General features: G+C 42.1%; 3 protein-coding genes and 1 long non-coding RNA gene across 12 annotated transcripts in view; 2 read left to right on the forward strand and 2 right to left on the reverse strand.

Moving 5' to 3' along the window:
- Positions 1 to 25,316: 25,316 nt before the first annotated feature.
- Positions 25,317 to 104,884, forward strand: itga11a (integrin, alpha 11a). Of its 2 annotated transcripts, XM_054771522.1 has the most exons (30): positions 25,317 to 25,451; positions 36,446 to 36,560; positions 44,902 to 45,014; positions 45,473 to 45,564; positions 46,407 to 46,521; positions 46,613 to 46,740; positions 48,758 to 48,906; positions 48,990 to 49,134; positions 50,034 to 50,199; positions 50,860 to 50,930; positions 54,622 to 54,766; positions 57,054 to 57,202; positions 61,152 to 61,295; positions 71,470 to 71,673; positions 73,927 to 74,057; positions 75,920 to 76,086; positions 80,218 to 80,357; positions 81,561 to 81,671; positions 81,746 to 81,831; positions 81,902 to 82,112; positions 82,186 to 82,284; positions 93,092 to 93,168; positions 93,780 to 93,863; positions 93,946 to 94,036; positions 94,133 to 94,246; positions 95,966 to 96,049; positions 96,121 to 96,231; positions 96,319 to 96,414; positions 99,886 to 99,999; positions 102,133 to 104,884. In XM_054771522.1, exons 1-30 carry the CDS (start codon positions 25,379 to 25,381, stop codon positions 102,208 to 102,210), a joined length of 3,603 nt encoding a protein of 1,200 aa, XP_054627497.1. In that variant the 5' UTR covers positions 25,317 to 25,378; the 3' UTR covers positions 102,211 to 104,884. The 2 variants fall into 2 exon arrangements, with proteins under 2 accessions (XP_054627497.1, XP_054627498.1); XM_054771523.1 differs by lacking the exons at positions 25,317 to 25,451; positions 36,446 to 36,560 and having other exon boundaries at positions 44,933 to 45,014; positions 45,477 to 45,564.
- A 15,635-nt stretch (positions 104,885 to 120,519) lies between these two features.
- On the reverse strand, positions 120,520 to 122,263 carry LOC129178467 (relaxin-3 receptor 1-like). Its single transcript, XM_054770742.1, has one exon. It carries the CDS (start codon positions 122,203 to 122,205, stop codon positions 121,069 to 121,071), a length of 1,137 nt encoding a protein of 378 aa, XP_054626717.1. The 5' UTR covers positions 122,206 to 122,263; the 3' UTR covers positions 120,520 to 121,068.
- Positions 122,264 to 124,480: 2,217 nt separating this feature from the next.
- Positions 124,481 to 144,179, forward strand: part of LOC129178466 (A disintegrin and metalloproteinase with thrombospondin motifs 7) — a 79,680-nt gene continuing 59,981 nt past the window's right edge. For 6 of the 8 annotated variants that reach the window (XR_008569801.1, XM_054770734.1, XM_054770736.1 and 3 more), the window contains exons 1-5: positions 124,481 to 124,789; positions 126,579 to 126,949; positions 132,689 to 132,872; positions 134,700 to 134,908; positions 143,851 to 143,934. Coding sequence is in view for 7 of the 8 variants with exons in the window: in XM_054770734.1 (XP_054626709.1) it covers positions 124,672 to 124,789; positions 126,579 to 126,949; positions 132,689 to 132,872; positions 134,700 to 134,908; positions 143,851 to 143,934 (966 nt within the window). In the remaining variant the exon portion in view is untranslated. The remainder of the gene's footprint in view (positions 124,790 to 126,578; positions 126,950 to 132,688; positions 132,873 to 134,699; positions 134,909 to 143,850; positions 143,935 to 144,179) is intronic. The other 2 variants (XM_054770735.1, XM_054770738.1) reach the window with 2 other exon arrangements.
- Positions 140,524 to 141,644, reverse strand: LOC129178468 (uncharacterized). The gene is made up of 3 exons (XR_008569802.1): positions 141,505 to 141,644; positions 140,979 to 141,131; positions 140,524 to 140,806 (listed from the first exon to the last, which is right to left on the reverse strand). It is a non-coding gene; the product is annotated as an uncharacterized LOC129178468 (long non-coding RNA).

Below are 144,179 nucleotides of genomic sequence, written 5' to 3' on the forward strand. Positions count from 1 at the left end.
TTAATATATTTCAATAAGTTAAAATAAATCAAAAAAATAAATCAAATATGATAACTATATTAAAATGTATAAGTTAACAATAATAATATAATAACAATAACACAAATAAAATATATATATAAACATATTTTAGAAATAATATTCAAATGTAAAAAAAGGAATACAAATTTTGATGTGCATTATTTGTGTGTGCGTGTAAGTGAAAAAAATAAAATATATAAAAATATTTGTGACGACCACATTATAAACAAATAAAATAATAAGAAATATAACTACATTAAAACAAACAAACATTGCTAATAATACAAATAATAAAGTTTGAGTGGGGGGAGGGGGGCCAGCTTCACTCGTACAGTACATGTCATACTGCGTGAAGGGACGCCAGAGATGAGCCAAGATTCCGAGTCAGTCTTTATGGTTGGAACTTCAGTCAGCAGTGATCCTTGTTTCGCTTGGCTGCAGAAAACAATGCTGACTTTGTTTTGGGGCATTTTCACACGTGCTTGTGGATGACCAAACTTGGACTTGTCCTTTTTCTTTTTACTGAGCACCGTGACCCTCATCCTCCTCTTTCTGTTGTTGGTACCTCATTCTAGGCGTTCCCACGACGCTGACGTTAGCTTCCAATTCGCCAGCCTCAGTTTCGATTTCTGGTGTTATTAACCAAATATGCAGTGCGACTGTTTTGTGACACTTCTCCATGTGAAAGCATTTTAGGTAAGACATTACCTTTGCCCGACACCCACTATTGATTTTGTGAAACCTATATTCTGTTTGTGAAAATACAATAAAGATACATTTCGCTATGTTTTCGGCCTGTAGTCCATGTTAGACCTGGTCCACTTTGAAAACCACTAGATGTAGACTTCTCAAATCCGGACTGGATTCATCTGCAGACCCCAAAGGTTCATAAAAACACAGTTTGTCATTTGTGAAACCTTTATTCTATTTGTGAAAGTGCAATAAATGTACATTTTTCTATGTTTTCAGCCTCTAACCCATATTAGACCTGGTTCACTTTGAAAACCACTTGACCTAGACTTCTCAAATCTGGACTGGATTCATCTTCCGACACCAAAGGTTCATAAAAACACAGTTTGTCATTTGTGAAACTTATATTCCATTTATGAAAATGCAATCAAGGTGCATTTCCGTATGTTTTCAACCTCTAGTCCATATTAGACCTGGTCCACTTTGAAAACCACTAGGTTTAGACTTCTCAAATCTGGACTGGATTCATCTGCAGACCCCAAAGGTTCCTAAAAACACCGTTTGTCATTTGTGAAACCTTTATTCTGTTTGTGAAAATGCAATAAAGGTGCATTTCTGTATGTTTTCAACCTCTAGTCCATATTAGACCTGGTCCACTTTGAAAACCACTTGACCTAGACTTCTCAAATCCAGACTGGAATAATGTACAGACCCCAAAGATTCACAAAAACACAGTTTGTGATTTGTGGCTGGGCTGCATCAAAGTGCTGAATTGGAAGCCAACTTCAGCGTCATAGCATTTCCTGTGCAGGACAATAGCGCTTCCTGTGAGTCTTTAAAGTTGCACAGCATGATTTGTGGAAACTTCCATGCGGTGCCACAGTCATTTACACCCAAATGAGGTGTGGGAGTAATAGACACCATCAACCGGGTGGAGGTGTTAGATACCTGGAGGTCTGAAGGACCCCGCCTGTCTCATATGTTCCACCAGATGCCTGCAAAAGAGGAGAGAACCGCTTTACTTAAGATGGATGTCGTCACCAATCACGTCATCCTCTACTTCAATCAGCTTCTGTAATCCACGGAAAGTCTGTTTTGTATTACAGTTTAACTTCCGTTTGCGTTGTTTGACTCCAACCCTCAATAAGTAACAGTTTGCTGCTCTCTTGCGGCAAAGCTGCGCTATTACTTTAAGGAGATTATTGTGGCGCCCGGAAGAAGGAGTCGCAGGCGGAGTGATTGGAACAGCGACTGGGAACATTTATTTCCCTGCTCCTCTCGAGCTTACAACCTGACAGAGCAAAATGCACATGTCTCTCAACCGGAAAAACAAGGGTCCCTCAACCATAAGGGCCCAGGTGAAACTGCAACTCACATACAGTTCCGATGGGTGAATTATGTCCAACATGCGATTTAAAAATATCTAATTTAACAAGAAAAATTTAAAAAAATAAAAAACAGCAAAATTGGGAAAATCTGCAGTAATTTTACACGAATAAAGACAAAATATTAACATTAAAAAACAATTTTTAATGTTAATAATAAAAATGTTAATTTTAATGTTTAATTTTACAAGAAAACGTTATTATTTTTGGAGAGTAACATCGTAATACCATCGGCAAAAATGAGGTCATTTTAGTAACATAAATTTGAAATATTAAAGAAAAAAGATGTGATTTTTAAGACGAAGTATTATGAGAAACAAACAAAACAACAAATAAAGATGCAATTTTTTGGAAAATTAGCTTGCGGAAAATAAAGAATAAGAGTAAAGTCAAAATATTATGGAATACATTTAAGGAAAAGAAAATTTACAAGAAGAAAAGTCAAAGAATAAAAAAGAAGGAAAAAAAACAACAGCAGAAATCGAAACATGTTACAAGAATAAAATATTTGAAAAAAAGTCACAATTTTACAAGAATAAACTTAATAATTTCATTTTAGTAGCGTAGAGTTGAAATATTAAAGACAGAATATGTTCTTTTTTAAAAAGTTGTCATAATTTGAGGAACAAATGAAACAAAATAAAGTTGTCATTTTTGGAAAATTAGGTTGTGGAAGAAGTTATAATATTATGAGAATAAAGTCATAATAGTATCGGAATACATTTAAGAAAATGAACATTTATAAGAAGAAAAGAAGAAGAAAAAACACCAGCATAAATGGAAACATTTTACGAAAATTTTATGAGAATAAAATGTTTAAAAAAAATCACAAATTGTACAAGAATAAACTTGTGATATTATGAGGAAAAATAATGTAATCTTAGTAGTATAGACTTGAAATATTAAAGAAAAAATGTTAAATGTTGTTATCCTTTAAAAGTAATGATATTTTGAGAAACGAAACAAAATAAAGTTGTCATTTTTGGAAAATTAGGTTGGGGAAAAAGTTATAATATGGAAATAACGTCATAAGTCATTATGGAAATACATTAAAGAAAAAAGAACATTTACAAGAACAAAAAAAGAGAAAATGTAAAAAAACCAAAACAACAACATCATAAATGGAAAAATTTACAGCAATTTTATGAGAATAAAATACGAAAGAAAAAAGTCACAATTTTACGAGAATAAACTTGTGATATTATGAGGAAAAAATAACACCATTTTAGGAGCACACAGTTGAAATATAATTGTATTTTTTATTTTTATTTTAACAACAATTAAGTTGAGTTGAATTACAATTTTAATCAAGGCAGCAGGTGAATGTACATTTGCTGGTTGAATGGACTAAAAATGTTTTCCAGTGCGTTACTGTGCCAAGGCACATAGTGTATTCCAATCAAACAAAAATAGGACATGGATGGCAACATGCAGGTTAATTGTGTACTTCTGCCATCTAGTGGCCATTGAACTGCATCCTCCCGGCTTGACCTGCCGGGCTGCCACTTCATCACACCAACCGCCAGCACCCCAAACGTAATATGGAACACGTGTGTCCCATTAGGCGCATTCTTAGCTGCCTCTTTTTTTTTTTTTTAAGCTGTTTTTGTACCTTTAGAGGGCTGCACGGTGGTCTAGTGGTTAGCACGTTGGCCAACACAGTAACAGCCTGTAGATCGGGAAGACCTGAGTTCGATCCCCCTTGGGCATTTCTGTGTGGAGTTTGCACATTCTCCCCGTGTGTGCCGTGATTTACACTGTAGGCCCAAATTCTATTTATTGACAACATCCAAGGTTTTTTTTACAGTCTAAAAATCTACTTTCAAGAGACATCACATGTCCAATATAATTATTTCTGTTTACATTCACTGAACACCCAAGCTGCATGTGCATTGGAGATGCACAATATCTTCTTTTTCAAACCAATACCAATAACTTTTGTTAAAATTAAGATTTAACTGTAGTTTGTGCACGGCTGGAGGTAAGAAGGACTGGAACAAATTAGGATTTGACCAACTGTACCTGTTGATTTGTCCTAATCAAATATCATGACATTACTACTACCACATCACTACTATCAGGAGAACCAGGGTATAGAGCGGAGGGAGACACCTGCTGTGGCCCAGCCGGGTGCACTGTATTCGGGCACAGGCTCCGAGCAGCCGGTGTGATGCCACAGAGGTTTCAAGTGGCTGATAAGGTTTTTTGTGTGCTCCCCTCATCGCGGAGCATTTGGTACAACTAGTACAAAAAAAGAAAAAAAGGAACACTTTTCCCCCTCATCACAGGCATTAAATGCTCTCATGCTAGTTGGTACAACTAAAAGGAGCACTTGATTTTCTTTCTAAAAATAATTAGTATCTGCGCTATGTTTAATGTTATCGGATTTATTGGTAGGACGTCATAATTCACTCATATCGGCCTAACAATTATAGATCATGCACCCCTAATTTGCATCATAGAATATGGGAATTGTTCTGAAAAAACAAGGGACAATGAGATCAAATAAGAGAAATTCTCATCTTCCTCGATGCTTTCCACCCACAAAAAGCGGAGGTTTGCATGCATGCGCGTTGTGCAGCGACAATGTGGACGTAAACAATAATAAACAAATGAAATCAAATTGGCTAACAAGACTCACGGACTGGCATAGAACTCAAAGAGACACCAATTGCTCTGTTTCAGCACATCACACCAAAATGAATTGCAAATCCAGTAACGTCATATAGGAAGCATTCTGCAGTCTGCACGGAGGCCACCAGAGGGGCCACACTCACACCAGAACTCACGAGCAGCTTTCCCCATTCCTACCCCTCCTCCCTCCCTTCTTCCTGAGCCCTCCACCACCACCACCAACATTATTTCCCTCACAGAAACTCTTTCTCTCCTGGAACATTTAATGCACAGCTGCTCACATTTCAGCTTCTGGAGCTGACGGCACAGAGTTCCAGCCAGCCGCAGTCTGCACACAAAAACACTTCCTCTTGCCTCAGCAAAATGAAGAAAATGAGGGGCGAGGGGGGTTGAGTGAGTGTGAAAAGGGCGGGAAGAGGAAAAGTGTGTGAAGGAAGTAGGAAGTGTGAGAGACAGCAGGAGTGGCCGTCGCTGAGATGAAGGTCATTCGGTGCCGTGTTGTTCACAAACCACCATTTATTCCACCCGATGTAACGCATCGCCCAAGTCACGGCATCTCGCCGCTGTCTGATTTACGCAAGCCTCCTGTCTCAACTTTTCCCTTCCCGGAGCCTCTTGTTTTCTCTATTTTTTCACCTGCCAGTCATTCGCGCTGATTTATACCGTCGTCTGGTGGAAAAACATCTTCTACGCCTCACAGCCCTCAGTGTACTCCGAAATAGCTCTGGTAGAAAACTGAAAATTGGATTTGTAAATCTAATGGATCAGTTCATTTGGAAAACGATGAACCACCAAATATACACAACTCACAAAAAGCAGATTTTTGGGTAAAAAAAAAAAATGTGTTGTATTTTTTTTCCAAAATAGTCTTTTTTCTGCAGAAAACACATCTCATTCACCCAAGTTGGTAATCATTTATAAATACGTGATAATACAAAAATGTACAGCATACATGCAGCACTGTTAAAAAAAGCCTACTTTTTTCATGTTTATGTGTTTATGTATCACTGACAATGTTTTTTAGTCAGGTGTTGAGCTTTCGCACATTGCTCGGAGGCCCTTGAACGCGCCATAGATGCGAAGTGAGATGCGAACGATGGAACTTCCATATAACTTCTACATCGTGACGCCATCTGTTCATGGATCATCTTACGTTATCGTTCATTAGCGGTGAGTAGCTTTACATTTTATACTTTAAACCGAGGGTGCACAATTATGGGGCCGGTATGAGGGAATGGCGTCACACCGACTGCTCAGAGCGTGTGCCCGAATACAGCGCACCTTGCTGGGCCTCGGCAGGTGGCTCCTCCCGCTCTATGGGGCTATCCACACGGAAATGGATTTTATCGTTTCAGCCTCATCCACATGGGAACGGCATTCTGGATGACCTGAAACGGCTTCTGGAGTGGGAAAATCTGAAAATGACGGCTTGGCAATACGAGAACGATGACGTCACCGACCTGCCGCCGCCTCATGGCCGGCACGTGACCAGAAGTGAGCTGTGACGATAAGCCAAGTCTACATTCTCCTTATATTTTGTTGTCTTACACTCCATAATGGCTCGCAGAAGTAACTCCACTTCTCTTAAGTCTAAAAGAGCCTTTTTTTGGTGGGTCATGTGGTTCCGCCCGTGTGTTTGTTCACAGCGCCACACGTAGGTGTGCCTTGTGTATTACATCGCTTTCACTCAGTGATTCGTTCCCGTCTGGATGCAACTATTTACTAATCTGGCACAGTATGGACGCAACTTCTCAGGAACGTTCCGGTGTGGACAGGACCTATACTCCGTTTCTCCTGACCTCCGTAGCGGAGAACATTTCACTTATTTTATAATGCAAATTAGAGGTGCACAATTATCGGACCGTTATGAGGGAATTATGACATCATACCGATGTATCCCATCACATTAAAAATAGCTCCAATAACCAATAATTTCAAGAAAAACGCTCTAGATAAGCAAGAGTACCCACACTGTGCGGTTGAGCAAATCAAGTGCTCCTTTTTTCCCTTTTTTTTTCTTTTTTTGTGCTAGTTGTACCAAATGCTCCACGATGACGGGGAAAAAAACCATCATCACACAAAAAACGCCAGCGTTGAGGCGTTCGAAAAGTGCAAAAGGTTGCATTTTGCTGGGCCACAGCAGGTGGCTTCCTCTGCTCTATACTCTGGTTCTCCTGATAGTAGTGATGTGGTAGTAGTAATGTCATGATATTTGATTAGGACTAATCAGCAGGTACAGTTGGTCAAATCTCGCTAGAAACGACATGCGCGATACACATTTGACAACAATTATGGCGTGTCTCTTATTTTCATGCTCACGTCGCTCTGTTGAGAAGATGACATGTGTCACAAAAACAGTCATGGTGTGTGTGTGTGTGTGTGTCTGTGTTGTTGTTGTTGTGTGGTCCCACTTTTTCCAGAGTGGCTAAAAAGGCAGGCTAGCTTCTGGTTTTAGCACTAAATCCAAAAGTCTTTCATCAATTAGTGCAGCTCCTGCCATTGCTTACACAGCTTGTTGGCAAAGCTGACGTTTTCACTCCCGGGCTCAACACTAACAGACTAGGGATTATCTAAAAAGCAATGGAATGCTCTTGAACCTCAAAACCAGTGACAGGGAACAAAAAGCGAGCCACGCCAGTCCAACCTCATCTCAGTCTAAAGTGAAACTGTTGTTTTCAATAAGTAAGATTTGTTGTCTTTTTGGCTGTTTTGTGCTCTATTGTTGAATTGTTGGAATCTGAGCTCTGAATGGGTTTGAATGCACGGCAGCTTGCCTTCCTGACTGTGCCTAATCAAAGCATATGATCACTGCCAGCCGCTAGAAAGCTCCGTCCCTTGGAACAAGTGACATCGTGTTGTTGAGTGTGACTTTACTGACAACAGTCAAGGAGCATCAAAAACAAAACAGATAAAAGGTAGGGATATTACAAAGATAGATATTTCGATTGCCGTTGGGAGGCTTGCTCTTGTTTGGCAGATGGGAACTGAATGCAGGGATCATATACCAATCATTGGTGGCTTGTGAATAACAGCAGTTTACTATCGTGAATCCAACTTTGACTTTTGAGGGTGGTGGTGCAGCAAACCTGATGCAATGACTTAGGTCGAAAGCTGTTTGCCCTCGCCTGTAAACACATTATAACGGGACTGACTGTGAATGTAGCTTGTTGTACAGTAGGTGGCAGCGTAACTCTGCTTCTTAACACAACGCATACGCACCTTGTCTTCCAGAGAACAACAAGGCTTGGTATGCCATCACGTGGTGGCCGACTTGGTCAAGTTTGAGTGGGAGGAGAAGGACATGGAGTGTGGACTTGAAGGGTCCCTGACACAATTCATCAACTTTGCTCAAATATGTTATATATTGTTCGTAATTATGTTCTACATTGTTTGATTTTTGAATGCGACCGGTAAATTAGCAACAATTACATTTATAGTTGATGGTGCCAGACATGATGACCTAGCTCTCGCAGTGCAGCCTCATTTCCGGAAGTGACGTCATCGGGGTGACACCTCTCAGCTAAAGCAGAGTAAACAAACGCTTCTCGAGGTAGATTGTCGACTTGGTTCAGTATATTTTTCATCAAAATAGTAGCCATGCCAAAATGTTGTGTTGCTGCTGGATGTTCATAGTCCGAGTGAAACTGTAAGTTTGTTTTCTTTTCCAAAAGAGGAAGGTTCAGGGCAACAATGGACGAAGCAAGGACAGAGAACGAGAGACAAATGGACGCCCACCTCAAGTTATGTTCTTTGCAGTGATCATTTCACTAATGACTGCCATGAAGGAAGAACTTTACAAGAAGCATTTGGCTTGAAAGTACCGTATAAACGCATTTTGAAAAATAATGCTATTCTGCCAGCAGAATAGTACCAGCCGGTACACAGGAAAAAAACATTCTGTTCAGTTGTGTTGTCATTGACTAATATTTCAATTTGTTTGATGATCTGAAACATTTAAGTGTGACAAACATGCAAAAAAATAAGAACTCAGTAAGGTGGCAAACACCAGCGTATGTATTGCTGATATAGGACGAGCCGTAGAAGTGATGGAAATGGATCGTCTCCAGTGAGCAGTGAGCAGTGATATAAACACGGTAAGAGCTGCATACTTTGTGGTAAGTCATGTTATTGAACAGGACCTCCAACTGCCCATGACTACAGGGGGGCATATTTACCTCTGACTGGCAGCAGCTTTACTAATCCAATTCTACCTCCTTTTACAGTAAATCATGGAAGCAGTAGGGCTTGTTGAAAAAGTCTGAGTTGGTATTTCCAGTGAGAAATCTCATTCCAGGACACCAGCTGTTTGGCCGAGGAAAATAGGGCACCAGCCAGCTGTTTCAGCGGTTTTGGTATAGGTACACTCTACAGTATGTGTCCTTTTTTCCATAGACTTCTGTCTGATGTTCTTTTGGAGCTTGCGTGTTCACGACCAGTTTGTGACTATGCTGCATGCACGCTGCACTTTTCATGATAATTCCAGAACGTCTGGAATCAAAAGTATGAAAAGAAACGCATTGTTATTCAGTTCTGGATAGGCTCCAGCATACCCGCAACCCTAGTGAGGACAAGCGGTGTAAATAGTAAAAGAATATGCACTCAAATGTGGACATTTTGCAAAATGTGGCATGTTTATGATCTTGTCTGCATTAAGACTTAGTTTGTACTGGTAAGGTCTTTTTTAAATGACAATACTATTGTTGAGTAAAATTTAGGGTGCATGATAATGTATTGGACCGATAATTATTGGGCTGATATGAGGGAATTATGACGTCATACCGATAAATCCGTGATTAGGGGGAAAAAAACCATAGAGCACACAAAAAACCTTATCAGCCACCTGAAACACCAGTGCCGCAGCGTCTGAAAGGTGCAAAAGGTTTGCCAGAGACCTCCGTTGCGTCATACCGGCTGCTCTGAGCATGTGCCCGAATACAGTGCACCTTGATGGGCCACGCTAGGTGGCTCCCTCCGCTCTATACTCTGGTTCTCCTGATAGTAGTGATGTGGTAGTAGTAATGTCATGATATTTGATTAGGACAAATCAACAGGTACAGTTGGTCAAATCCTAATTTGTTCCAGTCCTTCTTACCTCCAGGTGTGCACAAACTACAGTTAAATGGAAATAAAAAAGATATACAAAAAGTCAGCGGTTACTGGTAGCATATCGGTCTTGAGAAGAAGAAAGTTAATAATGTAATGATAATTTTTTTAATCGGATTTACCTTCATTGAAGACGTGACTGCTGCCAAAGACACAATGTGGCAGCCAGATCAACTACCAGCACCTTCCTGTATTGCTATATGAGTTTTTTCTTTCTTGAATTCAGTCGAGTTTGTCACCTTCTTTCACAAAATGCTGACACTTGCAACTTTCCTTGGCTCCAGTTTGGCTTATTTTGCAGTTGTGATCAAAAGAATAGCTGAGACTTGAGGTGAGAAACATTAACGTATTAGATGAAGCTGAAATCTGATTGCACAAAAATATCTAACATACGCATATTGGAAGCAGTGCAGCCAAGAGACATGCTACAAAATGGAGATAGAATGGATGAAATGGAAGAAATACTAGAATTTATGTAGTAAATGTGGGCCAGTGCTTCTGATTGACAGCCTTCCTTTTTTCTTGTAGCAATGTCTTACTGTCTTATTCTTAGCACTGAGTAGCTGAGTTTTGGTGTTTTTTCACATGTTTATTGGGAACTCTCCTGTGTGTCCTGTGGCCTCTGACAATGAGGCCTTTGCTGACCAAAGGGCATGACCTCAGGCTAGAAGAGGTCCCTGGTGGGGTACTTTACCCATTCCAGGCATGCATAGCACAAATATTCATCTCCTGTTACAAGCCAAGAATGCACCACTACTCTGTGTCATGTCTAGATTAATATGTACTGTCAGTTCAATTCAATACGAGGTCATATATTTTATTCCCAACACAATATTAACTGTAGTCATGGAATTTATGGAAACTATAACATCAGTACTTTCAAGTACATGCCCAAATAAATACCTTTATTTTTTTTCATGAAAATGCTTAGTCGGTGATTTTTGTAATGACTGTTTTTGTTAATGTACAGTATGCATCTAATGTTGAAGCTTCATAGAAAACTGTTTTTTTTTTTTTTTTTTTAATTTTGACCAGCATCCACAATCCTTATCTGGTCAGACATACTCTTGGAGCAGCCCTGGTGTCCCGCCATGTTCTCATTCCAGAATACAGGAAGCAAGTGCCTCTTCTTCAGGCATTTGCTCAACATTAGAGGATATAACTACATCTATTGGTCACATTTGGTATTTGGGCTCCTGACACCTCTCCACGTGTTCTCCATGATGAGGGCACTACTCAAAAGCCACATATTAGCCGCAGGGTTGGAGGCATGAGAAAAAATTAGCCGCGTGTTCATCGGAAATTACGTTATAAACCATAAAACCTTGTTGGAGGTTTTTGGAGGTGTTTCAATAGCTGGCTTTGTAGGTGGAATAGGTGTGTCCCGTTACGTGCATTAATGAGCTGCCTCTTTTTAGCTGTTTTTATATCTTTAGAACCCACAGAAAAGAAACAGACGTGTGTGTTCATACCTCACATGAGGATTGTGGAAGATGGGCAAAATTCCAAAGGCTCAACATAGAGAAAAGATAAAGTGGATTAGAGCCATCAGCGCGGACAGCTTCTGGTTGTCAAATGATTTCTCTGGAGTCAAGCCTGGTAGAAAAATAAACGTCAAACCTTCAGTTTGGACACTGGCTGCCAGGGTGTAGAGAGACGCAGCGTACACACATCAACATTTCCTTTGGAAACACCGCATTGCCCACCAAAAGGCTGTCAAGGTATTTCATTTCAAAGCTGTAAAAGATTTTTATATCACTCCATACATGCTTCGTGAAGTACATACTTGCAAAATATTGTAGACAGTTTTGTTTTCCGCTGAACTCAAAAGACAATATTCCCCGTCCAACTTTCCATCTGTCTCGTCATCATGATTTAAAATGCAAGCGCGAGGAAAGAAAATAGTGTGTTCCCAGTGATGAGGACACGATCGAGGCAGAAGTTTATGTTAGACCACATGACGGCATGACCTAAGCATCTGTTATGAGCTGCAAAATTAGATACAGTAAATGAATGTGGTGACATTCGTTTTTTTTTAATCTTTGTCCTGCAAGGTAATAAGACACAAGAAGGGCTGTTTGGACGTATGTTTCTAGTATAGTTTGATATCACTACTGATATGACAAAAAAACGCCAGGAAATGATCCATCCTCACTTCTCATCCATCCAAATGTTTTGACATTGATTTGACATTGGCAGCTTGAATTTCTGTTTCAGCTGCAAGGCCAGAGACATGACTTTGTCCCAAAAATGAACGTGTGAGCTCTGCTGCATTCCAGTCGTCCATCTTGAGGCGTGTGGCTTTAGTTTCCACATTAGTCTAGTTCCCCGCTATTGCTACTGGCACCAGTAAAGCTGCCAGATATCTGGAAAAGTTCAAATGACTCACTCAAACTCAGACAGAAACATTTACCTTTCTCTTCTCTGATAGGTTTTCACTTTCGAGCTATATATGTTTGTATTTCACAGAAGCATGCAAGTACTGAGATGTTATTGTTTTTGTCTGTGGGAGATTCACCCACAAATCAGCAACGCGCGACGACGCAATGTTAGGCGTACCAGCGTTGATGCATGGGTCCTGTTTCAGGTTTGCCTCTTCTATGGGGTCCCTTCAATTTCCCACCCTTTCGTACACGTCTGCATGGTGTGCTGTGTGTAAAATGATTTGGAAATGTCCAAGTATGCTACGACAGACATGCTGCATGTCATAGACATAAGTTCCACATGCAGCAAAGCTCCATCTCTCCACCTCAATTAGACAGCACACTCGCAGGCACATTGGCACACACATGCACATGCACACATTACACACTTACGCAGGCACATGCACACAGCCATGCATGCACGCAGGCGCACAGTACCGTAGACGCCCCTACAACGTAAATAATCCATTCTGACAAAGTTTACGTTATAGGGTTTTTACGTTATACGAAGCGTAAAATACATGTAAATAGCTTAATCCGTAAGATCTTCCCAAACCCCCCCTTTGGCCCTTCAAAATATTCAAGGTAATTTCATACGACCTTCATACTTCTGGATCATTTCCTGCTTGGTTTCTATCGGCAACTTTTCCCTTTTTTTCTTATCACTTACACTTGGTTTAGGGCCCATGATTACGGTAATTTTACGTTAAGTTAACACAAAGAAAAGTAAAAAAATTAAGAAGAGATTTCAATGCGTGCAAACTAGTTTAAGGGCGACTAGGAAGGAAGGAAGGGAGGTTGAAGGGAGACGCCTGTCTCTCACACAAAGTCACGTACGCACTGTATAAGTCAGCCAATGAGATGAGAGCGTAGGCGGTGCCCCGATAATCAGCCAATGAGAGCGTGAAGCGTTTGACGGGCTAAACATGGCTCTTTGATGACTAAAACATGAAACCTTTCACCTTATCCCCTCATTGTGGAGCATGAGGGGGGGAAAAAAAACATAGAGCGCACAAAAAACCTCATCAGCCACCTGAAACGGCAACAGAGCCTGTGCCTGGACACAGTGCACCTTGCTGGGCCACAGCAGGTGGCTGCTTCCGCTCTATACTCTGGTTCAACAGGTACAGTTGGTCATCTTAGCTCCGGGTGTGCACAAACTACAGTTAAATCCAAATTTTAAAAAGCAGATTAAAGGTTATTGGTTGTCAGTATCATATCAGTCTTGAGAAGTAGAAAGATATCGGTATCTGTTTAAAAAAAAGATATCGTGCATCTCTTGTGCAAACATTGTCCCCTCCCTCTGGCTTGGTCTCCACGATGCTCCAGATACTAAAACCCAGGCAAAGCTCACCACCTACCAAGAAGTCATGTTTCCAAACCTTGGCAGGTCACGCTCATGGTCTTTTGGGACCAGCGCGGCGTAGTGATGATGTATTTTCTGGCAAAGGGTACTGCAATTATCGGGATGCAATACGCTTCATTGCTGCACAAAATGCAAGAGGCCATCAAAACCAAAAAGCGTAGCATACTGACCAGGGGGGTCTGCCTCCTGTAAGACAACGTCCTGCTTCATAACTCATGTTTCCCAGACGGAGGCATAGTCCTGCACAAGCTGTGAAATTCTTCCCTACCCTCTTACTCTGCCGATAGTCGTGAAATCTGATTGAAGAGCGCGATACAGAAACAGGCAGTGTTAGCGTCAACTTCATCGCCCCTTCGTGCAGTCCTGATTTGGTCAGATATCCATCGAGTGCAGGAATAGCTGCTATCTGGTTGCAGAACCTGGAGATGGACAAGGTGAAAGAAGAGGGCCAAACATACAGTACAGTTACCACAATTATCAGCACATAAAATGCAAGAGGCTATCAAAACCAAAAAGTGTAGCATGCTGACCAGAGGGGGTCCTCCATCTGCAAGACAATGCCTTGGTTCACAACTCAATGTTTCCCAGACGGAAGCTATGAAATCCTTCCCAACCCTCTTACTCTCCGGACCCTGCACCGTCTCACTTTCAGCGCATTCCAACCGTGAAGTTATTTTTGAATGGCAAAAAACGTGAAAACATTATTTTGGCCTCAGAAAACATATTTTCATTAGACATGCAGGATATCTTTTTTTTCAAACCGATATCGATAACTTCGTCTTCTTAAGACCGATATGGTACCCAGGGAGGTGGCCGGGAGGTATCCGAAACAGATGCCTGAGCCACCTCATCTGGCTCCTCTCAATGCGGAGGAGCAACGGTTCTACTCCGAGTTTCTCCCGGATGCCAATGCTTCTCACCTTATCTCTAAGGGAGAGCCCAGCCACCCTACGGAGAAAACTTGTTTCGGCCACTTGTACCCGTGATTTTGTCCTTGCGGTCACTACGCAAAGCTCATGACCATAGGTGAGGGTAGGAACGTAGATCCACCAGTAAATGGAGAGGTTTGCCTTTCGCCTCAGCTCCCTCTTCACCACAACGGACCGATGAGTCCGCATCACTGCAGACGCCGCACCAATCCGCCTGTCCATCTCACGTTCCATCCGTCCCTCCCTGAACAAGACTCCGAGGTACTTAAACTGCTCCACTTGGGGCCGGATCTCATCCCGACCCGGAGATGGCACTCCACTCTTTTTTGAGCAAGGTCCGTGGACTCGGACTCTCATCCCGGCCGCTTCAAACTCGGCTGCGAACCGCTCCAGTGAATTTTCCAGTGATTTTTGGGAAATATGTGCTCTCGAAAATTGAAAAAACTTTTGTGAATTCCGCATGATGTCCCTAATATTAGGATGAATTCCATGAATGTTTTGCTTTTTCTTTGGCTTTTTGGCAGCACTAATTAAAAAAGCCGCCGACACAGCAACCTCTCAGAGATTACTTCCCATGCAGCCGAGTGCCCTGCTCAGTTTCATGAAAAACAATGAAAACCAGGACCTTTTCATCACCTTCTGAAAAAAACAACAGGACATGTCCTGAGAAAACAGGACATCTGGTCATCCCCTCATAAGACAGCATCTTCCACACCTTGATATATTGTTTGACACTGTGGGTAGAATACATCAGTTAAAGCATACACAAAAAGGCGTAGGCATACAGTACATACCGATATACAGTACGTCAAAGAAATGATTGGTAAAACAGTCCACATTATGCAGAGGTGAAATATTCCTTCATGACGGCCTTCAAACCACTGAATTCCTCTCAGTCTGGACCCTGTCACTCTTATTCCAGTCACCCGTTTCCATCGTTCATGCACTGACATGCGTAACCTCACCAGTGGTCAACCACTTCATCCCATTCCTGAAAGATGATTTCAGAATAATCGCTTCATCCCAGTTAAGGCGATGCTCTGCTTTACATTTACCTGAACGTCAGCAGCTGACCACATGATACTAGTGATGTGCGGATCGATACTGAAATAACGATGCTTCCGATACCAGCTCTTTGAGCGCTGAAATCGATTCGCAAATCAAAACATCGATACGTTCCATACTTCAGTCATTTGAGGTAAAGCTTGTCTGAAACATTTGTTGTTGTTAAAACTACAAATGTACGATTTGTTTCTAACCAATACCAATAACTTTCTGCTCCTCAAACCCGATATGATACCGTTAACGCTAACTTTTTAATATGTACTTTTTAAATTTAGATTTACCTATAGTTTGTGCAATCTAGTTTGTAATTTGCATTTTTTTTATAATGCATTTTTTTTCAATTATTGGGTACCCGAGCTATTTTTTACGTTGTAATTCCCCTCATATCGGCCCGATAATTATCGCGTACCTCTAGTGGAAACAGCGACTGATCGTAAACGGAGCCATGTGTGAATTGTGAATAAAGTTTTCATTCTTGAAGTAGTTGTTCATAATGAATCATTTATTTTGATGGTTTAATTATTTTACTTATTTTCTTGTCTTATTGTTGAAAATACTATTTTCACATATTTTTTTTATGGCTTTGTCCTTTTCTCTGGTTGTATGCTAGCCTGGCTATATTGTAAATCACCCTACTCCCTCAATATACTTAGGGGTTTGAAATAAATGAATAAATTACCTCAATTAATTATTAATTTATTACAATTCCGAATTTATTTAATTAATAAAATAATTGAATGTCTTGTATTCTTCATGCTATGATATGTAATACACTACTTTTTAAAATTTACGAGACACATTAGGTGCATTTGAATCAGATCGGTATTGTCGATACCAGCCTGAATATTACTCAAAATAAGTGGTATCGCACATCACTACTTGATACTATTACGAACACCACACACCTGATTTCTTATAATGTGGTATTTTCTTATCACCTACCACATAAAAAAAGCATGTATCACCACAATGTTTACATTTTTCTTTGCATCCAGTGAACACAAAAAGGTCAGTTTGGTTATTTTTGCAAAGAAAAAATGAGATTGATGCTTTACACTGTACACATTTCGATGATAACCAGCGGTTAAACTTTGTTTTGATGTAAAACTGTGCTTCTTCCTGCAGATGTCCTTCCAAACACTTTGAATGCTTTATTCAGCGCTACCTGCTGGAGCAGTAATCTCTTCCTGCTGTGCTCACAGCGCACCAAGCACATCCAGAAACTTGCTTGAAAGAGCTCCATAGAGATCCAAGAGTATGTGCTGTATGACGAGCAAAAACAGCCATTGTTTCATCCTACCTTACTTGGCTGCCATTTGTGGAAAGAGACATCCCTCCTGGCAATAAGCTCTACTGTGCAGTTTTATGTTTGAAGACCGATTTCCAAGAACTATCACTGGCATAAAAAACAGGATACGGACTTGAAACCATTTAGGGTTACCTAAAGAGAGGCCAATATTGGTAGTTAGCTGGGGAGTGGAACGCTGAATCTGCTCTTTTATTTCATCATCTGTGAGTTAAAGGGAAAATCCATGCTGTTTGATTCCGATCCCATCTGCTTTTAACCCCTTACTGCCTAAATGTTTTTATTATATAATAGGGTCGTGCCCTATGAAATCTGTTTTATTTTTCCCAAATTCTGTTATTTTCCGTTTTAACTCTGCTTTTGGGTTTGTGAATAAAATGTCCATTAATTAAATATGCAAAAGCCTTCCATTTATTGATACAATGCATCATTGGACAATTTTGCCCAGTCATTTTTCTGAAAAAGAAAAAAAAAAGCACTTCATTCTCCTGCTTATAACAGCCTGTTGTAACTTCCGCTGAGCTCACTTGTAAACAAACATTCACTTTCCGAGGATGACATTTGGTGTGCTAGTTTTTTTGCAAATGCTCCGCGATGAGGAGGGAAAAAAAAACATTGAGCACACAAAAAACCTTATCAGCTACCTGAAACGCCAGCGCCGCGACATTTGAAACGTGCAAAAGTTTTGCCAGAGACCTCCGTGGCTTCACACCGTCTGCTCGGAGCGTGTGCCAGAATACAGTGCACCTTGCTGGGCCACGCCAGGTGGCTCCTCCCACTCTATACTCTGGTTCTCCTGATAGTAGTGATCCATCCATCTTCTATGCCGCGTATCCTCACTAGGGTCGCGGGCATGCTGGAGTCTATCACAGCTGACTTCGGGTGAGAGGCGGGGTACACCCTGGTCTGGTCGCCAGCCAATTGCAGGTCACATATAGACAAACAACCACTGACACTCACATTCATACCTATGGATTTAGAGTCGCCACTTAACCTAACATGCATGTTTTTGGAATGTGGGAGGAAACCGGAGTACTCGGAGAAAACCCACACACACACGGGGAGAACATGCAAACTCCACACAGAGATGCCCAATGGAGATTCAAACCCAGGTCTTCCCGATCTCCTGACTGTGTCTGTGGTAGTAGTAATGTCATGATATTTGATTAGGACGAATCAACAGGTACAGTTGGTCAAATCCTAATTAGTTCCAGTCCTTCTTACCTCCAGCCGTGCACAAACTACAGTTCACTCTACATTTTAAAAGAACATATAAAAAAAGTTAGTGGTACTATATCGGTCTTGAGAAGCAGAAAGTAACGTTTTGAAAAACAGATATCGTGCATCTGTAATATGGGCAGATACATGGAGAAAAAGGAGTTCAGAAGTGTCTGAGTCAAACCTACTTAGACCAGGCTTGCAGGTCTCAGACTTGACAACATTTTGATAGGTAATAGATGCTGAGCCTCAACATGAGGCATGCATTCAGCCTCGACTCTTATGGGGTTAGTTATTTAGCTTCTTTACCTTTGATCCCAGAGGCCTTGTCTTGCGTCTGGGTAGAGCTACCGTTCTTGCCTGAGGAGACAGACACCAAAAAAAAGGATAATCCAGGGTGATTGAAGTAATTGCTTGCAGCTGTGGTTTGGTGTTGGAGAGGGTCTAGAAAGGTGAGGTAAGCACCACTCCTGTTCAGTATTGATTTGACTTTACCCTCCACAGGCGGTTTATGTAGATCAACTTCAAATAGCACTTTAAAATCTCAAATACAATCATCATATCACAACTTGCACTTACTGTAACTAGTTCAACATCCTAATGGTCTGATAATGATATCAGAAACTTAGTACCATATGCGTGTACGTCTTTGGCATTGAAAGAGTTAAGAGTTAAGACTCTTTCAATGCCAAAGGCATTTATGGACGTCTTTTCAAAAAGTAACGTTGACTGCCAAAGACATCTATTGACGTCTTTTGCTTTTTTTTTTTCGCAGGAGCTACAGATCAAAGTCTTATTCATCTTGTGTGTGAATTTCTGACTTGTAGGCAATGTATTTCTGTCTCAGCAGGGGGCAACAGTTCTCTTTTCCTCCAACTGGCAGCAACAGATTGTCTATGAAGAAGACGGATTGTGGGTTGAGAGAGGAAAATGGCGAAACACATGCAGAAATCGAGCGCAGACAAAAACCACAGGCAGCTAGCACTGTCACAGAGCTTGTCTGGCGATGGATCTGCCTTTAGTAGGGACGCGATCACGAAAGATAGAGGTGATGTGGGTGATGTAGGTGACGTAGACACAAATGCAGTTGACAATGGCAGCCGTAGCAACAAGCTAGTGGTTAGCGTTGCTGAGCCATGTGGTGCGACCCGTTTACCTTCTTTGGGAAGGTAAAAGTAAGCTTAAATGTTCTTTTATCCCTTTCATTTGTCATTATACGCATTTAGAATTGTTTTATGCATGTTAAACTATCATTGTAAAACTCTAAAAACTAGGGGTGCACAATTATCGGGCCGATATAAGGGAATTATGACAGATAAATCCAATAACATTAAAAATAGCTCAGATTACCGATTTTAAAAATGTAAAAAAAACACTCCACTGAGGCGAGATTACCCGTACTGTGCGGGTGAGCAAATCAAGCTCTCCTTTCTTCTCCTGCCTGTGACATTAACGACCTGTCGTAACTTCCCCTGAGCTCACTTGTCAACAAACGAGTCCTTTAGGAGGAAAGGACGTTGTACCAAACGCTCGCAATAAGGGAAAAAAAACAAAACATCGAGCACACAAAAGACCTTCAGCCTATCAGCCCCTATCAGCCCTGTCACACGGGCTGCTCGGAGCGTGGGCCTGAATACGGTGCACCTTGCTGGCCAGGTGTTGTTGTTGTCCTCCTTACCTCCACGTGTGCACAAACTACAGTTAAATCTACATTTTAAAAAGTAGATATAAAAAGCTATCGGTTATCGGTATCATATCGGTCTTGAGAAGCAGAAAGTTATCAGTATCGGTTTGAAAAAAAGATATTGTGCATCTCTCATAAAAAGGTGTTTTGTGTTAGCATTTTTGAGAGTCAACCGCTGACAACATCATAGACGGACGACGTAACTTCCCATTCCGGTTGCCATTTTCTTTAGCTAGCTCATAGGATGCTAACAAGGAAGGACATTTTCTGATTAAAAAAAAAATAAAACACATTAAGAACATAGTTGGACTCACGCAGTGTATTAATAACACGACAAGATGCGTGTCGTATTGTACGCTTGTTTTTTTTACGTGAACGAAAACACACGCTAACCGGGGCGGACGCTAACCAAGGTTCCAGTGTATGCTGTTTGAAGAATAGCATTTCATGAAATGTCAAATGTATTTTTTCACAGTGGGTCTGGTTACCCCTCAGTGATCGTCATCTTAACAGTGACCTAAAAGCTTCATGGCAATGGTGAAAGTTTGTGGAAAAACAATCGGGAGAGAATAAATCACCAATCTGCTGTGATCACTGACATGTCTGTAAACTGCACCGGCACATGGCCTTCATTCACGCACTTGGTTTGAATCTTAATATGAAGTCAATCAAATTTATCATTTGCAAGCCCTGGGGGACTCCAGATATTTTTTGTAACCACAAAGCACGCCAGCAATTCTCATTATGGACCACTTGTTGTTCATGAAGAATGCTTTTATGTTTTAATTATTGCCAACCCGTGCAGCTCTTTGCTCGCCCCTCCAATTTAGGAATAGTTAGTCTGCTGGAGTTTAATCAGTGCTGCATTTTAAAAAGCTCTAATGCCAAGTTGTTGTGCCTCGGGAAATGTATTTATCTTTATTTATGTTGCTGCCGTCTAGCATGCAATCTTCCTTTGGGGCCTTATAATAATGTCAGCATGAGGAAAAACACAATATCAAAGTCAATATCATAATGTTCTTAATTTGATGCAGTGCTTCTCTATATACACGTGTGTATATACTGTATACATTAGAGATGCACGATATCTTTTGTTGTACCGATAATCAACTGTTGATTTGTCCTCATCAAATATCATGACATCACTACTACCACATCACTACTAACAGGAGATTTTTTTTTCCTCATTGCGGACAATTTGGTACAACCAGCACACAAAGCGAATGTTTGTTTCCAGTTGAGCTCAGGGGAAGTTATAACAGATACTTTAAGAGCAGTGGTTCTTAACCTTGTTGGAGCTACCGAACCCCTTCAATTTCATATGCCCATTCACCGAACCCTTCTTTAGTGAAAAACAAAATATAATAAAAAAAAAAATTCAAGACGTAGGTATATGTTTGTTTACTGGTGCACAAAATGACTGAGACACGACGCTGACTCCCATCACGGTCCGTGATACTCCGTGAATCCACGCTGTACGTGTTTGTCCCACCACTTTCTTTTTTTGCTCGACATAGTTAGTATGGATCCGATATTAAGAAGGAAATCACACGACGCGCTACCACATTAGTCGCACGTTGACTACTTGATGGTGCGTTTCATTTGAACTCGGAACTGGGAAGTCGGAGTGAGAGTGACATGACCTCCGAGTTAAAAGCATTCCAGATGCCAAGTCAGAAAAACTTCAGACTATAGCAATATTTTGTATAAATTATTTATTGATTATTTACTGTTTACACACGAGGCAGCCATCATTGATTGTTAACTCAGAGGTGGTGTGGATGCTCTGACTTCCAAGTTGAACATTCCGACTTCGGGAGGCGTTTCAGTCGGGTGTTCCAGCTAGGAACTCGGAAATTCCGACTTCCAAGTACAAATGGAACACACCAATAGTGCGCTAAATTCTTCGCAGCACTGATTGGCCAAGGCAAGCAATGTAATATGATTATCTGCAGCCCGTGATGGCTAAGCTGGGCGTGTCATCACGAACTGACACGATGGGTCCGGTGTGTCTTAACCTCCGTGGCGGAGGCTCTGCCAAACCCCTGGGACCGACTCACCGAACCCCTAGCGTTCGATCGAACCCAGGTTAGGCACCACTGTTTAAGAGGAAGGACGTTGTATCAAATGCTACGCGACGAGGGGAAAAAAATCCATCGAGCACCCAAAAAAGCTTATCAGCCACCTGAAACGCCAGCGGCGCGGTATTTGAAAAGTGCAAAAGGGTTGCTAGAGATCTACGTGGCGTCATACTGCTCATTATCAGCTCACTATTAGCTTACTGTTTTTTTTTCCTTCTAAACATTTACTGTATTAAGTACACATTATTTGGATTGTGTGATTTCTTCAAAGATAACGCAGGGTCAGGACCAGTGCCGTATTTGTCGTAAAGAATATCCAGACAAAGGGGTCATTTCATGAGTTTATGATACCAGTCAGCTATTGGTGTATTCCATTCAAATGCTGGAAAGAAACTTTTTTTTTTTCCATGAGGTCTTTGCAAGAAAAGATGCACATTAAGGAGTGAAGACATATAAGATGGCCACAAATGGATTTCAGGGACGCTAATGTACACAGAGTATGCATTATTACATAAGTGGGGTCATTATGCATTCTGTAGTTAGGACTGGATGGTCTAACTGCAAGGGTATGAGGTAACACACAAAGCCCACCTTTGTGTTCCACCGTTAATACTCTGATTGGGTTGTGGTTGGAACATGATGAATTGCTCCAGTTAGAATGACACTTTTAAATGTCTGCAATGAGAGAAGGTTACAGTGGGTCCCCGCACAGTCGCAATTCAGCATTCAAGTCAAGGATTTTTGGTCCAAAAAAGATTTGCTGTTTTTTCCGCAAATAGTCATCATATTCACCCCAAGTCGACAGTAATTTATAGCAATGTGATAATACAGGTACCACCACACCGTAGCTGCTCTGAGACGTAAAAGTGAAACTTGCACAGCGTGTATGAAAAAAAAGTAGACTCTCCAAAAAGCAGCCACTAAAGTTACAACTGAATATTTTCATGAAATTTCTTTCTTTGCATATGTTGGTGTGGACATCATCCTTCGGTCCATACTGAAATTGATCGCATAATTGCATGCATGACTGAACACAGGCCCGTTTTCCAGTGGAAAATACAAATTCAATTACTCGAAATTCACTGGTGGTCCCAGAACGTAATCTGCTGCGGTACGGTTTTCTAGTTGAAAACATTTATAAACCCTGTTTTAAAATGTGATAAGATCGGGGAAAAAGTGACATCTGCAATGACAATTGTCCATCTACACAAACAATAATAATAATAATAACAATTAGGGATGCTCCGATTGGGGGTTTTCCGATACCCATCATCAATGTGTGAGATCGATACCCATCACATGGATTAACTACATTTTTCTATTTATTTATAATGAGTGCTCCTGGCCAGCGGTGCCGCTGACAATGCCAGGGCCCCCTGGCAAATAGGTAATTATTAAAAAATAAACTTTTTTGCCTTTATTTGTGTCAAACAATATTTGTACTATTGGACACAAATTTGATGAATGTTTTGGAGTAATACGAATTTATAATACGAATACATGGGAAATAAATTATTCAATAAATACATTTTTAGTTAAAGATAACAAAATGAACAGAGTAAAATAATAGAAATAAATATCATTATTAAATATAAATGTGTCCTGCTTAACTTAAAAGTCCCCAACTAACGAACACAATTGGTTCCAGACGACCGTTCTTATGTTGAATTGTTCTTAAGTAGGGGAAAAGGTAATATTTCCAATGATATAGGTACTACATGTACGTGTATACATATACAGTATATGCGTATGTATGTAAATATGAGTTTGGATGCAGTAGTAAATACTAAACGGGGATAATTAATAAAAAAAACAATAATAAAAGTGATATAATAATACGTAATGATAAATGTTATTTACCTTTGAAGAGGAGTGGTCGAGCATACGTCATTGTGGAGGAGGAGTAGGAGGAGTTATTGAAAAAAGGACAAGTCGTCATCGTTGTTAGACTCTTCTAAAAGAGGTAGTGTTCTGTGGGTGGTGTAGAATAAAGCAGGCCTATTAACTCTTCAGAAACTTTAATCACACGCTCTGTCTGGGTTGTACAATTTAGCTTTCCATTTAGCTTTACACTGTATCTCCTCAGCGTCTAACTCTTCCTGTGTTGGTTTCCTTAGCTCTAAGGCTGCATTAGCAGTGTCACAGTGCCCTCTACTGGTCAAGCATGTACAGTAGCAGTGTAAATACTGATTGAGCGACTACAAGGCAAAATAAAATAAAATATAGACCAGTCGGCTTGTGTTCGTATCCGCGAGTGTTCGCTAGTCGGGTGTTCGTAAGTTGGGGACCTAGTGTACATTAATTGTTCGGGTTTGCGGTTGTCTCGAACTTTTATCACTATTACAGCGGTCAACTATTTGTCTTTTATTTATGACTGGCGACATTTCAATTGTCCACTAATTTACCAAGCACATCTCCACTCAAACAGTGGAGCCATCGTCTTTATTCTATTCTGTGCTCATTTGTCATTATACTGTATGAAGGCCTAATATCTGAATTGAACAAAAAACTACAATGAGTTTAAGCAAATATTCTTTGAGCCTTTGGTGGGCTACTCAAAATCAGCTGGCTAGATAGGAGACCCCTGTGATAGTATCACCATCATAAGGCTGGACACACTGTGTTTATGTTCATTAAACAACCACACACAAATAGTGTTTGGAGGACAAGACATCCTTAGTATCGTGACGACAAGAGAGTGACACTTGAAAAAGTTAATACGTACCCCTTGAAGTGATATCAAAAACGAGCTGAGAATTAACCGCATTGCTTGTTTGTTTTAAAAACAAAATGTCAGTGTGGTAAAAAGTCGCATTTGGAGTCTAAAAACACGAAGCTAGGTGGATAACTCTAGCTAGCTAGCGAGCTGCCGCCAGTGACAGCTAGGCAAAAATGCATGAAAAGTCGAACGGCAATAGGTTTGATAAGGACGTGATCAAACACGCTAGCACGGATTGCCATAGCCTGTGTCAAGTTGTCAAACTGAAGCCATGCAGGTTTTACGGTCTCGTGTTGATTCCCGTGGGAAAAGGGGACACAGAGCGTCCCTTGTTGTTGGCAACCCCATGTGACACAGCACACATGTAGGCTTTTGGCACAGGACGGCGATCGGTTTCTGTGATCGGCTTTGAAAGGCATTTATGGGCAAACGGAAATCGGCCGATGCTAATTGGTGGCAGATTGATCGAAGCATCGCTGATGAGAATAACAATAATAATAAACCAATAATATCATGATGGAAACCAAATCAAATATTCACCATAGGAAGCTTTAAATACCAGCTCTGAAGAGTTCATTTTAGGCCTATCTCTGGATGGGGGCCTCCTTCTTCTGGAGCTGCAGACCCCTCCTACTTCCCTGAGACATAGGCAACGCTGTAACTAGGAGTTGCAGTCAATCAGAGTGGGATCTTTAACTGTGCTTTCCACTGGGTCTCTTCGCCTCAGCCCACCACATCCACACTCCCAGCCGTCATGCATGCCTGCGTCAGGCAACATATGGAGTACTACCACTTCCTTCTGCTCTGGATCTGCAGCCAGCTGTTAGGTGAGTGAAAGGTGTTTTGGTCTGGATCTACTTATGTACCCTTAAAGGATAATGGGGCTGTCATACTGGATCTACGTATCTGCTGTGAATCTAAAGTTTAGGACTGTTTTTCTTTCAGAAGGAGATAAGTTGAAAAACTTTTGAGAAGGTAGTTGGTGACTTTTAAATCTGTCTCCTGAATTAGAAATCCTAGTTTCAATGCAGTACACGTTGTGTTTTTTGGAATAATACCATCTTACACGAATGAATCACAGTGTGAATAACATCCTAGCTTGACCTCTTGACCTTGTGTCAGGGTGGGCAGCAGAGAGGAGAGTTTGGAGGCTACTGAAAGTATGTTGACTGTTTCACACAGACTGAGGTGCCGTGTGTCTCATTGGAAGCAGATTTCTCTGTTCAAAAAGGAAAGTTGATGCTGTCTTCTCACAGTCAAGTTTCCAGTGACAGCAGGGGTTTGGGTTGTGAGCCAGAACTGCGGTCAATTAGCAGTGAAATCACTGCAGCAGACAGACATTGGGAACTGAAATGTTTACAATATTCATCACGTAGCATCATTTGCAAACACTGGATCAGACACGCCAATAAAATATTCTAACTCGGGGTGTCACGAAACACTCCGTTTACCAGACGAGACGATACACGAGATTGGGTCTACGAGACGAGATGAGATTTTAACTTTACTTTTAAGAAAAGCAATAATAATTGCAATGATTTAATTTCTACTACGTTACACTCTTCTGCACACTGTGTGTATGCTAGCGGCCCCGCCTCCACCCACCAAGACAAAACTGCATGACCGAGAAGAGGGCTCACTCCGTTCATGCCATTGTTCTATGGAAGAAATGCGCTAAGGTGCTGAACTCAATGCCCAGAGTGAACTCTCTTCTTGTCTGTTTGGAGGCACATGCTTTGCACATGGCAACATAATGAAGCTAGCAAAATTATGGAGTTCATTTTCATTTACTGTGTGATTAACTACTGTAATTACTTTATTATCGTCCCAGGCACTTTTCTTCTGAACATAAATCTTGTCACGTTTTAATGTCGTGACATCCTGTGACACCCCTAGTTGTAACTTTGCTGAATTTGAAAGCATGAGGTCTTTATGCAGTAACACAGCTGACATCTCTGAATACAATACATCCCCACTTTCCGTGCAAGTTACGCTCCACGCCGACCAGCGAATGGCAAAAATCTGCGAGTATTTGATACACTCCTAAAAATGTCTATTTGAGGGATGAGGGGATTTTGGCATCATACGGATAAATCCGATAACATAAAAAATAGCACCAATAAATGCTAATTTTAAAAGAACTCTCCAATGAAGCAAGATTACCCATATTGTACAGGTGATCAAATCAAGCGCTCCTTTTTTCTCCTGCCTGTGACATTAACGGCCTGCATCTCTAGTAATCATAATTATCATAATAATTGCACAGGCTGGTGTTGCAGCCGTAATCCACTCCGAGCTAAAGCTCAAGTCTGAACTCTCGACTTCACTTCCTGTCCTTCACACGTCAGGACACGTTTATAGCAACACACACAAACAGGAGTCGTCTTCTCTTTGATTGTGTCTAATATATTGGGTAAGAGGAGTGTAAAGGTGACTATAGGGGTGTTATTTCATGTCTAGAGGGCTCTAATGATGTTAAAAACTGTATTTGGAAGGTCAGAAAAAGATTTTCTACGCTCTGTGAAAATATTTGATTTATAAATAAGGAGTCCTACTATGTAGAAATTCACTTATCACAGGTGTCAAACCAATTAACTGCCATACATCAGGGATTACTGTATATATTTTTAACCAAAAATCAGTCTCATAGAGCAGTAGTTCCCAAACTTTTACCAGTGGCGTACCCCTTCAGACATTTGACCTGAAGCCACGTACAGCCCCTACTCATGCACATTTAAAAAACATAAACCTTTTAATCTTAATTAACTTGAAATATTGAACATGTTTAATTAATTTTATTGTAATTCCGGGTCAAAAACGAGTATTTTGCATGGTCACATTTTCATAAAGTTTCACATGAGCTCTGATAAATAGATAAGTAATCATCCTACATATATGTTATTCTAGTTTGCTGTTGGCATCCTTCCGTTTGAATGGATTGAATTTGAGCTTCACTTTTTTTGTCCACTCACGATGGCTACGGTTTAAGTCTGCATGTTAATTTAATACCAAATTGCAGGGGAAAGTTTAACATTTCCGATAAAGCTGTATCCAAAGTAGAAAAATACACACAAGCAACAATAAAGCCCCAATCACAGTGACAGGGTTTCACTGCTGCGCCGTGTGGGGATTGGTACACCAATATCAATGAAATATTCAAGATTAAACACTCACTTATTTGTTCATATGATGCACACAGAGCAATGGGCAGCATCACACTCACACTCCCTGCTGTTCTCATTGCGCCGTGAGGTGTTCAGGCGCTCTCGTAATTGAGTGTTAGGCGCTAATTCTTTTACATTTTTATTCACGTACCCCCTATGACAATTTGTGTACTCCTGGGGGTACGCGTACCCCACTTTGGGAACCTAGGCCATAGAGTATAACACAACACATTATTTATGGACTACTACTACTACTTCTTACTTTCCCGGTGACGCATTATCCTATCACTGCTGATCTAGGTTGAGGTCAACTACATTCTTTAGAAGTCAACAATCCTTAGTTCCTACATTTAGTAAACAAAAAGAGTTGAAGAGAAGAAATCACTTTTCCAAATATTTAGCAAGATTTTGGAATTTGTGGGAAGTAGTAACAGGAATTGTGCCAAAAGGGAGGGAGACTCCAGCCTTGCAGAGAAGGAGATGCTGGTTGTGGTGGGAGGACGGCTGTTTTGTCAGACATGTTCATCAAACGAGAGCGAGGCTGTGTTTGTGTATTCTTGGGACTTGGATCTGATGATCTTGTTAGATCACTTGGAGTGAGGACATCATACTGTACACAAAGCTCTCAGGCTCAGAGCGACAGTTCCCCTCCTTGCGGTAATAGACCGTCATCACGTGGCGCTCTCTCGCTTCCTGCTGCTCTGTTGTTATCCCTTAAGCCTAGGTCACAGCCGGACGTACGATTTTGTGCGATTCGTGGCGCTACCCAAATGGATAGATTAGTTCTTGTTCTCGTTTAGAACGTAGTTGTGGCGACCATGAAGGACGTACGGCTGTCGCTTCATTCGTACAGCCAACGCACGTAAGTTGTAACACCGACATCCGCCCAACTTACCACAAAAGTACTGACCTTGCGGTCCATGAAGGTTATAAGAACCATGCGCGAGCTGTACGTTGTGGGTACTAACAATGTAAGAGCCGTACCGGAAGTGCGATCACTAACCATACGTAATGGTTATTGATAAGTAATTATTGATTAGTAATATATTGGGGGTTCTTTTCCTTAATGACGCTTATTAAAAGACAGCATGCAGATCTTTATTCACCAACCGTGACCTCATGTAGCACATGCACAGATGTGCCACAGGCATATACAATACGTCACATGCGGTCACATATATAACAATATGCATTGCAACAGGAATCAAATATAATATATATTTACATACTGTATACATTACAATAGAGAGATAGCAAACAGAGGGAAAAACACATATACAATTTGATTTGAATTGATAAATACAAATACCGATACAATAAAACATATTAAACAAAGCCCTAGGCACCCCTGGAGCTTTATTTACCCGAGTTTTGGTGCAACTGATACCTATGTGGGGTGTACGTGTGGCGCACGACACACATACGGACACACGTTGGCCGCACGGACGACACACGAATACGTACAAAGTGCGGAAGTTTGTCTTCCAATCTGAAAAAAAACGTAAGTGCCCGTAAAGTTTGTTTGAAATGACAAAGAACCTTCGCGGCCGGTCTACGGCTCGAAAAACAGCACGTCACACGCGCTTCATCCATGTGTTTCTTGCATTTTTACCGGCCGTATGACCGGTTGTGCCCTAGGCTTTACCCTGGTTGGCAAGCCGGTGTGCTTGCCATGCTTCTGCCTCTGGACACGTGTCGCATTTGGCTTTCCTCCATCCGTTTATTGCTGTTTTTACTTCTGATTAAAACGCAATTGTCGGATCACTCGATCATGAGCTGCTATGTGCCATTAGTAGCTTTATTACGTTACTTTGTCAACTTTATTTTACTATTCTCATTTGCCTTTTTATTATTAATTTGTTTACCTCTGATTGCTGGAAGAACTAGAGGAAGCAGAAGTGACTCAATTTCCACAAAGAGATAATTTATCTGAGAAGCACAGTTGTGTTGTTGTATGCGTTACAATGACGCCACAATATGTCCAAATAACAGATGTTTATTGGAAGGAATCCTTAACCATAACATACTACTGTGTGTGTTGTCATGGTCGTCATGGTATTTTGACCTATGAGTGAAAGACATTTGGATTTGGTCATGTGTTGTCACGGAAACCAGGGTCAAATGGCTTGACAGGTTGACAGGGTTAGCGGGCTCTTAAGCCGAGCACAGTTGGCTGTTGTGTGTCACGAACATCTGGTTTTGGATGCATTATTTATGTTGGCATAGCCGAATCGTAATACTGTATAAGGTGCCAAAATGTTTAGTACAAAGTATCGTCCGTCTGTTGTTCAGAAAAAAAAACATTGAAATAGAAAACCCAGTGGATCAATGGAAAACACTGCACGCTGTGGATTTTCAGATTCCATTCGGATAGAAATTGTTCTCTTTTTCTTTTGACCTTATTTTATTGGCTCCATGTCATTTTTGCAACATTTTTCAAAATGTGTTATACTGATTACAATCCCTCGGTATATACTGTGTTGCTCAGCACACAGAACCAGACCACACACATGCAAGCGTGCAAGTAGAGATGCAAATGTTGATTTCCCCTGTGCTTTGCTCAAGCACCTCAACATATAGTCGGGAAGCAGACTAGCGTCTCTCCAACAACTGCCGTAGTTGCCCTTTGTCCACAGTGGGTTCCGCTTCCACTGCCACCCAAACCAGTAATCAGTCAAGTTCAGTCAACACATTTGTCTATGGAACGGATACCAGCCAGTGTGGCCGTACGAGTGGCTTTCAGCTCGATGCTTAGCACTCGCAGCTTGCATTCCTGGGTTTGAGCGTGCAGCCGTGCGCAGGGCTCGCTGAACCATGACGTCACCGACCCGTCGTCGTCATTGTGACCACAAGCGAGATTTGATGACTAACCAACATAATAGCTGAATATTTCGACTGGCTTGGCTCACCCCAGTCGACATTCTCCTGATATTTTGTTTTCTCAAACTTCAAAATGACTCGCAGAAGTAATTCCAATTCCTCGTAAGTCCAGCCAAGCCTTGGAAAGCAGGAGATAATGCGCATGTGTTCTTTCTTGTTCTATGATTTGGTGCGTTTCATTGTTTTCACTCAGTGATCAGTTCCCGTATGGATGTAACCATTTACACAAATGTTTTTCAACTTATCAAAAAAAAATGCCATGAACGTTTCCGTGTGGACAGGGCCTGAGTCTGTGACTCGGGTCTCCTCGACGTTGACCACATACAACTAGGGTTGGGTATCGTTTACATATTATCCGATACAAGTGCCATAAATACGATACTTAAATAGCATGTACATTTTATGACTGACTGTGGTTGGAAGAGGGGAATCGTGCTGAAAATCATCCTGATTATCTTACCGTGTGTACCCAGTTGAAATGACCCAAGCGCAACAGTGTGGGCTGTCAAGTCCTGGCTCTCAGACGGTCCGTGCTGTGTGAGGACTTCAATCATTAGCTTTGACTTTCTGTCACAGGCAATTAACTTGCACAGAGTGAGCTGGCATTTTAAAAAGAGCACTTCTGCTATGATACTGTGCTTAACATGATGCACTGCAGTGGCTGCTTTGTGTCAGTGGGACTGTGGTAGAGCTCCTGCAGCTTGATGTCGAGCCAAACACAGCAGTTGACTAATGTGGGTCACACCGGCAGCCGCCAGCTTTAGCTTTATTTGTTTGGGCATGAGAGTAGGTACTCGGAATACCCAGTGAAACTCTGACCTTGCACTTAACACATGCTGATACTTCTTGGAATATTAAATTGCTCTGCCACTTTTCTAGCCTGAAAGCCCGTCCATTCTCATATTTTCACTTGCTCGTACTTTTTCCTGTCCATGTCTAAGCTTTCACTCATTTCATGGTAAGACCTTTTTGTTGCTCTTCTTCAGGAAAATTCCTGTCTCAATGCATAAATTTAATTACTGGAATTACTTTGAATCCACTAGCAAAAAATTCAGAACAGGTTATGACGTCATACCGAAAAATCCGCTTAGAAATAGCTCTGATAACCGATAATTTTAAAAAACGCTCCATTGAGGCGAGATTACCCGTATTGTGCAGGGGTGTGCAAAGCAAGCACTCCTTTTTTTTTCTGCTGCCTTTAATGTTAACGGCCTGTCGTAACTTTCCCTGAGCTGAACTGTAAACAAACATTAACCTTATGATGTGCCAGTTGTACCAAATGCTCCCCAATGAGGGTAAAAAAAACAAACATTGAGCAAACAATAAAAGCTTATCAGCCACATGAAACGCCAGCGCTGCAGCATTTGAAAAGTGCAAAAGGTTTGCCAGAGACCTCCATGCCATCACACTGCTGCTCGGAGCGTATGCCTGAATCCATTGCACCTTGCTGGGCCATGCCATGTGGCTCCTCTCGTTCTATACTCCTGTTCTCATGACCTCCATAGCAGCACACCGGCTGCTCGGAGTATGTGTCCGAATACAGTGCACCTTGCTTGGCTACAGCAGGTGGCTCTTTCCGCTCTATACTCTGGTTCTCCTGATAGTAGTGATGTGGTAGTAGTAATGTCATGATATTTGATTAGGACTAATCAACAGGTACAGTTGGTCAAATCCTAATTTGTTCCAGTCCTTCTTGCCTCCAGGTGTGCACAAACTACAGTTAAATGTAAATTAAAAAAAGCTATCGGTTATCTGTACCATATCGGTCTTGAGAATCAGAGAATCGGTTTGAAAAAAAAGATATCGTGCATCTCGACTACAGACATAAAACTGATTCATTCTGATTCATTCTACTCCCCCCCCCAGCCAATCGTTGAATGTTTCTATGTAAACATAAACAGCCACGTTTGGGTGAGATCAAACTCCATCTTAACATGGGAAGCATTCATACAACAGGAAATGAGCAGAACGTGTCAATATTTACATGAAGCGCTCACATGGCAGCAATGACTATTTATTTTAGCGGAAATTTTGTGAAACCAAGCAAACTGACTTAAATCGTGTGCCAGTCAGCGTGGGACAAACATGACTAACTTGATTGACAAGCATGAATAACCTATTGACTCCGTGACTGTCAATCATAGCTTGAAGTGATGTTTCCAGATACTTGCAAAGGAACAGTGCAAGTAGATGTTTGTTTTTGTTTGCTGTTTGTTTATACTGCTTGTTTATACAGCGTGCCTCAATCTTCGCTATCTAAGACATGCACATTGTGTCAAACGTCTGTTCAGATCCAACGAGGAAGAAAACAGCTGCTCCACTTTCCGGACGAGAGAGAGCAGATTTATCACCTGGAAATGACCGTGCCAATATGTACTACATACAGTAATCCCTCCTTTACAGTCCATGATAACTGAATTTCTGCAAAGTAGGATTCCTTCTTCATGAATGGAACATTTTCATAGTTACGGCAAATAAAACCTGTTTATGACCTTCTAAATATAGTTTTTAACATTATTAGCGCACTCTAGACATGAAATAACACCCATATAGTCACCTTTATACTTGTATTACCCAATAGTAGACAGAATTTAAAAAAGAACATTTAAGACATAAATTAAACTTGTGCTTGTGTGTGTTACAGTAAATGTGTTCCGGAAATGTGGCCAGGAAGTGACATGGGGGGTTCAGAGTTGAGTTTAAGCTGAATAACAGCCACAACAACATGCTAACGTTAGCATGGTAGCATTTTTTGCCATTTTAATGAGTATCTGCAGACACTTAGCACTACCATGCTAGATCTTGCGTGCTAATATTCGCATATTAGCATGTGAACATTAGCAAAGTACTCTTTTTAGCCGTTTTTATATATAAGTACAAAAATATAGAAACACTTAGTGCTATTATGCAAAGTGTTAGCATGCTCACATTAGCATGTTAACATTTCTAACATGCTCACATTGCTGCCGCGCTAACATTAGCATAGTACATTTTTTTGACATTTTCATAAGTATTAAAATACGCAGACACTTAGCTACACCATGCTAGATGTTGCATTTTAACGTTAGCATGTTAGCATTGTTAGCGTGGTAACATTAGCATAGTAGCATTTTTGCCATTTTCACAAGTAGAAGCTTATACTAATATATAAGTGTTTATAAACACTACATTTATAAACACTATCATACCAGGTATCATTCATACATTGACTTTACATTTCAGCAGCAAAAGAACAGTGCAAGTACATGTTTTGTTTATGTTTGCTATTTGTTTATTCTGCTTGTCAGCATGCCTAAGTCTTCTCTATCTAAGGAATGCACATTGTGTCAAACATCTGTTCAGATCCAATAGTTCTTCAAGGAAGAAAACAGCTGCTCAGCTTTCCGGATGAGAGAGAGCAGATACCGAGAGCCCTTTCACCCAATCATGTTCAACTGGATTATGTGCTCTGCACTGGAACACGTTAACTATCTTTAGCTGGAGTAGTACACCAAATTTTGTGGCCCCCTACTTGACCAGCCAGCGCATCCTTGGTGTTTTCTACAAATGTTATATACATTGTGGTGAACTTGAGGCCCACAAGAGCTGGTCAACACTAAACTAGAAAATTGGATCAGTGCTTCTTTCAGTGCTTCACCCAGACTCTACCTCCAGTTGCACCAGGTAAACAACAAGAGCATAGCTTAGACCAAACACACTGAAAAAACCACTTCCACACTTACCACTTACGTAAGCTCGCTCGTACTTCTTGCAACCTTCATGCGAAGGAACTCAAGGTCAGTACTGTTATTGCAAGTTTGACGGACGTTGGTCTTACAACTTACGTGTGTTGGCTGTACGAATGAAGCGGCAGCCGTACGTCCGAGCCAACCTCACATTTCGTTCGTGGTACGCACGTTCGACTTACAGGTTGTATTTTGGGTGTGCGGAGACCTTACTCCCTCATGGTCACCACAACTCCGTTCTCCAAGAACAAAAGAAAAAGGTGCGATTTGGGGAACGCCACAAATTGCACGGCCAAAAGATTATACGTCCGGTTGTGACCGAGGCTTTACGAAAACACCGTCTTACTGTCTTCCATTTCTCTAGCCACATATTATTGACTGAACGAGTACACAAATAATCAATTGCAAATAACCTTGTTTCAACTTTGACCCTGGTGGAATCAGTTGTACATGTTCTTCATTGCTTTGCCTTGTTGTTTGCATTCAACATGCAAATGTCTACACGGCTCTGATGGATGTCATGAAAAGACCTTCTGTGTCTGGCCTTTTGATGAAAAACAGACTCACTGTTTTTTTCCACCACCCGCAAAGCTGTCAGCTGATATGAGTGACAGCTCGCATACAATGGAGAAAACACATTTGCTTTGATCTGTAATCACGTCACAAAACCCAAGTGCTGTTGGGGTTTCTGCAGTGTTTCTGCCTCTGTGTTGAGCTACGCTGTTGTGTCACACAATACTGAATGAATGCAAAAAGCATCGGGGCATCACTTGGAAATGACTGTTTCAATATGTACTACAGTAATCCCTCCTTTACTGACCGTGATGACATTAGCATAATAGCATTTTTAGCCATTTTCATTAATACTACCATTGGAAGATGCTGCCATGCTACGTCGTGCATGTTAATGTTAGCATAGTAACATTTTAGCCATTTTCATAAGTAGAAACTTATATAGCACTAGCATGCTAACATTATTATCGTAGCATTTTTAGCCCTTTTCATGAGTATTAACATTGTCAGACACTTGTGACTATCATGCTGGGTTTTGCATGCTAACATTAGCATTGCTAACATTAACATCATAACACTTTAGCCGTTTTCATAAGTAGAAATGTAAGTAAAAACTTAACTGTTATATGTTAGCATGTCGGCTTTAGCATGCTATCATTATCATAGTAGCCTTTTTTGACATTTTTATAAGTATTAATATACAGCGACACGCTGTATATTAATAGCTTTACCATGCTAGATGTTGCATGCTAACGTTGGCATGTTAGCATTGCTAGCATGCTAACATTAGCATAGTATCATTTTAGCCATTTCAGAAGTAGAAACACTTTTCTTTTCTGCACATTTCCGCGACAGGAAAATTCTTAATTCGTAAAATTTGCTTCAATATGCATATTTATTGAGAAATAGGCCGTTATCAACTACTAAAAAAAAGATTTATTAATTCACATATGTTTGAAAACCGTAATACAGTCAAGCCGCAAAATTTGAACCGCGATACGGTGAGGGACGACTGTATAGCAGGAAATTCTGTCCCATGAGGAAGAATTGTCCCGGTTGTTGTGGTTTGCACGCCATACTGTGGACTTACTGTGGCAGACATATGTCCTATTCAACACACACTGTAAGTATTAATTAGCCATTAGTGAAGCTTGTTTTTCTTACATATGCATGAAATGGTATTTTCACAAGTTAAAAATTCTCCTCATTACAGTCATGTAACGTTAATGAGATCTGTATTTCTTCATACAAACAATTGGGCATTACGAAGCTGTGACTCTATCACTTGATAAAAAGTTAATATCATTTAAAAAATTAATGGAGAAGTTCAGACAACTCATCTAAAACGAAATCTCATTTAAACCTCATTTAAACCATGAAAAAACCTTTATGACGCTGCCTCCTAAAAGCATCGGCATCTAGAATCGTTAGGAACCGGAACAGATGATCATCTTTGGGTATTGATTTGTTCATGCATTATTTGATGTCCCAGCTTTGACTTATGTGTCTTATGTGCTATTTTTTTCTTCTTTTTTCCAGGATTTCATGACTGCTTTAATATTGACATAACAAAACACAGGATCATCAAAGGTCCAAAGCCAGCCCAGTTTGGATACACTGTTCAGCAACATGTGGCTGCTGGGGGAGAAAAATGGTAAGACACATTCTATTGAAACATGCGCCTTCTGAAATCTTGCTCAATGTCGGAGAGTTCTAAAGGTCTGCTCGCACTGTGGACGAATCCATCCAAATATCAGTAGGTAAAAATTAGGGGTGCACGATAATTCAGATATCAGGAATTAAGACGTCATAATAATAGATTTGATAACATAAAAAAATAGCTCAGATAACTGATAATTTAAAAAAACGCTCAAAATCAAGCGCTCCTTTTTTCTCCTGCCTGTGACGTTAACGGCCTGTCGTAACTTACCCACAGCTCACATGCAAACAAACTTTCTGAGGAAGACATTTTGCATGCTAGTTGTACCAAATGCCAAATACCAAACCCCATCGAACACACAAAAAACCTTATCAGCCACCTGGAAGACCAGCGCCGCATTTTTTGAAAAGTGCAAAAGATTTGCCAGAGACCTCCGTGGCATCACACCGGCTGCTCGGAGCCTGTGCCCGAATACAGTGCACCTTGCTGGGCCACAGCAGGTGGCTCCCTCCGCTCTATACTCCTGTTCTCCTGATAGTAGTGATGTGGTAGTAGTAATGTCATGATATTTGATTAGGACTAATCAACAGCGACAGTTGGTCAAATCCTAATTCGTTGAAGTCATTCTTACCGCCAGGTGTGCACACACTACAGTTAAATGTAAATTAAAAAAGTAGATGTGAAAACGTTATCGGTTATTGGCACCATATCGGTCTTGAGAAGCACAACTGGTTTGAAAAAAAGATATTGTGCGTCTCTCGTAAAAATCACTTAGTGGTCTTGAAAAATGTCCAAGTAAAAATGATCAGTATCTGTACTGCCGATACTGACCCTGTATTTACTTTAGTATTGGATCGATACCAAAATGTGTGGTATTGCCAGCGTCTACAAGAAAGATCAAATAAATATGTTGCGAATGTCGAAACCAATGTAAACGATGTGTTCGTTTACTAAAGTTAAATCGTGTGTATCTTTGTTGCTCGATACCACACCATTACCTCATCACGCCGACTCCTGAATCCCACACACGTCCTATTTGGCCAACTGGCATCGTGTGATTGCCAAAATGTCTTCCTGGCATGTTTAAAATAGCTTCAAAAAGCATGGTGCAATTGGTACAATGTGGACCTGTTCGTGCGTGCGTGTGTGTGTGTGTGTGTGTGTATGTGTATGTGTATGTGAAAAGCATTAGTTCTCGTTCTGTCTCCAGTGACTGACTGGCTTTACCTAGCAGAAAGAAAATGTGTTTCCTCAAATGTTTAAAACAGTCTCCTGAAGTCATGAGAATAATGAAGGAGAGCCTGGAAACTTGTATATTAGTTTGCATAGTCATCCATTTTCTGTCACAAGTCTTTTAAGAAAAGAACCATTGTTCACTTGGACTTGCATTCATCTGCATTCATCATTCAGATTAATCAAGATTAATTGAGTAATCAAGTAGTAACTGATTAACGGAGTAATAGGTTAGGGCCCAGACGGACCAATATACGAAGCAGTTCGTGGTTTGGTTGGCAACGTATCGGAAAAGAGGCAAAAAAAAGTCAAAGGTGATGTGTGTGAATATGTCGTTTTACCCAAAACACAAACATAATTCATTCATTCAATACATTCATACTGTAGCTGACTAAGGACATTAAAAAATATTCATATTTCAGAGGCTGAAAGGCTTGATTGATTGTTGCGGCTCTAATAATATACATCTATTGAAATGCCAGTTAATTGATCATAGCTAGGGATGCTCCAATCAGGTTTTTATGCTGCCGATTCCAATACCGATCATTCATGAGTGCGATCAGCCGATACGATCTCATAGATTAACTGTAAGTTTTTCAATGTATTAAAAATGAGCGGTATTGGCCCGGGCCACCAATGGACAATTCCAAGGACCCCTGGCAAATAGGTAATTATTAATAAATAAACTTTTGGGTGGACAACTTTGAGGTTTTACAGTTTTGAGGACAAGACAAGACAACAAGAGAGTAACATTTTTCAGTGACACTTGAAAAAGTTAGTACATACTTCCGTGAAGGTACTTTCCCATGGGACAAAAACGAACTTCGACCTAACCGCACTGTGCTACAAAGTCGCATTTGGAGTCCGAAGATGAGAAGGTAGCTCTAGCTAGCTAGCTATCTGCTGCCAATGACAGCTAGGAAAAGCGTGTAAACAAAAATGTCTTGTGAGTGATCAAACACGCTGGCATCGATTGGTGTAGCCTGTGTCAAGCTGCCAAACTGAAGCCGTTGAGATTTTACAGACAAGTGTTTATTCTCGCATCTCTTGTCGGCTCAATACGGGTGTTGGTAAACCTGCCGTATGTGACACAGAACACATGTAGGGTTTGCCACCGCATGCCGATCGGCTTTGAAAGGTACTTATCAGCATATGCCAATCATGTGTTTTGCCAATACTAACCGTTGGCCGATGGATTGGAGCATCCCTAATCATAACCAAATTGGTCAGTTGTGTGAAAATGATTGTTAATTAGGCATGTATTGAAGCGGAGTATACAAAAATGAGTGCACTACTTGACTGCAACCAGCAGAGGCACTATTTTTTAAGTCTTAACTAGAATGAGTCTGGAAAAAGAACACCATGACTTTAGCAACTGGATAGAAATATGAGCAACTTCTTTTACCTTTGTTGTTACTCAAAATTTTCTCCATAGCTCATAAAGGAAATTTGGTTATGGTGCAAAAAAATCTAAAGTTAACTTAAAAAAAAGAAACACGTCCTACTGTTCTCCGAAGTTCTTCAAGATGTTGCAGCATGTCTTTGAGAATTTGTGCACATTCATTCAAAAGAACATTGGACCTCATTCACGAACATCGTCTTAAAAGTCTTCTTAAGAAGTGTACTTAAGAAGGCGTGGGTTGGAAACTGTGCCACATTCACGACGCGTTCTTAAGTAGGGATAATCGTTCGCACCGGTGTTCTTAGGTTGATGAATGCCAACTGCGATGCCCGTGCATGTGAGCCCTAATTTGCATAGGTCACCGCCTACTATTTCCTATATAAGGTAAAAAATGTGCCGTGCGCAACAGGCAGCTGGAGGCGGAGATGGCAACGCGCAAGGGCAAGACTGAGGAGCAGCTGGACAACAAACGAAAGAAAAACTTAAATTCTACTGAAATAGAGGTGCTTTTACAAGGAGTGAGCGAACACAAGACCACCTTATTTTCACGTGTATCCACCGGTCATCAGGCCATCCAAAAAGAGTCGGCATGGAGCACCATTGCAGGAAACATAAATGCCGTTTCCACGGAGAAACGCGCCACCGCAGAGGTTAAAAAGAAGTGTTTTCACTTGAAAATAGACTCAAAAAAAAAGATTGGACTGCACCGGAGGGATCTGGAGGAAACGAGAGGTGGGCCATCAATCAAAAACCAAACCATTTCGGAAACTCTAGAAAATATTTACACAATCATGATGGAAAAATAAAGTCAAAATACATAGTTTGTGTGTGACAATTGATTTTTTCTATGGTTACATTTGATTAGACGCTGCCTAATTAATACAGCAGCCCCGTGCTCTGGCTCAAGACGTGGCTGGAGGCGCGTGTCCTTATCTGGGGGTGCTCCGTGCGCAGTAGGCACACCACGTTTCATTGCGATGTTATTCTGATGATCCTGCACACCTGCAAGAACAGAGAGGGAAGTCTGAAGCCTGAAGCGGGACATCAAATATTCGTGGCTTTCAGCAAATAAATCTAATGGTCCCTTCACATTCTCTCTCTGCGCAGCGCACGTCCAGCCAGCTACTTTTTTTTTTTGATGAATTGGGATTTGAATATATATTTATCGATGGAATATATTTTAGTTGTTTTGATGATAAATAATTGTTGGGATATTTTTGCATGAGGGCGATTACGCATTGAAAGTGCAAGCGTTGCTTGTGCGTAAGAGTCCTCCTGAGCGTTCGTAGAATTTGTTCTTAGATCTAAGAACTGTGAGTTAAGAACACGTTTCGTGAATGCCAAAAATCTTCATAAGAAAGCTTTAAGAACACATTTGTGCGTAAGAACGTTTCGTGAATGAGGCCCAATGTTCCGCACCAAACTCATCCGTGCTTTGTGGACTGGTGCACTGTCATGCTGGAGCTGGAAGTGTTCCACCGATATTGGAAGTATAGAATTTTCCCAGTGACTAAGATGAGGGGGAATTAAAGATTTAGGGCAGGGGTGTCAAACTCGTGCCATGGAGGGCCGAGACACTGCAGGTTTTCTTTCCAGCCAGTCACTACAGTAAAGCAGGTGATTTAATGATCAACACCTTCAGTTTGAGGGAAGGAGCTCATCAATTAAATCACCTGCTGAAGAAACTGGTTGGAGAGAAAACCTGCAGCGTCTCAGCCCTCATGTGATTTAGTTGGAAAGTCCAACTCCTGATTGATTCACTACGACATTATGACTTTAGTCCAATGCAGTTCTATATCTGCTCATCAGATCACAGTCAGACCGGGGTGGACAGAAAACACTGAAACACAGAAAACAAATGTTTGAAGTTTGACTTGCCAATCACTTGTCATCCGTACTTATTAACACGAGTATTGGTCAGAGTTAGTATACCTATTCTTTCTCACCAAACAGTGCCATCACAAGAGAACCAACATAATATATATTTTATAAGTAGCAGCTTCATTATTATTCAGAGTTAATTGCGAAGGCACTACTGCTTCATGTCAACCTCCAAGCCAAACTGGTCAAATAATGCCGCCAGTGTTTATGGAAAAGATGACATACTTGGTGTACTGTCCCATGCTGATTTATTTGACTGTTTCTCCCGTTATTCATCTTCTTTCAGCCTTAGGCAGCTTGGGATAGTCACAGCCTTTGCTTGTGTGTATGTGTTTGAAAAGAAAGGCAGTATTGTATGCAAGAGCTTTCAGCTGCCAATAAAATCAACCTCAAACCTCAAGGCTTGAACCTGACTGAAACGCTCACAGCGTTTTACTGTGTTTGTGTGTGCGTGTGCATGTGTGTGTGTGTTATTGTTTTTGTCAACATATTCCCAAAGCACACTGAAACAAATATTTACATATATTACAGACAAAGGGAGTTGCCAAGTTGAAAAGAGGTCACCCTGTCAAAAACATGTCATTGCTGTTCATACACACTCTGTGAACTGTAGTCCCCATAGATCGTCTTTCAGAGCAGATTCCCATAGATGGATAGTCTTCCAGAGCAGATTACCATAGGTAGATAGCCTTCCAGAGCAAATTCCCAGAGTCTTCTAGAGCAGACTCTCATAGATAGGTAGTCTTGCTGAGCAGATTCCCATAGATAGATTGTCTTCCAGAGCAGATCCCCATAGATAGATAGTGTTCCAGAGGAGATTCTCATAGATAGATAGTGTTCCAGAGGAGATTCCCATAGATAGATTGTCTTCCAGAGCAGATCCCCATAGATAGACAGTCTTTCGAAGCAGATTCCCATAGATAGATAGTGTTCCAGAGGAGATTCCCATAAACACATGGTCTTCCAGAGCAAATTCCCATAGATAGATAGTCATCCAGAGCAGATTACCAGAGATAGACGATCTTCCAGAGGAGATTCCCATACAAAGTCTTCACATTATGTACAGGAGTTGACGAGAGGCCTCACAACCTCGACTGGGAAAGACCTTGAATGTAAAAAGTGATGAGATAGAGGAGAAGCGTTCTTGACATACACCTCATGACACGTCCTTCCACTGTTTATTTTTCTACTGTTGTTCCACGGCTCCTCATTGGGGACCTGACCTTTACCTCTTTGCTAAGCTGCACGGTTTGGCTGCCAGAGACAACTGCTACTAGCCTCAAGTCTTTAATCACTGAGTTCATAGTGGGTTTATAGCTAATTGTAAAGCCGCATGGCATGGCGTTTGACAATGGTTTATGCACATCAATGGTAAGGAGCAGGTTCAGCAGCATGGCTGGTGAATGGTTTGACGATGCTGCAAGAAGGGTGGTCTGTGGAAGTGGTAACTGTGTTATTAATGGAAATAGGACTGCATATTATAAACAGTTATTGTGATGAGACACACTGGGCCACTGTGCATTGTTATTCAACAGCCACCATCACCTCATATTGCAGAATGATAATGCACGGCCCCATGTTACGGGAATCATTATGTATCGGCTGTCAACTGGTGCAGCAATGCAAGAGTAAGTTGCTAAACTTCACTCCCTGACACGTTAAGAGTTGTGCTGGACATCAAGTTGACAGTCCTGGCTTTTAGCTCGATGTCTAGTGCTCTAGACTCTCATTCTACGGACCCTGGTTTGAGCTCAGGCAGAACATGGGGCTGGCTGGACGAGGTGGGTTATTCATTTATTTTATTAAATTCTGTCATCTGAAAGTATAAATCTGAAGATCAGGAAAAGGGGACTACGGTGGCCAATAAAGCGCCATGTAAAATGTTATCCATTTTTACCAAATAAGTGTCCTTACTCGCTGAAAAAATGTTCTTGGAGGTAACTGGCAAATGGGGGGCACCATGACACATGTGGCACAAGCAACGTGTGAACATTTTTGTTTCTTTTCCTTCTCCTGACCTAGAAGTCCACACCAAGTTGGCGATGGTCTGCTTTTGCTATAAAGTGGTGTCGAGTATCTTTCCTGTGGTGCACACTGAACTCTTTGCTCCTTCATTGCTTTTCCTGTCATTCACTTCAACTGTTCACTTGTTCAAATCCTCTTTGAACCAGTTGCATAAAGTGAAGCATCACCAGGAATTCCAATTGATGGAATCATGCAATGTTTTATTATTTGAGTCCTGGTCATGACTGGTCCTGAAACATCATTTCTCTCTTTTTTATTTTTATTTTTTACTTCTCTTCAGTTTAAGAGATCTTCAAATCCTTTTATTGACATTTATAAGGCCCCACTCAGGAAAGCCATAGTAAAGTCAAGTGAGAGACTCGACTACATCATGAGAAAAGAATGTCCTCCACAGACAGAAGAAACCCTAATCGGATACCAGGGTGGCCTATGACCAAAGTTCTTGTCAATTGCATTAATCACACAAAAATGTTGAGGACTGTAATTGATTTTAATGACTTCTCTGAGACTATTATCATTTTAAAAGCATACATTGTAGACTACCACTTTTGAGCATGAAGCGAATGGTTCATGTCATGCTTTATTAGCATGCTTTAACAACTGACACATGAATAAGTTATGAACTGTGTGTTTTCTAACTGTAAATGCAAATTTGTGTCTGCCTTTAAACAGCATCATATGATCCTTTGAACAATGGCTTTGTACAGGTTTTTCTCATTCATTTTTTGTTGTTGGGCTTTCACAACCAGGTGATAGGGGACTCGGAGCCCTTGCATTATGTAAAAATATACAGTAGATTCCCGTTTTCTGTGGGTGTCATGGTCCGGGACCACCAGGGAATGGCGAAAAACCACAGGTAATAGATACGCCCATAAAAAATGTCTATTTTTGACACATGGCTTGCTCAATTGGTTATCTGAGCTATTTTTTATGTTAATGGATTTATTGGTATGGCGTCATAATTCCCTGATATCACCCCTAATTTAAAGTATTAAATGTTTAGCTACTCACCACTAATCAATGATCATGTAGACGATCCAAGACTGTCGAAGCTTGGTCTTCCGTAGCCAAACAAACAGTGTCTCAGCAGACAACTATGGTGTATTTAGGGACCGCAGATCAAAGTGTGAAACTTCACCACTTAATGAAAAACATTATCAGTGAAGCATAAAGACAGAAACATGTAAACATTGTGAGCTTTCTAACAGTAGTACATCCATCCATCCATTTTCTATGCCGCTTCTCCTCATTAGGGTCTCGGGGGTATGCTGGAGCCTATCCCAGCTGACGTCGGGCGACAGGCGGGGTACCCTGGACTGGTCGCCAGCCAATCGCAGATAGTAGTACAATAAATTATTACCAATCTATGGTGAATGAGATCTGCCTATTTTTGGAGAGAAAAAAAATTTAAAATAAAAATTTTGACCGCAATTTGGAAAATTTGCAGGGCCATGAATCCTGTATCGCGAATGTGCAGGAATCCACTATAGATGTAAAAATATATAAGAAATGATGTTTGTCCATATCGTGTTGTCTTTATAAGGTCAAATCTAATTTTTATTTATTTATTTATTTATTTATTATTTTTTTCCCCATCTCCGTTCTTCTCTGTGGGGCTGCAGTGTGTTGTGTGTTGTGTGTTTGTATGCATTTTGGGTTCTGTTGTAATGTGTCATGTTACTGCAGAAACGTATCAATTGATCATTGACATATAAGTGTCTGTCGTGATACTGCTGGGGTCTGAAAAATGAAGGTTCAGGCTAATTTTGGCTTTTTTATGTTGTGGTTTTGCAGGTTATTAGTGGGGGCGCCGTATGAAATGAACGGCGCTTACCAGACGGGGGATGTATATAAATGTTCACTGACCAAACGGACGAATGGAAACGGCTGCACCAAGCTTAACCTTGGTAAAGTAAAGCACATTGTGTCACTCAAGATTGCAGTAAAATTGTGCCCTTTAGAACTTGTTCTTAGACTGTATGTTCTCCTGCATGTGTCTCATTAAACATGATGGTGGCATGTGTGAGACAGACATTGGTACCACACCATACCTCTTTTTGCTGTTTTATGGTTTATTTCCATGTGTTTTGTACTACTAACGCCATCACATGGCATGCCGAGTCACATGGTTTGCATGTGTTGGGCTTGTTAATTGGCTCTATGCCGTTTTGTCAAGTAAACATTAATATCTTAAATATGTGCTCACTGCTTTGTGTGGCCAGACAGACATAGCTACAACCACCAAGTGAAAGTGCTGTGTGGTCCGCGCATGTTTTGGGCTTTGTGTGTGTGTGTGTGTGTGTGTGGTGTGTGTGTGTGTGTGTGTAAATGAGCATCTGAGATCATGTCTTGTTTTTCCATCAAGGAAGGATATCTCTGACCAATGTATCCGAGCGGAAGGACAAGATGAGGTTGGGAATGACACTTACGACCAATCCTAAAGACAACAGCTTTGTGGTGAGACCATCTTAATACACAATGAATTTATCTAACCCCAGTTGTTCTCAATTATATTCTGTCATAATTTTGTTTATATATCTATAAATTTATCCGAAAAAACCTCCAAAAAACGCCAGCAACGATCCATTTCCATAATGTGACCTGCATATTAACCAAGCTACAGTGACATTGTTATTATTATTGTAATTAACATTGTTACGCCCAAGAATTATGTTACTGGTGTAGTGACACCTCGCCACACCACGCCGGCCAGCTACTAGCTGGTTGGCAATGCAATGCCTCAGGCCACTAGCAAAAGGTAACGCTACATATTGGAGCTGCCACCACTGCTGCCGTGTTTTTGTTTTTGAGTTTGGAAAAGTTAAAGCTAGGTGTAGCGTTCCTTTCTATGTTGCTATGTGAAATCAGTTCCGCTAATGCTTAAAATGACCAAAATACTGTAAGTATTACATGTTATCATGAAGTTTTTGGAATGTAGAACGCACGCACAGGCAGAAGATGCAAATTCCACACAGCCATCCAATGGAGATTCGAATCCAGAGCTCCTGACTGTGTGGCCAATATGCTAACACCTAGGCTGAATGTTTGGACGATATCTACCTTTTCTGCTGTTTTCCCAGCAAATTGTCAAGTTTTGAATCGGGTATTTAAGATTTAACAAATATTTTCAACATCGACTGTATTTAGAAATAGAGTGACATGTTCTGAATGACTGAAAATACTTCAGTCAAGGGAAAGGATTCAATGTTGGAGTATAAAGATATGTCATGCGGTGAAGAGGAAAGACTGTGCCCTTTGAACTGAAAGGTAATCTCTTTCTTTGATTTTTGATGTTGCAGGCATGTGGGCCACTTTGGTCCTATGAGTGCGGAAGCTCTTACTACAGCACTGGTATCTGCTCCAGAGTCAACGCTAGCTTCAAGTTCTCCAGAACAATTGCACCTGCCTTTCAGAGTAAGCGTCACACCCACCTTCCCCAATAAAATATATGAATGTCATTTCACCAGAACTTGATCATGTATCATTGGTGATGAATTTTTTTTAGGATGTGAGACCTACATGGACATTGTGATTGTTCTGGATGGATCAAACTCCATCTACCCCTGGTATGAAGTGCAAGCTTTTCTTATCAACATCCTTCAGAAATTTTATATTGGACCAGGTCAAATACAGGTGAGTCGAACATGACATGAAGCATTACTTCTTTTTTTTTTTTAAGAAGCATTACTTTTTTATAATTTTACTATTTGTTGACATTTGTACAAGGGATGCTCCAATCAATCGGCCACCGATTATAATAATAATATCAGTCGATTTCCGTAAAAACATGAGATCGGCATATGCCGATAAGTACCTTTCAAAGCCAACCACAAGAACGGAACGACGTGCGGTGGCAAACCCTACGTGTGTGCTGTGTCGCGTGGGATTGCCAACACCCGTATTGAACCAGCAAGGGACGCGCTTTGTCCCGCATCGCCGCGAGAATCAACACTAGCCTATAAAACCTCAATGGCTTCAGTTTGATCTTTGTTTACACCCTTTTCCTAGCTGTCACTGGCGGCAGCTAGCTAGCTGGAGTTATCCGCCTAGTTTCTGGTCTTCGGACTCTAAATATGACATTTTGTTTTTAAAACAAACAAGCAATACAGTTATTTTGGAGCTTGTTTTCGCATGTGTTTCGCCATTTTTCTCTCTCAACCCACAATCCGTCTTCTTCACAGACAATCTGTTGCTGTCGGAGAAAGAGAACTGTTGCCCCCTACTGGGACAGAAATGCATTGCCTGCAAGTCAGAAATTCACACACAAAATGATTAAGACTTTGATCTGTAGCTCTCGGCAAAAAAAAAGCAAAAGACGTCAATAGACATCTTTGGCAGTCAACGTTACTTTTTGAAAAACTTTGGTAGTCTTCTTCTTTTCCTTTCGGCTTTTCCCTTCAGGGGTCGCCACAGCGAATCAATTGCCTCCATCTAATCCTGTCTTCTGCATCCTCTTCTCTCACACCAACTACCTTCATGTCCTCTTTCACTGCATCCATAAACCTCCTCTTTGGTCTTCCTCTAGGCCTCCTGCCTGGCAGTTCCAAACTCAGCATCCTTCTACCTATATATTCCCTCTCTCTCCTCTGGACATGTCCAAACCATCTCAGTCTGGCCTCTCTGACTTTATCTCCAAAACCTCTAACATGTGCTGTCCCTCTGATGTACTCATTCCTGATCCTATCCTTCCTGGTCACTCCCAGAGAGAACCTCAGCATCTTCATCTCTGCTACCTCCAGCTCTGTCTCCTGTCTTTTCCTCATGGACACTGTCTCTAGACCAAACAACATCGCTGGTCTCACCACAGTTTTGTACACCTTTCCTTTCATTTAAATGAAAGAGTTAAATTATTTTTATTTAAATTGATCATTTATTTGATTAATATATTAATTAATAGTCTTGTATTCTTTATGTTATGATATGGAATACGCAACTTTTAAAAATTTACCAGACACATTAATTGAATTTGCACAAATTATTGATACCGGATCGGTATCGCCGAGACCAGCCTGAATTTTACTCAGTATCGGAACGGAAATGAAATCAGTGGTATCGAGCATCACTAGTGTACAATCGGTCATAAATAAAACACACACAGTTGACAGCTCTAATGGTGATGAAAGTTGGACACCCCTGCAACCTGGACACTCAATTTATTCTCTTCTAAGTTAAGCAGGACACATTTCTATCTCATAAAGATATTTATTCTGTTCATTTTGTTATCTTGAACTATCCATGCCGCTATCCATGCGGCTTAATCCTCATTAGGATTGCGGGTATCTTGAACTAAAAAAAAGCTAATTTCTGAACAATTGTTTCCCATGTATTCATCTGACTCCAAAACATGCATCAAATTCAGGTTTGTGTCAAATAGTACAAAAATATAGGCAAAAAAACCCAAAACAAATGTCGACACAAAGTTTTATTTTTTAACAATTACCTATTTGGCAGGGGCCCTTGGAATTGTCTAACAGCGGCCCTGCCCAACAAGCATTCATCATAAATACATTGACAATCCATGTAATCGGTGTCGGCTGGTCTCACTCATGGATGATCAGTGTCGGAATTGGCAGCATAAGCCCCTGATTGGAGCATCCTTGATTTGTACTACTGTGCTGATTGTGGCATGCCACTGTGTCTCTTTGGTCAGGTTGGAGTTGTTCAGTACGGTGAGAAGGTTGTACATGAGTTCAAACTCAATGATTTTAAATCTGTTGAAGAAGTGGTGAAGAGAGCACGCAGTATCAACCAGCGAGGTGGGGAGGAGACCAACACGGCTCTTGGTATCAACATAGCACGGTACGTACCAGCATACTCATGAGCAGGACGAGATCCTCAGTATTCTGTATGTCACGGAAATAACACGCATGCTTCTGTCACAGCTCTGAAGCTTTCAAACAGGGAGGTCGACGTGGTGCCAAGAAAGTGATGATCGTGATAACTGACGGAGAGTCACATGACAGCGCTGACCTCCAACCAGCCATTGAGGAGAGTGAGAAGGATGGAATCACCCGTTACGCCATTGCAGTGAGTCTGCGAGACCTGTTATTCACCTGGGTTTCAGCTCGTGTTTTATGAGCTTCAACTTACTCTTCTGATGGCTACTGAATGTCTGGTGCAGCAAATGTTAAACAGCAGTGACCTCATCAGTTCAAGCAGGACACTCATGTTAACATTGGAGCCCAAAAAACACACACAGCGCCAAACTCTGCTGCGTGGAAGTGCAATTAAGGGTGGAAATGATGTCGTCCAGACCACATGATTTGGTGTTTAGTGCATCTACTGGTGCTTGCTAATGAATGGAAGAAATGGAAAAACCTTTATAAGACGGAATGAAACTGCTACCATAATAGTACCCATAATTTTTTTTTATATATACTTTTTTAATTTAGATTTAACTGTAGTTTGTGCACACCTGGAGGTAAGAAGGACTGGAACAAATTAGGATTTGACCATCTGTACCTGTTGATTAGTCCTAATCAAATATCATGACATTACTACTACCACATCACTACTATCAAGAGAGCCAGAGTACAGAGCGTGAGGAGCCACCTGCCGTGGCCCAGCAAGGTGCACTGTGATCAGGCACACGCTTCAAGCAGCCGGTGTGACGCCCCGGTGGTCTCTGGCAAACCTTTTTCATTTTTCATTTTTCATTTTCCTCATCGCAGAGAATTTGGCACAATTTCTTTTAAAGTGAATGTTTGTTTACAAGTAACCTCAGGGAAGTTATGACAGGCTGACATCACAAGCAAGAGAAAAAAGGAGCGCTTGATTTGCTCACAGTACAGGCAATGTTATTGGATTTATCGGGATGATGTCATAATTCCCTCATATCGGCCCGATAATTATCATGCACCCCTAGTAAAGGGCACGCATCTAAATGTTTCCGTTTGTGCACAATGCTGACTTGTGTGTCTTCACAGGTTCTTGGCTACTACAACCGAAGAGGAATCAACCCCGAGGCCTTCCTCAATGAGATCAAGTACATTGCCAGTGACCCAGACGACAAACACTTCTTCAACGTGACTGATGAGTCGGCACTGAAGGACATTGTGGATGCACTTGGAGAGCGCATCTTCAGTTTAGAAGGTTTGCTTGATCCTTTTGCTTGGCAAGTTGTGCCTGGAGTTATCCGACTTACCTGTTGTGCTGTCATTTTTGGTTTGGCACCGTGGTTGTAGTTAGTGTTCTGCTTAGCGACCCCCTTCATGTCACTGTATGACAAGCTCAGTACAAGTTCAATGTTAGTTGTTGCTTGCCGGATGAAAGACGCTCAAGTGCCTCTGACCTTGTGGGACTCGAGATGGCCACAAAATACGTACTATGAGATAGAGACAGTAGTTTGAGACCCCTGCTTTAGATTGTGCTAGTGGTTGTAATGTTGTTGTCAATGAATGTATTTGCAGCATTTGTAATGGTAATGGTAACACTGGAATACATCACATATTACAATTCACAGATCCGCATGTCCAAAAGCAGTAGGAAGAAGCAAGGCTTATTTAATCCTACCACACCCCCCCCCCCCATCCGTTTTACATCAATTGAAATACATTTGTTTACTTCCTGTATTCCAAATGCACTCTATTCTGGTTGAATACATAGGAAAATAGTAAGGTAATGTAATAATGTGGTATTTGTCTATAGTTATTGTCGCTTGTCACTTTCGGGAGTATGTATTTTCCTGTCAGAAAATAAAGGTGTATGTGTGGATGGGGTGATTAACTCACTTTGATTTATTTGTTGACACAGGAACAAGTAAAAATGGGACAGCGTTTGGTCTCCAGATGTCTCAAGCTGGATTCTCTGCTCACAACGTGGAGGTGAGTCGTATTTATGCTACCAAATCATCTGTCATCGTATGGAGCAACACATGTTTGCCACGTCATAACTTGTCCTCATAAGCCCTCATTTATCACTTTCTATTCCCGCCCCCCCTGAGGTGCCCAAAGGGCTAGGTGATCTTGATATAGGGGCCCCTGACAGAAAAGAGCCCCTTTTTCCACTTCAGCCATGCGGTGATGGGAAATGAAAACACTGCTGCTCCCCAGGGAGGCATATTAGTTTGAAGTGGAGATGCATTGAGTCAGAATGGCTTTGTTATTCCTTTTGGCTTCCTGATTTCTATCTGGGAAGGGAGGCGTGTCTGTTATACTGTACTATCTACTGCTATCTAGGGATGCTCTGATCAAGGTTTTATGCTGCCGATACGATCCTCCATGAGTGAAATGGGCCGATACAAATACCAACCACATGGGTTAACTATTAATTTTTAAATTTATTTATGATGAGTGCTACTGCGGCGCCAAAAAATAGTTAAAGGGCCTTTTCGGGCCTTTGTATTGAGTTCTGGACTCCTATAGAGCAGCCACACAGGATAAGCCGCACGGAAAGCTTTCTCGATCTTCCACCCTCTGCACCTCTTCCTGCAGTATTTCCTTGGGTTTTCTACCTCCCGCCCAAACGGCTTGTGTAATTTACTCCACCCCCGGCCCTCCTCCAGGTATGCCTCCCGCCGAGTCCACTCCGCTGTGATTGGTCACACTCCCTCCGCTCGCTGTACGCACAAACTATAATACTGCACAGACAACCGCTTTTGTCCGATGACTTACACAAAATAAACTCAGTTAGGACACTGATAAATTGATACTTACCGCTTGCTCTTCTGACTCTTCAACACAACTAAGAAACGTTGAAAAGATGTCAACCTTCAGCAACAGTTTGGCAGATAGTCCAGCTTCGTATTGGCCCATGTTCACAAAACAGTCCCGTGTGAAATGCTGTTGACAGATGAGCATATTTTTCTCTTGCTGGCCGGGAATCAGCAACTCCGACCACTTCTGCCTGATGCTTGCCTCTTTAGGCACAACCAAACAAGCCTTTCCTGGGAGCCATACGTGCTAACACGGTGAACAGAGCAGAGCGGGCGTGGGGGGAGGGCAGGCCTACAGCGTGTGCCTGGGCATGCCCGTGTAAGGAAGTCCAGGTTGCGTTGACGCCAGTGGACCTCAGTGTTAAAAAAAAACTCTGTAAAACACAGCGTGCAGAGCTGTCCAAAACTGCCTTCAGGTGTCTTTCCAAATGCTCAAATGTTGGCATAGTTTAAAATGAGAATACAACATTATAACAACATTTATAGGTCAGGAAGGCGGAAAAGCATATTAGGTTCCCTTTAAAAAAATAAAAAGGAGGGGGCCAACATGATGTTTTTTTCTTGGCCCCCAGAGTTCCTGGCTGCACCCCTGCTGTAAGCTATATAGGATATGAAAAAATGAACCATAAAATCACCTTTATTTAGGCAGAAATATATTTTACTTCCTCTTTCAAGAGAACATACTGTATATCACTCGTGAAACTTACAGAGGATGAGACGTAGGCCTGTCATGATAACACATTTTTCTGGATGATAATTACATGGATGATAACTACAAATGATTGCAAAAAAAAAAAATTATTGTCAACATTATTTTGAGACATTTTTTTAATGAATGTAATGATAATATATGGCATAATAATATGAGTACACTGTATCAAAAGCAATAAACTTTAATTTCTCAAGAGGATTTAACGTAATTGGAATGTCAAGAGCTTTTAAATAAAATAAACTAAACAAAAAACATAATAAATTAAACAAACAAAACAAAATTGCACTTAAATCAAAATCACAATTACGAAAAAAAACACTCCAATAAAAACCACAGCGTTTTCGGTCACGAATTACATGCCAAGTGCGTATTGTGCTTAACAGTGTGCAAACTAGTCTTCACACTTTTCAGGCGTGCCATAAATACATAAATAAATGACATGCATTCTCACGGCAAATTGCGTGCAAGTGTAAACGCCCCTTTTCCTCACTTCCACCACTCTCTGTGTGCGCTCGCCATTGGCCCCGCCTCTACCCACTGGGAAAAAGACACTGAATGACTGACAGGACGGTTCACTCACTACGTTCATTCCGCTATCGAACCAACGCGCCCAGATGCACAGAGTGAACTCTCTTGATTTCTTTATTGATACCTGTTGGGAAATTAGTGTGCAGTGCAAGAGCCAGCCTGTTTGGTAGCGAGAGGAGGAAAACAAACATGCATGCACATGTCAATATATCGGCGGGCAAAATTACAGAGTTAGTTTTTATTTATTGTGCGGTTAATTGTTTTATTGATTATTGTGGCTAGCCTAATGAGACACCTTCTTTAAGTAATTATTTTTGCTTAATTTTCTGTATGTAAAACTCTAATTATTGTCTATAAAATGTGTTTTGTGGTAACATTTTTGGGTGTCTGGAATGGATTAATTGGATTTACATTATTTTCTGCGGCAAATTGTGCTTTGGTTAGAGTCCGTTTTGGTTTGAGTTGGTCCTTCTGGAACGAATTAATAACGTTAACCAAGGCACCACTGTATGCTGGTCACATGCTTTTTCACAGAAATCGTGCGATACTTATCGAAACATCCCTACTACTGTCATCCACTATCAGTCAATTTTAACGTTGTACTTGTATTTGTAAATGTATATGGGTTAACTGTTAAGTTTCCCTTCACAGTGGGATTTGTCAAGAGACACAAATCCATGTATCCCACTTAAAATGAAAAAAAGAAGAGAATTTGCAGATAGGTGACAGAAAAGTTTGGAAATTCTGTCCAGCAGGCCAGATTCCATAGATGCTCCTCAGAAGTCAAGCTGAGGGTTGAGAGTAGCAGAACTTATTGGAAAGAATGTCGGGGCTTTAAACGAGGAAAAAAATGTCCTGAAGGCCCAGATGGTTTTTGGTGATTGCAACTGTGAAAGCTGCTTGTGTCATATACTTCCCAGACATTTTATACATCAGCATACAGTATATGGTTTATCCAGATGTTGTTTGTTTAGCATGCTTAATCTCAGTTTATGTAGTTTTAGATAATTGCTTTGATGGAAAATATACTGTATTCGCTAAATGTCAACCGAGGGGTATGCTCCCGGCAACCACCATTAATGTTGTCATCTTTACAGAGCTAAAGCACACAGAAGCATATGTGGGACACCATTACATCTGTTGGAATGGTTTATCTTCAGATGGTAAAGGTCATTGTACGGCTTGGTGAACGGATCAAAACACAAGTGCAAAGAATAAAATGAATAAAAAATAAAACACAAATCTTTAACCAGTGACAAAAATAGACAAATAACTAATTCATATCACACCTATTCTCCTTTGGGATTGAATTATCGTACTTATTGAGCATCAGTCAATCATAAAAATACAAAAAGATGAAAGTGGAAAAAGTTTTACGCCATTGCTATGTTTTTATGCCCACTAAACTAGAATTGTACCAGGTATGTTACACGTGGAAGTCATACAGTATCTATGCCAAGGCACCGGGGCACCCTTTAATACTACTACTACGACCGTACCTAACCCTGACCCTAATCGCTACTCATTAGTTACTCATTAGTTCTTCATTAGTTCCTCAGTAACTACTGTATTTTTGTGTGACCGAATATGTTTTACCTGTAGGAATATGTTTTACCTTTAGGATGGGACTCTGGTGGGAGCTGTTGGAGCGTATGATTGGAATGGGGCAGTGCTTAAAGAAACACGGCAAGGGAAGGTGGTACCTCCTAAAGCTGCTTACATGCAGGAGTTTCCAGAAGAGCTCAAAAACCATGGCGCCTACTTGGGTGAGTATCTTTTCAGTCATTTGACAGAGCAGATTTTTAGAACATTTTAGGACGTGGTGTACAGTGGATTCCCGCACATTTGCATGCGTCAGTATTTTTTTCCTCTCCAAAAACAGGCCATTTTTTCTGCAGAAAACACATCTCATTCACCGTAAGTCGTTAATAATCTATAAATATGTGATCATACAGGTCAAATGTACAGCATACATTAATCACTGTTCGAAAGCCCACAATTTTTATAATGTTTTGTCGTCAAGCGTTGAGATTTTGTACTTTGTTCGACAGTCCTTGAAGTCCTTGAGCTTCCACAGTCAATCTAACCTTAAAACTTGCAGCAACAAGATAATATATTATCTAGTGGTGCATGATAATTATCGGGACGATAATTATCGGCCCAATATCATGGAATTATGACATCATATCGATAAATCCGATAACATTAAAAATAGCTCAGATTATCGATAATTAAAAAAAAGGCTCCAATGAGGCGAGATTAGCCGTACTGTGCGGGTGAGCAAATGAAGCGCTCCTTTTTTCTCCTGCCTGTGACATTAACGGCCTGTCATAACTTCCTCAGAGCTCACCTGTAAACAAACATTCACTTTCATAGACATTTTATGTGCTAGTTGTCGGGGAAAAAACCCAATTGAGCACACAAAAAACCTTATCAGACACCTGAAATGCCAGTGCTGCAGCGTTTGAAAAGTGCAAAATGTTTGCAAAAGACCTCCGTGGCATCACACCGGCTGCTCGGAGCATGTACCCAAATACAGTGCACCTTTCTGGGCCACGCCAGGTGGCTCCTCCCTCTCTATACTCTGGTTCTCCTGACAGTAGTGATGTGGTAGTAGTAATGTCATGATATTTCATTAGGACAAATCAACAGGTAAAGTTGATCAAATCCAAATTTGTCCTTTTTACTTCCAGGTGTGCACAAACCACAGTTAAATCTAAATTTGAAAAAAGTACATAGAAAAAATTTATCAGTTATCGGTATCATATCGGTCTTAAGAAGCAGAAAGTTATCGGTATCAGTATAGGTTTGAAAAAAAGACATTATGCATCTCTAGTTATTACCTTAATTATCTAGCTACAGTATATGAAGACCAAAGAGGAGGTTTATGGATGTAGTGAAAAAGGACATGAAGGTAGTTGGTGTGAGAGAAGTGGATGCAGAAGACAGGGTTAGATGGAGGCAATTGATTCTCTGTGGCGACCCCTGAAGGGAAAAGCTGAAAGGAAAAGAAGAAGAAGATCTAGGTATATGAAATAAATACGATTTTCTGACAAAATGCATGTTAAGTTAAGTGGAGACGCTAAATTGTTCATAGGTATGAATGTGAGTGTGAATGGTTGTTTGTTTGTATGTGCCCTGTGATTGACTGGTGACCGATCCAGGTTGTACCCCACTTCTCATCCAAAGTCAGCTGAGATAGGCTCCAGCTCACATCTGACCCGTAACAGGATAAGCAGTTGCTGAGTGTCTGTCTTTGTACAGGACCCGAGTGCCCCACCACTCAGTCTTTTCCATCGAATCCAGAACCATCTCCACCACAAATCTCTGTTTTTACCATCTGTGGTTAGTTTTACTGAGCTTATCCAGCACAGTGCCAGCTAAAGCAGTTTAAGATGCAGTTGTAATATGAGGTGGAAGCTCAATTTTAGACAAGAGGTATTATGGAGGTGGAAAAGTACATGTTGATCAAGTGGAATTTTCAGTGGGAATATACAAAAGAAAATAATTTGAAAAAGCAGAGTATTCTGTGATCCTGTGTGCCTGAACTAGAGTCAAATTGATAACCAATTTGTATACCATGAATATTATTATCACTTGTTATTTTTGCCTCATTAGTCAAATTAAATACTAATCCAGACATTACGACATCCCTGTTTTGTTCCTCTTTAAAATAAATGGTTCTGAAATCAGGTTGAGGGTTTTAACTGACGCCATAGGCTTTATAGAAAGCATCTTAATCCATTTAATAAAATTTGCTCCAAATCCAAATTTCTGCAATGTACAAAACGTAAATGACCAATTTATGCAGTCAAAAGCCTTTTCCGCATCAACAGTACAAACTGCTGCAGAATGAGGAAGACCTTTGGCGTATAACATTGGTGTATAACATTAAATAATTTCCTCGTATTATCAGATGAATGTCGGCTTTGCAACACTGGATCGGAAGAAGCACACATTGGGTGAACTATGAGTCAACCGGGTTATTTTGCAGATCACTGCAGATGAAGGGTTGTCTTGTCAGTTGACTATTCTTTTTTTTTTCCTGATCAGGTTATACAGTGACATCAGTCGTGTCGGCCAAAAATGGGCGTCTACTTGTTGCGGGAGCTCCACGCTTCAACCATACCGGCAAAGTGATCATTTTCACGTTGAAAAGCCCCGGCAATCTCACCATCCTCCACTCCCTCAAAGGCCAGCAGGTAAGAACATCAAACACTTCACGACTTTCAAGACAACTTTAAGAACATAGAACAGCACTTCTTTAAATTTTCTTCTCATGATTTTAAACAACAAAAGTTTGAATTTGATCAATATGATGCACACTTCACACTCCTTCACATGGATGTGTTTCAACTAGGGATGCTCCGATTAGGGTTCTATGCTGACGATTCTGATACCGAGCATCCATGAGTGAAATCAGCTGATACCAATACCAATCACATGGATTAACTACTAATGTTTCAATGTATTTATGACAAGTGCTATTGGCCAGGGGCGCTGTATAAGGCGGAAAAGTTAGGACAATTCCAAGGTACCCAAGTCATTCATCTCGTCCGATGAATTCAATTATTTTTGGGGTTATTTGCTTAGCCTTTTGCTTTTTGCTTTGCCTTCTGACTGTCTTCTGACGAGCGAGTGTTGACTGATGATCACACCGTGAGCCTCGAAAACTCACCATACTCCGTCAAGTGTTCGTCAAATGCCGTATTCAATTTAAGGTTTTTAATGTGCGACCCCCGACAAATATTTTTTGTCGCGTGTTTTGCAAGGTGCAAAATTTATATCACTCTCACAAACGGCAAGTAAGTTCCACAGGAACGTTTGTTTTGGGTTTGAGTGTTTCAGTCTGAAGGACAGTAGGAGGAAGACACTCCCCAAGACGTTAGAAGCAATACACACTGCGGGCTGCAATAGTACGAGCCACACGTGATCTGCTTTTGTGATCGGCGTTGAAAGGCATTTATCAGCATATGCTGATCACATGTGGCCGATTGATCGGAGCATCTCTAGTTATTGGAGAAACTATCCAACTGGCATGGATCCGTGTTCCTTTGCATGCTCGTGTGTAAAACCATCAGTGTGATATGTCACAACATGCTGTATTTTTCCTGGAAAATACTATTAGACCATCCATCATGGGCTGACTCCTGTATATTCCAGCTCAGACAGATCACCAGACTGCCAAAACAATTTTGAATTTGACATTCACACCAACAACAACAAAAAAAAATCTGTGTTAATCATGATTAACATCACAGCTATTGTTCAAGTGTAATTTAAATGTAGGAAGATGTTGCAATGCTTCTGTGACCATCACACTAAGAGCTGGAACGTGACCAGGGGCTGCAAGCCTCAAGCTTTCCTGTAGCAGTTTACGTTTTACCTCGTCAGCAACAACTCATCTCAGTAGATATTTTTATGTGGGAACCTTTTTTAATTTCTCAGCTCTTATGAAAATGTTTTTTTATTGGCAGATGTTTCTAATCGAAATCCCAACAGATGATGTTCCACGCAGTGACTGATCCAGTAAAGCTCCCAGTCTGAACATCGACAAAAATGTCAGAACACATTTATTCACAAAACGCGCAGCCATATTTGCTCAGAATATAGAGTACAGAGAGCCAGCTTAGATCATCAGATCATTATCCATCTCTTTTCAACACAACAGCCAACAAGGCGAGAGGCAGGCTTGTATATTTATAGATCACACAGATTGCGTGTTTTCAAAACTGTGATGTTGATATCATAAATGTACTGTAATTTCCAGTCTATAGAGCACACTGGTATATAAGCCATACCGACTAAATTTTAAGAGAAAAAAAGATTGTACTTGTACATATGTAAGCCGCACCTGTTTCTAAGCCGCAGCTGTCCATGTCGTAACATGGGATATTTAGTACATAGAAAGATTTTTTTATCTTTTGATTAAATAAATAGAACAGTGTGTCTAATACGACTAGTCAAACAGTTCCATACAGTGCGTGTAATCAGGGAACTTAAACAGTACCAAACAGTGCGTGTAAGATGACTACTTAAACAATGCCGAACAGTGCGCGCAATACGACTTGTTAAACAGTGCTTGTAAAACGGCAACTTAAACAGTGCCGAATAGTTTGTGTAACACGGCAGGTTAAACAGTGCTGAACAGTGCGTGTAACACGGCAAGTTAAACAGTGCCGAACAGTGCGTATAACATGGCTAGTTAAACAGTAGTGAAGAGTGCGTATAACATGGCTAGTTAAACAGTAGTGAACAGTGCGTATAACATGGCTAGTTAAACAGTAGTGAAGAGTGCGTATAACATGGCTAGTTAAACAGTGCTGAACAGTGCGTATAACATGGCTAGTTAAACAGTAGTGAACAGTGCGTATAACATGGCTAGTTAAACAGTAGTGAAGAGTGCGTATAACATGGCTAGCTAAACAGTAGTGAAGAGTGCGTATAACATGGCTAGTTAAACAGTGCTGAACAGTGCGTATAACATGGCTAGTTAAACAGTAGTGAACAGTGCGTATAACATGGCTAGTTAAACAGTAGTGAAGAGTGCGTATAACATGGCTAGTTAAACAGCGCTGAACAGTGCGTATAACATGGCTAGTTAAACAGTAGTGAACAGTGCGTATAACATGGCTAGTTAAACAGTAGTGAAGAGTGCGTATAACATGGCTAGTTAAACAGTAGTGAAGAGTGCGTATAACATGGCTAGTTAAACAGCGCTGAACAGTGCGTGTAATACGGCAAGTTAAACAGTGTCAAACTGTGCGAGTAATAAGACTTGTTAAACAGTGCCAAACAGTGCATGTAACACTACTAGTTAAACGGTTGGCGGTCCAAGTAGTCCAAACATAAGCTATAGTAATTCGACACTTGATCAAACTTACTTAAGATGTGTCAGAGATTGCTGCGTAAGACTTTAAAATGTGATATTAGCTTCCACTTCACTCGTCCACGTCACTACTTCCTGAAGCTGCACTCTAAGCATCATGGGAAATGTAGTTTTTAGGAGGGGTGCACGATAATCATCGGGCTGATATGAGGAATTATGACATCACACCGATAAATCTGATAACATTAAAAATGACTCCAATAACCGATAATTAAAAAAAAAACACTCCAATGAGGCGAGATTTTTCCTTTTTTCTCCAGACTGTGATGTTAACAGCCTGCCGTAACTTCCCCTGAACTCACTTGTAGACAAACATTCATTGTTTCAGAGACATTTAGCGTACTAGTACCAAATGCTCCGCGATGAGGGGAAACAAAACCCCATTGAGCACACAAAAAAATCTTATCAGCCACCTGAAACGCCAACGTCGTGTTGTTTGAAAAGTGTAAAAGGTTTTCCAGAGACCTCCGTGGCGTCACACCGGCTGCTCGGAGCATGTGCCTGAATACAGTGCACCACGTGGCTCCTCCCGCTTTATACCCTGGTTCTCCTTACTTCCGTAGCGACACACCGGCTGCTCGGAGCATGTGTCCGAATATAGTGCACTTTGCTGGGCCATAGCAGGTGGCTCCCTTCGTTCTTTACTCTGGTTCTCCTGATAGTAGTGATGTGGTAGTAGTAATGATGATATTTGATTAGGACAAATCAGCAGGTACAGTTTGGCAAATCCAAATGTGTTCGAGTCCTTCTTACCTCCAGGTGTGCACAAACTAAAGTAAAATATAAAAAGTAGATGTAAAAATGTTATCAGTACCATATCAGTCTTAAGAAGCAGAAAGTTTTTTAAAAAAGATATGCATCTCCAGTTTTTAGCCATAAATGACCCGTATCACTGTCCAAGACACGGGGTTCCCAGCTTGAGAAAAAATAAAAAAAATAAATTACAGTATATGTACCTTTTAACAGTAGGTACATATAAATCACACATTGTAGGCTAAAGTAGCACCTCTCAGCTGACACGCATAATTGGTCAAGACGTACGCATACATCTGCTTTACTCCTTTACATAACTTGAGTACAAGTTAACATTGCAACACATCCACATGTTCTGTTCCTGTCACATCTCTGCCGTCTGCTTGATCTGACCACAAGCTCGTTTATAACGTTTTCCAGCACAGTTCCCCAATATTGTAGACTGGCCAGTCATTGTGTCCCGTGTCCATATTGCTATACTACCACATATGCATATGGAATACTTGCAGATTGGCTCATATTACGGCAGTGAGATTGCACCAGTGGATATGGATGGAGATGGTGTAACGGATAACCTTTTGGTGGCAGCACCCATGTTCTTCAGCGGCGGCATGGAGAAAGGGAAAGTCTACATCTACAGATTGACAGAGCTGGTAGGTATAAACTCTTCAGCCTTAAAAGAAATACACATGAGGCAGACCACATACTGTACTCATATGAATCCACCATTTTGGGGAAGTGGGTCAACACCTGTTCAAACTGTAGACATCTTTGCAAAAGTACCCAGTAATACACAAAGAAAGAGCCTTTTGCATTCCAGAGCTAAAGTTAACTGGCGGCAGACATTTGCCACATGACTTTGACGAGATCAAATGTGGAGATCAAAAAGGGCACAATTTGCCGTGCCAGTGTCGCGACTTCAATCCATGTAAAGAATGAACTCAGTAGGAAAGTATTTTGCTCCTTTTAAACCTTTTCCCAGCAAATCACACAGCAGGCGCAAACTTTCTCTAATTGAAGGAAATTTCTCCAGCTTCCAGGTCTGTCTTGCTCGTTGTAATAATAAATTGAAGGGGGCACTTTAAAAATATGGTATGGGCCAACCACATTTAATTCAACAGACAGTACTTGCAGGGGCGCTGTAAAGGCTGGGAAAAAATAGGTACAAATTGAAATATGATTTTGCTATCTAGCTTGAGATATATAGTCATAAAACAATCTCTTTGTTTTTACTTGTTTTTGGCAGTAAAAGTTAAATCCACATTGACCAAAAAAGAAAGCTCCATAATGATTAGGCATGCTCCGATCTTTTGTGCTATTTGACACAAACCTGAATGAAATTTGATGCATGTTTTGGAGTAATACCAATACATGAGAAATAAATTGTTCAATATATTTTTTTTTTGTTCAAGATAACAAAATTAACAGAATAAAATTCTATTGACTATCTTTATTAAACAGAAATCTGTCCTGCTTAACATAACACATCTCAGTGACGCACTTTGTACGTTTTCATGCGTCGTCCGTATGGCCAACGTGTGTCTTTCGTACGTTTTGCAAAATTTGGACAGGTTTGGGCAAAATTACATTTTTTTGTACGTCGCACTTGTGGACTCCGTATGTTTGTCATGCGCCACACGTGCACCCCACGTGCACCCCCCGTGTCGAGTATGTCGGTCGTGTGTTGTCCATTTGGCGAGAGTGCATCAATTTGTATTTATCAATGAATATGTGCTTTTTCCTCTTTTTGTTATGTATTGTAATACAGTATATATGTTAATATATATTTATATTTGATTCCTGTTGTAGTGTATATTCTTATTTACGTGAGCAGATATGACGGATCGGACGGCGCATCTGTGAAGGTGAAGTCTTTTAATAAGCGTCATTAAGGAGATATATTACACATCTGACATACGGTTATTGACCATTTATGTTCAGAAATTTAAACAAATAATAATTCATTTTACGGCATGTGACATCGTAGAAGCTCTGTCATAAAAAATTGTGAGTGGAGGAAGTGATGTAGGTCTTGCGCATGTGCAGAACCAATCGTGTTTCCGGTACGGATCCTACATTGTTGGTACGCACAATGTAAAGCTTGCACGTAGTTATAGCAACCTTCATGCGAAGCCAGCATGGAACGCAAGGTCAGTACTTTTATTGCAAGTTTGACGGACGTTGGCCTTACAACTTACGTGCGTTGGCTGTACGTCTGAGCAGCCTCAGATTTTGTGCACGTTCGACTTACAGGTTGTACGTCGGGTGCACGGTGATCTTACTCCTTCATGGTCACCACAACTACAAGTATGTTCCTCACCAAAAAAAAGCAGCGATTTGGGGAACGCCACAAATCACACAGCCAAAAAGTTGTATGTCCGGATGTGACCTAGGCTAAGGTGAAGTCACCCTCCAATTCTACAACTAACTTGGATGACTAGTAGCTAGTAAAAAACAACAATACACGATATTAGTTGAACTGGTTTTGTCCCTTTATGAGCTAAACCACGTGTCTCAACCACCTCAGAATATACAGTATTTTTTATGGTAACCCTCTCATTTTGCACATCAGATATCGAGAAAGGAAAACACTGCCGTAAATCAACTTCATTCGCATTTGTTCAAGTGAAGAAATGACCATCTCATATTCCGCCTGAGCTAAATTTTATTATGAAGTGAAAAGCCAAGTAGAGCAATGATATGCATGACTACTGGTCCAACTGCGTTTTTCTCCGTTCAGTCAGAATGCTTTCTTTGAAACATTTTCCAGTCACTTAATTACTTCCATAAACTTGGATCTTTTCCATCTGACCTTGAACGTAGCATCGTCCCGGACTTTTTTTTCCTCTGAGGATTTATCAGCCCCTGTGTTAAGTCAGCAAATATAATCTAGATTTTACATTTGCTGACTGTTTTGCCTTCTATTCAAGATGTTGTCACCAGTGCTAAAGAATAAATGACTAGATTGTGCCAATGGTAAACACCAGGGCTGTAAAAAATAGTGCGTTTTATATATTTATATACATTTATGTACAGTATCTCCAACCCACAAACACGTCTCTAGTAAAGGCATTTATCAGCATATGCTGATCACATGTTTGTTTGTTTGTTTTTAATTAAAATGTGTATTCATTTAACAGCCCTGGTGAATACACAAAGTCGTTGACACACTTGTTCCGGAAAACTGAGCACGTGGTGCAGCAAGCTTTGAACAGCTACTGTCGTCCCTGGAAGGATTTCATCATTTGAACTCCACTCGTGCCGGCAAATATTTTCAACTTCTTCCTTATCCCAGTTACGATCAGTAGCCGTAATTCATCAGCAGTGACACAAAAACCACAGACGCTGACATAAACACTTTTCAAAGTGCAATGCAACCTTTTCCATGTGTCTCATTTCCTGTTGATTGTGTTCAATGAGTAATGAACAAAATATCTGTAGAAGTTCTAAAAAATAAATAAACCAAAGGTTTATAGTAATCTTCATTTCCTTTATGGGCCTGAGATAAAATTCCTGATAAGCTTTCTTGCTCACAGATGTTGGAAATCATCAAGTTAAAAAAGGCAGAATGAATGGGTTATACATCAAACACGCTAGCTGGTCCCAACTTTCATTTTCATTGTCATGATGAAAGATACTCAAACTCATTAGCTACTTTTCCTGTATAAATGACATCATGGCTTTGAGATATGGTCTAAAGGAGCTGGATGGTAGGTCAGACAGTCTAGGGTTGCCAATCATCCTTTGAAAAACAGAATTTACAAATAAAAGTGTTACGCGTGGTAGGCGTGGGACCCCAGATGCAGAGGCAGGAGACAGGTGTGCAGGTAAGAATGTCTTTAATAATGTCTTTTAACTAAACAGAGGGCGCTGGTGCGTGGCAAAAAGGCTGAACATAAATGCACCATGAAAACCTGACTTGGAGGAGACCTGGGGTTTCCAGCTGGAGAGCCGGGAGCACGGGGCGCACACCCTGGGAGACGCCGGGAACGGATGGGTCCTCAGGAGGGAAAGGAGAGTTCCCCTTGCTGCAACAAGGGTGTAATGGAAGAGAGGTCAGAGCAGACTAGTCCGTAGATGTGACACAAACCATAGAGAATAATCCAGCGTCTCCCAGGTGTAATCCCTCAGCTTAAATGAGGCTGGAGATCATCAGGGGCAGGTGCGCCCAGTGGTCCCGCCTCCAGCCGGTGACCGGGCTCCTGCAACAGAGGACACACCCAGGAGAAGACAGGGAAGTGCAAAGGGCACAGACAGAGTGCAAACTGTGACAGTACCCCCCCCCTTAATGGACGCCCCCTGGCGGCCTACCTGGCTTCTCAGGGAAGCGATCATAAAAGTCGGACAGGAGTGTGGGGTCGAGTATGAGCGACCGCGAGACCCAGGAGCGGTCCTCAGGGCCGTACCCCTCCCAATCCACCAGGAACTGGTAACCCCTGCCCCTTCTTCTCACGTCTAAGATGGCCTTGACTGTGAATGCCGGGTGACCATCCACTAGCCTGGGAGGAGGAGGAGGCACCTCTGGAGGGCTCAGAGCGCAGGAGGTGACCGGCTTGAGGAGGGAGACATGAAATGTGGGGTGTATATGAAGAGAGTCTGGAAGCCGTAATCGAACGGATGAGGGATTAATGACTCGCTCGATGGGATATGGTCCAATGAACCGGGGTTGAAGCTTCTTAGAGGTGGTGTGTAGCGGGAGGTCACGGGACGACAGCCACACCCTTTGTCCGGGTTCATAGTGGGGGGCGACCGAGCGGTGGCGGTTGGCCAGCCGTTGGTTCCGCTCGGCCGTATTGGAAAGCGCAGCCCGGGTATTTCGCCAGGCCCGGCGGGCACGGCGCAAATGTGCTGACACGGAGGGCACGGCCAACTCCGACTCCAGAGATGGGAAGGCTGGGGGTTGGTACCCGTATGCGGCATGGAAAGGGGACATACCCGTAGCAGAGCAGGTGAGGGTATTGTGGGCGTATTCGATCCAAGGTAAGTTCATTGACCATGAGGCGGGCTGTTGGTGACATACGCAGCGGATGGCGGCCTCCAGGTCCTGGTTGGCCCGCTCCGTCTGGCCATTCGTCTGTGGGTGGTAGCCCGATGACAGGCTGGGGGATGCTCCCAGGGCCTTGCAAAATGCTTTCCAGACAGCCGAAGTGAATTGAGGCCCCCTGTCCGAGACCACGTCCAAAGGGATGCCGTGTAACCGGAAGACTTGGGACACCAGGAGGTCCGCCGTCTCGAGCGCAGAGGGCAGTTTAGGAAGGGAGATGAAGTGAGCCATCTTCGAAAACCGGTCTACCACGGTGAGGATGACTGTGTTGCCATTGGAAGGGGGGAGTCCCGTGACGAAGTCCAATGAGACGTGTGACCACGGCCGGGAAGGAATGGGAAGCGGTCGCAGCAATCCAGCGGGCGCCTGATGGGACGACTTGTTTCGGGCACAGACGGAGCAAGCCGTTACGAACTTCCTGGCATCCGCTCGTAGCGATGGCCACCAGAATCGCTGAGTTAGCAGAAAGACTGTGCGTGAGATCCCCGGGTGACAGGCCATCTTGGAACCATGTGCCCAACAGAGGACGTCCGAGCGAAGACTCGGGGCGACAAACAAGCGGCCAGCCGGACAGTCCTTGGGCGGGGGGCTGTCTTTGAGAGCGTCTGCCACCCGCTTCTCAATGTCCCACTGGAGGGCGCCCAAGATCCGGTTTTGGGGGATGATAGTCTCTCGGTGGGTGTCCTCCGTCGGCGGGGAATTCAGCCGGGAAAGGGCGTCCGGCTTGCCATTTTGGGACCCTGGGCGAAAAGTCAGAGAAAAATTGAACCTTGTGAAGAAGAGTGCCCACCGTGCCTGTCTCGGGTTGAGCCTCTGGGCTGTTCTGAGGTACGCCAGGTTCCGGTGATCGGTGAGAACCACGAAGGGGAGTTCGGAGCCCTCCAGCCAGTGCCTCCATTCCTGCAACGCCAGTACCACGGCCAATAGTTCCCTGTTGCCAATATCATAATTGCGTTCTGCTGGAGTCAGGCGGCGTGAGAAGAAGGCACAGGGGTGCAGCTTCCGGTCAGTGGAGCGCTGAGAAAGCACCGCTCCTACACCTGTGTCAGACGCATCCACCTCGACAAAGAATTGAGATGCAGGGTCAGGGTGAATCAGTACTGGAGCGCTGGTAAATAATGATTTTAATTTGGAAAAAGAGGAGTCGGCCTCATGCGTCCACGTAAACGGCACCTTGGTAGATGTGAGCTTGGTTAGAGGTTCCGCTACTCTACTAAAATCCCGGATAAAGCGGCGGTAGAAGTTAGCAAACCCCAGGAACCTCTGAAGGAGCTTTCTTGATGTAGGAACGGGCCACTCGACCACAGACAGGAATCTTGGCAGGGTCGGCCTTCAGTTGCCCTTTTTCCACTATAAACCCAAGAAAAGGAGTAGAGGTGGTATGAAAGGAGCATTTCTCCGCTTTAACAAATAACCTATTCTCTTGGAGCCTTTGAAGAACCAGCCGGACTTGCTGGACGTGCTCCTCTAGCGTGCGGGAGAAAATGAGTATGTCATCGAGGTACACGAACACAAAGCGCCCCAGCATGTCGCGAAGGATGTCGTTAAGGAAACTCTGAAAGACTGCGGGGGCGTTAGTGAGCCCGAAAGGCATGACCAAGTACTCGAAATGCCCGAGGGGGGTGTTAAAAGCAGTCTTCCATTCATCACCCTCACGCATGCGGACCAGGTGGTAGGCACTCCGGAGATCCAGTTTAGAGAAGATATTGGCTGCATGGAGTGTATTAAAGGCGGAGTCTAGCAATGGCAGAGGATATTTGTTTTTAACAGTTATGTCGTTAAGGGCCCTATAATCTATACAGGGGCGTAAAGATTTGTCCTTTTTCTCTATAAAAAAGAAACCTGCTGCTACCGGAGAGGATGATGGGCGGATGAGTCCCGAAGCGAGGGAGGAAGAGATATATTCCTCGAGCGCCTCTCTCTCCGGTCGAGAGATATTGTACAAGCGCGAGGTGGGGAGCGCTGCGCCTGGAAGGAGCTCAATACAACAATCGTAGGGGCGATGTGGCGGAAGGGAGCGAGCCCTGTCTTTACTGAAAACCTCTCGGAGGTCGTGATAAGCGGAGGGAACCAGGGAAAGGTCTATTTCCTCATGCTTGGTGTCGCGTGTGAGGGAGGGGCGAGGGCACGCCGACCTAAGGCAATGCGAATGGCAAAACACGCTCCAGTTTATAATTGACGATTTGACCCAGTCAACGTGAGGATTATGTGTATGGAGCCAAGTGAGCCCTAAGACAACGGGAGCGGAACGTGAAGGAATAACAAAAAATTTCATGACCTCGTGGTGATTGCCGGAGACGCGGAGAGAGAGTGAGTGTGTCTGGTGCGTGACATACGCCAGAGGGCGCCCATCCAATGAACGAACTATCTTGGGGTTAGATAACTTGACAACCGGTATGGCAAGGCGTTTTACTAGTGACTCGTCAATAAAGCAATCGTCTGCTCCAGAGTCAACAAATGTTTTCAGGTCTATTTCCCTGTCGGCCCAGGAGAGTGTACCTGTTAGCTGCAGGCGGCTGGGGGCGGGGTCAGATGCCGCTCGGCCCGGCGAGGCAGCTCTCTCTGGCGAACCAGCACCGATGGGGCGTCGGGAAGCTTGTGAGCGTTGGCTGTCAGGGCGGATGGGACAGCGGCTGATGGTGTGGTCTGCACTGCCGCAGTATATACACAGGTGCAGTTGGGTGCGACGCCTCCTCTCTGCCGGCGTGAGACGACTTCCTCCCAGTTGCATAGGTTCATCGATGGCCAGCGTCGGGGGTGACTCCAAGAACGGCAGCGGGCGGCCGGCGTAACGACGATCGCCGAGGCTGCTGGGGACACGCCCTCGGTGTAGGCTCCGGTCCAGCTCACGCTCCTGTAGCCTCTTTTCAATGAGTACGGCGAGCGCGATGAGGTCATCGAGTGTGTCCGGAGTTGCCAGAGGGATCATGTGGTCCCGAATGCAGTCCGCTAGCCCCACGAGGAATACATCCAGTTGCGCCGACGGACTCCAGTCTGTCTCCGCCGAGAGGGCGCGGAACTCGATGGCATAGTCGGAGACGCTGCGTGGCCCCTGGCGCAGCCTCAGCAGCGTGCGCGCGGCCTCACGTCCCGGCGGGGTCCGTTGGAATATTTGCTCCAACGCCTTGGCAAAGGCGGGGTAGGAGGAGCAGACCTCCGAGTGACGGTTCCATTCCGCCGTGGCCCACGTCCCCGCCTTGCCGGTCAGGTGAGAGATGGCGAAGGCCACCCGGGCTCGTTCCGTGCGGAAGGCCGCGGATTGAAGTTCGAAGTGTAGTTCGCACTTCGTGAGGAACGCCCGCACATCACCCGACTCTCCGGAGAAGCTTTCTGGTCGAGACAGCTGTGGGCAGGCTGCCGCGGTGCTGTCCTCTCGGGGGAGAGGTGCCGTTTGGTCTGGCGCAGAGCCCCCCGGGGACGGGGGCTCAGCGGATGGGGATCGAAGTTGTAGCGCTGCAAGGAGGGTTTGGAGCTGAGATTCTAGGACCTCAAAGCGTGCGTCCTGGCGCTCCGCCATGCCCTTGAGGCCGTGGCCCAGGGCTTCGAACTGATCCTCCTGCGCCTTCAGGCGCTGTGCCAAATTGCGGAGAGCAAGCCTGCTCGGGTCCACCTCCGCGGGGTCCATTACTGGCTGGATTATTCTGTTACGCGTGGTAGGCGTGGGACCCCAGATGCAGAGGCAGGAGACAGGTGTGCAGGTAAGAATGTCTTTAATAATGTCTTTTAACTAAACAGAGGGCGCTGGTGCGTGGCAAAAAGGCTGAACATAAATGCACCATGAAAACCTGACTTGGAGGAGACCTGGGGTTTCCAGCTGGAGAGCCGGGAGCACGGGGCGCACACCCTGGGAGACGCCGGGAACGGATGGGTCCTCAGGAGGGAAAGGAGAGTTCCCCTTGCTGCAACAAGGGTGTAATGGAAGAGAGGTCAGAGCAGACTAGTCCGTAGATGTGACACAAACCATAGAGAATAATCCAGCGTCTCCCAGGTGTAATCCCTCAGCTTAAATGAGGCTGGAGATCATCAGGGGCAGGTGCGCCCAGTGGTCCCGCCTCCAGCCGGTGACCGGGCTCCTGCAACAGAGGACACACCCAGGAGAAGACAGGGAAGTGCAAAGGGCACAGACAGAGTGCAAACTGTGACAAAAAGTATGCACCCCGTATTGGGTTGACAAGGGGCGTACTTTGTCCCTTAATCAAAACCTCTGTAGTCCGTAAAAGTGGGTAAAATGTGCAATCTATTGACGACAGCTTGTCACTAGCTATCAATCTCATTGCCGTTCACCTTTTTTGGCATCTTTGTTTACACATTTTGCATGGCTGTCACACTTGACTCACACTGATAGTATCTAGCTCGCTTGCTAGAGCTACTGTATCTGTCTGGCTTCTGGTGTGTAGTGATGTGCAAATCGATACTGAAATATTGATACTTCCGATACCAGATCTTTACGCCCTAAAATCGATTCTCAAATGAAAATATCAATACTTTTGATACTTCAGTCATTTGAGGTAATGTACAGTATATCATTAACAGGAGCACAGTGGAAAGTAAGTAATTGTTAAGATCTTAAATTAATCGTAAATATGTTTTCATTCTTATAGAACTTCTTAAAGGGATAGTTTGAATTTTTTGACATGAAGTTCTATGACATCCCCATTAGCAGTGTAGTGCATCAACATTGACTTTCCCCCCACTTCGTCCTGTGGGCCGAGTTCTGGTCGTTTTTTGTATTTAAGAAAATAGTTCGGGCTAGTTGCTGCGGTCACTTAAGTAAATGATTCTGCTTCTCAAAACAATATGCGCTATTTTCTCTCCGTTAGTATCACTGCGCGCTGCCGCCAGCTGTCAACTGAAACAAGTGATGGCAACATTCCTTTTAGCACAAAGCCAAAGGGATACCGATATGAATAGGAACTTAAGAACTTAAGTGAGCGCACCAACTAGCTGGATCTACTTTCTTAAACACAAAAACCAACCAGAACTCGGCTCATTGGAAAAAAAATCCTCACTATCCCTTTAAGGTTTTATGATGTTACTTATTTTCTTTTGTATTGTCTAAAACACCATTTTCACATATTTTATAAGATTTTGTTTATTTTTTCTGTTGCATATTAGCTTGGCTGTATTGTAAATGATGCCGCTACTTCAATATACTTCCCAGTTTAAAATAAATAAATACATTATTTTGATGTATTGTATTTTTGTGTTATGATTTGCAGTCACTACATTTATAAATTTACACATTAGGAACATTGGCGCAAAGTATCGGTATTGGGTCGGTACTTCTGATACCAGCCTAAATTTTACTAGTATCATATTGAAAAGGAAATCACTGGTATCGCACATCACTACTGGTCTGGTCTAATGTGTCTTTTTACCACAGTGATATCAAAACAAACAAGCACTGTGGTTAGTTGGGAGCTCGTTTTTGTCCCACGGGGAAGCTACAAGTGGCTATCATGTTTATGAGGCATGTTCTTTTTCAAAGTTACCTCTAACAACTTTGCTGTCTCGTTATCATTATAATAATGTCTTATCCTCAAAACACAAGTTGTGTGCAAAAACCACACAACTGGTTGGTGCTGCTAACAAGGAGTTCCTTATTTGTTTTTCTGGGAGATGGCAACCCTAGTCAGACCTAAGCAACATGAATGTACTGTTTCGTCTTATCTGATGAAACTCTGCAGATTTCTTTCCAAGGTTTACAACCACAAATGCTTGACTTTGTAGTTCATTTTCTACTTTGAAATACACCCTGTAATGTTCCAAATCTTTCATTTCAGAATCGTTTTGTTTTTGAGGGTGCACTGGAGATCCACAACGGTGGCCAGAATGCTCGCTTTGGCTCTTCGCTTGCACCTGTCCCTGATTTAAATGGGGATGGCTTCAATGACCTGGTGGTAGGAGCACCGCTGGAAGATGATCACAAAGGCGCCATTTATGTTTTCTTTAGCCAGCAAAACAGAATACTGCGCAAATACAAACAGGTATGTTGTTACAGTTTAAAGGAAACATGCACTTTTTGGGGAATTTTGCCCCTCATCCACAATCCTTACGTGAGACATGAACACACATGTATTTCTCTTTTCTGTGTGTTCTAAAGATAGAAAAACGGATAAAAAGAGGCAGTTAATTAATAATAGTTCAAAGCATAAAATCAGCCAAGAGACGGCTCGCATGTAAAAAACACCCGTTAGTTTGGGCACTCTTATGCCAAGGTACCACTGTGTAAATGACAAGAAAAAATACCTGCACTGCTCCAGAACCTTCTCTCTTCTCTCTGGCATTTGAGAGTCGACGTACTCCGTGACAACTCAACACAGAACGACAGTAGATACAAATAACATCTGCCAGGGCTTTGAAGCTAAAAATTGTCTTCGTCAATTACCACTCAATATTTGTTCCTGCTTGTGGCTCCACATCATCACCGCTGCAATTCCTCAAACTACGGTGTGGGCCAAGGGTCAGACAGGACGTGTGCACGTTAATCACGCGTAAAAAAAAATAGTGGCGTTAAAGCTAATTCCCATTAACTCGTTATTAATGTGTTAAGTTTGAAAGCCCAATTATATTTGGTTATAGCTCTTGGTGTGGAATAGATTAAATGGATTTATATGATTTCCTATGATTTCCTAAAATTGCCCCAGTTTTTGTCAAACCTTTTGGAACAAATTTATGACAATTTTGGTTTTATTCAAATTCAACAAAATAGGTTTCAAAGAATAAGGAAAATCTGAATGGTGACTAGAGGTGTCACGAGACACCCAACTCACGAGACGAGACGATGCACAGGATTGGGTCCACGAGAAAGAGATGAGACAAGATTTTGACATCAAAAAAGTCACAAAACAATGCAGACGTGTTTTGAAATGTTTATTCCACAAATTGATGCTCAAAGATATTATTGTCAACATTTATTGAGACCAAATACACCACAGTTATCATGATGTAATGTATAATAATAATAATGCAGCTCACTGTTTTTCTCTTGTCTACTGTTTTCTACTTGTCTTTTTTATTTATGTCAGGGCTGTCCAGCTGTGAATTGATAATAAACAGTTGATAATAAAAACAACATATGCATTTGTTATACAATCACATATACAGCGGTGCCTTGGTTAACGTCATTATTCCATTCCAGAAGGTCCGACTCAAACCAAAACGGACTCTAGCCAAAGCAAATTTTCCCATAGAAAATAATGTAAATCCAATTAATTCGTTCCAGACACCCAAAAACGTTAACACAAAACACACTTTGCAGACAATAATTATAGTTTTACATGGAGAAAATAATGCAAACATAATTAGAAATGAATGGACAACTGAACAATTAACATCACTTTTACTTAGTTTTGCAAAGCGGGAGGGGGAGGAGAGGAGATTATGCTTGGAGGGTAATCGTTTTTTTTACTGTTTCTGCACTCATGCCACAAACAATCTATGCAGAACATTTAACATCAAATTACCTGTAGTGGACACCCTTGGACAAAAAAAGGACAACAACCACATAACAGCAATTTGTTCGCCAAAAAAACCCCATACTGCTGCTGTCAAATTTGATTCATGTAAAATCCAAAAAAGCACCAGAGCTCACTCACAAGAAAGAAACACTTACTGTATATTTGCACCCGTACTCGCTAAATATAGTGACCATGTGGGTATGTCACCTCTTCACCCAAGCCATCTTGCTGAGCACCCACAAATATATAAACAACGGGGGACTGTGAGGTGCCATAGCAGTTATACCACAAACATACAACAAAACAAAACAAAGAAAACAACTTTGAAATTATTTTCTTGATTGGAAGGATGTTTTCGATTTTCTCCCAACTGGCTTGGCAAGCGATGCTGGCTGCTCGTGGGAGCTCGTGGTATGTTGTTTACTCCTCTGTGGCCGCACATGCTCTGATCTCCATGAGCCTAAATTTATAGCTAATGCATTTGATTGACAACCTGTCTGTTCTACCAGCCTTAGACTAATCACAAGACAAGGCACGGAGAAGAGTAGTAGCTGATTGGTGGTGACTCATGAGGGGATTTTGGCAGATAAAGCTTAAGTTACGGGATTGGAAGGGCACAATAGGGCGGGATGCAGCGACCTCATGGAAGTATTGATAGTGAGCTTACAGGAATACAAACAAAGACCAGTCCAATCGTGGTATTGTTCACATTTCTGATAAAAACAATGACTCATCCTATTGTGCACAAATATCTCCTTTGTTTTTTTTTTTTGCTCTCAGAGGATTGCAGCAGCAGATTTGGCACCTGGCCTGCAGTACTTCGGCCGCAGTATCCACGGAATGATGGATATGAACAACGATGGTTTAGTTGATCTGGCAGTAGGATCCCTTGGTGCAGCTGTTCTCCTCTGGTTAGTGTGTCATGTACGCTACATACACTGGGTCCTAAAATGTTGAACATAAAATATGTAAAGAAAGATAGAACTTGACATTTTTATGCTGTCATCAAAAAGGATTTTCTTGAAAAAGACGTCAACTGGAAGGTAGTATTTTACTCCAACACTTCATCCACAGTACCTTTCGGTAGAGCCTTCACAGATGTTCCCATGATTACACATGATGTCATGGGCGCTTACTACGAATGTAAATCTCTTTGTGTTAGACTGTTTGATGTGCATCTAGATACACGGGTTAAGATACGATTGATAAACGATATATTTGAAAAACACAAAGATTCGATACGATTCGATGCATTGTACAAGCGATGCGATTCAACGGTTACATTTTTTGATGTAGACAATCTTACATTATAAAATAACGAAGCCAGTTGTACAAAAGTGGCATTCTTATAGTATTTTCAAATGTGTAAAGGAGCACATCATATCCCCAAGCATGCTGGAAGGCAGGCTTCTCAAACCAACCAAAAAAAAAACACTTAAAAAAGAAATGTAATAATTTGTAAATAACTACAGTACATAAGATTTTATCAAATAAATTTTACATGTAATCAATTTTGGAAATATGCGCCATTATTTTATTTTAAAAATCATACAGAAATCCCACAGTTTTTGCATGTTCATGTTGCTTTTTGCAAAGTCCCACTTTGTTTGACGGTCCTTGAACGCACCATCTAACTTTTTCCCATGGTGCACAGATAGACTACTATACTGTATTTATCCCCTTTTTCTTTCACCTTATATTTGGTTCCAAATATTGATACTATATATATATACTATATACTATATATACTATACAATATATTCTATGTATAAAGATAAGATTTGATGATCTTATTGAGTGCTAATGTGCATATTTGTTCGATTCTCTGAAAAAAAGACTCAAGGCTCATACTGGTGGATGGTGGCTCTGTATTCATTTTGTGCTTTTAATTTGATGTTGTCTTAAGCCTCGATTACACTTGTACACACTTTGTCCCCACAGTGGTAGGCAGTTTTGCGTGCCGATGAGTAAATTGGTGGTTAACAGGTGTTAAGTATGTGGTGTGTGCGCTGGCACACAGCCCAAAACAGTTTATACTGTAAACTGTTTTGGGCTGTGTGCCAGCACGCAAAGACAATTTTGAAATGTTCCAAATTAGTGGCGGGCATAATTGCCATGAAGTAGTCATGAATGCAATGTAAACACACCGCAACCTATTGTTCATATCTCGTTCACATGAATGGGTTTCACCACATCTTGGAGCAATTCGGCAGTCAATTCTCAAGTAATTTCTGTAGCGTCTTGGATGTTCCTTGTGATTTTCTGTTAATATCTAATCTAGTCAGCAATTCTCTCGTGTTTCTGTTTTTTGTAGTTTGTTGCCTCCTTCCTGCTCTTTGCACATTTTCTACCTGACTGTATAACTATGTACAAAATGTTTAGCAAAATCAACTTCTTTACTCTACTTCCAAATGAAGCCTCTTCAGGGCAGCTGACCTGTAGGTGTGTGGAGTTGAGTTTCCATAAACTCTAGGTACCCCGAGTTGGCAAGCGAGTCTAGGTTCAAGTTCTCGTTCACTAATGTAGACCTATTTTAGCACAGTGGCACACTAAATAACTGGTAGCATTTCCAATATGGATTTATGGTCTGCACGGAGATCATAATAGAAATTTGCATATCACAATACATGTGATACAGAGAGTGCATTGTAAAGGTAAAGAAAACTGGAGACAAATAAAGATTTTTCTTGTACAATAATCCCATGTGTGACATTTTAAATGTAAATCATGAGTCAGCCTTGAGCTCTGTGGGATGTGTTGTGTATCTTGACAGGTCAAGGAGTGTCGTCCGCATATATACCACCGTTAGGTTTGAACCCAGTAAAATCAACATCTTCGTGAAGGACTGTCAAAGGGGTGGCAAAGATGTGACCTGCATGTCAGCCATTGTGTGCTTCAACATCACTGCAAGGACAGCCATTGCTGCAACGCAGGAAATCGGTAAGCTGGCAAAAATAACCCATTGCTCTGAAAGTGCCATTGTAAAGCTTGAAGGCTGTTTTTCATTAAAACATTTTTTTTTAATCGCATTCTACTTCTGAGACCAAATATGCTGACAGCTGTTCTGCTGCCACGCTGCAATATGCAGTTGGTCAGCTTTTTTTTTGTACTTGATGAAACATGACAGGAAGAAACATGGCTGGTTTTAAGTGGAAAAGGCCATAAAACCCTGTACAGTATATCCTTTATGTCCTGCCTCAAGCTTACTTTCCTGTGCAGTGTCTGCTGATGACAAGTGGCACCAAAAGAAATACGTTTCTTTACTACCATCAAGGAGTAATGATTTCCCTGCTGTTTCCAATCTAGTCTACTGTAATGCTGCTAATGAAGCACTCCGTGCATCCAACTGTTCTTTTTTACTATCAACCTTGCTATCAAAGTGTTTGCAAGTTTATCTGATGGGTGTCCTCCTGCACACATGCTAGACAGTTCGTTACTCTAAGTTTATTTGAACAGATACAATGCCAGCTTCCTGTTTCACTGTGCAAGGAAGTGAAGGTGAAGGGGGAACATGTTCTCAATTAACCTCTCCACCCCATACATATTTATCAAATAAATCAAGACATGCCAAAACAAGAGTAGACGGAGAACAGAGAGTTATCTTGTCTTTCATGGTCACATACAGTGGAACACGTTGATTTCATTTTCCACTCATTGTTATGTCTGGCAAGTAATGCTGGACAGATGTGTTTATGAGCTAAAACCTGAACAAGCCTACGTTCACACTGCAGGTCAATTCGGATTTTTTTACACATATGTGACCTGTATCTGATTTTTCAGGGTGAACAGTACAAGTCCGTTTTTTCCAAATGCGACTCAGGCCTCGTTCGTATGTAGATATAAATCCGATATGCATCCGATGCTACTGCAGTCTGAACGGTCAGGTCGAATATATCCGTGGTATGGTTTACCGTGCAACTTGAATAAAGGTACTCACCGATGCAGCCAAAAGTTCTTCTTGTCATCCGAAAATCATTTTTATAAGTTTTCAGTGAAGCAGCTTACAGCAATCTCTCACCACTTCTGACTCCGACATCCACCCACACACTCTTCAGAACAGACGTCGCAGAAAGTCCTCCACAAACTGCCATAGCCAAAATTCTTGCACTCTTTTCTTTTTATCTTCTACGTGGAATCATTTGTTTAAGAAAATATTGACTCCCATTGCACAAAATCCTTGAAATTGCCACAAATGCATTAAGGAGAGTACAATGTGCACACATTGGAGCAATCTTTACTTCCGACGTTGTGCTTTTGCACATGCATGTCACTTCGCTTCACATTTTTTGGGCAACGTGAACAACCATATAAAAAGTCAGATAAAAAAAAATCAAATTAGGCATCATACCCTGGAGTGTGAACGTAGCCCTAGAGATATCATTTTCAAACAAATTTGTATTAGGACTTTTTCAGTGGTGTTCTAAACACTCAGAAAATGACACAATGCTGCTTCGAAAGAATAAAAGTAGACAGCAAAATTCATGGTTGCATTTATCACAGCAAGTCTTCCAGGTCCTGAAGCAGCAAAACAGCCTCAGACCATCACACTACCACCACCATATTTTTTTTGGTACAACGTTTTTTTTCTGAACTGCAGTGTTACTTTTACGCCAGATGTAACACACCTTCCAAAAAGTTCAGCTTTTGTCTGATCAGACCACAGAGTATTTGGGGGTCATTTGGGGGTCATCAAAATGTTTTCTGGCAAAATTGAGACGAGCCTTAATGTTCTTTCTGTGCAGCAGTGGTTTTCATCTTGGATCTCTGTAATGTAGGCTGTTTTTGCCCAGTGTCTTTCTTGTGTTAGAGTCATGAACACTGACTTTAACTGAGGCAAGTGAGGCCTGCAGTTCTTTGGATGTTGTTGTGGGGTCTTTTGTGACCTCTTGGATGAGTCATTGCTGCGCTCTTGGGGTTATTTTGGTTGGCTGGCCACGCCACCACTGTTCCATGTTTCACCATTTGTGGATAATGGCTCTCACTGTGGTTTGCTGGAGTCCCAAAGCTTTTAAATGGCTTTATCATTTATTCCAGATTGGTAGATCTCAATTAATCTCAGTTACAGTAAGTTATGTTTTAACAGGGAGAAATCACTTTTTCACACAGGGCCATGTAGGTTTGGATTTGTTTTTCTCCTTTAACAATAAAATGTTTCATTTAAAAACTTGATTTTGTGCTCAGTTGTGTTGTCATTAAATAATATTTAAATTTTTTTGATGATCTGAAACATTTAAGTGTGACAAACATGCAAAAAAATAAGAAATCAGGAAGGGGGCAAACACTTTTTCACACCACTGAACTGTCGAGGTCAACTCTACACTCAAGGGTGCATGGGAGTTTGCCCAACCAGTCTAGAAGTGTTTTGTGAACTTGGAGAAGGCGTTTGACCTTGTTTCTCGACGAATCCTGTGGGGAGTACTCCGGGAGTATGTGGTACCAGACCACCTAATTCAGGCTGTTCGCTCCCTGTATGGCCGGTGTCAGAGTTTGGTCCGTATTGCCAGTAATATGTCGGACTCGTTTCCAGTGAGGGTTGGACTCCGCCAAGACTGCCCTTTGTTATCGATTCTGTTCATTGCTTTTATGGACAGAATTTTTAGGCGCTTCCAGGGTGTTTGGGTGGGATCTCTGCTTTTTGTAGATGATGTGGTCCTGCTGACTTCATCGGGCCGTGACCTTCAACTCTCACTGGATCGGTTCGCAGCCGAGTGTGAAAGTGGCTGGTATGAGAATCAGCACCTCCAAGTTCAAGTCCATGGTTCTCAACCAGAAAAGGGTGGAATGCCATCTCCAGGTCAGAGATCAGATCCAAGTGGAAGAGTTTAAGTACCTCGGTGTCTTGTACATGAGTGAGGCAAGGATGGAACACAAGATCACAGTGTCTGCAGTGATGCAGACTCTGCATCGGTCTGTTGTGGTGAAGAGGGAGCTGAGCTGAAAAGCAAGCAAGGATCTGCGTTCCTACCCTCACCTATGGTCATGGGCGTTGAGTAGCGACCGAAAGGACAAGATCACGGTTGCAAGCAGCTGAAATGAGTGTTCTCCGTAGGGTGGCTGGACCTAGCACTGTCATCCGGGAGAAACTCGGAGTAGAATCACTGCTCCTCCGCATTTATAGGAGCCCAAAGAGGTGGCTCGGGCATCTGGCCAGGACGTCTCCCTGGGGAGGTGTTCAGGGCACGTCCGACCAGTAGGAGGCCTTAGGGACGACCCGGAAAACGTTGGAGAGACTATGTCTCTCAGCTGGCCTGGGAACGCCTCAGGATCCGCCGGCAGGAGCTGGACAAAGTAGCCGGGGAGAGGGAAGTCTGGGCTTCCCTGATTAGGCTGTTGCCCCTGCGAACCGAGCTCGGATAAGCGGAAGAAGATGGATGGATGGACTTTCAAGGTCTGTGTACCTCTTTTAATTGGCTGCACGACCCCAGTTTCAAGTACAGCATCACTCAGTTTTTCCATTTAGAAAGAAAATTGAAGGCAATACATGGAAATTGTCTAAAACAATGTGGTTTGGAAATGAGTCATTTCTAAAGTTCAGGGTTTGGATTCTTGTATAAGTCGGTCACACATTCATACCAAGTTAAGAACGGAGCTAAAATTGCAGTACACCACCAGAGCGATGTCATTAGCTGATGCCACCATTTGACAGTTAGTCTAGAAACAGAAGTCCATCTTGAAACCAATGTGACCTTTCACAAAGTCAGTCCAAACGTACCCCAATCTTAGGGATAAAAGCGCTCCTAAAGATACTTATACTGGCCCTGCCCCCCTCAGGTCAAGAGAAGGGGGTCTTTGATAGCTCCATTTGGTTTGGGGTTACCATGGCACATGATGTGCTGTTCATGATGGTTTCCACTCATAAATACCTCTTAGCATCACGTGTGATGTTGAATGTATTGTGTGATTGTGTGTGATAACCCTGACCATTTACAATTGTGTATGCTGATATAATATGCAGAAATATGGAGGAAAAGTCATTATATTCATTTGATCAAGTGTGTGTGTGTGCTAGCAAGTATGTGTTGTTAGCATGCAAACATATACTTATACTTAAATAACTATTTATTCTTTCAGGGATCAAATACAACGTCTCCATTGTGGAACGACGTTTCAATCCACGGGCCGTACTGGACAACCCAAGCAAGTCTCAGCCTCAAAACCTGACTCTTCTTCCTGGTGAGGAAACCTGTGAGCACATCTACTTCCATGTCATGGTAAGGCAGATTTTTTGCAAAGATGTTGAAAACCAGACTGATACAAACCTAATGCTTATCATTTAAAGGACTTATTATAAAATAATTTATGATGATTATTTCACATCTATTAAGACATATGGACAAAGAAAGAAACTGAGATTCTGATGTACTGAATACTGTAATTGTCATTTGGAGAAATACACAATTGAATACATTTTTCTTTTACATTTGAGTTTATGCATTAGAGGTGTGCGTGTGTCATGTGTCATGAATGAGGGGTTCAAAAGTCAAGTTTTTACAGAATCGGGACTCAGGAGTACTCGTCTCCCTTAACTCGTTCACTTACTCACCCCTGCTATCGCTAGCCTAGCTAAATTTTAAAAGGGAACGAGTTAACGTTTCACTAATTGTGTAACTGTTACTTACAAGCATTTGTACAAACGTATTAGTCCTGTGCAAAAAGCAACACATCTTGCCTCAAATTCATTCTCCTTTGTGACGAAACAAACTTACTCAGCTCGCAAGTTTCACTGACTCACGGATGCGCAATGAAGGTGAGTTTCACTGATTCACGGGTGCTCGATGAAGACTGACATTTCACTGACTCAGGTGCTCGATGAAGACTTGAGTTTCACTGACTCACGGGTGCTTGATGAAGACTGTCGTTTCACTGACTCACGGGTGCTCGATGAGTACTCGTGTATCACCGGTTCACGGGTGCCCCGATTAAAACTCAAGTTTCACTGACTCATGTGTGTTCGATGAAGACTCAAGTTTCACTGACTTACAAGTACTCGATGAAGATTTGAGTTTCACTGACTCACGGGTGTTCAATGAAGATTTGAGTTTCACTGACTCATGGGTGTTCAATGAAGATTTGAGTTTCACTGACTCACGGGTGCTCGATGAAATTCAAGTTTCGCTGACTCATGGGTGCTCGATGAAGACTTGAGTTTCACTGACTCGAGTGCTCCATGAAGACTCTGACTTCACTTTATCCATCAATTCATTAGTAAAACTATCATCATTCAATGCAATGGCAGTTAACAATATCACTGAGTTATATTCATATTTATATTCATATGTATTGACAGAGGAGAAGCGGCATAGAAAATAGACGGATGGCTGTATTGACAGTGACAAGCAGCCCTTTGAGGCCAGCCATAACTGCGATGTATCCTTCAATGTAAAGGAGTTTGACACCCGTGGTGTATGTTCTAGGAAACCATCGACTATGCAAGACCCATTGTGTTTGCTGTTCAAGTTGGGTTGTGGGATGCAGAAAATGGACCAGTTCTCGATGAAAGCTGGCCAACCCTTTCAAAAACTGAGGTGAGAGACTAAAACAAACATTAACTTTTGCTCAGGTTTTTTTTTTTTTTTACATGCTTTTTTTTTATAACTAGTTGCCCTTCTGGAATGGCTGTGACGAGGATGACCGGTGTGTGCCAGATCTAGCACTGCAGAGTATGACAGACCTGATGACTCCAAAGTAGGTCCACACATAATCCATCACAACAAACAGACATTCATATTTACGCATTACGTTCCCGTTCCCTCAGTCAGTTCTGCTCACAGCCTGTTCAGTCTCGGGGTGCTTTCTGTCGCCATCTGAATGAAGGCAGCACCGAGGGATCTTTACGGGTTCTAGAAGCAAACAGGAGACGGATGGTTGTGGATGCACGATTGGAGAACAAAGGAGAAAACGCTTACAATGCTCGCCTTAATATTAGCTACTCACCCAATTTGCGCTTCTCAAGCCTGATATTAAAGGTAAGTGCTCGTAATGTAAGTTCCATTTGCTTTGAGAAGACAGATGATGACATTTTTGTATTACTGATCCCAGGACAACGCTGATGTCAAAATTGAGTGTTACACTGAAGACAAACTGAGACATGAGAAGATCTGTAATGTCAGTGCACCATTTATGAAGTCCAAGGCACAGGTGAGACCATGTATATTCTTCTCTCTTAAAATAAGGGAAATACAGTTACTGTGTTAATAAAGAACTTTAATACACGAAAATACAATTAAAATGTGCATAAAAAAAGAGTGTGAGGCCCAATATTTCTAGGAATTGCCGAACTAAATGGAAATTCAAAGTAAATGCTGTCATTTTCACTCCTAGAATAAATGATTGAATAGTGCGACAGTGAAAATTAGCACACATAGGAAGCCAAAAACCACAAACCAGACCAGAAGATCTCATTTGCCGTGTTGTCTGACATCATTGACAGTGTCGCTCCTCATAATCACATTGCACGGCAACAAGCAAACAATAAATTATGCAAAGAGGGGCATTTTTACTGAAATGATGCCTTGCCAATATTTACAGATTGGCTCACACAGAGAAATGTGTGAAGGCCATGGTTGCTTTGTGTTGGTGGAATGCTCTCAAACCGACATTTGCAAGACTAAAGATTGAAAATACAAAAGTCAGACTTATCTCTTTTCAGGATAAATGAACTTGAATGTTTTTCTGTAGCTACTTTTGATAAAGTAATTTGCTCAGCACTGCACGTGAGTCTTCACTGATCGAGCATGAGCATGGGAATATGTAATAATTGTATTCATTTGTTTTTTGCCCCTAAACATAATAATACGTTACAGCAGTCTGTACAATAGCCGTCTGTTTTTTAAATGTGGTTACTTTTTATCTGAGAGAAATCATTTTGGCACTCCTATGGTAATTTGCTCAAGTGACCTGATACGATCTTGGTACGGCAAAGTATTATAATACCTTATATATATATATCAAGACATGCAATAAAAATGTTACTTTTTCAATTTATGCTAGCATACAGTACTCAAGGGGAAATCCAATGTGCACGCTGCTGTACTGTATATCCTGTATAGAACCCGACCACACACATGCAGGCAAGGAGAGATGTCAGAGCGAGTGGGCGTTAAAACCGTGACTGCACCCGTTAGCTGAGACTGGGGGAGTTCAGCGCTCAAAGGCACCTCAGCAGTAGTCTTGAAGCAGACTACTTGTAAAGCAGACTACTTTCCAACAAAAGTTTTGGTCCACAGCGTGACCTGGATCCTCTGGTTCAGAAGCCCAAGTCCGTACGGACTGACCTACTGGCGCCCCTAATGGACATAAAATACATTGAAAATCTTTAGGGATAGTAAGTAGGAAAGAACATTTGTAATTTATATGAGATGTGTGTTACAGAGGTCAAAGCTGAACCTCATTGCTGAAGCATTTCTTCTTATGTTTGTCATCCTGTGTAAAAGACATATGATCATTGGGGTATAACTTACAACTTGCTTTATGTAGCTTGGAGAATTCCTGGGAAGCAGGCCATAACATATGCCTGTCATGTTGCCATTTTTTTACGCATTGCATGTGAGTTATGCTGGCTTTTTGAATTGAAATTTACTGTGCAAAGATATTTCTACTAGGGCTGTCAAAGATAACGGAAGTTTCCTTTAACTTTCTGACGTGCGATGAACGTGCGCGCGTGTTGTTTGAGCCTTGGCCCACACCGTAGTTTGAGGAAACACTGTGCAGCCATGAGCAGGAACAAATATTGAGCAGAAATGGGCAAAGAAAAGGGTGTTTTGATTGGTAAATGTGCAAGAAATGTGATTTTTAAAATGTGATTAACTGTGATTAAATATTTTAATGGATTGACAGCCCTAATTTCTGCACTATGTGGCACAATGCTAGAATCTTTGTCTTCTGATAGATGTAACCTTTCTCTCCTCTGCAGCCTGTTTGTTACAGCAGGTGAGAGAGAAGGAAAACTACTCTTTGTCATCTGTTTCTGATTCTTCCGTTGAGTTGTTGCTGCTTCCAAGTCTTTCCAAAGGCTTGTAATGTCAGTGACGTATTTATAAGGCACGGCTTTCTCTGCTGCACTTTCCAGCAAGGTGTCAGATTTCTTTTACAAGGAGGTGATGTTTGACTTACCTTTGATAAGGATGACACTGATGGTCCTCTGAGAGGTGCAATTAAAAGATATTAAACAGAAAGCAGATTACACATAAGCCATCTAGCCCATTGATGTCTGGGCATGGTTGGCGTACTGCTGACAAAAAAGTAGAGACAATGACTGAAAGAGTTTACGCAATGTCCTAACCACACTATTATCACAAACAGCAGTCATCCCCTGGGTAACTAAAATATCACATTTCTCTATAGCGCTCCCCAACAAACTGAACCAAGAGGTCTCCTGTCAGTGTTAAAATCTCCCTGTGATTCATACTCATGCATTCATTCTGAACGGCGTCCAGAGCCACAAGACTGCAAGACTTTCCTTTCAAATAGTCGTGAACCCAAGTAAAAATGGCAGGCTTGTTGGGATTTTAATGGGTTCTCCTGATTTGTTTAAAGCGGCTATGAACTCTACCACTACATCCTCAAAGTTCGAATTAATCCTACAGCTGCAGTGGCCAACAGGGGCAAACACACAGCAACGTCCAAACGCTCCAAACAACAGATTGGTACAAAACCAACTGGGGCTGAAACTAACAACTATTTTCTTGGTTGATTCATCTGAAGCTTGTTGTTTGGATTAATCGAGTAAACAATTGGGCCTGAGAACAGAGGTGGGCAAACTTTTTGACTCACGGGCCGCATTGAGTTAACAAAATTGGCCGGAGGGCCAGACTATATATTTGATACACGCACACACGTTTAAGCTTATCCTTCTAAAAGGCCACCTGGAATTATTTGTCTTATTTGATCTGTAAAAGTGTCATACAATCTGATATATGTGCTTGTGTCCCTTTTTTCAGGAGCTCTTTAAACATCCGACCACATTAAATAACGAAATTGAATTGACTCCCGGAATGTACCTGAATAAAGGATGTGTGATATACAATATGAACTATGAACGATAAAACATGAACTCTCAAAGAGTATGTGAACGTTCCTCTTTTTTTTTACTTCCCAGACAGTGCAGTCGGTAGGTTCAAGTTGTGTGTCACACATTTGTTGACTTGTGTTTGTTTGGCACCATGGGTGAGGTAGTTAAACCATCAAAAGGTCGTCGCAGATTGACTGACTCTGGCTGCTTGCAAGTCATGTTGCCAGCTTGTATGTTAAAACTTTAAATTAAATACTTTGGAAGCAACTGGTGGGCCGGATTCAAACGATTGGCGGGCCGGATGTGCTGCTCATGTGTTGCTCACCCCTGTCCTAGAAGGACCAAATCAATATGAGGCAAACACAAACACTTAGCGGTTTGGGTCGAAACGTATCACAAAAGAAGCAAACGTGTCCATCACTGTTTTCCAAAGTCAAAGGTGATGTGCGTGAATATCTTGTTTTACCGAAAACCCAAACATAAAAGCTCTGCTTTCATGGATGATACCGATAACTTTTCTGCTTCTCAAGACCGATATGGTACCGATAACTTTTTTTATATCTACTTTTTTACATTGAGATTTAACTGCAGTTTGTGCATGCCGCGAGGTAAGAAGGGCTCAAACAAATTTGGATTTGACCAACTGTACCTGATTGATTTGTCCTAACCAAATATCACATTACTACTACCACTACTATCAGCAGAACCAGAGTAGAGGTAGTGAGCCACCTGCTGTGGCCCAGCAAGGTCCACTATAAACGGACACATGCCCAGAGCAGCCAGTGTGCCGCTACAGAGGTCAGGAGAACCAGAGTATAGAGCGGGAGGAGCCATCTGGCGTGGCCCAGCAATGCCCTTTATTTGGGCACACACTCCGAGCAGCTGGTGTGACGTCACGGATGTCTCAGGCAAACATTTTGCATATTTCAAATGCCACAGTACTGGCTTTTCAGGTGGCTGATAAGGTTTTTTGTGTACTCTGTTTTTTTTTCCGTCACAGCGGAGCATTTGGTACAACGTCCGTCCTTATAAAGTGCATGTTTGTTTACAAGTGAGCTCAGTTGAAGTTACGACCAGCCATTAATGTCACAGGCAGGAGAAAAAAGGAGCGCTAGATTTGCTCACCCACACAGTACGGGGAATCTCACGTCAGTGGAGCATTATCAGTCATCAGAATTATTTTTAATGCTATCTGATTCATGGGCTTGATGTCATAATTGCCTCATATCTGCCCGATGATTATTCTGCACCCCTAATCAGAATGATCATTTGCCACCCTGCAAATGTTTGAATTTTTTCACTCCGAAAATGTTTAATTATTTAATTCCGTGAATCACCACCTTACTGTGGTGGAGGGGTTTGTGTGCCCGAGTGATCCTAGGAGCTATGTTGTCTGGGGCTATATGCCCCTGGTAGGGTCTCCCAAGGCAAACAGGTCCTGGGTGACGGGCCAGACCAAGAGTGATTCAGAAGACCCGTATGAACAAACACAAGAGGAGAGACCGCACTTCGCCCGGAAGTGGGATACCAGGGCCTCACCCTGGAGCCAGGCCTGGGGGAGGGGCTCGCAGGCAAGCGTCTGGTGGTCGGGCTTTCACCCGTGGGACCCGGCCGGGCTCAGCCCAAAGAAGCCACACGGGATCTTCGTTTTGGGTGGCGGTCGAGGGCGGGCACCTAGGCGACCTGGTCTTCGGCGACCAAATCTGGTTCTTGGGACATGGAACGTCACTTCTCTGGCGGGGAAGGAGCCCGAACTTGTGAGAGAGGTTGAGACATTCCGACTAGATATAGTCAGACTCACCTCGACCCACAGTTTGGGTTCTGGATCCAAACTCCTCGAGAGGGGCTGGACCTTGTTCTACTCTGGAGTTGCTGCAGGGGAGAGGCGGCGAGCTGGTGTGGGCTTATTAATAGCCCCCCGGCTCGGTGCCTCTGTGTTGGAGTCATCCCCGGTGAACGAGAGGGTCATTTCCCTACGCCTTCGGGTTGGGGAAAGACTGTCGTTTGTGCGTACACGCCAAACAGCAGTTCAGAGTACCCAGCCTTCCTGGAGTCCATCAGAGGGGTGCTGGAGAGCACCCCAACTTGTGACTCTGTCATTTTACTGGGAGACTTCAACGCCCATGTGGGCAATGACAGTGTGACCTGGAGGGGCGTGATTGGGAGGAACGGCCTCCCCGATCTGAACCTGTGCGGTGTGATGTTGTTGGACTTCTGTGCGAACCACAGTTTGTCCATCACAAACACCATGTTCCAACATAAGGATGTCCATAAGTGCACATGGCACCAGGACACCCTAGGCCGCAGGTCTATGATCGACTTTGTAGTCGTATCATCAGACCTGCGTCCGCATGTTTTGGACACACGGGTAAAGAGAGGGGCTGAGCTGTCAACTGATCACCACCTGGTGATGAGTTGGATTAGATGGCGGGGGAGGATGCCGGACAGACCCGGGAGACCCAAACGTGTAGTGAGGGTGTGCTGGGAACGTTTGGCAGAGTCTCCTGTTCGTCGAGTCTTCAGCTCTCACCTCCGGCAGAGCTTCTCTTGCATCCCGGGGGAGGACGAGGATATCGAGTCCAAATGGGCTCTATTCCGTGCCTCCATTGCTGAGGCAGCCGATCGGAGCTGCGGCCGCAAGGTGGTCGGTGCCAGTTGTGGCGGCAAACCCGAACCCGATGGTGGACACCAGAGGTCAGGGCTGCCGTCAAGCTGAAGAAGGAGTCCTATCGAGCATGGATGGCTTGTGGGACTCCTGAAGCAGCTGACAGGTACCGGCAGGCCAAGCGGCACGCGGCTTCGGCGGTGGTCGAGGCAAAAACTCAGGTGTGGGAGGAGTTCGGTGAGGCCATGGAACACGACTTTTGGTTGGCTTCGAAGAGGTTCTGGCAAACCGTCCAGCGCCTCAGAAAGGAGAAGCAGTGCCCGGTCAACACTGTTTACAGTGGGGACGGGGACCTGCTGACCTCGACTGAGGATATAGTTGGGCGGTGGAAGGAATACTTTGAGGCCCTTCTCAATCCCACTGACATACCTTCCATAGAGAAAGCAGAGACTGAGGACACGAACGCGGACAGTTCCATCACCGTGGCTGAGGTATCTGGGGTAGTCAAAATGCTCCCCAGTGGCAAAGCTCCCGGGGTGGACGAGTTTCGCTCTGAATTCCTCAAGGCTCTGGATGTTGCGGGACTGTCTTGGCTGACACGTCTCTTCAACATTGCGTGGAAGTCGGGAACAGTACCTCTGGATTGGCAGACTGGGGTGGTGGTCCCCCTTTTCAAGAAGGGTGACCGGAGGGTGTGTTCCAACTATAGGGGGATCACACTCCTCAGCCTCCCTGGGAAAGTCTACTGTATTCCAGGGTGCTGGAGAGAAGGGTACGACCGTTAATCGAACCTCGGCTACAGGAGGTGCAATGTGGTTTTCGTCCTGGTCGCGGAACACTGGACCAGCTCTACACCCTTGCAAGGGTACTGGAGGGTACTTGGGAGTTTGCCAAACCGGTCTACATGTGCTTTGTGGACCTGGAAAAGGCATTCGACCGTGTCCCTTGCGGTGTCCTGTGGGGGTTGCTCCGGGAGTATGGGATTGGTGACACGCTACTACGTGCCATTCAGTCCTTGTACAACCGGAGCAGGAGCCTGGTTCGCATTGCCAGCAGTAAGTCAAGCCTGTTTCCGGTGAACGTCGGCCTCCGCCAAGGCTGCCCTTTGTCACCGATTCTGTTTATAATTTTCATGGACAGAATTTCTAGGCGCAGCCAAGGTGTCGAGGAAGTCCAGTTCGGGGGCACTAGGATCTCATCTCTGCTATTTGCAGACGATGTGGTCCTGATGGCCTCATCGGGCTGTGACCTGCAGCGTTTACTGGGACGGTTTGCATCTGAGTGTGAAGCTTCTGGGATGAGACTCAGCACCTCCAAATCCGAGGCCATGGTTCTCAGTCGGAAAAGGGTGGATTGCTCCCTCTGGGTTGGGAATGATGTCCTGCCCCAGGTGGAGGAGTTCAAGTATCTCGGGGTCTTGTTCAAGAGTGAGGGAAGGTTGGAGCGTGAGGTCGATAGGCGGATCGGCGCAGCGTCTGCAGTAATGCGGTCGCTGTACCGGACCGTCGTGGTGAAGAGAGAGCTGAGCCGGAAGGCAAAGCTCTCAATTTAACGTTCGATCTATGTTCCCACCCTCACCTATGGTCATGAGCTTTGGGTCATGACCGAAAGAACGAGATCGCGGATACAAGCGGCTGAAATGAGTTTTCTTCGTAGGGTAGCGGGACTCACCCTAAGAGACAGGGTGAGGAGCTCGGTTATCCGGGAGGAGCTCAGAGTAGAGCCGCTGCTCCTTCACATCGAGAGGAGCCAGCTGAGGTGGCTCGGGCATCTAGTCCGGATGCCTCCCGGACGCCTCCCTGGTGAGGTGTTTCGGGCATGCCCAGCCGGGAGAAGGCCCCGGGGAAGACCTAGGACACGCTGGAGGGATTATGTCTCACAGCTGGCCTGGGAACGCCTTGGTGTCCTCCCGGTGGAGCTGGAGGAGGTGGTCGGGGACCGGGAAGTCTGGGCTTCCCTACTGAGACTGCTGCCCCCGCGACCCGGACCCGGATAAGCGGAGGAAAATGGAATGGAATGGAATTATTTAATTAATCTGAAAATAGGTTGTTTTTTTCCATGAAAACACACCTCATTCATCATAACAATAATGTATAAATATGGGACAATACAGGTCAAATGTACAGTGTACATGCACCACTGATTTTAAAAAAAAAGGCCACAATTTTTACATGTTTACATCTTTACGCTTCACAGATAATGTTTTTTCTTCAAAAGTTGAGATTTCCCACAGCAGTTCTTGAACCTTTGGATGTTTGTTTACAAGTGAGGTCAGTGGAAGTTAGGACAGGCCAGGAACGTCACAGCCAGCCGAAAAAAAAGGAGCACTTGATTTGCTCACCCGAACTTTAAAAAACATTATAATAATAATCGGTTATCGGAGCTATTTTTAATGTTATCAGATTTATCGGCATGACGTCATAATTCCCTCATATTGGCCCGATAATTATCGTGCACCCCTAGTATTTACATTGTTTAATTAAAAAAAAACAATGAAATGAATCCAATACCAAAATAGCTGATGATGAATTGGATAATTGATGAGGCATTCATTCGTTATTGCAGCTCTAAAACCAAAACCATAAAACACAGGCAATGGAGAAATGTTACAAATTAAAAATGCTGCAATCACTGAAACTCTGGAGGAACAAAAAGAAAAGAAAAATGCTGCAAATGCCAGAAACACACACACACGCACACACACACTGTAAGTTGATGTAACAAAACAGAAGTTTACAGGGCAGCCAGACATGAGGGATGTCCGTCTCTTCCTTCGACAAGATGCCCTGAAGAAGAAAGTTGGCTGACTTTTGAAGAAGCAGAATTATGTCTTTGTTAAACACTTGGGCCGTAAGATTATAGAGAAACTGATTCACGGAGCTAATGTTGCCGTTAGAATGACGAATGAGACAAAGTGTTTATGTGATTGCAGCATTTTGTGGTGTTTGTGTTTTTGGTTTTGGATGATTGATTTTTCTCTTCACTACGTCCCCTCAGTCACTGCTATTATTCACTTCCTGCGTTATGATACCATTGCAATGGTAATGGTTTCAGTGGTAAGCCTGTAGCGGTGAGTTTGATGATTAAAGATAGCTTTTTCTGTTATACAAGTGATCTCTCTGGTATGGGATTGTGCGTGCTGCAAAGTTCCTGGTGGATAAGGTACACAAATGATTATCTGTGATTGATGAAGGCACGTTTAACAACCAAGAAGAACACACTACGCTTTGGTGCACATCTGTTTGTAACAAAATAAAAGCACTTTGATTTCACTGAGGCATGCTTTCCAAATAGTTGTGTGTGTACTGTATTTGTATTTAGCGTTCCTTCAGACATTCACTCCAGTCTTTTGAAAGGGGTCATGAAAATGAAAAGATAAGCCTTTTTTCCAGGGTTTTCCAAAGAATGGATGTGGTTGGGGGGAAGAGTTTCCCATTTGTTTATGTACAATGTCTGTGGTCTGTCAGGGATGAGTCATGCTATGTGGAGGAGGGAAGCTACAGTAAACATTGTTTTATATTCCTTTTTGTGCAAATGGAACTGGTCAGCATTTCATTATAGCATGGAGGACAGTGAACATCGCTCGGCGTTGCTCCCCGCTGATATTCGACCCACCTGTGCTCTCCCCTGCTACACCTCCTCCCCCCGACTTTGCATGTGTGCTCCAGATCTCGCTTTGTTTTCCTTTTGGATTCCTCTATACATTTCCTTTTCTTCACAGCAATGCTCTCGCTCTCCTCTTTTGCCCCCTGTTGCTTTCCCACATTTGACCTAAAGTCAGCTTCTGATTGGTAAATGGAACTCAGCAGCTGCGTGCTCACACACAATTATTATTCATTTCCCCCCTTGGTGCAGTTTCTGGTGGTGTAATGCTACAGCTGCTGCTTTTTAAGGCGGTGGGTGTGGGTCCAGTCCCAGTTTGTTTTTTTTCTAAAACTGTATATATTGTACATATATTATATATACTAACTTGTTTTCACCTCACTGCAAGTTCTGATAATGGATTCATGGATTTTAAGAACTGTAGAAGCTACTGTATGCCATCAATACAGTGCCAAAATACGTGCATAAAACCATAATAAGACCACTCTCCTTGTGCTTGAAAAAAACATTACTACCACATCACTACTATCAGGAGAACCAGAGTGTAGAGCGGAGGGAGCCACCTGCTGTGGCCCAGCAAGGTGCTCTATAATCAGGCACATGCTCGGAGCAGCTGGTTTGACGCCACGGAAGTCTCTGGCAAACCTTTTGCACTTGTCATACACCGCAACGCCGGTGTTTCAGGTGGCTTTTTTCAGGAGAAAAAAGGAGCGCTTGATTTGCTTAGCCGCACCATGCGGGTAATCTCACCGCTTTTTTTTATTATTATCAGTTATCTAAGCTATTTTTAATGATCATCAGATTTATCGGTATGACGTCATAATTCTCTCATTTCGGCCTGATAATTATTGTGCACCCCTAATTTCAGTTATGAATTTATTGAACAACTTATAAGCCTAGTAAATGAATAGGCCGTAGTCAACCACAAAACAGAAATCATTAATTAATTGATTAATTAATTAATTATTTTCGATCTAGTGAGGGAACGATAATTGAACAGCGACATTGCAAGGGATTACTGTACAAGAATAAAATAAAACAGGAATAAAAAGACAACAATTCTACAAAATACGAAAGTATTGTCCCACTCTAGTCTGGAAGAATAACTTCCTCTTCTCCTCCCAGATCTCCTTGTCACAGCACACGGAATCCATGACCCCTTCAGCTGACTAGCATTCAGTCATCCTTATCCGTAATGATAGTCATGTCAGTCAAGTGGTTGGCGGGCGAGTCTCCTCTCGCTAAGCTTTTTTTTAATGTTCATTTTCACTTCCAGGTTGATGGCTTTCCTTTTCTTTGGCGCACTGCCGCTTGGGAGACATAAGTGCAAAAAATGAACTAATTAGTGATGTTATCCTCCCCCGTGTTCTCAGGGCACACACCGCATTTTTGCTGTAACCGGTTCTTGATCGAGTCTCGTGTTTACTGACCAAAATTACGTTTTTAATTCATTTATGGGCACGCTTTCATAACCACGAAACATTGGAAGACAGAATGTGGTAAACCGAGGCCCACCTGTTCAGTATGTGTGAATTAGGTGTATACACTGCTAATAACACATGGACGCTTACTTACTGTACGTGAGTGACAATCATGAACACTCCCATATTATATTGTACTGTATTGTCTACAGACATGCATTTTGAAAACTTTATGACAGAAAGTTTTATGTTTGTTGAAGCTGTGCAAGAATTTTATTTTTGTTTAAATGTATTTCTCTTGTGTAGGTATTATTTCGTTTGGAGTTTGAGTTCAGCCGCAGTGTCTTCCTCAGTCACCTGAGAGTCATCCTGGAAGCAAGCAGGTGTGTACTTCTAAAACTATTTGCATCTAAACAAGGCGTCTTGTCATTCGTGGGCATCCTGATTGTCAACAAGAAGGAAAGCTTTTCATAAAAAAATAAGACATCTGAATTCGGGGTGCACGGTAATTATCTGACCGATATGAGGGAATTATGATGTGATACCGATAACTCTGATAACATGAAAAATAGCTCAGATAACGGATAATTGAAAAAAATGCTCAAAGAGGCAAGATTACCCGTACTGTGCGGGTGAGCAAGTCAAGCGCTTCTTTTTTCTCCTGCCTGCGACGTTAACGGCCTGTCGTAACCTCCCTGACCTCACTTCTGACAAAGACATTTCACGTGCGAGTTGTACCAAATGTGTCAAGGGGCCTTTGAAAAGCACAAAAGGTTTGCCAGAGACCTCCGTGGCATTAGTAGTAATCAACAGGTACAGTTGGTCAAATCCTAATTTGTTCCAGTCTTTCCTACCTCCAGGTGTGCACAAACTACAGTTAAAAGTAGACAGTAGACAAAAAAGACAGTTATTGGTACCATATCGGTCTTGAGAAGCAGAAAGTTATTGGTATGAGTTTGAATAAAACATATCGTGCATCTCTGTGTTGCAACAGTAATGGCGAGGAAGTGAGCACAGCTGACAATTACAATGACATCTATTACTCCCTGCAATACGAGGCAGATCTTCTCTTCACAAGGTTTGCCGTTTATTTTACCTTCTGTGAATGCTCATTGCTTGTCAGACATTGCCTTTTTCATGTTTGCTCTTCACTTCAAAAGGGATTCCAATCCAACTCGATATGAGATCAAGTCGGAGCTCTCACTGGAGGAGCCTGGAGTTACTGGTCCTCCTTTTAACTTCACTTTTCAGGTGGGCGCTCACTGCACAATCATGACTTTGTCTGTGTTTGAGAACCTTGCTTGGGCGCATAAAATTAACACCATTCAATTCAATGGTTTGTTTCAGATCCAGAACCTTGGTTACTTTCCTGTTAGAGATCTACAGCTCAACATTGACATCCCGGAAATGACAAAAAATGGGAATCAGCTACTACAGATATCTGATTTCCACATTGATGAGGTGAATGTAGGGAACCGCTACGTTACCTTTCTCAAACAAAAAAGTTGCTTCTCTTCAGAACTACCAAATGTATACAAAGGCAGAACTTATTATTAACACAAGGTGACCAAACATCCTTTTTTCCCAGGACATGTTCTGTTTTCACAACCTGTCTCGGCCTTCCTGTTTTGTTTTTTTTTTTGTTATTTTTTAGAAAGTGAAATTTAGAAATCCTGTTTTTTGTTGTTTTTCATGGGTTATTAAATTGAGCGCCATTGCTGCATGTGACGCAATCCCAGAGAGGCTGCCATGTTGGCGGCTGTTTGAATTAGGATTGCCAAAAAGCCAAAGAAAAAGCAAAACACAGTTAACGCTAGCTAAGTTGGAGTTTCATAAAACTGGGGATGTCATGCACAACAGCGGTTCAAATTCCCAATTTCCTGTGATTTAAAGGAAGGGTGCACTTTTTGGGGAATTTTGCCCATCATCCACAATCCTTATGTGAGACATGAACACTCATGTCTTTCTCTTTTCTGTGCGTTCTAAAATTCGTAAATAAATTGTTATTTTGATGTAAAACAACTCCTTTTTTGCATTGTTCATGTTGGCATGGTTCAGATATTGCTGTCACAAAAACAAAAATATTTATGTCAAAGTGAAAGTTATGCTTGAAATGTATCTTTTCAAAAGAAGCCCTTTTTCTCCCTTTTCGAGTCGGGAACTGATATTTTCCTGAAACTTGCCTATGTTCTACTGATTACTAAAGAACGGAAAAAGGTAGAAACAAACTTTCCTGATGAAAGATGAGAGTCTAATCTTTCCTTTGGTAGGTTCCATGCTCGATCAAATGAGTTAAAATGACCAAAATACGGCAAAATACTGTAAGTATTACATGATATCATGAATGTCCTGTTACTACATGCTCACAGCATGGATATTAAACCATAAAACCTTGTTGGAAGTGTTTGGAGGCGTTAATAGCGGGCTTTCTAGGAGGAATAGGTGTGTCCCATTACGTGCATTTATTACCTGCCTCTTTTTATCTGTTTTTATATCTTTAGAACGCACAGAAAAGAGAAAGACGTGTGTGTTCATATCTCACATAAGGATTGCGGATGATTCCCCCCAAAAAGTTGAGTTTTCCTTTAAAGGAAAAAAAGACCAGCTCAATATGAAATATAATGAAACGCTGCACATTTCCCTGTTGTTTCAATACAACACAATTAACTTGGCACATACATTGCGTTGAAAAGAAAGTAAAACCAAATTTCAAATAACTAATGCAAGTTTGACTGTAGAGCACAAGAGGCTTATATTTTAAGTTAAGTTTAAGCACTCATTTGCATGTCGCTGTGCTGTAAAGGAATGTCTCATGACTGCAGATTTTTCTTACTGTACTATAAGTTATGTTCTTATTCGCGCTATCACATCAGACTTCGGTGAATACTTTTTTAAGCAAGCCATTGTTCTCTCATTCACTTCTCTGCAAGGAAACAAACCATTTCGTTGGCTCATTTTGAGCGACGCCGCTGCGTTTCCCATCATGTAGCCGTAATAACTGAAGTAATTACAGTTGGTACCTGAGCATGTTCATATGGTATTATTATACTATACTTCCCATTCACTTCAATTGGCCATGGGTTCGTAAAGGGCCATCACTGGGTCTGTACCCGGAGCGAGGTCCACCATTTGGTGATGGCTGCCCTACACTAACAGATATTTCCCTCCCGTGTCGACCAGAGAGATGGCACGTACTGTTTACCACCTCAGCATGTGGCGCAGAGCAGGGCGTCGCCCGAGGACCTGACCCGCTTCTCTCGCTTGGTACTGTACACCCCCAACAAACTCATTGAACAAAGTAGATTCACATGTTAACTCGATTCCTGTTGCCACAGAATCGAAGCAACACCCTGGTACTGCCGTTACAGTGCACTGTCAACGTGGCTCCCTACAGAGAAATCTCCGTTAGAATCACGGGGGCTCTACGAGTGCATACTTTACATGCGGTGAGTGTATCACCGAGTTGAGAGCTTACTTTTGAGGACACATAATTACACCCCGATTTTGGAGAAAAAAATATCTTTCTTTTCTAGCTCAAGTTTAAAATCCTTGAACTGGTCACCAGCGCATCAGTGGAGCTGCCCCCCACCAGCCACATGTTTCTACAAGAAGAGAGGCCCATCAGAAATGTGAGTCCACACAGAGACAAAGAGACTGTATGACTGACAAAAGGGCTCACTCCATTCATGCAGTTGTTCTATGAGGCAAACGCGCCAAGGTGCTGAAACCAGTGCACAGAGTGAACTCTCTTCCTACCTGGTCTATTTTTAGTGTTATCGGATTTATCGTATGATGTCATAATTCCCTCATATCAGCCCGATAATTATCGTGCCCCCCTAACCAAAATACAAATATAAGGCATTCATAAGACTCATTTAAAGACGCTGTGAATGATAAGTAGTATTCCATACTGTCACTAGGTGCCAGTAATGGTACTGACACACAAGCACCAGACTTCATGGTCAGAACAACAGGTTTTCATTGCAAGTTGGAAGGATTTCACAACAAATAATCCCAAATAAATACACAAGCTACTGTTGCTGCCGTAACCCATGCCAAGCTAAAACATAACTCTGAACCCCCAACATCACTTCCTGTCTGCCCGCAACATTTATGGCAACACACACGAGTCATATTAATGTCTTAAATGTCTTATTTTCTCTTATTATGTTTACTATTTTGGGTAACAGGAGTGTAAAGGTGACTATGGGGTGTTATTTCATGTCCAGAGTGCTCTCATAATGTTAAAAAGCATATTTAGATGGCGTTAAACATGTTCTCTATGCTGTAACTACAAAAGGAATTCTACTTTGTGGAAATTCACGGATCACAGTCGCGTCTGGAACCAATGACCCTCCGTAAACGAGAGATGACTGTATGCATAAGATGCTACTGTTTTCTCATTTTGACATTGTAAACAGGAAATAGCCAGACAGATACAGGCTGCCACGCACTAAAAATCACTTCAGCCAAAATGAGTTATTCTTCTCTGTTCTGTTGTTGTTTTTTCTGTCTGATTGTTTTTTTTTATTACAGGGACAGAAATATTCACTCATGGTCATTACACAACTGCTCCAAATGCGTTTTTTTCCACAAGTGTGTGCCATATGTAACTCCATTCAGCATTTCATTAGCATGGGGTTTCATAGCTTGAAATTGCATCCGCCTCAGTTGCTAAAGTCAACATTTTTCACCAAATGAATGCAATGTGACCTTTGGGTGATGGTTGGGTTGCCCAGTTCTTTTCAGTCCAAAGAATTTTTTTTCTATGCAGCATTCTCTAATAAAGTGTTTGGTGTTGAAAGCAAACGTACAGCAAAGAAGAATCACGCAGTAAAAAGTTGGTATGGAAGCTCATGAGCTGTGTGGTGCTCAGGGACCGAAAGGACCTGCAGCTTCAACTTGTCAACTTGGGTGTTCCCACACGCTTGTCTTTGCTGCCATCTATTGGTCACCACACGAAGGAAAACAACCCGATGACTCTTGCTCTCCTCTCCAGTAGATACCACTGACTTCGTTTCCGATCCGATATGGAGTAAAATTCAGGCTGGTATCCGTGAGCCGATACGATACAGATTTTCTTCAAATTCACCTAATGTGCCTGGTAAATTTGAAAAAGCAGTGTATTTCATATCATGGCATAAAGAATACAATATATTTATTTAATTTATTAATCACATAAATTAAATACTTTTTAAAATATTTTTATTATAAATAAATACAATTTAATTGTTTAATTAGATCAATTATTAATTTTAATCAATTTGAATAAGATTCTAATCATAATAATAATAATAAAAACAAGGAGTCTAGAGTAAACGGGAGTGCTGATCGACATCCACTTCCGTATTATGCCCTGCGCGGGTTTGGCCGCCATGATGGTGAGCAGAATTCAGAAACTATGCATTGAAAACATGTCCTCAGCACATTGCTCATAATTGCTCTAATAGACGGTCGAAAAGCAGTGGCGGAGCTACGAGGTGGCCACCCCTGGTCACTCTCCGGCCACCCCACTGGCCATCTAGAAAATTCAGGTATCAATTTATTGCCAATCCCATGTGAGCAATCTCACCTTGGCCACCCCTATGGCCACTGCGTAAAAGGGGGAAAAGTGAGGACAATTACAAGGTCCCCTTACTGCCAGGGTGCCCAAAAAATCGGTAATTACTAATCAAATGAGTAGTTAATTTATTTTTTTTAAAAAAGGGGAGAGGGCAACGTTTTTTTCATGGGACCCATCATTGTTGATGGTTATATGATATGAAAAAAGGAACCATAACATCACCTTCATTGAGACAAAAACATATTTGACCCACTTTTTCAAGAGAACATATATCACTCGTGAAACTTGCAGAGGATACGACGCCTTCTTTAAGGAGATTGGATGAGATTTGGATGTGAGATCGAGCACATTGGTGGAGCTGTAGCAGGATGTCCAGGTAGCACATGCAGTAGGTGGTCTCCACATGAGAGCAGTCGTGAACCCTGCATCCTCCACTGCTGAGAAAGGCTGCTCATCTCATCTGATGAATTCAATTACTTTTCTGATTATTTCCTTGCCTTCTGACTGTCATACACATACGGATGAGATCTGTCCAACGTTTTGGCTGCGTTAGCTAGCGTTTGACTAATGATCACCTCATGAGCCTGGAAATCTCATCATACTCCGTCAAGTGTTTTCTTAAGTTAAAGCTTTTTCTCGTGCTACCCCCACGAGATAGTTTGCGCGGCATTTGTTGGTAGGTAAGTTCCACACGGCAGACTTGATTGTTTTTGTTTTGGCACGCCTGCGAAGTGTGAAGGAAAGTGGGCGGAGGGCAATACACTACACTGCATGTAAATCACTAAATGCTGCAGGCTGCAATAGTACGAGCCACAGGTGATCCTATTTTAGGAGCTTAGCTGAAAGGCATTTATCGACATATGCCGATCACACGATCTTTCGACCGATACTGATCGGTGGCCGATCGATTGAAGCATGCCTGCTTTAGTCACATGCCATCATCAAAAGTTAGTCACATGTATCATGTATATTAGGGGTGCACGATAATTATCAGACCGATATGAGGGAATTATGACGTCATACCATTAAATCCAATAACATTAAAAATAGCTGGGATAACTGATCATTTTGAAAAAAACGCTCCAATGAGGTGAGATTATCGCAGTGTGTGCCCGAATACAGTGCACCTTTCTGGGCCACAGCAGGTGGCTCCCTCTGCTCTATACTCTGGTTCTCCTGATAGTAGTGATGTGGTAGTAGTAATGTCATGATATTTCATTAGGACAAATCAACAGGTACAGTTGGTCAAACCCTAATTTGTTCCAGTCCTTCTTACCTCCAAGTGTGTACAAACTACACTTAAGTCCAAATTTTAAAAAAGTAATCAGTTATCGGTACCATATCTGTCTTGAGAAGTATAAAGTTATCAGTATCGGTTTGAAAACAAAAGTTTTTGTGCATCTCAAATATATATGTGCATGTAACTTATAGATTTACAAGGAATAGACTATTTGTCCCAAAGTAACTGACAAAGCAGCTGAGGTTCAGCATCTGTTTGGAAAAATGACAAAGTTTTCCTCTTTTGTCCACTTCTTAGATAATATTGGAAGTCCGAAAGGAGGGCGATTACAGAATCCCAATTTGGATAATCCTCGGTAGCACGCTGGGAGGACTCTTACTGTTAGCTCTGCTCAGTCTGGCTCTCTGGAAGGTAAGTGTGTTGCAGTCAGTAGGAAAAAAGTGTTTGTGCCAGCAATTTGGCCCAAGGTGGTACGTTCACTGTCATTTTTGACACAATTTTTAACTCGAAGGAACCTCACAACAGAACGTCTGAGCAGGCCTAGACCAGGGGTCAGCAACCTGCGGAATAATGGGATAGGACTCTGGTTCCATTGTGTTGGTTTTTCTCTCCTTGAACTGGGGCCAAGGTTAAGAGGGACGGCAGGGGGCATTCTTATTGTGCCGCAAGGAAGACGACGCCCTTAGACCCTGCGTAGACTACATAGTACTCAACAACATCAGGGCCAAAAATAAATTCCCCTTTGCTGGCGATATAAGAGCCGGACATGAGTGGAAGACGGCATTCAACCCACCCTTGGGGACCCTTGCTGTTTGTCCTGTCCAACGACCCAGCCCCATCCTAGACCAGGGGTCAGCAACCTGCTGCTCTTCAGCCTATTTGTTGTGGTACCCTTTACAGAGCTCAGATTTGTTTTCACACTGGAGTGGGGAAAATGTACATCTTGGAGGGGAGAAAGCAAAATGGGTCTTTTGCTCGTAAAGGTTGCTGACCCCCGGCCTAGACTGAGGAGACCTTAACTCTGATTCAAAGAAATGTCCTCCCCTGACATCAAAATATGGACGTGGACGTTACAGAGATTGCCTTGGCACACCACCACCATTCATTTCAAATACAACTTTCATTTAGGAACTTTCACCCAGGATTTCCAGCCATTTTATACACAATACAGCCGTCCCTTTCTACATCACGTTTTTTTTAAAGTATAATATAAAATATAATATAATAATATATTATTTAATAAATAAGGCTGTTTCATGGTTGGATAAGGCCTATTGTTTGTCAAAAAATGCATATTTAAGCAAATGTTAAGCATTTTCAAGCATAAAAATGGCAAAATTAACTCAAATCCAAATACAAGGCATTCAAAAGATGATGATGTGTAGTATTCTACACTGGTCACCAGTTGTCAGTAATGTTCAGTGAGACACACAAGCTCCAGACTTAATGGGCGGAACAACAAACACAATAGTCCCGAATAAAAATCCCTAAAGCCTCCGTCACACGAAGCACGAATTAAGCAGAGCCAGCCAAAATGAAGAAGTTTCAAAATTCAGGCCACATTCAGCAGAGGATTTGAATGCCGTTGAAAAGCTTATCAGGAATAGGATCTGGCGCTTCTGGGTCTTCCTGGACTTCATCACCTCTGTACACGTCGGTGGCCGGTGGTAAAGCGCCGTTTACACTTACATTTTACCTCCGCATTGTCCCGCAATTTGCGGTGGCAATGCTTGTCATTAATTTATATATTTACGGCACGCCTGAAAAGCGTGAAGACTGTTTTGCGCACTGTTTGGCACGCAATTCGTGGCTGAAAATGGTGCGCATTGGCACGAAATGATCGTGCTCCTGCACAACTTATTTACACCTTTGTCAAGTAATGTTTACGTCTAGTGCTCGATAATAATACGCTCGATGTGCATTGTCACCACCACTTCCTGCATCCATGAACCAGTCGTGGCATTATTTGGTCCTGCTGTGTCGATGCCACGCAACAGCAGGCATCACCCCATAGCTTCATTAAGTCCTCTATTTCCAAGGGACCTACAAGATGTTGAACTCCAGAGAAGAAGCTCATGCAATAAAGAAAGGTAAGTCGATATTTTCTTGCAGCTGCAAGTAGAGAACGTGCAAAGAGCAGGAAGGAGGCAATAAACTAGAAAAAAAAACAAAACAGACGCAGACAGTGTGGGATAGGGAATCACTGACTATAAGACAATGCTTTGGGAATTATGATTAGACGCTACAGAAATTACTTGAGTATCCCCCAAACTGCCCCCCCATGGAAAAGTTGCCCACGCAAAGGCACCCTTTGATATGCACGTGGCTGGCGGTGTGTTCATGTTGCCTTCACGACTGGTTAACGACGACGGTCGACGGTAATTATGTGTGCCAGAAATTTTGAACATTTCAAACTTTTCTTTGCGCACTGGCACACATCTTACAGTTTACACATACAAGTTTAACATTTCATTTCTGATATTTCAAAATCATTGCTGTCGAAAGAAGCAAAATCAAGCATAAATGTGATGTTTTTCTTTCTAGTTGGGCTTCTTCCAGAGGCAGAAACGGGGGGATGAGGATGAGCGGGAAGCAATTGGAAAAGTGCCCGAGGAACGGTAACGCAGGCTGGAGGCAAGACACCTTTCCCACAGGGGAGCCGACACTCAGGGACCACTCCTCCTTCCTCCCGTCCTCCAACAACCACGGCGGCGCCACCTGGACAGCTCTGTGTGGTCACTGAGGCGCAAGGCTTCTTCAGCACACTGGACCTGTTCCATGCCACGACCCCTGACCCCCAGGAGTCAGCACTGTCACACTCACAGCGTAACTGCACTGTTACGACATGAAGGACGTTCTACGTCTGTGTAGTCCACCGTCCTCACTGTCAACCCTTCACAGATTTTGATGCTCGTTTTCTCAGTTCTGAGGAAGAATAGAGATGAATCTCTTTGGAGAATTCTCCTCCTCGCTTTCTTTTTTGTCATATTTATTGAACTTGATACAGAAAATGTTGTAATACATGAACAACCTCAACCTGTCCACCAAAGAGCTGCCACAAATGCAAAGATGTTTTGCTGTATGTTGAATTTGATGTTTAAAAAGAAACGACAGTTGACTCTCAAAGTAATTTATATGATGCTGTAAAACGCAACCAAAGTCACCAAAGCCAAGACTATTTGCTTTTAAAGGACAGAGACTTTTTTCTTTTCTCTGAAACTCCTTTTTCAAGAACGCTTTCATCCTTGAAAACATGCCAGATGATCTTTTAATTATTTGATGCACTTTTACTTTGTACAAATTTAACTTGAATTTGTAAATAGCTTTATATACGTTTTTATATCCTTTCAAATTAGGGGTGCACGATCATTATCGGGCCGATATATAAAAATAAATATATATCAATATATTAAAAATAGTGCCGATAACCGATACAGCGGTGCCTTGGTTAACGTCAATCCATTCCAGAATGTCCGACTCAAACCAAAACGGACTCTAATCAAAGCATAGAAAATGTAAATCCAATTAATCCATTCCAGACACCCAAAAATGTTATCACAAAACACATTTTATAGACAATTATAGTTTTACATGCAGAAAATGATGAAAACATAATTACAAATGACAGATGAATGGACGCCTGACATTTAACATCACTTTTACCTAGTTTTGTTAATCATCAATTAACAAAATAAACACATTATTCTGCTGCAACCACAATTTGCAAAAATGTCAAAAATATATCAAAGTAAATATCAACGTTCTAGAACCAATAAACATGTACCTTGCCGTTTGATATAGAAAATGAAAAAAACGCTGGCGGCAGTGATGTCGCAGAAATGCGCCGGCGAGGATGCCTTCTAAGGTGTCTGGTGACGTGTGATGTGTTTGACTCCGGATGCTGCGAACATGCTACGATAAGTTTGAATGCTTATGTTTTGTTGTTGGAAGCAGAAATGAGTGTTATGGATGTAAAATGAGACACAGAGTGTCGCCCTCCACGCGCCACCGAGTGGAGTAGATGTGTGTAGTACATGTGTATGCATGGGTGTGTGTGCACCGCAGCCCATGATGGAGCCATTCCGTCACATTTACATACCTCTGAAATGACGACGATAGTGCCGATTATAAATAAGTATCACGAGATTTCGTCTTGGCCGCCTGATCCAAGATGGCGGTGTAAACAAATTTGGAACGCTGAACAAGCGGGTAAAGGCAAGCCAAGGCAAAATTTTTGCGAAAATTTGGGATGTTAACAGAAAAGCGCCCTAACCAGGGCGGACGTTAACCGAGGTATCTCTGTAATTTAAAAAAACCCTCCAATGAGGCAAGATTACCCAGACTTTGCTGGTGAGCCAATGAAGTGCTCCTTTTTTCTCCAGCCTGTGACGTTAACAGCTTGCCGTAACTTCCCTTGTAAGCAAAAGTTCACTTTCCGAGGAAGACATTGTGCGTGCTAGTTGTACCAAATGCTCCGCGATGAGGGGGGGAAAAAAACCCATCAAGGTTTGCCAGAGACCTTCGTGGCGTCACACCGGTTGCTCAGAGCGTGTGCCCAAAGACAGTGCACCTTGATGGGCCACTCCAGGTGGCTCATCCTTCTCTGTACTCCGGTTTTCCTGACCTCCATAGCGGCACACCGGCTGCTCGAAGCAAGTGTCCGAATATAGTGCACTTTGCTGGGCCACAGCAGGTTGTGCCATCCTCTCTGTACTCTGGTTCTCCTGATAGTAGTGATGTGGTAGTAGTAATGTCATGATATTTCATTAGGACAAATCAACCAGTACAGTTGGTCAAATCCAAATGTGTTTGAGTCCTTCTTACCTCCAGGTGTGCACAAACTTCAGTTAAATTTTAATTTTTAGAAATAAAAAAAAGTTATCGGTTATTGGCACCTTTTCGGTCTTGAGAAGCAGAAAGTGATCGGTATCAGTTTGAGAAAAAAGATCTCGTGCATCTCTGTTTCAGATATTATGAAATGTTATTCTCCACATGGTTTATGGCATTATGTGTACAAAAGGAAATGAGAATATGATGATTTGAAGGGAGTGAACCTGCTAACATATTGTTACACATCGAGACAAAACACTGCTTTGTTCTCATTCAACAGAAAATGCATTGACATGACGTTGATTTGACATTCAGTGTATAATTAGGTCAAGTAAATGTGCAGCATGTTGCCTACACAGGCGTGCCAGCATCCCTCCGGGGCTGCAATTGAATGTCTCTTTGTCCTGTTGGACGGGGCGTAGAAGAGCTGTAATAAGTCTATGAATAAAACATGTATTTGTCTCTGGATGCTCGTCTTCTGAATTCTAACAAGTGAGATCTTTGCTACAAAACGGAAATGAAAAGAGTTTGGGTTGGTCCTGCCTAACTGAACATGGTATCTGCAGGTTTTGGTTTGCCTGAGGTAAAAGACTCGCTGTAATTGGTGCCCTAGCATTCTTTTGCTACACAAAGAAAACAAAAAAGCAGCAATGAACACCATGAAGTAAAATACTTTCCCTGCTGAGACATAATTGTAGGCCTATAGACTGAATTGTGCACTTCTTATTCAGAGCTATTACATATGCTGTATTGCATAATCTGCATCATCCTCAGTATGCAGTGCTCTATTTGTCAGGCTGATGAGTTGGAAAATAAGTACAATTATTTTCTTCATATTGGAGTATTGGAGGAACTGTCCGTATGTTAGCTCGTACAAGGACAGCAAGCTTTACCTCTGAAGTACTATATTTCACACAAGCGATACAGTATATAGTATATTCAGGGGCGGACTTACCATGAGGCAAACACAGACAATTACTGAGGGCCCCGAGATCCAGGGGACGCCAAATGTCTCATAACAACTGATTATTGATTTTTTTCTTTGATTTAAGGTGTGATTTAGTGATTTAGTGATTTAGTCTTAATTCATGTGCTTAAAACTACATCAAAATGCGTAATCTATTATGATCGTTTCTACCATGTCGCTGCGCATGTGCAGATTGACTCGAGAAGACGGGAGTGAAAGAAACTTGTCGGTGCAGTTTGGAGAAAAAGCGGAGAGGAGAAGGCGAGAGGAAAACAGTTGTTTTGAGAACTAACAAAGGTGTCAACTGGGGGCGCATGATAACGATCAATAATTGTCAGGCCGATGAGGGAATTATGACGTTGCAGCAATAAATCCAATAACATTAAAAATAGCTCAAAAAAGCGATGATTTTTTTAAAAACGCTCAAATGACACGAGATTACCCGTACTGTGCGGGTGAGCAAATCAAGCGCTACTTTTTTCTCCTGCCTGTGACGTTAACGGCCTGTCGTAACTTCCCCTGAGCTCACTTGTAAACAAACATTCACTTTCCGATGAAGACATTTCGCGTGCTAGTTGTGCCAAATGCTCCACGAACCTTATCAGCCACCTGAAACGCCAGCGCGGCGGCATTTGAAAAGGGAAAAAGGTTGGCCGGAGACCTCCGTGGCATCACACTGGCTGCTCGGTGCGTGCGCCCAAATACAGTGCACCTTGCTGGGCCACGTCAGCTGGCTCCTCTCGCTCTATAGTCCAGTTCTCCTGACCTCCGTAGGGGCACACCAGCTGCTCGGAGCATGTGTCCGATTATAGTGCACTTTGCTGGAGAACAAGATGGCAGCCGAAATGAGTTTTCTCCGTAGGGTGGCTGGGCTCTCCCTTAGAGATAAAGTGGAAAGGACTGTCATCCGGGAGAAACTCGGAGTAGAACCGCTTTTCCTCAACATTGAGAGGAGCATCTGGTCAGGATGCCTCCTGGGGAAGTGTTCAGGGCACATACGACCGTTAGAAGGTCTCGGGGAAGACCCAGGACACGTTGGAGAGACTATGTCTTTCAACTGGCTTGGGAACGCCTCAGGATCCGCCTGGAGGAGCTGGATGAAGTAGCCAGGGAGAGGGACGTCTGGGCTTCCCTGCTGAGGCTGCTGCCCCCGCGACCCGACCTCGGATAAGTGGAAGAAGATGGATGGATGGATATTTCCAGTGATAAGACAAATGCTGTTACCAATGTGAAATTTTCTTACCAAACAATCAGCACCGTTGTGTTTGCCACAACTGCGATTGCACCACTTTGACGATGAAAATGATTCATTCAAGTGGGTGTGTTTTTATTTACTCTGATAAATTAAATGGAATAAATGAAGGATCAGTTATCAAAGTTGTCAGTTTGAGAGCTTGATTTCCACGCCAAGGCTGCTTAGGTCAAGACATTGAGGGCTCGAATCTCCTTTGAACATCTCTGTGTGGCGTTTGCATGTTTTCCATGTGAGTGTGGGTTTGCTCCAGGTACTTCCCCAAAAACATGCATGCTTGGTTCATTGGAGGTTGTAAAATTGGCCTTCGGTGTGAATGTGAGTGCGAATGGTTGTTTGTCTATATGTGCCTCTCGCTTGAAGTCAGCTGGGATAGGCTCCAGCTCACCCGTGTCCCCAGCGGGGGAGGAGTGATACAGGATATGCATGGATGGATGTTTTCATATCAACGCAAACCACACATAATTCTTTTATTCCAGCAAACCTTTGCCTGGACCAGAATGTTTGGAAACATAAATTTCCAGGACAATGACAAGATTTTGGCCTGTAGACTGTTGGGTGATGGATGGTCGTGTGGAGAGCCGCAGGTTTGGAAGACAGAAAGGAGAACTCCTGGTGTTTGCTGACCCCAAGTCAGTGCTCCTCTCACAAATATGGTTATGGTTGTATTAGAAACAAGAGATGCACAATAAACCGATACTGATGACTATGCTTCTCAAGGCTGATATGGTACAGATAACTGATAACTTTTTTTATATCTACTTTTTTAAATTTAGATTTAACTGTAGTGTGTGCACACCTGGAGGTAAGGAGGACTGGAACAAATTAGGATTTGACCAACTGTACCTGTTGATTAGTCCTAATCAAATATCATGACATTACTACTACCACATCAATACTATCAGGAGAACCAGAGTATAGAACGGGAGGAGCCACTCGGCGTGGCCCAGCAAGGTGCACTGTATTCGGGCACACGCTCCAGCATCCGGTGTGATTTGGTACATGTCTTCCTCAGACAATGAATGTTTGTTTACAAGCGAGCTCAGGGGAAGTGATGACAGGCCGTTGCTCTTGCTCTTGATTTGCTCACCAGCACAGTTCGGGTAATCTCCCCCATTGGAGCGTTTTTTTTAAATTATTTTATAACTATTTTTAATGTTATCGGATTTATCGGTATGACGTCCTAATTCCCTCGTATCGTGCACCCCTACTAGAAACCTAGGAAAACGTCCTCGTAATGTTAGTTTGACTTTAAGGAGGTGAGGCATTAGGCATAAAAAGAAGCCATGATATTTTGGTGTGAAGCAAAGACTTGGACTTTCTTTCACTCGTTCTGTATTGCATTTTTCAACGTGTTCCTGAATGTAGGGGTTTTCAAAGGGAGCCTTCCCTCAGGGAAGATAAAATAGCAGGGCCCTCCACTACTCTAAGCTAAAGATGAACTCAAACGTAGTCGTACAAAAGCAATATTTATTAAAAGTTTTAAAGCTAATTTAAATTGCAATGCAGAGTCAGTGAATTTTTGACATTGCGTCTGGCAACATAATAATTCATCTCCGCGCAACATGCACTATGCTGCATTATTTATTACTATCATTGGCATGTGAGTGGGAACTGAACCCTGACGGCAAACGCGTGAACGAGTACAGTGACCATCTTCAGAGTTCTAACTGAGGCCAGGAGGTTCTCATCCAAGATTCTACGGTGCGCGGCAGCATTCATCATTCATCGGCCATTCGGTAATGTGAAGTCTTATTGTACCCTGAACAGAGAAACAGCCCCAAAGCAGAGTGTTTCCAGCTCCGTGCTTGACAGTAGGGAAGGTGTTGTCAGAGTCATATTCAGAACTGACCTGCCTCCACGCACGACAACTCTAAAGAGATCAATTTTGGTCCCATCTGACCTCATCGTATTCTCCCAAGTCTTGTCTGAATCATTCATGTGTGGCAAACTTCAGATCTGCCCTAAAAAGTTCCTGAACCCCTACGAAACCTGCAAGATGTTGAACCCCAGAGAAGAAGCTCTCACTGCAGAAAAGAAAAGGCGTGTATATTATCTTACAGCTGCACTACTTGTCCAAAATCAGGAGAGAATGCCGAAAGAAAAAGGCTTAACCCTAAAGCCTCGGTCACAACCAGTCGGTCTACGTGCAAGACAGGCAAGAAACGCAGGCTGCAAGACAAACTTACGCACTCGGTGCGTCATCCGTACGGCCAATGTGTGTCTTTTGCACGTTTTGCTGGTGTCAGGTTTAGGCAAAATGTCAATTTTTTTGTACGTCGCACTTGCGGACTGCGCGTGTGTGTCGTGCGCCACACGTGCACCCCACATACGTAATTAGTGCAGATCTGGGTTCTCAGTTTCCATTTAGGAATTCTTCTATATCAGTCTAACTTCGTTTAAAAGGTAATCAGTCAAAACGTTACAGTCGATGCCGTCATTGTCTTCCGGGTATGTGGTGGTCATGGGAGTTGCAGTTGACCTGTGAAATACAGTTGATTCGCTTCTTCCTCTTTTGGTCAGTTCATTCACTTTATTCAGTATTCATATTTAGCTCATCTGGCCTTATTCGATACTCCTTTTAAGTGACATGTTTGGGGACAGCATGCAAAGTAAGGACGTTTTGTGCGCTCTGGACAGTACTTTACGGTTTAGTAGCAGTGACGCTTCGTGACGTCATCATCCAGTGCGGCGTGTCCAGGTCAAAACACATATTTAGGAACATAAACAGATGGATGCCATTGTGGGTTTGTCCACTGCTGCGATATGGCAACGTCGCCTCCATATTGGATGGGTCAAGTAAATGAATACAAGTACTTTGAGTACTTTAAGTTAATTCCTCTCATTGATACATTCACACTCATATATTGGTGATTGTGATTGTTTTTGGTGCCTAACTGTTTCCCAAGTATATTCGTTTTTTTGTACTCATTGATCATTTTTTCTTAAGTTTGTCAGCATTATTAATCACTTCTACCTGATTCCCTTACAAAAAAACAACGGGAATCTAGGAAACTTCACCTGCACGGTCCAGTATCCAGGTATTTACAGTACTTCACAGTCACACTGGTTGCATTTTTGTCTAAAAAGTTACTGACTCGATTTAAAGTTACTGAATCATTTCTGATCGAATCGTTCTAAATCAACCAATATCGTCCTTGAACCGTATCAGCAACCACGAGTCGTGATAGGAATGGAATTGTTATTAAAACGTATGGTTACTCCCATGTTAACTATACATTTTTCAATGTATTTGAGTGCATGAGTGCATGTACATGAGTGCTATCGGCCAAGGGTTCCGTATGAGGCGGAAGTTAATAAAGTTCATAATAATTCTTGTAGGTGGCTGTGTGTTTTGGTAAGCCTTTTGTTAGTTTTAATAAAAAATAAAGATATCCTGAAGACTTAGGGGAGGAAACCCAGGAAGTCTTCAGTGAAGGGAAAGAGTGAGCCAGATAACAAATCCTGATAAATCCTCTTCAAATAATAAAGTAATTTATGGAGTCTATTTTGGTGCCATAAAAAAATGCCTTTGTGCACCAAGCATCTTGCTGAAGAGAATCTTATGTGCTTCATGTGTACTCTCCATGGGTCAGAACCGATAATTTGAAATAACGCTCCAATAAGGCGAAATTTACCCATACTGTGTGGGTAATTTCTGCCTGTCGTAACGTCCCCTGAGCTCACATGTAAACAAACATTCACTTTCAGAGGAAGACATAAAGACAATAAAAGACAATAAAAGACAATAAAGGAAATAAGACACAAAAAAAATAACACAAAAAAACCTTATTGCCACCTGAAACGCCACATTGCTACCACTCCTGGGGCTTGTTGTGCCACGTTGTTTGAAAAAGGTTTGCCAGAGACCTCCAAGGCATCACACCGGCTACTCGTGTGTGCCCGAATACAGTGCACCTTGTGGGGCCATGCCAGGTGGCTCCCTCCGCTCTATACTCTGCTTCTCCTGATAGTAGTGATGTGGTAGTAGTAATGTCATGATATTTGATTAGGACTAATCAACAGGTACAGTTGGTCAAATCCTAATTTGTTCCAATCCTTCTTACCTCCAGGTGTGCACAAACTACAGTTAAAATCTAAATTTAATCATAGTTCATAGTATCACTATCATAGTTCATCATTTCATGACTGCTATTATGTCTGATTGTCTCAATGCAGTATTGTCATTGTGATCACTATCATAGTTCATCATTTCATGACTACTATTATGTGTGACTGTTTCAATGCAGAATTATCATTGTGGTTGTTGATATTATTTTGTCCTTTGTCCTTAAGTCCTTGTTCGTCTTTATAGTCGTCACAGACATGTATTTATCCCCCCCCCCCCCCCCCCTTTTTGTTTTCTGTTCTTCTCTGTCCCCTCCTGCTCCGGACCGGTCGCTCCAAATTTGCTTAATAACAAGCATCTAAGTCAAATAAATTCTGTATAACAGGGGAATTGTATATCACACTTCTCCCTGGCAGAGTAAATCTGTTGAGCACTTGACGACATTTAGATGTACAATTCTATCTGCTTTAAAGGCTGGACAGGACAGGGGTAAAAAAAAAAAAATAATAACTAAAATCTAAATTTAAAAAAGTAGATATAAAAAAGTTATTAGTTATCTGTATCATATCGATCTTGAGAAGCACAATATTATCAGTATTAGTTTGAAAAAAAGACTTTGTGCATCTCCAGTCATAATTCTTGCTGGTTGGTTGGGGATCAAATAGTTACATAACCCTCAATCAAATACTAATTGATTTTTTTTTATTTTGTAACTTTTGCTAAATGTTTTTTTGTTGTTGTTGTTGTTGATATACTGATACATTCATAAGCTTACAAAATCAGCAGGGGATGAAATAATTATCCCCCCACTGTAGAACATTAATTTAAAAATATATAACATGTTCAATTCCTTTAAAAAAACACCACTGTGAATAAACTTGCCAATGAGTGTGCTCCCGCTGCTACTAGCTAACACTTGCTTACAAATAATACACCATGGCAGAGAAGTAGCCATGTGAGTCATGAACGAATCGTTCACAATCTGTGAGTATTTGGTACCTACAGGTACTCGTCTTCATAAACTTGTTCACTCCTCACCCCTGCTATGGCTAGCTAAATGAATAAAGGAAAGCAGGTAACATGTCTTGAATTGTGCAAGTGTTACTCTAACTGCATTTGTCTAAAGTATCAACCTCGTGGAAAAAGTAACACATCTGCTCCTTGCCTCAGATCAACTCTCCTTTACCCTTCCTGCCCGAGCTGCTTCACCAGTGTTCAATGAAACCTTCATTTCACTGACTCAATGGTGCTCGACAAAGACTAGAGATTCACTTACTCGCGGGTGCTCAACAAAGACTCGAGTTTCACTATCTCCTGGGTGCTGGAAGAAGACTCGAGTGTCACTGACTCACGAGTGCTCAACAAAGACTCGAGTTTCACTAACTCATGGGTGCTGGACGAAAACTCAAGTTTCACTGACTCACGAATGCTCAACAAAGACTCGAGTTTCACTAGCTCCTGGGTGCTGTAAGAAGACTCAAGTTTCACTGACTCACGAGTGCTCAACAAAGACTTGAGTTTCACTAACTCGTGGGTGCTGGAAGAAGAGTCAAGTTTCACTGACTCACAAGTTCTCAACACAGACTCGAATTTCACTATCTCCTGGGGGCTGGAAAAAGCTCAAGTTTCACTGACTCCCGAGTACTCAACAATGACTCGAGTTTCACTATCTCCTGGGTGCTGGAAGAAGACTCAATTTTCACTTATGGGTGCTCGATGAAGACTTGAAATTCACTGACTCACGGCTGCCCAACAAAGACGAGGGTTTCACTGACTCAAAGGTGCTGGAAGAAGACTCAAGTTTCACTTTACGGGTGCTCAACAAAGACTTGAAATTCACTGACTCACGGGTGCTCAATGAAGATTCGAGTTTCACTGACTCTTGGGGGCTGGAAGAAGATTTAAGTTTCACTGACTCACGGGTGCTCAACAAAAACTCTAGTTTCACTGACTCATGGGTGTTGGATGCAGACGTGAGTTTTCCTGACTCACAGGTTGTTGACAAAGACTAGAGTGTCACTGAGTCAGTTGCAAACCAAAGGGGGGAGGGGTTTTCCGCATGTGCTTTGTGACGAGTGACTCAAATGAATCGAGTACCTGCTTGACTTCGGTGAGCGACTCATAAGAAGAGGAGTCAGTAAAAGGAGTCAGGTTTCCCATCACTGTTTCGGAGCATCATCTGGACAAGGTGACAAAAACAGAAGTTCAATTACTTTCTTAATGTTCTGCTCACCCCAGACTCTCTCTCTCTCTCAGAGGAGGAACCAGAAGAGAATCCATCTCCTCTTTCATATACAGTAGCTTGGATTTGATTTTTATCTTCCTTTATTTTTCTTGAGCTGCTGAACTTACCCTGAACTTCTGACACCCCCTGGGAGAGGTGTTCCTCCCACTTGAAATCTGCTGCTTTAGTGGTGAATAATGCATGAATACTAATTGCTTCATTTGGAGATAAAAGACTTAAATGTGGTGCTTATCCAAATAAGGATTGTTTGGCCTTGATGGAGGTCTGTGCGGTGTCGCTCTGGTAATGCTACTTGTATACGCTTACTGATACTTCTTTCTTTTTTAGCACTTTTAGGTTGATTAACATTATTGATTGTTGTGTTTTGCCGCAGCAATAGACGGAATACATTAGTGATTTTGTATTCCCAACACCGGCTGCTGGATGAAACGCTACAGCTCTCTGATGATCTGAGATGGCCAACGTTACACAGTAGCAGACAAAGATAGAGACATCACTAGCACACAACACTGGCAGGAGTCCCAGTCGCCTGAGACCCCCTCAGACTCGTCTACATTTTGCTTGTGGAGCGCAACAAGCAACAAGCAACGCAACAAGCAACAACTGGAAATGCAGCTCTGTCTGGGTCACAGCAGAGGACCTGAATTACAAGCTTCAAGCATGCAAAAATGATAATAATTACAGCGAATGCGGCGCTATATTTCCCTCAGTTTTACTGAGACGGCTTTGCGCTTCGTGAATGGTCGTACAAAATTGGTGTTTCACCGCAGCTAAGTTCCCATTTATGCGCTGTTGTGCGAATGGCCGCACAGCAGGGAAACAGAAGCAGCTTTTGATTGCCAGCAGGGTACTCTAATTACGCTACATTCAGGAACGCTTGCGTGAGGAACAAGTGCGTGCAGTTAAATCCCTGATGGCAGTATACCAGAACCAGAACTATATCAGAACCGCTGGCTGTTGTTAAAGATGCTTAGAATTGAACAATAGAAGAACAGAATGGGTTTATTGTCATGGACATGGAATTTATTCTCTTTTAAGTTAAGCAGGACATATTTCTATTTAATAGACATTTATTTGTTTTATTTCATTCTGTTCATTTCGTTATCTTGAAGAAAAAAATTAATTATTGAACAATCTATTTCCCATGTATTTTTATTGCTCCAAAACATGCATCAAATTAAATGAAGGTTTTTGTCAATTAGTACAAAAATTATTTCAGACTAATTAAGGCAAAAAAAACCAACAACTTATCAGCCCAAAAGTAATGTTTTTAAAATAATGACCTATTTGCCAGAGGCCCTTGGAATTAATGACAGCCCTGGCCAAGAGCACTTATCATAAATAAATTGAAAAGCGTTTAATCCACGTGATCGGTATCAGTAAAGGCCCATCTCATTCTTGGATGATCGGTATCGGAATCGGCAGCATCAAACCCTAGATTTATCCATAGGTGCACGTCGTAAAGATATTACTTCAAGAAAAGATCGACATCTTTAGCCACATGCAGCAGACGGCGCTAATGCTGGTCAATTTAATGGTCCTGTCAAAAATAATGAAAACCAAGACATTTTCATTATTTAAAAAAAAAAACAGGGCGGCCAGGAAAAGATGTGAAAACATGAAATGTCCTGGAAGAACAGGACGTTTGGTCACCCTGATTAACACGCAATGTAACTGCACCACACGGACTAAGCAGGTATCGAAATAAATGCTTCCACACTGATATGCAGCGGAACCTCGGTTAGCGTCTGTCCTGGTTAGCGTGTTTTTTTGGTTAAGATCAACAATTTACAGCACAATTTGGCCTCGGTTCACGTACATTTTCCAGTTAGCGTACAATATGGCGCACATCTTGTCATGTTAATACACCGCGTTCTCTATGTATTTTTATCACAAAACACCCTTCCTTGTTAGCGTCCTATTAGCCTGCTATTACATGGAAACAGGAACCGGAAGTCAGCTCCGTCACCTGTCCGTGATATCATCAGCGCTTTACGCTGTAGTTCTTTGTCAGATGGCGCTTCGAGATGATCCTAACAGATTATCCTGTGGTGCGACTGGAGTGCTTTCTTCAGTCTATCGTACCCTCTTTCATCTTTAAGCTCACTCTCAGACACCGAGATGACAAACTTTTTGCCCTCCGTCACTGTAAAAAGCTTCTCTAAATAAAATAAAAATGGTGTAGAAAAGGGATGACTGGATCTGAGGATACATTTCATTGTGTGTCTGTGGTGTCACGGCCTCATCGTGTTCCCCACAGCCGGGAGGTCTGTGTTCGGAGCTCCGTTCCGGCATGTTCAGCCCGGGCTTGCGTGGGTTTTGTCCTGGTTTCCAGTTTCCCCCCGCATCCCAAAAACATGCATGTGAAGTAGTGCTGCCATAAACGACGAATTTTCTAACAACCGATCATTCAACTCATTTTTTCACAGCACTAACGTTCGTAGGCGAATTGTAGATTGCAAACTGGCGATATGAGCCGTGTGTGGGTGTACCCTGCCTCTCACCCAAAGTCAGCTGGGATAGGCTCCAGTTCCCCCACAATCCAATGAAGGATAAGTGAAGAAATGGATGGGAGGATAATTTCATGGCGATTCTACTGCCTCATAATACGGTGTCCATTGTCAGCACCCTCTTGAGTGACCAAACATGGTCGCTTATCTTCTGCCACTTTTGCTGCTGTCAGGCCCACAGTGTGCATTTCACACAATTTGAGTGAGTGACGTTTTTACTGTATCGGGACCCACAGGTACTTGCCTGCGTTAACTAGTTCATTTTCTCACCCCTGCTACCGCTAGCTAAATTCAAAAAGGAAACCAGGTAGCATGTCATTAGTTGTGCAAGTGTTGAACTTGAATTATGCTTCAGCTTCTGACGACGCCTTGATTGATTTATAGCTCTTCGCCCGGGGCACTCCTCCACCAAAACAACTTTCTGACGAGCTATTCAGCTTCGGTTGTTGTTGTGAACAACAGCGACTGCAACATCCAGATTGTTGTGAGAGCTGGAACTAATCGATGTGGAACATGAGTCACTTTTATTGCTCATGTTGCTCTGAAACCGCTCATATTTGAATTATGGTTGAATGATAATTATCGGGCCGATATGAGGGAGTTATGACGTCATGCCGATACATCTGATAACATTAAAAATAGCTCCGATAACGCTCCAATGAGGTGAGATTACCCGTACTGTGCAGGTGAGCAAATCAAGTGCTCCTTTTTTCGCCCTGCCTGTGATGTTAACGGCCTGCTGTAACTTCCCCTGAGCTCGCTTGTAAACAAACATTCACTTTCCAAGGAAGACATTTTGCGTGCTGGTTGTACCAAACGCTCTGCGATGAGGAGGGAAAAACATTGGTGATCGGTAGCAGTAATGTCATATTTGATTAGGACTAATCAACAGGTACAGTTGGTCAAATCCTAATTTGTTCCAGTCCTTCTTACCTCCAGGTGTGCACAAACTACAGTTAAATCTAAATTTAAAAATGTAAAAAGTTATCGGTACCATATCGGTCTTGAGAAGCAGAAAGTTATCTGTATCGGTTCGGAAAAAAAGATATCATGCATCTCTAATTTATATCATATTCATTAACCGCTCATCTTTGTGTATTGCATATTTTTTTGCTCAACGCTCCTCAGTGGTTTCCATTGTTTCTTTCGTCTTGGTGGACTTTTTGGCGCTTTTGCGGAAGGGGAAAAAACAGAAATGATGCACCAAAACATGTGAGCATTCACAGCTCTGCTAATTCTTTGGATGTGCACGCCAAGCAGTGCCAGAGGATTTGGAGCTTACGTGAGCACCGTGACCGTGGAGTACTCTACCTGCATTTGTGGAAATGGATTAGCCCTGTGGGAAAAAGCAACAGATCTGGCGCTTGCCCAAAACCAACTCTCCTTTCCCCTTTTTGCCCTTCACCTCGCACTCCTTCTGTGTAGTTCTTCGGTAACTTTTTCTGCATCCGCAGTCCTTCATCTGTTTGCAATCAGGACCATGGGGATTTGCACCTGCTTGTGCAGCACTGAAAGACTCTTACCTGCACTACGCCTCTGTCTCTGCACCATGCCAGCACGTGGCAGCATCCGACATGGACAGAATGGAAATGGGTTTTTTTCTTCAGCAGGAGGGGGCAGGAAGACAAGCAAGAGGAGAGAACAGGGGAAGGTCAGAGCAGAGAGGGGTGAAGCATTCAACAACCTCTAAAAGCACGCCAAGACTGAAAAGGCAACGTGCTGATATTTTATGGAGAACACTTTAATGAACTCTGCTTTCATAAAATTTCAACATAATAAATGCATTTATTCAAGGCGAGGGAGTCCCTGAGTGGCTTAATGAGTATTAAAAAGATGGGAGTTATAAGATATGATCTTCAAAGTGTCACAAGCGGCGCAAGCCAGTGTATGGAACCCAAGATGCAGAGAGGACAACGGTGGTAGTGATCAAAAGATTTCATACAAAAAAGGATATCTCACTGGTGTTCAAAAGGCATACAGAAATGATACAAAAAGGGGTACAGTGCAAAAACACAAAAATATCAGGCCAAACTACAAAAAGGATAAACGGGAAGCGCTGCTCGAAAAGGAATAGCAGGAAGAAAGTATAATACGAAACTAAAGGCGCTGCTGAAAACCAAGCAGGTCAAAAACAGAAAGCGCTGCTGAAAGCCAAGCAGGTGTAACACAAAAGACGCTGCTGAAAGCCAAGTGGCTAACTTTAGCTGATGAGGCTTTAATAACCAAAGCCGGAACTGGCAAGCAGGGAGAGGTACTCACAGCGACATGTCAGTAAAAGGACTAGAAAGCGAACATACAGGTAGGTAGGTAAGAGGCAGGAAAAGCGTGGTAAACAGGCAGGGAGCCAGGACAATCTGGCAACGAGGACGTTCCACCACCATGCTTAAGAAGGTGACGGCGGAATAGCTACTGGTGTGTGCCGGTGGCTCCGCCCCTGCTGGGCCAGCAGTGTGCTGCAAAAGATGGCAGACAGGCGGCAGCAGAGCGGCAACGCTGTACATGACACAACGTCAGCTCATTTCAACTCCTTTGAAGACATTCCCTGAAGATTTATTTGAGGTCACACATGGATTATGAGTCTTTGACATCCGCTTCTTCTGCCATCGTACATAAGATATTCAAAATAGTAGACTAGCGTTAGTAGAGACGCACGACATCTCGAGAACTTTCTACTTCTCAAGACCGATATGATACCGATAACCGATTTCCAAATGTAGTTTTAACTGTAGTTTGTGCACACCTGGAGGTAAGGAGGACTGGAACAAATTAGGATTTTACCAACTGTACCTGTTGATTTGTCCTAATCAAATACAGTCAAACCTGTCTTAGCGGCCACCTTTATAGAACGGCCACCTGCCTATAGCAGCCACTGAAAAATCCCCCCCAGCAAATTTACATGTTATAGACCCTGTGTATAGCAGTCACCTGTGCAACGCAGCCAGCAGCCACCCATTTTGTCTCCCTTGGTCAATATCTGACCGCATATAGCGGCCAAATTACCGACTCAAGTAGCAGCTTCATGCACGAAAAAGTTTTGTTTTTCAATCAATGAAGCCGTCGAGTGTAGACTTTAATTACTGAGTCGTAGCTCAGTCACAATCATTCACAAGATCCACACAAACTGTCAGTTGTTCCACATAAAAAAGCCATCTTCTTTTGAGCTTGCTATTTCCTGGTCAAACATGTAACTTTAAGAGCATTTGCACCAAAACATTACCGCAAATTAGGCTAGGAACAGGACGTGCTCCCAGCAACGCTACAATAAAAAAAAAAACATATGCTAGCATGCATGCGGCAGCGGGAGCAAAACTGAGTTCGGTTGTACTTAACTGAAGTATTTTATCAGTTATCAGTTATTATTAAGCCTCTAGCTTCCTTTTAGTAAGTAAAAACCTTGGCTATGATTGCACTACATTGTCATGTAGACCTACAAAGTACACTAGGAAGAACAAGAGGTGAATAAATGTATTGCAACTGATGTGAAACTGATGAGGGGTAGGATTAAATAAGCTTTGCTTCTTCCTACTCCTTTTTGGACATGCAAAATTTTGAATTGTACTATGTGATGTGCTACTGTTTGACTCATGCATGCTCAGGATTAAAACCATGAACCATGAACCATGATAATAACAAGTAGTGCTGTACAACTTTTATCAGCAGTCCGCAGTGCCCTCTACTGGTCAACATTATTATTATTATTATTTTCCCTTTTTTTTCTTTTTTTTCCTCTATTGGTCAACATTCAAACTGGACGCCAACCTGTCTATAGAGGCCACCTGTCTATAGCGGCCACTTTTGCAGACTCCCTCTAGTGGCTGCTATAGACAAGTTTGACTGTATCATGACATTACTACTACCACATCACTACTATCAGGAGAACCAGAGTATAGAGCGGAGGGAGCCACCAGCATGGTGCGCTGTAAGCAGCCGGTGTGAAGCCACGGAGGTCTCTGGCAAACCTTTTGCACTTTTCCAATGCTGCGGCGCTGGCGTTTCAGGTGGCTCATAAGTTTTTTTGTGTGCTCAATGTTTTTATTTTCCCTTCTTCCCGGAGCATTCGGTACGACTAGCACGAGAAATGTCTTCCTCGGGAAGGGAATGTCTGTTTACAAGTGAGCTCAGGGGAAGTTACAACATCACAGGCAGAAGAAAAAAGGAGCGCTTGATTTGCACACCCGCACAGTACTAGTAATGTCGCCTCATTGGAGCGTTCGGTTATCAGGGCTATTTTTTATGTTATTGGATTTATTGGTATGAAGTCATAAGTCCCCATAATTATTGTGCAGCCCTCATTAAAAGTATGGATTTGCAGGTGAACATCATATTTTTCAGATATAGACCTGTTTTCACGGCTTAATGCTTTTCATTAATTCACACTTGGACACACTTGGTACTTCTGCACATAGTAAAAGTACACCCGACTATCCAAGAATGTGTGCCTCTACAAAGAGAGAAATACAACTGAGCGTAGTGTACAGCAGTGTGGAAGTGCACTACATCCTATACTGAGAGCTATTTCTGACACTTTAATGACCTTGTTTACCTTGTCGACACCCCCACAAAGCACAGGCACCATAATAAACAAACTGAACTATTGCAAACAGCCGCTAATACAGTATGTTTAATGAATGTTCATTTCATTAGATTGTGCACTTTTGCCTTATTAAAGGTCCAATGAGTCATACGGATGGCTTGAGGATCACATCTTCCAGTTCTCAACAAAGTAAACACACATTTTAATATATGGCAGCGATCTGTGAATTCTCATTGTTCGTCAAATTATACAGGAAAAAATATATTCCATCTATGAAGATTAGTCATATTATTTGCACATGCATATAAAGAGAAGAACCTCCCAGCCCAACAATAATCATGTTTTTACTTCATTTTCTATAGAATATTATGTTATATTGTATTATATAACAAACACAAACTATATTTGCTGCGAAGAAAAATATCACCACGAAATTTCACGGATGAAAAATTCATTGATTTCATATTTACAATGTACATAAATGTAATAATACTGTACATGTGGACTTTTTTTATTGTATACTGACAATGTACATCAATATAATAACTGTAGAGATTATTTTTGGGCTTTTTTAACTGTATATTTACAATGTATAATAATACTTGTGGACATGTTTTTGCTTCCAAGTGCCTTTTTTAAATTTTATATTGACAATGTACATAAATATAATAATACTTGTGTACATTTTTTTTCTTCCAAGTCCATTTTTTAATTGTATATTTACAATGTACATCAATATAATACCTGTAGAGGTTATGTTTTTGCTTTCGATTGCCTTTTTGATTGTATATTTACAATGTATAATATATTTGTGGACATGTTTTTGCTTGTAAGTGCCTTTTTTTCAAATTATGTGAACAATCTAAGCAAGTTGCTCATTGTTGTTCATTTGCAAATTGCAAAGTCCAGTATGCAATGCCCTGGATTCCTACAAATGCGTGTGAACATTGCACGAATCTCTAATTAATGAATAATTCGCATGTGTCTTGCAGTTCATTCACATTACGCACGATGATCACATGCACACATGCAAAATGAAATACATCAATACTACAAATAATAATTTAACGGATTCACGTGGCCATTTTGGAGCTAGTAAGTCCTTTATCATCAATGACAGACAGGGTGAACCCTGCATTGTCAGCAGTCCGCGCTGCTTGGACGTCTCCGTGCGTAAAAGAGCGCGTCTTGCAGCACTTGCTGTTGGTGTTGGCGGACGGACTGGGAACTCTCCAGAATAAAGCATGAAGCATCTTCCTGATCTCTGGCCTCATGAGACAGTACAGTATGGGATTCAAACAGCTGTTTGCGTGCGCCAAGCACACAGAGAGTGGGAACACGTAGGTGTGCGCCATGTAGTAGGATTTATCCCAGTTGACTGCGTTAAATTTAACCAAAACGCCCCAGAAGGTGATAGCTTGGTTGGGCATCCAACAGCAGAAAAAGGATAAAACGACTATTGCGACAGATTTAGTGACCCTCGATCTCCTCTTTGGGTTGCTGGTGCACATGCTCTTGCGTTTAATGAAGCGCAAAAGCATCAGGTAGTTGACGGAGACAATCAGGAGCGGGATAATAAAAGCAAGCAATATTTTTTGGATGTGGTAAAGGGCGAGCCAGTCGTATCCTTCTGGGAATTTAAGGAGGCAGAGTTTTTCTCCCGCCACCACGATCACTGCGGAGAAGATCGCTGTGGGAGCCGTAGCGAGCGTAGCCGCCACCCACAGCACCGCGCACACCCACTTGACGCGCCTCGACCATCTGTGCGAGGACTTCTTGAGCGCCGAAGTGACGGATAGGTACCTGGTGACGCTCATGGCCGTGAGGAAGAAGACGCTGGCGTACATGTTCATCACCGTGACGGCGAGCACCACCTTGCACATGGCGTCCCCGAAGGGCCAGCTGAAGTCCAGGGCCGTGTCCACGGCCCAGAAGGGCAGCGTCAGCACCGACTGGAAGTCGGTCACAGCCAGGTTGATGATGAAAAAGTTTATGGCAGACTTCTTTCGACCTTGTCGCAGCCTCATGAGGAAGAAGACGAGGAGGTTCCCCACCAAACCCACCGCACAGACCACGGAGTAGACCACGGAGATGAGGATCCTCAAGAAGGCGCTCCCGTCCGCGTCCGCGCCCACGCCGATGTCATCAAAGTGAAATTTGTCATCGCCACTTGCGTTTAATGCCTCGCTCTGGTTTAATGCGTCATCCATCTTCAGTTCGGACAGGAACACTCAACACAGCTCACTGTGTGATGTGTCAGAAATGTTCTCCATCCTTACTCCTCGTGGAGAGACAGCGGCATGACGGCAGCCAAGCTTTTATACGCTTGTGCCACTGCTGGGCCACCATTGGCTGGGAAGATAGTGTCTTCTAAGTACACACTTCACAGTTTCACTATTCACTTGTGTGATTGTGCACTGAGGCTCATGCACTACACAGCTGGACCAAAGCACTGTGCGTAAAGTGCGCCCAAGCAGGGGGGATCTAGTCATTTGGGGGCCCAAGGCAAACCCAGTCATCAGGGCCCTCTACATCCTTGTACTGCACTGACAATAGTTTTATTCTGTTTGAAATGTATTGATTTTATTTTGTTTATTTATTGTTATTTATTTGCTTCAAAGCGATTTAAAACATGAATGTTTATCATCTACTGACAAGTGTGAATATGAGAAAATTGTCCTATTTTATTAGCTAGACAAAGTCCTTAAAATCCTCCTTAGGATTATTTTTCCTAACAAGCGAATCACCTCAACGCTTTTACGTTAATTGATAGGAACATTAAGCAACATTTAAGATAGTTTACTTTGTGATGAAAAGTGCCACTCTCAGCTTCAACTATTGCATTCTCCACGCTGACAGCTAATGCTGCTGCCGTCGTCCTGTGTCTATGTTTGTTGTGACTGTGAAACAGGCTGGTGCCTTCAGTAGTTTTGATAAAAACTGAGGGTGAACGATAATTATCAGACCAGATACGAAGGAATTATGACGTCATACCGATAAATCCGATAACCGATCATTTTCAAAACGCTCCCAAAATCCGATCATTTTCAAAACACTTCCATGAGGCGAGATTACCCGTACTATGCGGGCGAGCAAAGCAACCGCTCCTTTTTTCTTCTGCTTGTGGCGTTAACAGCCTGTCGTAACTTCCCCTGAGCTCAAACAAACAGGTAGTTGTACCAAATGGTCCACGATGAGGGGAAAAAAAACATTGAGCACACAAAAAACCTCATCAGCCAACTGAAATGTCAGCGCCACGGAATTTGAAAAGTGCAAAAGTTTTGCCAGAGACCCCCGTGGCATCACACTGGTTGCTTGGAGCATGTGCCCGAATACAGTGCACCTTTCTGGGCCACGCCAGGTGGCGCCCTCCTTCATACTGAGGTAACAAGCTGTGTGGAGCACATCATCACTCATGCACCGATATCATTACCGGTAGAAAAAAAGCAATACCGATATCAATAGATATCTAACTTGTATGCCATCACTGCAATAAGATGCGGCGTATTAACTTGAATAGCAAATAGCTGTAAATTGTACCGGAAATGTTTGAAATGGCATTTTATACGGGTGTCACGGGACGAGACGATACACGAGGTTGGGTCCAACGAGAAGAGACAAGATTGGAACATGAATTTTAAGAAAAGTACAATGAAAAAATATGACTTCACAAACGCTTTTATTGAACCAAGTCACAAAACACTACAAATGATTATTGTCCCACAAGTGGATGCTAAATTATATTATTGTCGACATAACTGATGTTGTACTAATATAGAATAATAAATATATATCATAATAATGCAATATTTCCTTTACTATGTCACCTTGTATTTTCTCACAGGCAATCGGTACTGTCTGTCAAACGTTTGCAGCATTTCTTGAAATGCTGGCTTTTCAACTGTATTAAAGAGCAGCCTTTCTTTTGCCGTGACTTTCTGTGAACGCATACCATTTTGCGCTGTTCCATTATTGAGTGTTGACTCACGCCTTCCGTGCGTTTGTTGTGATTTTGTGCACGTACACGTACCTCCAGTTGTGACCTTGGCTTTAGATGAGACTCGAGATGGGAGCATCGATCCAATGATTGATGTAGACGCCAGTGTAGTATCTTTGTGAGATCAATACTAGCGTGATGAGATGGATATTTTTCATTTCTATTAAGTTTATTTTCACAAATGAATGAGAGTCAGAAGTGGTTTTTGCATTATTGAGTCAGTATCGTCAATACTGTCGCTGTATATTGTTGGCATCAGATCTCTCGGTGAGAAGGTATGTTTGTTGAGTAAACATGGGGGTGTCAAGATGGGTCAAAAGCTCATCTTTCTGTCCGCGTCCGCCGGCCGGATCTCACATTTCTTGGAGTCCCCTTTAAAAGTCGTGCTGAGAGAAAGCCCATTGTCTTGGGTCCACCCATCTGTGGGGGTGGCTCCGTTGCAGAACTTTGCAAAGTTTTCAGGCTGTCACTAGTTGTCGGCGCGGATGGAGAACTCGGGGCGCAGGAATCACTCGGAAGCAAAAAAGCAATATTCTACAACAGGCAATGCATCAAAATGATCAGATAGTGATCGGGCCTGGATCGTTCCAAGTGCGCGCTCGTACGCTGCAGTCATGGTGGAGATGAACTGAACTGAACTGTCACTCAGCACTAAACTCCAGTTTACTGTGCTGCCGAAATGACCCGTTTGGACTGCGGGCTTCACGCTGGACAAGGAACGTCTCACGTTCGCTTCTTCGTGGTACTTGTGACCGTGCTGGAAAGCTGCAAAGCGCTGGGGTCGGCACGACAGCCAGGTCAGTTCCATGAAACTTGAACGAGTATGGCTATAGATTATGTTTGTGTCCTTGCTTTTATTGTCAGCCTTGATGCACAAAGCATGCGAAGAACCAAAGCAGCAGTCTTCTTTTGTAGGAAGGAAGTTCAACTGTGTTCGCAAAGCTGGCAATTGTCAGCATGGCAATGTGTATTCCATTTAACATTTCAATTCCTGCAGCATTCTTATGACCCTGAGCTAAACAGAACAGACCTGCTGCCCCCCAGGCTCTAACGCTGACCTCCAAATGCAGGAGGGTGAAGAGAATTTCATAGGGGAGTTTGCAGGATGCAATGTTATAATCCTCACTGTGGAGTTGCTTTCTGTACTAAGTAGCGAATTTGAAGCACTTTCAGGGGATTAATCTTCTCTGCACATACCTGCAAGCCCGCCTCTCACATTGAAATCCTCGGCTGGCTGCTGAAAATCCACATTATGGATGCAAGCAGGCCAAAAAAAGAGGTGCCCTTTGGCTTGTGCATAAATGTGCAGTTGAAATAAGCTCAGATGGCCCCGTAAATCAACAATGCAGCTTATCAACCAAAAAATTAAAAATTAAACTTAAATAAAAGCAAAAGAGGCCAGTAAAACAATCGACTATTTTACTGACTCAAGTTCTTTTGAGTCACTCTCTGAAATAAATTGGTACTGGAGTCGCTCGTCACAAAGCGCATGTGCAGAAACTCGCAATGAAACTTCAGTCTTTGTCGAGCACCCGTGAGTTAGTGAAATACGAGTCTTTGAGTACCCGTGAGTCAGGGAAACTTGAGTTTTTTTCATCCTGCAAGCTGGTGAAACTCTGAGTCTTCGTCGAGTGACATACAAGTCTTTGAGTACCCGTGAGTCAGTGAATCTCATGAGTCAGTGAAACTTGAATCTTTGTCAACTCGTGAGTTTGTGAAACTCGTGTCATCATCAAGCACCTGTGAGTCAATGAAATTTTAATCTTTGTCAACTTGAGTCGGTGAAACTCAAGTCTTTGTCCAGCACCCATGGGTCAGTGAAACTCAAATCTTCGTCAACCCAATAAGTGGGTTAAACTCGAGTGTTTGTCAAGCACCCGTGAGTCAGTGAAACTAGAGTCTTTCATCAAGCACGTGCGAGTCAGTGAAACTTGCGGGCTGACCAAGTTCTACTAGCGGAAGAAGCAGTGAGTAAGTGAACATTTTAACAGAGAAGAGTACCCGTGAGTCCCGTTTCAGTAAAAAAAAAAAAAAAAAACGCAAGTTTTGAACGACTCGTTCATGACTCTTTATATTTCTTGTTTCGGGTGACTTGCACACAATGTTACCACCATATTGTGCTGAATTACGATACTTGTGCATAGTCACAAGCAAGCCTTGATCTGACTTCAGCTGCCGATGCTCACCTTTTGACCCTTTGTATTGACAATGAATAGGAGTCTTGTGCTGTGTCCACACTGCTGCGGCTAGAAATGGCACAGAGAGTAGACCGGTGATTCCCACGTATCTTTTTGCAGCGATATATGACAGGCAGAACAATGAAATGCTCTTCCACTCGATGGCACAAGGTACTGTACATCATTCACCTGTGTACCTGCCTGCTGCCAGTCCTACTGCACAATAAGTCATGGCGTGCTTGATGGTGTGCAGTGGCATTTTTCTAATATAAAATATGTGCCTTCGCTCAGTAAAGATTGGGAAACGGTTGGTCAGATAGCTGGGTAGATAGAGGAAAACGATGACCTTCCCTTCACCAAGTCCAACAGCTCATCTTCCATTCCTTGTTTCTTCCCACCATGACTCCAGCAGAGAGATTCCACCAGGACCTTCCTCAGTATGAAGTGGTTCACCCCACTAGAGTGGATGTCAGAGGTCACTTCCTGTCCAACTTCCTGTGCCATCGTTCCCGCCGCGTACAGCGCCGCGATGCCTCAGAGGAGTCGATGGACCAGGAGAGAGTCTTCTACCAGTTATGGCATGCGGGTCACAGTTTGCACTTTAACCTGACGCTCAACCCACACCTGCTGGCCCCGGGATTTCTGTCAGAGAGGAGATACGGTGGTCTCAAAGGCACAAAGATCCGTCGCCACGGAACCTCCCAGTGTCATTTCCTGGGTGAAGTGCGGGATGAGGCTGCTGTCAAAGGGAGCGCAGCAATTAGTACCTGTGATGGACTGGTGAGTAATAGCGTGATAGAGAAAAGACCGTGGCTAGTCATAGTAAGGATGTGACCTCATTTACCTTTGCAGTCCTCTTCCCTCCTTAGGAAGGTGAAATGTTCAAATGTCATTCATCATTCACTTTATAAATCCCGGAGGGGAAATCTCACACTCTTAAATTTATTTATTTATTTATTTTCCATTACTATAAATGTGAGTGTGAATGGTGGTTTGTCTACATATGCCCTGCGATTGGCTGGCGACCAGTCCAGAGTGTACCCCGCCTGTCGCCCGAAGTCAGCTGGGATAGGCTCCAGCATACGGCGGCATAGAAAATGGATGGATGGATGGATGTTCCATTTTTACGCCAACATAGAACTGGTTCACTCACACACAGGAAAGGGAGAGATGGCCCTGCTGAGCAATGTAGCGCCCTCTGCAGGTTTAGGGGTAGCTTTTAATGCTTCTTTTTTCAGCAACGTCCAAACACTCCAACCACAGAAATGATCCAAAATCAAAAACACCATAAAACACAAGCAATGGCAAAATGTTGCAATCACATGAATGCTGCAGGATCTTTTTTTTAAATGCCAACAAAAAAATGCTGCAAATGCCAAACACCTGCATGAGAGAAATACTGCAAGTTCATGGAACAAAAGAGAAGCTAGCCAGGCTAACCTGAGGGAAGTCCGACAGAAGGAAGCCGGTGGAATAAAAAGGTAGATGCGAGTATCTTCGTCACGTACACAAGAATGGAGAGGTGACAGTGCGCAGGGATACGGCGGGAGGCAAATACAATGCTGAGCGATTTGTGAGGTCTGATTTTTTTCGAGTAGGCGTTTTTGTGCGAATGTGCGAGGAAGCCAGAGTACCTGGAGCAAACCCACGCACGCACGGGGAGAACATGCAAACTCCACACAGAGATGTCCAATGGCTATTGGATTTAAAAAATATCATAAAAATGAGAGACGAAATAATAAGAATATTGTCACAACACTCTTCATCGACTGCTTTGATCGTTTTTTTAATGTCTTTGTCTGATCTTCCGTCTCACGTGTGTCTGGCCTGTAGTTTAACTCTTCAAAGGAACATTTCCACCAAGAGAACTTTCCCAGACGACATGCAGGGCTGCAGATGCTTTCCATATTGTTCGTGTACTTGGAGTGCTTTCACAGCATTAAACATGGCAAGCTCAATACAAATTCATGCACAGATTATGTATGCACTCATTAGTTGTGTCACAAGTAAATGTACAGCAATCAGTGTTTTCACTCACTTGGCAGCTCTGTCATCGGCAGAGTAACTCAAACACCAACACAAACACAAACACCAACACAAAGAACAACACAAGTCAATATATACTATAATAACTTCAATTATCTGACGGGTACATTGAACTAAATGTCAGAACATGACATTAATGACATTTATCCAGTGTGTGTGTGTGTGTGACAGCAATAGTCACACCAAGTGAACGGAACAGAGCACACAGTGTCTTGAAATAAGTGTGCACTCCAAAAGGAAATAATCTGGGCTTGCCAAGGTGACACTCTGTTCCCTTTCACAAACACAATGATCAAAATGACTTTGATTCTGTTATTTCGGGACCAAATGAAAACATATTGTGGTCATAGTCAGTCAGCACGGCGGAACACGGACAGCCAAGTGAGGTTTTGAAGTGATGACACAGACTGAGAACGTTCTGTTTTGGAAGTCATTGTCGCCGTGACAACTGCATCTTTTGAAAAGACGACCTACCAAGGTTTTTCTCAACTGGGGAAGCATTTCTTTCACAGTCTGCATCCTTTGGTGCATTTATGGAGTGCTGGCTGGCTTTTGATGATCAGCTGTGGATTGCATAATCATGAGGGTTAATCAATCCTGTGTTCAAAATAAGTTGTCACTACTGATACACAATATCCTTTTTTTCAAACCGATAGCGATAACTTTCTGCTTCTCAAGACCAATATGATACCGATGATACAAATGTTATGTTTTTTTAGATTTAACCGTAGTTTGTGCACACCTGGAGGTAAGAAGGACTCAAACAAATTCAGATTTGAGCAACTGTACCTGTTGATTAGTCCTAATCAAATATCATGACATTACTACTACCACATCACTACTATCAGGAGAACCACAGTGTATCGCAGAGGGAGCCACCTGCTGTGGCCCAGCAAGGTGCACTGTATTCGAGCACACGCTCCGAGCAGCCGGTGTGATACCACGGAGGTCTCTGGCAAACCTTCTGCACTTTACCAGCACTATCGTGCTAGCGATTCAGGTGTGTGATAAGGTTTTTTTGTGTGCTTGATGGGGTTCCCTTCATAGCGGAGCATTTGGTGCAACAGCACATGAAACGACAGGGCTGACGTATTCGTCAGAAAGTGAATGTTTGTTTACAAGTGAGATCAGGGGTAGTTACCACAGGCCCTTAACGTCACAGGCAGGAGAAAAAGGAGCACTTGATTTGCTCACCCGCACCATGCGGGTAATCTCACCTCATTGGAGCTTTTTGACATCATTTGAATAATAATATTATTATTATAATACATTTTATTTATGTTGCACTTTACATTTTAGCAATCTCAAATGACTCCAGAGTGAAAAAAATTGTTCTACATAGAAAGCGCGGCTATCGTTCTAAATTCTAAATGAAAACTACATCTAAACACGATTTTTTTTAAAGATGGGTTTTAGGTCTCGTTTAAAAACCTCGACAGTCTGTGGGGCCCTCAGGTGGTCAGGCAGGGCATTCCACAGCCTTGGAGCCACAGAGAAGAAGACCCGGTCGCCCATGGACTTGAAGGGTGTTTTTGGTTGTAGACCGGAGGGTGCATAAGGAAGTGTAGACATACAGTAAGAGTAGACATAACATGAGTTGCAGTGTGTTCATTGCTTTGTTTGCTTAGATGAGAGGGCAAAATATCGGAACCCTACATACTACTCAATTTGTCAGTGTAATGACATTTAAAAATCTAAAACTAAACGGTGCATTGAGATAAATACGCGTTCATAGCTTTATGTGTTTGAAATCATTCAGTCCTTAACCCATAAGAACTGTGCTTGACTTGAACTTCTGAAGTCTCTCAGTGATGTATGTGCAAACTTTTGGGAGTGGTTGTCCTGTGACTGTACCAGGACATGGCTTCCAGGGCAGTGTATCACGTAACCACATGTGAAGGCGCTAATTCCAAAAGCTTATTTTTGGCCATTATTTTTGGCCATTTGCAGCAGTATTCATGGATCTGACAAAAGCTTTCGATACAATTAATCACACTATCTTAATTTCAAAATTAGAAAGGTACGGAATTAGAGGTTTAGTCTTAAATTGGGTTAAAAGCTACCTAGCAAAGAGGAAACAATTTGTAAAGCTAGGAGAATATACATCTGGGAGTTTAAATAACACGTGTGGAGTACCCCAGGGGTCCATACTGGGACCAAAACTGTTTAACTTGTACATTAACGACATTTGTAAAGTAACAAACAACTTAAAATTGGTCTTATTCGCCGATGATACCACCGCTTTCTGTTCTGGTGGAAGCACACAAGAACTCATTAAAAAGGTCAAGGATGAAATGGTCATATTAAAGTCATGGTTTGACAAGAACAGATTATCTCTGAATTTAAGTAAAACTGAAATAATGTTATTTGGTAATAGTAGAAAGGACACGTACGACCAAATACAAATTAATGGAGTGGATATTGAAAAAGTGGAAGAATATAAATTCCTTGGGGTTGTAATAGATGAAAAAATGAGTTGGAATTCTCTTATTAAATATATACAACAAAAGGTGGCGAGAAATATCTCTATATTGAATAAAGCAAAATATCTTCTTGATCAAAAATCACTCCACACTCTGTACTGTTCCTTAGTATTACCATATCTAACGTATTGTGTGGAGATATGGGGAAATAATTACAAAAGCAATCTTCACTCACTCACTGTACTGCAAAAAAGATCTGTAAGGATAATTCATAATGCCAAGTATAGAGAACATACAAACCCGTTATTTTTAAAATTACAGATATTAAAATTCGCAGATTTAGTACACTTTCAAACCACTAGAATAATGCATAAAGTTAATAACAACTCGTTACCCAAAAACCTAATAAAGTATTTCTCAATCAGAGAGGAGAAATATGATCTTAGAGGAAAATTAAACCTAAAACATTTATATGCGAGAACAACGCTGAAAACCCACAGCATTTCCGTGTGTGGAATTAAATTATGGAACGGATTGAGTAAAGAACTCAAACAATGTACAGAGATGAGCAAATTCAAAAAACAATACAAGCAGTTGATGTTTGCTAAATACAAGGCAGAAGAGTCCTGATTGTTCTGTCAGGTTTGTTATTTTATTTTTTTTATTTTATTTCATTTTTTATTTTTTTTATTTTTTTTATTTTTTTATCATTTTTCTTTGTTTTGTTAAAAAAACAAAAAAACTTTGTTCTTTTTTTATTTATTTAGTATTGTCATCATTATTATTATATATAATTTTTTTCTTTTTCTTTTTTTTGGGGGGAGGGCTATCTTACCGTTATCTATTATGTATTATTCTGACTATCACTGAAAACATGACATGGAATGCAGGAAGTGAACAACATGTACTGTACAAGATGTAGATTGGAAGGGGGGTAGGATTAAATAAGCTTTGCTTCTTCCTACTCCTTTTGGACATGTGGAACTGTGAAAAAAATGATTCATGAGATGTATTCCATTGTAACCTTCATGTTCAAATAAACTAAACCAAACCAAAGGTCATGTTAAACCCATTTCACACTTTGAATGCTTTAATAGAGCGGCAGATATTACAGTTCAACTGTTCTTACTATGTTTCTGGCATGAATTCATATAAAAGAAGCTAGGAAAATATCACTATTGAGTTTTTAGCTTTGAAATTGCTATGGAAAGCCTGACAAATTTGTCACAATAGCAAAAATGCTAACAAGCCACACTGTTATTTTGAAATAATATATTGTGGCATCACTGGCAGTACTTCCTGCATCCCATCATGCTTTGTTGGACTGCTTTGTAAATAGTTGTTAATAGGGGTGCACAATAACTATCGGGCTGACATGAGGGAATTATGACATCATACCGATCCAAAAACATTAAAAATAGCTCCGATAACTGATCATTTAAAAAAAAAAAAACGCTCCAATGAGGTGAGATTACCAATACTGTGCTGAGCAAATCAAGCACTCCTTTTTTTCTGTCGTAACTAGGGTTTGACATTTTTTGGATGCCCAGTCTGCCAACTGGACGAAATAACCACAGGCACCCATGAAGAAGGAATCGTTCAAATTCAAACATTGCCCAACCCTAGTCGTAACTTCCCCAGAGTTCACTTGTAAACAAACATTCACTTTCCAAGGAAGACATTTTGCGTGCTAGTTGTACCAAATGCTTCGCGTTGAGGGTGAAAAAGATCAGCAGCCACCTGCAATGGTAGCAACGCGGCGTTTCAAAAGTGCAAAGGGTTTGCCAGAGACCTCTATGGTGGCACAACGGCTGCTCAGCGCGTGTGCCTGAATACAGTGCACCTTGCGGGGCACAGCAGGTAGCTCCCTCTACTCTATACTCTGGTTCTCCTGATAGTAGTGATGTGGTAGTAGGAATGTCGTGATATTCGATAGACAGATCTCTTTGTACCCGCCCATCCATTCCTGTGCTTCATGGTCAAATAATCAAACATTTGTCTCTGTCCCTGCTGTATTTTGAGATTTAACTTGTTTCTCTCGTATCTTCAGACAGGACTTTTCAAGCTGTCAGACGAAGAGTTCTTTATCCAGCCTTTGGAAAAGTCACATGACGAGTCCTCAGAGCGGCAGGCCCATGCCATCTACAAGCGCCATGCACCCTCCCCATTTTGGAGTCCACTTGTAGAGTCCATCTCAGGGATACAAACAGTCAACGCTTCCTGTGGAGTCAAAAGTAATTTTCCTCTTTTTCCACCATAGACACCGGAGATACGTGCATGACACGCACCTCCAAAAAAAAAGTAACCTCGAGCTGCAGCCGTAAAGGCTGTGATTGTTCGGCTTGTAGAACATTATTTCCTGTGTTTATGACGCGTTCAGAGGGCGCGCAGCCTTAAGTCGAATTGTTCTTAAGTAGGGGAAAAGGTAATATTACCAATGATATAGGTACTACATGTACGTGTATACATATACAGTATATGTGTATGTATGTAAACATGAGTTTGGATGCAGTAGTAATATTAAACGAGGATAATTCATGAAAAAAACAATAATAAAAATGATATAATAATACGTAATGATAAATGTTATTTACCTTTGAAGAGGAGTGGTCGAGCATACGTCGTTGTGGAGGAGGAGGAGGAGATATTGGAAAAAAAGGACAAGTCGTCATCGTTAGACTCTTCTAAAAGAGGTAGTGTTCTGTGGGTGGTGTAGAATTAAGCAGGCCTATTAACTCTTCATAAACGTTAATCACACGCTCTGTCCGGGTTGTACAATTTAGCTTTCCATTTAGCTTCATCTCCCCAGGTCTAACTCGTCCTCTTTTGGTCCCATTAGCAGTGTCACAGTGCCCTCTACTGGTCAAGCATGTACAGTAGCAGTATAAATTCTGATTGAGCGACTACAAGGCAAAATAAAATAAAATATAGACCAGTCGGCTTGTGTTCGTATCTGCGATTGTTGTTAGTTGGGGACCTAGTGTATATTACACACACACACACACACACATATATATATATATATATATATATATATATATATATATATATATATGTATATATATATATATATGTATATATATATATATGTATATATATATATATATATATATATATATGTATATATATATATATATATATATATATATATATATATATATGTATATATATATATATATATATATATATATGTATATGTATATATATATATATATATATATATGTGTATATGTATATATATATATATATATATATATATATATGTGTATATGTATATATATATATATATATATATGTATGTGTATATATATATATATATATATATATATATATATGTATGTGTGTATATATATATATATATATATATATATGTATCACGTAATGTGTACGTGATCATGTGATCAGTATCTGACGATTTCACTTATGGTTGATCGGTATTGTAATCGGCAGCATAAAACCCTGACTGGATCATCCGGCCGATACATTTTTCAATGTATTTATGATGAGGGGTATTGGCCAGGGGTGGCGTATAAAGGGGAAAAGGTAGGACAATTCCAAGGTCCCCTGACTGCCAGGACCAAAAAATAGGTTATTATGGTGGTGGGGGGGGTTAGGGCAAGAGACTACACTTCACACGGGATCGCGACAGGTTGCAAGCTGCAATAGTACTAGCCAGGAGTGATCGGCTTTTGTGGTTGCCGTTGAAAGGCAATTATTGGCGTATGCCGATCACATGCTTTTTTTAACGAAAATCGGCCGATATTGATCAGTGGCCGATTGATCGGAGCATCCCTGCTACAAAACCATAAAACCTTGTCGGAGGTGTTTTAAAAGCGGGCTTTCTAGACTGAATAGGTGTGTACCATTACGTGCATTGCTTAGCTGCCTATTTTTAGCTGTTTTTATATATTTAGAACACAAAGAAAAGAGAAAGTGTTCATGTCTCACGTAAGGATTGCGGATGATGGGCACATTTTTTTGAAAAAGTGCACTTTTCCTTTAAATCTTGCCTAGATTTAAATTTATGCACTTGATACTTTGATCCATTTTTCTGCTTGTAGAATCCCATCACAGATTGGAGGAGACTGAGAGACAGCGAGAACACTGGGAGCAGACCCAGCAGAGGAGGAGAAGGAGGAGGAGGAGGATCCGTCAACGCTCCGTCAGCAAAGAGAAGTGGGTGGAAACGCTGGTGGTGGCTGACCCTAAAATGGTGGAATACCACGGCAGCAAAGGTGTTGAAAGCTACGTTCTTGCTGTTATGAACATTGTAAGTATGACACCAAATGTATTACCATATTAGAACAATATCACGTCCCTTTGTAAAACACTGTGAGTTGAAATGCATCCTGTGCTTCTCCTACCATGCAACTTGAAGCAGCTATTTGTTGGAATGAGTGCATCAGTGTGACATGCGGTGTGAGACAGATGTTTTTAGCCACAGCAAGTCACCCATTAACATTCATTTAAATGCCAGGCATTCATTCTCATTAACGCGTGTGTAAAGCAAAGATTGCTTTTCCAGCACGCACCTGGCGGCCTGTGGAAGTTCACAGTCGTAGTAATCACGCACGCTTTTCAAAAAACACATTCCGCTTAGGAGTGCACTCATTTATGCTGCCAAGCAGATAATGGAAAACTGCATTTTTGGCGGAATTTTGCCCATCATCCACAATCATTATGTGAGACATGAACACACGTGTTTCTATGTTCTGTGCGTTCTAAAGATATAAAAACAACTAAAAAGAGGCAAGTCATTAATGCACGTAATGGGACTCACCTATTCGGCCTAGAAAGCCCGCTATTAAAACACTTCCAACAAGGTTTTATGGTTTTATATCCATGCTGTGAGCATGTAGTAACAGGAACATTCATGATAACATGTCATACTTACAGTATTCTGGTCATTGTTAAGCATTAGTGGAACTTCCTTCCTGGGCGCATTGATTTCACATAGCAACATAGAAAGGAACGTTACACCTAGCGTTCACTTTTCCAAACTCAAAAACAAAAACACAGCAGCAGTGCTCCAATATGTAGCGTTATCTTTCACTCGTGGCCGGAGGCATTGTGAGCGAGTGTGTGGTGAAGCTAGTCGCTAGCCAGATGGTAGCTAGCCGGTGTGGTGTGGCGAGGTTGTCGTGATCTGTGTGCTGCTCTGCTGCCCCCTGGCGGTCTCTCGTTGCAGCACACCTCTGAGGTTGCAGGTGGGACTGATTGGGCACACCTGCGGACAATTAGTGGCGGCCTTCTTAAGCTGCAGCCAGACTCCAGACCAGTGCTAGATTGTTACTATTTGCTCTTCCCAGCATCTAGTCCGTCGTATTGCTACTCTCTGGTCACGTTCTACCTGTGTATGCTTTTTCTTCCTGCAGTTGTGTTTTTCCTGCAGTGGTGAGTGTTGTTTTCCTGCTTGATTGTTCAGCAGTCTTTTCAGTTAGCTTTTCTCTCTATAGTCTGCCTACTTTTTTGCAGCTATTTGTGTTAGTATTTTTGCTCTCTGCTAGTATTTTTCCGCAGCACCCTTAGTTCTGTCTTTTTTTCCCTGTGATTAGATTCAGGTGTTTTCCGTTGTACTTTGTAGTTTGTGTTGTATGTTTTTCCATTACATGGACGCCTTTTGTTAAAATAAACTTTTGTTACGAATGCATTGGAATCCAGTTCACGGCTTCGCTGTTCCTTAACAGAGGTGTCACTACGTAGTTCTTGGACGTACTGTTATAAATGGAGCGTTGTTGATGCTTTTTAGACGTTTTGCAGGCAGAATAGGTGCGTCCCATTATGTGCATTCTTAGCTGCCTCTTTTTGCTGTTTTTATACCTATGGAACGCACAAAAAAGAGAGACGTGTTCATGTCTCACGTCAGTATTGTGGATGATGGGCAAAATTCCCTCAAAAAAGTGCACTTTTCCTTGAAGGAATCCGTTACCCCTCACCAGTCTGAGTTCAAGTCAAGGGTATCAGCAAGCTGTTCTGACCTTGTGATCACTAAGTGTGGTCAGGAAAGCGCTAAAATAGTTAAAAACTTCAGTAGCGCCAAATGCGTCCTTTTTATCGTTGACCTGTTTCTCCACTTTGTCTTTGTTGTTAATGTAAATCCAATGAATCCGTTCCAGAAAATGGTAACACAAAAGACTTGTTTATAGTTGCACCATGATAGTTTTAGAGAATTAGTGGATGATTTATACATTGACATTTATATCACCAATGAGCTAGGTAACTCTGCAACTCTTTACTTCTGTTTCTGTAGATGGGAGTCCTCACGCTGGACTTAGACTGGTGTGTATTTTTGAGAAAGTATAGACTTGAATTACATGCTGAATGTTTCATTTCAATTCCGTCGTGGGATTCGATAAAGGCAAAATCATAAAAGCTGCTTGGAGGATGATTCAGTGCAGCGCTACACCACAACCACAATGATAGCGTATAGTAGAATTAATCACTGTCCATCAAAACTGAGCATTATTGTAAAAGATCGTTTTGAAAAAGGAAGGCAGGTGTTTCCCAGTTTGTAATGGCTACTTGGCACGCGTTAAATAAGCTGGTAATTACTGCCTCTTTGTTTGGGGTTAAGTAAACTGACTTCCTTTGCGTTATAGATGGACACCCAAGTGGGTTTCCCCAAATAGTCTGTCTGCTCTGACAGGAGCTAATTAAAATGCTGCCAGAAGTAAGATTCACAGAAGGCAGTTCAGTGACTGAGAAGCTCCTGGTTGTACAGCCAATAATAGACACAGGAAGCTGTCATTATTTCTCACATCCTCTCGTGCTTTGAACCTCCATGCTCCGAATGTTTTTCATTTATGAAAACAATCTTGCACAGCGTCAAGGGAGACCGCCTCTCGCCCCCAGTCCTTACAGTAAATAATGGCATCATCTTCCGTAGTGAGCAGATGTTCCATTGTCTACCTACCTACATTGTCTTGTGGTTGGCAGCTTGAGTTTGTGTGTATTTTTTTCTTAACTTCACAACTGTATTTTGTTATCCAAACACACGTGCAGCAGCTTGGACAGTAAATCTCTGCATAAAGTAAATGCATGCCAGATGAAAAGCAAATGAGTTTAAACGAAAACTGCATTTTTAGGGAGAATTTTGCCCATCATCCACATGACCTTACACTACACTAAGCCTGGGCGCAGTAGGTCAAATCCTCTCCCGCCATTAGCACCTCCGATAAAAGGGAAGTGTCGCTCCCTGAGTTGGGTATGAACGACTCTGATACTGGTTCGTTAGCATCTATTGTTCTGGCTCGGCCCTGGCTCTACCTCATTTGCAAGACTAAGAGCCCTTTTATCGGAGGTGCTAATGGCGGGAGAGGATTAGACCTACTTCGCCCAGACTTAGTGTAAGGAACCAATAGAAGGAGGGTGTTGGCACACCAATTCCGCCCACTCTTACTGTATTTAAGGCCTAGGCTACCAGCACTTATTAGTTCGCTGACTAAGCTCTTTGGATGAGAAGTGAAACGTCCGACACCTTCTTCACAGAAGTACAGATGACATCTCAAGAAGCCTTTCCCTCGATGGACAAATCCTTACTGACTGAGAGCCTACACAGATGTAATTAACATTATTACGCCAAAGAACTACATTACTGGCGTAGTGACACCTCGCCACACCAGCTACCTACTAGCCAACTAGCAACTAGCTTCACCACACACTTTTGGAAAACCCACAATTTTTACATGTTTATGTCTTTATGCTTTGCTATTTTTGTCACCCATTGCGATTTTGCACTTCGTTGAGTGTTCCTTGAATGCACCATAGTTGTGTGCTGTGATTCGGATTCCATCAATCGCTCGGTATCACTATATATTTGAGCTGCCGCCACTGCTGCTGTGTTTTTGAGTTTGGAAAAGTGAACGCTAGGTGTAGCGTTCCTTTCTATGTTGCTATGTGAAATCAATGCACCCAGGAAGGAAGTTCCGCCAATGCTTCAAGTATTACATGTTATCATGAATGTACCTGTTGCTACATGGTAACAGCATGAGTATAAAACCTTGTTGGAGGTTTTTGGAAGTGTTTTAATAGCAGGCTTTCTAGGCGGAATAGGTGTGTCCCTTAAGCTGCATGAATTAGCTGCCTCTCTTTAACTGTTTTCATATCTTTAGATAGAAAAGAGAAAGACGTGTGTTCATGTCTCATAAGGATTGTGAATGATGGGCAAAATTCCAAGAAAAAGTGCACTTTTCCTTTAAAGGAGGATGTTTGGTGAATTCAAAGGGAACATTTAAACCTCAGGATGCAGTGCAGATGGAAAGCATGTGGCTGGAGGTCAAGAATCAATAGACCTGCTTGTGGAAACAATTCCATGAATTGAGAGATAGAAAGTCTGTTTTTATTCACAGTCGAATCAATACAGCAAATGTTTAAAAAGACAGTGGCACTGAAAATCGAAAAAACACAAAAGAAGCTTTCAAAATGTTAATGCAATGTGAATGAATGCTACCATGACAACCTTGGTGTACTTTTGTTGTCAAGCTGATGTGGAGAGTATGCTGGATAATAATTGTTCCCATTCAGCTGAGTATGAGTGCTTTATTTCGAAATGAGGTCTTATTTCAAGCACATGTTGAGGAACCGGCTAGTCTGTTTTTGCCTGATGTTGAAAAACTGCCAAAATTTGGCCTTGGTTTGCGTACATACCCCGGTTAGCGTATAACATGGCACGCGTCTTGTTGTGTTATTAATACACTGTGTGAGTTCAGCTGTATTGCTAATGTGTTTTTATCACGACGGACTTATTAGCAGCCCTTTAGCTTGCTCATTAGGCATGGGCCGGTATTCTGGTTTGACGGTTTCACTGTATTATAATTACAGCTCTAAAATGTGTTATTTTGAAATATCTTTCCTTAAAAGAGAAAAAAAGTCAAGTCAAAACTGTCATTTTTATTCCTTATAGTATAACATGATGAAAGTGGAACATATGTATTTAAAATAGGTAACATAACATAATTGAATTCTTTTTAAAGAAATAAATAAAATGCAATCTACTGTTGCTAAATATTTTCTCAGTACAAAACACAAAGCAAAATGCAAATAAATGCAATCAAGCGGCTCAAAGTCACAATATAAATTATTTTAAAAATAAACTTAATTCTTTTTATCGTGGCAGGTCGCAATGAGTTCTTTCTTGAATTCAATAGTGTTTCTCAACTTCTTTGTGAAATTGTTGGTACGCGGAATGATAGGGTAAAGGAAAATTGACTTTTTCAGCGCCACTGAGACAGAGTAAGAAAACCAGGGCAAAATTTTGGTGGAAGAGCGACTCATACGAAGAAAAACAGAGGTTTGACAGTAATTGCAATTAATGACTTCAAATAAAAACAGAACCTATTTGTTGCCTTTATTTGATAGAGACCTTTAAGGAATGACTCATGTACACTGTAAACCCGGATAAGTTGATTGTACTGAAACTAGTTGTGTCAAGTGATTGCCTCTAATGGTTTAAGTAATTGACAGCAGAGAAAATGACTTTGTTCAAGTATATTCAACTTAAATGTACAATAGTCAGAATTTAACATTTTAAAGTTATATAAACTTAAATGATTTAAGTAATCAACAATAAAAAATAAATTGTGGAGTCTACTTTGTTTAATTCTAGTTTTATTAACAATATGAATATATTATATTTGGGATAAGAAATTTCCAATTTAATTCTTCTTTTGTCAATGACCACACAATGCAGTACATTTTATTTATTTTATTTAGACACACAGCAAAGCAACAAATATGTATTAACAATGATGCTGTGTGAAATACCAGATGCAAATCCAAAATAACAGTAAGACCTTGTTTTCATAAAATTAGCAAAATGGGTACAACAGTATATTCTTACTTTTTGCTGCAGATATTACCTTACAGTACCATTCTATGATGCCGCAAACAGAACATGTGTATTGAATTATGAAACAATTTCCTTCCAAATACAACCACAGCACAGTTTTTAAGTATTTGTTCTGTGAACAATTTTCAAGCATGAAAAAAACAACACTGACCATGTAGCAGCATAGTGCGAGTGCTAAAGGAAAAACTGTATGCTTTGTGTGCCACACAAAGTAGGCATTAAGAATAACTATGCAGCGAGGACCAGAGTTGGTAAAAAAAAAACTGCAACTTTCTACATGTGTCCTCTGACAAGGCATCTAATGGCTGTTGGCTCAGTGCTCTGCAAAGAAATATAACACACACTTAAATGTAGAACAAAGATACGCATCTTATATCAGTTTATTTGTTCATATAGCGAAGTACCACAAGGGAAGGTGGGAGAGTTAGTTTTTGTAATATGTATGAACTTACCATCAATATCATGACAAGAAAAAACAGAAATGTCAACCCACCGTTGTCTGTTGTAGCAGGTCAGCTAACTGCTTGCCTGTCCGACCTGTCTTCCTCTTGAAGATTTCCATCAAGCTTGGACACAAACCATCAAGAACCCCAAAGAACTCTTCTTTAAGATTTCTACCAGCAACCCTGTTAGACTCCAAGTACACCTGAAAAATATGAAATATGCTCAATTTTGATAGTCAGGCAGAGTTACTTATAACATTAATAACACAAAAAACACAAGCAAGGAAAGGGCCCAGTTCTTGCATAAGTCCCATGTTTTAGCCTAGAATGTTTAAAAAGCTGTGCTCTCTTCTCAGATGTCAGGGCAGTACTTGCATTTCAAGACCTTTTAACATGGCTTTAAACAAAAATAAGATGGCAAAGTAGAGAGGGCTACTCTAAAAACACAATGCTGCAATTGTCCAATGCTCAAAATTGACCTCAGTCAACCTCAAATTTACACACATTCAAACGTACATGTTTCAAACTAGAAATGTTCCAGCAGTTTCTAATACTTGAATAGAGAAAACAGCTCACCTCATTCAGGCAGAAAATGGTATCCTCTTTATGGCAGGCAAATGTCCTTTAAAAGCGTCCAAACTTGCTAAAAACAGAAGAATGCAGGCAGAAATGTATTGTCCAAGGAACATGCAAAGTGCAATGACCTTAAATTGCTCTGTGAAAATTGGAAAATGGAGCAACTTTCTCTGTAACCTCCAACGGACAAGCCCAGACTTGTCTTGAGTTTTGAGCCAATCACAACAGGGCAGCACTGTGACCTTGCTTTCTAACGGTATAAAAACAGAGGCAGACGAGAATGCACGTATTGGATGCACCTATTCTGCCTATAAAGCCTTACGAAAAATGTTTGTTAAACTTACAAAAATGAGTACACCCAATGACACTCTTCATATACTCCTACTGTTTAAGTAATGTGATAAAACGTCTGTGTAGGCTCTCAGTCGTACAGGAGTTGTCCAACAAGGGAAAGGCTTCTTGAGACGTCATCTGTACTTCTGTGAAGAAGGTGTCGGACGTTTCGGAGCTTCGTCAGCGAACTAACAAGCGCTGGTAGACTAGGCCTTAAATACAGTAAGAGTGGGCGGAATTGGTGTGCCAACACCCTCCTCCTATTAGTTCCTTACACTAAGCCTGGGCGGAGTTGTGGTCTAATCCTCTCCTTACATTAGCACCTCCGATAAAAGGGAAGTGTAGCTCCCTGTAGTTGGGTATGAACCACTCTGATGCTGGCTCGTTAGCATCTATTGTTCTGGCTCGGCCCTGGCTCCACCTCATTTGCATGACTAAGAGCTGTGGGTTTTGGTCTCAGTAACCACTCTTACTGTATTTAAGGCCTAGGCTACCAGCACTTGTTAGTTCGCTGACGAAGCTCTTCGGATGAGGAGCGAAACGTCCGACACCTTCTTCACAGAAGTACAGATGACGTTTCAAGAAGCCTTTCCCTCGTTTAACGTGATAAATCTAATTTTTAAAAGTGGTATTTACTCAAACTGTTTGCATAGAATGAACTTTCGGGTTAACAGTGTACATTTCGTTGATATAGTGACCGCTTCACAAGACAAACATCGCAGTCATGTACAAGTACTGAAGCTGATTCCGTTTTTGTGACGCTCAAGCTTGCCTTACTACAATTTTCAATCTTCTTTATATTTGAGTTGCAGTCAGAACATGTTGGTGTGAAAACCTGTTCTATTCCGAGTGATGACTCTCAAGGTTAGAGGCAGTGATTGAACGCAGTACACCATAATCATGCCCCACAATCACAGGGCTCTTCTGTTAGCATACACGAGTACATGCTGTACATAACAAGCAGCCTTCACATCAGCTTGATAGTGTATTGACGGGAGGATGTCATTGGACAGTGGCCTATTATGCCATCGTTGTTGAAGGATTCCAAAAGCTTTTCACGACTGATACTGCTTTCTTTCGGCTTCATGTACCTTCTTATGCAATATAATGGCCTCTTCAAATTTGCGCCTATCCCCCAAGCCCATCACTTCAATGCAAAAAAAAAAATGCAAGTGGAGGATTTCACTTGCACTTTAGACCCTATCTCATCCATTTTTGTTAAACACTCCCTCCCCTCCTCTCTCAGCTCCTCCACCATCCTCCGTCCCTCAAACCGGCTCCCATTGCCCCCATCCTCAAGAAACCTGAACTTTCGGCCTAAATCAAAACTCCTTTTTATTTCCAAGAGCTTTGAACGGCTCACCAACACTGAACTCTACATACAATTTCACTCCGGATTTCATGCTTTCATACCACAGCACTGAAACTGCCACTTTTGACACAATTAATCATTCCCGCCTCAAAGCTTGTCAGCACATACAAACAGCGGCCTCACCTGGCTGACATTTTACCTCACAGATCGGAAACAGTTCATCTTTTTCAAAAACTGCTCCTCCTCTACTGTCCCCCCGTGTCACGGCTTCCCTCAAGATTTGGGGCTTGGTCCTCTCCTCTTCATCCTCTACCTCCTCCACATAGGTCAGATTATCCATCGCCTTGGCCTCCGATTCCAGTGCCAAAAAATACCCTTTCAGGTCACCCAGAACGCAGTTTCTGTTTTGATGAAAGGCTGGAACGATGAAGTACTTTGCCGTTTTGACCTGAAGACATTTCCGTGTGGATAGCCCGACAGAGACAGACATTCACACTTAGCAAAGAAATGCCCAACGGAGATTCAAACCCAGGTCTTCCCAATCTTCTGACTGTGTGGCCAACATGCTAACCGCTAGACCACCGTGCGGCTCAGAGTAGCAAAAATATTGAAACAGCGTATTTTTTTTGCATCCAGATGATGTTTTTTATCCTCTTTACTCCTTGTTCATGAACCCCATCCCACCCTTATGTGTTTTCCAGGTAGCAGGTCTTTTCCAAGATGCCAGTATCGGAAACGCTATCAACATTGTTGTAGTTCGACTCGTAGTACTGGAGCAGGATGAGGTAAAATTATTTGACTTTCTTGAGGTGTTTATTCAAGTCCACGGCATTCTAATAACCTTTTTCATCAAGGCCTCAGAGCTCAATGCTTATTTGAGTGGCCTTGACTGAAAGATGTCTCAAGGTGAAACTCCAAATCTTTACATTTGTTTAATCCTTAACCAAGCGGGCCGTCTGATTTGCTCCCCGTCGCTCTGCAATCAAAGCCACGTTGTCAGCAAGGTGACAAAGAGGCCTGAGGATATAAC

The sequence above is a fragment of the Dunckerocampus dactyliophorus genome, chromosome 3 (genome assembly GCF_027744805.1).
Source record: "Dunckerocampus dactyliophorus isolate RoL2022-P2 chromosome 3, RoL_Ddac_1.1, whole genome shotgun sequence".
NCBI classification, from domain to species: Eukaryota; Metazoa; Chordata; class Actinopteri; order Syngnathiformes; family Syngnathidae; genus Dunckerocampus; species Dunckerocampus dactyliophorus.

Excerpts from the sequence above, each read along its gene's own strand:
- itga11a (XM_054771522.1), top strand. The coding sequence starts at position 25,379 with ATGCATGCCTGCGTCAGGCAACATATGGAGTACTACCACTTCCTTCTG. Across the intron at positions 45,565-46,406 it reads CTAAAGACAACAGCTTTGTG|GCATGTGGGCCACTTTGGTC; the intron begins GTGAGACCATCT and ends TTGATGTTGCAG. Across the intron at positions 81,672-81,745 it reads CAACCCTTTCAAAAACTGAG|TTGCCCTTCTGGAATGGCTG; the intron begins GTGAGAGACTAA and ends TTTTATAACTAG.
- LOC129178467 (XM_054770742.1), bottom strand. The coding sequence starts at position 122,205 with ATGGATGACGCATTAAACCAGAGCGAGGCATTAAACGCAAGTGGCGAT.